Here is a 121,896-nt window from a genome sequence, read left to right as displayed (position 1 = left end):
AGAACGGAAAACAAAAATTACATTATTGTAGAAGGTATGGTGATTTAACTGCGGAAATAACGAATGAAAATACTTCTCAGGTCATTTTGAAAAGCATAGGACATGCGCCGCCCTGTTGTTATGACCGCTCACCACTTAATTTCAATAAGCAGTCGACACAAGTGGTTAAACAAATATTTGCTAGATAGTTTCATGCAGAAGAAGCCTATTTTATAGCCTTTAGACAGATTTAAAAGACAGCTGAGAGTGTAATGAGTTAGCATGTTTTGAAATACATGCCAAAACATTTTTGAAGCACCTCCTAAAGTTGATCACATTAGGTAGCAAATATTCGAGACATTAAATAATACCATAAAAATGTGTAATGTTGCGTGGCGGAGGAACAGAATCGCTTAACACCGTTTTCAAATTTACATAACCCCTCCCTTTTCGCCACGGCCCCGTTTTCGTCATTTTTGCAGTTCTTAAGTGTTTCGGCGACAATCGCGATGACAGTACATGCCATTTTGGACCTACTGTCGTTTTCCGCCTGTGAAATCCGGAAACACGTGAGCCGAACCGAACAGTCTTCTTGCGGTGGAGGTTCATGTCGTCATAATTCATCGAATAGTTAGAACATTCGTTTTTTATTGGCTAGAATATGTCACGTGGAGCCTTTTATCCAATGAGTGTCGAATGAGTTGAGTATACGCTGAAATGCCAAACGCAATTCGTCCCGTTTGTGCCTTCTGGTTAGAAGAGGTGGTCATGTGACAGTAGAAAAAGGGTAATAACACCTCGGATAACGTAAACAACATGGCGTTTCCGAGAGACTACGAAATTTAATGGAATATCTTTGCAACAAACATCTACTAACTACAGGATAAGTATTGTACACTTCAGTGTACAGGATCAGTATAACAACGGCAGTCGTCCTAAAACTGAATGTCGATCACAACAGCTAGCTGGCTAGTTAGCTAAAAACAGAGTGGCTACAGTGACAAGTTGAGACAACATCTGGAGAAAACGGCAAGACCACTTAGCTACTCCAAATAAACACGGTAATTCTAATTGTATTTAGTTTGCAGCTTTATCGTGCCTTAGCTGGCTAACTAATTACTGGCCTAGGTAGCTGCTCCTATGTCGATGACTGTATTGGATATTCACGCTATATAGCTAACTTAGCTGCCTATGTATGTAGCATTTCTTTATTAGCCAAACAGCTAGTTAGAAAGTAAATAAGGGTTTAAAACTAGGTAGCTATCAAGATATTGCTGACTCGTCACATCACTTTTGTCAGCAAGCATTTCCCACTTTTAGGTTTGTCTGACCAGCTAGCTGTATATATAGCCACATTGGTCGGAAGGGGAACTATTTTTATGTGTAAGGTTAAACCAGCCTGGCACGACAGTGCAAATTAGCAACATGCTAGTCTAACAGGACTGTAAGATATGCTTTAACGTCACTCTGCAGGCAGCGTTGTACAGTTGTGGTTCTGTCCTAGTAGTTCCTGTCGTTGTCATGCTAACAAGTCATGAGTTTTAGGCACTCATTGCGTTCATTCAGGTCGAGGGCAGGTTGATGTGCAACCTCTGCGCGGTACTGTTATTGCTTGGGACTATATGTCTTTTCTATCAATACGCCTTTGCTCTGTCGTTTCATCGTTCCCTTCAGGTGCTCAGCAAGCCGTGTTGCACTAAACCAAGTTAGGTTAGCTAACTAGCAAGCAACTCTAGATAGCAATACTAAGTTGCACAAACGAAGAAGATGAAACTGAAAAGATGATGATGTTACTAGCAGGCCACGTACAGATCCCATGTTTATGACCGGGTTCCGGATTGTTGGCACTGCTCCTTGTTTCAGGATCAAGTTACTAGCAAATACAGCCCAGAACTGTTCCTGGTTCTCGATGCCATCAGCCAAGAAATGCACAGAGCACACACACGTGTGAGGTCTGGCATGCTTTGCGACGTTATTGCTAAAATGAACTGATGCCACATAGTGCGGGTTGTTGTATCTTTCGGAAGGCTGTGCAAAGATATGCTTGCTGCCTGACAACCAGCTACAGCACATTTGACATGTCTTGCTTTACCTCTCATTATTGAGTAAGGTTACTTGTTGGTGAAGCAAGAAGATCTCTCTGTTTTACCTGGGGGGGGGGGGGGGGGGGGGGGGGGGCGTAGCAGGGTGCAGGCAACATGAAGGGGCAGGGATATGCAAACTGTAGATTAAACATGCTTGGCCTATTAAAATAAAGTCCATTTGATACGTAGATCTTGAGACCAATCCTGCAGATTTTGTAGAAAAGGGAGACTTTTTTTTTGTAATAGCAACCGTGACAAAAAAAGTACTGACCACAGGTGTCATATTTGTGTACAATACAAAACATAGGAGATCCCAATTTTGTGTATAAAATTAAATGAAGAACTTTTTGAGAACATACTGCTCAATGACAGATTGCTGTAGAAGATCTCATTCTGAGTGGCATTGCATTTAAAGACATCTGACACCCCAGTTTTTTTTTTCTTTGCATCAAAAATAGCAGTGTAAGCTGAAGTACATATTTTACATTTAAGTTAAAACAGACTTAAAACTATAGGGCATTGAGACTTGTGTTGTAACATGTTACTGCATTCACTTCTGCACACATCGAATGTTGAACGGTAATGCTGAAATTCTTTAAAGGAAAAAAATTTCTTATCGCTTAAAGTTTTGAAGCGCATTTGAGAAGCAAATGCAAAGCAAGAACCACGCAGTGACCTTGTTTATTTGTGTGTGCCAGGCTCTCGGTCTATGGGCTCTCGGTCCAGTTCTGGGATGTCTGGTCGGGGCTCTAGCGGCAACCCAGACGAGTCAGAAGTTCAGAACAGCCAGGACAGCAGCCAGCGTGGCCGCAGGTTGATACCGAGGCAAGCGGACAGACAGCAGGCATCAGAAGAGGACGTAGACTTAGCTCAAGTGCTGGCTTACTTACTGAGGAGGTAAGGCATAGACTGACAGAAAGACAGATATTGACAGATATCATCCTGGCACACTGCACTGATATGCGTTGTTGCATGAAACTGTATGTTTTGCAGCCCTGACTTTGCATTGCATTTCCATGCATATACCGGATACACTGAATGGTTTTAATTCTTCAACACTGCAACACTGCTGATCAGTTTGCCCAAATGTGCTTGTGTGAATGTGTGAATTAAATTTATATGCCATTAGAATGTAAGTAGGTTTCCCACCCTGAAGACCTTGGAACATGTAATAATGTAAAATCCATGAAATTATACAGAGTGTGCTGTTCACTTGAGAGAGATGTTTATTATACCTTTTGCCATTAAAATAGAGTGAATACATGAGTATGTGGTGATGTATGTAAATTTTTGTCAGTGTCACATGTCCTTTAAAAATGTGTAAAGCAGCACTCACTCAAAAGCACTAAGCTGTTCACAGCAGCAAAGGGGCAGTCAGCAAAGTATATTATTTTTCCAAATTATATTATTTTTCCATCTCTCTCCAGTGCTCTGTCTCTTTTTGCTATTATTGTAGTGATAAAAAAAAGATGTTATTCATTCTTATTTTGCATACAGAAGTCTTCCTATTAGCTACACAAACCTATGGTAGAAAGGCACAGAATGTCCTCCAACAGTATGTATTTGACACATGTTCATGACTCTCTATCTCCCATTTTGTGACTGGAGGGGCCAGGTCCGGCTGGTCCATGGAGGCGGGGCGACAGGGCTACAGCTCGTCCAATCATATCCTGACTCTGACGATGACAGTGATGGGGCCTGGGAGGGGCGCCTAGGAGGCCGCTACAATCCCCCGGGTAACCAGAGTTTCTATACTGTGCGAGTCCTGTAGTGCACTGTGTACATGACTTTGGTGTATCAAATGAGCCCATCGCAAAGCTCCGCCCCCCCCCCCCCCCCCCCCCCCCCCCCCCCCTCCACTTGGCTACTTTAATTATCTTTCCCTTTTCCCAACCTCCACTGAAGGGAAGCTTGACAAAGCTCTTGGTGGTTAGTTACAGCTCCTGAGCACTGATTGGAGGATCACTGTATGTGAGCGAGGCTTTGCAAAGGGTCATTTGCATGGTCATGGGTGGAGTGTGCTATTTGAGGAGGACAGTAAGAAACAAACATGCCTGCCAGGTTTGCTATTGTATTCATGAGACAGTATACAGGGTATATTAATGTGTTGATACATATGTGTTTGTCACTATGTCACTGAGCTCATGGCTAACGTTGGTTGATATATATTGTAACTGGCGATCCTGTCCAATTGGTTGTCAGTGGACGCCCACCCTGACACTCAGGATGTGGACCGGAGTGAAATTCGGACTCAGATCCTTCTCGCCACTGGCTCGTCAGGGTCGAAAGGCAGACAGAGCTTCACCCATATGCTAAAGGAGGTGAGAAGGTGGGGCACTTGGGGTTTACAGCTGCTGACAGCCACGAATTGGGTTACTGCTACACAAATCTCTGACATGTATATCTTTTTCTGTAAATTTAGATTGATCCTTGCCTTTACTGAAGTTGGTGTCAATATTTAAAAGTTCTTCATTTATCCTAATAATTGCTAATACAGTCTGGTTTGAAGTTGGCAGTAATTCTATCACACAGAGTATCCAAGCCTTATACAAAGTCCACCTTTCCTTCACTGAGTAGTAACAGATTTCATTTGATACATATTCTTTAAGTATTATTGAGCACTTAAATGCCACCAAAGTAGCTAGCCAAGCTGTAGATATAAAGTCACTGAAAAATCTCAAGGCAGGAACTTGAATTATCTTACATCTGTGCTTATGACCAGCTAATCCACATTGTCATGGCTACCATTGCCCTATTGCCACAGCTTCTCGTCGTGCATGGGTATTATGGTGATGTGTAATGTGTCAGTTGTTTTCTGTATGGAGTGCGGGCTGAGGTCCCTGTGCTCTGGTGCTGTTGGTGTAAACCGCGTTTGTTTCAGAGGGAAAGGGGCCGCTGTCTCGGGTCCAGCTTCTCTCACGGGGAGTGCAGTGGAATTCGCTCACAGTGAGTAGCCCTGAGGCGCAGTCTCTGCACACACACTCCCTGCCCTCTGTTCCATTGCTGACACGTGGGCGGCAGTGTAGCATAGTGGTTAAGGAGCAAGATTCATAACTGAAAGGTTGCTGGTTCGACTCCCCATTGGGGCACTGCTGCTGCACCCTTGGGTAAGGTACTTAACCCGCAGTTGCCTCAGTAAATATCCAGCCGTACAAATGGATAACATTGTAAAAACCTGTAATTGATGTAAGGCACTCTGGATAAGAGCGTCTGCTAAATGCCAATAATGTAATGTAATGTAATGCACTTCAGGGGGTTGTGCTGCCACAGCTGATTCACAGATCCTGTCCAGATTCACAGACTCGCATCTCATCTGTTGGCTTGCACCATGTATTGTTCCCAGTCTGCCAGCCAATCCACAATGTATATGTATCAGTGACTTTTTACATCATCAGTGCAGCAAGCTATCCGAGACGCCACCACACCGTCAAAGGAAACCAGAACAGTGCCCGTACTCCTTAAGTGAATCATCCCCTTCCGATTATTTGTGCTTCATATGCAGTTAATTAGATTATATGATTAAAGAGCTGAGCAGATGAGGGGTCGGTTGTAATTGTAATGACATTGACGGCAGCCTTCTACATTGGGACGATAATTAGAGCAGCATGTTGAGTGATTGAGATTATGGTAAAGTGCTCTCCATTAAGATTTCACTTTGAAGCGTGACTTACACGAGCATGAAAAGTGGGGCAAGCATGTGAATTGCTTTAACACGGCGATACATATAGACTCATAAGGAGTCGCACTGTATTATTTTGCATATAATGTTGTGTTGAAATATCTAATCTTATTATCGACAGTAATAGTGGTCATTCGGATCTATATCAGCCCCATTTCATATTTGCTTGGCAGTCCTTAGTTAGAGCCACATGGCTTTCCTAACGTTTTAGATATTGCCCACCAGTAGAGCTGGATATGACCCAGTGATCTATGTGATGGAGTGATTAAGGTATAGGATCATGTACTGGAGAAAAACAGCAGAGTCAAACCTGCTACTTTCTGCTGTTTGTTGCCATCCCCAGTTTCCTGCCCAACCATGTGGCCTTCAAAGAGACGTACCACCAGAAGGTTTTCTGCGGGGTGTACAGTGAGGATGGAAACAGGTTCCTGACAGCCTGCCAGGGTGCGTACCGCTGACCCACACAGAGTCATATTCACAGAGGTTTGAGCATTTTGCTTTCTGAACCAATAAATCAGTTTTATCCACTATATTTTACATGTAATATTCATGTATCAGAATTTTACATCTGCGCGGATGTGTAAGTACTGATACCAATACAGATTAGACAAATGTTTAGCGAGTATTTATGAAATGGTTTTGTTTGCTTTCACATTACAGAAACAAAGTAGTTTATTTGGTGTAACTTTTATGTTTCATTGAACATTTATTTTATGTACACTGCTGTTGACAGTTGAGTACACTTAGGGTTTGTTTGATGTTGATTAATATAACAAACATTGCCCAATACATGCTTTTTTACTTAATTAGCTGTCTAATTGCCATGTATTGCATTTTATTGTGTGGAATCATTCTCAATTAATGTCCTCCCCTTGTAGTATCAGGGCCCAGGAGTTGGATAAATGCACTGACTTGCTTTTAATGCAAAGCTTACCCCTAATATTTGTGCTAATGCCAGTTTTTTTTTATCATGAACGTTATTTTTTTAATGTGATGGCTAGTCGTTTAGGAGCATCTGACCGTTTCATACTAGGACTCTCTTGACTGCCTCTTTCTCAGATCAGAACATTCGTCTGTATGACACCAGCAGGGGGCGCTTTGTCCTGAAGAGCACAGTGAAGGCGCGCGATGTTGGCTGGAGCGTGCTGGATGTGTGCTTCACCCCAGACTCCCACAGCGTGCTCTACTCCAGCTGGTCCGACTACAGTAAGACAGGGAGAGACTCGCCTGTCCTTTGTCATCTTTTTGGCGTTGACCATTTTAACCAATTGTGCTGTTCTTCCATGGGGAGCAGTCTTTTGATTGGTTTAGACAAGTCAACGATTCACAGCGCATGGTAGCTCCACCCATCATGGATTTCATAGATTTCTGTCTATGTGTTTATCTATCCATCTGTCTGTCCGTCTATGTCTGTCAGTGTATCTTAGATAAATAGCTAGGTAGATAAATATTGAGTTTTGAACAGTATTACATATAAGTTATACCTAAACAATAACGAAGCATTAAAAATAAAAGATGTTACATATGGTTGTGAAACAGGAAAGTGCCAACTCCCCTCCCAGTCTGAATTGCCCAGTGTTACCCTGGCTTATACGGGATGCATGATATTTTTACTAAATTGCCGTTTGTGTTTAGTATCAGGTGGCGTTTCCTCCAATCATCACCGTGGCCCTTGTGCCTTCTTGAGTGCACTTAGTGTAATTTGTTGACGTGGACTCAATGCTCAGAGTAATTGCTTGGCCTATAAGCGTTCCAAGCGGTGCTCTGGGAGCGGTGCTTCGTCCCTGCACCTGTCCCTGTGTTACCTTTACAGCGTCTCCCCGCTCTGACCGCACACGTGCCCGGCGGTTTAGATTGACACGCTTGGTAACGCAGAGACCACGGAGTGTCGACGGCACGGCAGAGTGTTGATCTCTGAGGTCTAGGTTTTAGTAAGAGCGTGTGAGGAAACCACGGGCAAAAGTGTTAAAAAGAGACGAGAGAGCTGCCCCTGCCCCTGGAAGTTACGACATCAAAGCACGTTTGCGTTCCAGCACCACAGGGACCCGTCTGTCAGTGAGATTAGCGGTGTTAAAAAAGCCACTCGGCCAGGACAGCGTGTCAGGAAGCTCACGCCAAACAGCACCGAGGGAGCCCAGCTGGAGCAAGCTGCAGAATGCATTTATGTGGTTTGCGAAGTAAGATTGTGGCAGAGGTGGCTGGGTGCAGTATGATTTGTTGAAGTCTTTCTGTCTGATTGATCTCTTCGTTTCTTCCTCCCTCCCTCCCTCTCTCCCTCTCTTGCTGTCTGGGTTTTCTCTGGTTTTCCCTCTCCCCCCTCCCTGTGTAGTTCATGTATGCAGTATGGATGGGGAGAGTGAGACACACACCGCTTTGGATCTCAAGTAAGTTTAACTAAGTATAACAGGGTGTAATTACTGTAACCCACACACTGACTCATGTTTCTGTATATATATTTATATATCGGCTGTTCTCTGGAGACCCACAGTCCTGTGTTCACCCACGGTTTTGGATAAAATTATTATCTTGCCATTCATAATTTCAGCAATTGAAGGCATCAAAAGGCTGGGAGTCACCTGTAGCCACATGTTTCAGTTTGCTACTGGTTAGAAGGCATCTCCAAAGCCCTTTTTAGGGCCAGGAGTGGGATAGCGCTGACTTTGATGCAGCAGTTGATTAGCGAATAATGCAAGTGATTGAAAGCAAGAAGTATGCTTTTCAAAGGCAACGCCATTATTGTGTGAGAGTAATGTTTCTACATGTTATTAAAGCACTGTTGTTTCTGGTGCCCTCACGTGCGACAGTTTGAAATAAGCAGTGCAGAACAGCAGTGAGTGGTGCTATGGCTAGCTGATGCGAAGTGACTGGTGGCCTCTCTCTCTCCCTCCCTCTCTCTCTTTACTCCGTCAGTCCGGATGAGAGGAGATTCTGTGTCTTCTCTCTGGCGGCGTCCTCAGATGGGAAAGAGATCCTGGGAGGGTGAGTGAGCGCATTCTGAGGTCATTCTGTCTTTCCACACGCATGTAGAAATGCGCCAGCCATATTCAGCTGGCATGTGTATTGGCTTTATTGTCAGTGTTTCGACAAAGCATTTCAGGACATGATCTTAGCAAGACTAAGACTGTGTCCCAATCTCCATGTTAAATCTCGAGTACGTCCCCCAAAAATGGCTCTGAGTCATGTGTTCAAAAGTGCGCCAGTCAAAAATGAGGAACTTTAGCCTGCTCTTGATTGCATCCTCTAACCATGTCTGATATCCCACAATTCCTTTTGGCTGATAACTCAGGATGATATCGACTCAAACGATAAAGAAACCGGTTACATTGCTAGTTTATCATTAACTGGAAGTGACAAACTAGAACTGGATTTTAAGCCTAAGATACCACAGTCACCCCAATATTTATCTGTTTGGCAGGTAAAGTTTGTTAACAGCTAGAAAAAACTCTTTGTACAGATCAAGTCTTTTTTACAAAAAGGCCAGATGTACAAGTGACCGCTTTTCCTACTGACTTCAGTTATAAGGAATGCTACATTTAAGTGGTTACAGTGCTAAAACTGGAAGATTAATGGGAGGGGAAGTCTTGTGTGAAAGTAATATTTTACTCCACTATTACTGAGACTAGCTGAGCGCTAGTTCCTGCAGATTAATTTAACACACCTCTGTGCAATCACATCATTTCCCAAAGATCGGTGTGGGAGAGAGCACAATGTTTAAAAAATGTGTGACATGAAAATTTAGCTTGGTCCAGAACATTTTTGACTCATGATTTTAAATTTGCAGGTGAAAATTCTTTCATATCCACTGTAGTTACAGTGTGTAAAGATATGTACAGCATAAACATTGAATAATGTGTAAATAAATCCAGTTGCAACATGTATAGCATCGGTGTGGATGTCATTCGGCATTGTTTCTGGATGTCACCACCTCTGTGGTTTCCATGGTTTCAAGTCATTCATCTTGTTCTTTTTTGCGTGGCTTTTTGCATTGCTTTGCTGTGACAATGACAAAATGTGAGCGTGTCCCCGGTGCACTCGGGGGTAACACCCGTCCTCTCAGTCAGCACATACGCAGGTCCAAGGCACGGTGTGAGGTGCAGACTCCCTCACCTTCACTCGCTGGCTGGGTTTGGATTGCAGGCTAAGCCCCTCCCTTGTAGAATAGATCTCCCTTCTTCTCACTCACTCTCTCACTCTCGCATCTCTCATTCCTCCACAGGGCGAACGATGGCTGCCTCTATGTTTTCGACCGTGAGCAGAACAAGAGAACGCTTAAGGTCAGCGTCACGCGCACATGCTTGTGTGTGCATGTGTGTCTGTGCGTTTGTGTTTACCTGTGTGAATTTGTAGGCGCATGCAGGTGAGTCAGTTTCTCTACTTCTTCTGGCATTGAGATCTGCTATAAGCATGTAGTGATTGGAAGTGGGTCATTTCAGACGGAATGTGTTCTAAACCTTCTTCTGCATGCTATGGGGTATCAGACTGAGGCACATCGATTACTAATATGTGTATATGTCTTGACTGCAGTTTAACATGGGATTTACAAACTGAATCCAAATATACGTCTGGCCCCTCTTTCTATGGTTTGCTAGTGACTTAATCCCAGAATCCCCCCCCTCCTCTCTCTCACTGTCCCTCTATTCCTCTCTCTGCAGATCGACGCCCACGAAGACGACGTGAACGCCGTGGCCTTCGCCGACAGCTCGTCCCAGCTGCTGTTCTCGGGGAGCGACGACGCCCTGTGCAAGGTGTGGGACAGGCGGACTCTCCGGGAGGACAGGCCCGAGCCCGTGGGACAGCTGGCGGGGCACAGAGACGGCATCACTTTCATACACAGCAAGGTATACCCACGCAGACGGGGAGGCAGAGGGGCTCACAGCCCAAACGTCGTAGGGCGTAGGTTCGAACCCTAGGTTCGCAGTGCTGTTGCACCTTGAGGCACTGTTTCACCCACATTGCGCCAAATATCCAGTTGCATACACAGTAATATAATGTAAAATTTACTGTAAAAATAAAACCTGTGTCACCTCGGATAAGAGCAAAATAAACTCATTCCACACTGGAGAATCATACACATATCAGGGTAATGGACACGCCTGTATAGAAGGCCAGTCAGTGAAGCTCTCTCTTTGTGTAGCACTGTTTCGGTCGTTGTAATTGCAAAGACAGTGTAATCTGTGAATGGTCTGATTTCTTTCAATTCATCCCCTGCGGTTTCTTGGAAGTTGTAGCTGTAAAAACATATAATATTAAGAACATAATGATGGACTATATGCAGAGGCAAATTGCAGTTCCAGTGTCATATACAAAGCAAAACTAATATACTGTAGGTTATTTATAATTAATTGTAATTTTGTATGCAACAATTACTGGAATGCATTGATAAATCCTTAGTGGTGAAACTCAGAACATTTTGCTTGTTTTAGGTCCCTCCACTGAGGTTCAGAAATCCCAACTCATTGACATTGCATTTTAAACTCTTGCCTATAGGTGGCAGCGGTATTCCAGAATTAAGTTTGTGATCTATGCAAATTGCTTGTTGCAAAATTACACTGTATATTTCTTTTTTCTGTAGATGCTATTCGGCCTGTAGCTATGCAGGTTTTCCTATAACAAAACAATGTTCTCATAATGTGAATTACCACCTTTGCGGCAAATTCATTGCTCATTATTTGTACTTGTATCTGTCCAGTCACAAAACATTTTTATGTGTTCCGCTGTGTACAGAGAATGATTTGCTGGTATCTATAGTGCAGTTTACCTGGCATAACCTACCTTGCTGGAGGCTTCTGAGACAGTAGGTTTTCATTTGGCAATTTTTAATATAAATATGATCTAATAACTGCACAGCTAAGATAGGGTGAGGCTAATTGCTTTCTTTGTCACAAGCAAATTTAAAGTTGGAAAACATAGTAACAAATTAGTTGCCATTCTGTGAATTTCATTACAAAAATGGCAAAATGATGCCCTGCCTTTAAAGACGTTTACTGGCTGCTATTTAGACTGCTGCATAAATGGACTCTTGGATCTTTTACCTCATTGTATGATATTAGAGCCATGCTATACCACCCAAGCTGAAATGAAACAACATCTCAAATTCTGTTTCTTTCTCTCCCTCTCTCCCTCTCTTCCTTTCTTCCTCTCTCCATCTCTCCTTCTCTCCGTCCTTCCCTCTTTTCCTCTCTTCCTCTCTCTCTCTCTCCCTTCCTCTCTCCCTCTCTTCACTCTTCGTCAGGGTGATGCACGCTACCTCATCAGTAACTCCAAGGACCAGTCCATCAAGCTGTGGGACGTGAGGAAGTTCTCCCCTCGGGAGGGGTTGGCTGCGTCCCGGCTGGCCGTCACGCAGCAGAACTGGGATTACCGCTGGCAGCAGGTCCCGCAGAGAGGTGCGGAGTGGGGGGGGCGGGGCGGGTCCCAGCTGTCATGGTAACAGACAGACAGTGGTCACTAAACAGCTGAGCCAGATGGTCACAGGGTGGAATCGTTGGACAGACAGGGCTGTTGTGCCATAAATAAGGTGCTGGACAGCTTCAGGTGTATCACTGGATTGTGTATAAAAAATGGCAGCAATGTACACATATGTATGTCATGGTAACAAAATAGATATTTAGCACATCTTGGCATGGAGTGTAATGTAATACTACGATTACCAATATTACTATTGCTGCTACAAATAATTGTAATAGCAGTACTACTAATACTAATACTACTAATAATAATACTAATGATGCTGACAGCACCAGCAGTGCCACTCTGTCTGCCTTGGGAATGTTCACTCTGCACACACTTCAGTTCTGAGTTTCCACTCCTACATGCCTCCCCGTTCTGTTTCGCAGATGTAGTTTCTTTATCAGGGATTCAGGTGTCGCGAATCACGGCTCATTCCTCGTCAGGCGCATCGCCTCGTCTGCTTTATTCCGCCTTTCAACGCCGCCGTTGAAAGGGACTGAACAGCATCAAGCCGCACCTGAATGCCCTTTCGGTGCGGAGCCGACAGTAACTTCAGGGTGTTAAGTTTTGCCACAAAGAAAGTGGCTCGGCTCATTCCGCTCAGTTCAGCGCCGCGTGCCACAGGTGAAAGCAGCGAAGGGGAGAATATGACGCGGCACAAAGGAGGCATAGAAACGCTGAAGGTTGCAAATGTTCTTTATTTTCTCTTGTAAAGCGGGGGGTAAAGGCGGGCGTGAAAGGCACTGTTATCAGTGGAAACCGCTTCGCTTTGAGGAAGGGAGAGAGACTATTTGGCTGGTTATGTGCGCAGTGCTCCCACTTCACTCTTGCATACCTGATGTAAGCGGGAATTTTCCCTGGGTTCTTTAAAGCCCTCCTGTCTCCCACACTGTCTCCAATGGGCTAAACCCTCATCCTCCCAGTCTCCCAGTATGGTGTCATTTCCTCCCAACTAGAAGTCCATTCAGTACTCCTGGACCAACCTGTAGACCTGCCTTCAAGTCACTTGTCAAGTCCTGGTACGGACACATGTAGACACAAGATTCAGCAATGGCAGTCCTCTTAAATGACGTGCCACGAGCGAAATTTAATTTGGGAGCCATGTTACTCTGGCTTGCCCTGACGCTGAGGTCAAGAGGTGCTTTGTAAGGGATTCGTCCCGCATACCCATTGGGTGGAATTTTGCCTGACATAAGGCAGTTGCTGTGAATGGACATAGCCTGTTAAAGCCAGCCATACTCTAGACGAGCCTGTCAGGTAATGACTGAAATAAGCTCTTTTGCAGTTATATTCATGTCAGTTCTGATCAACAGCAGTTTATAAATTACAAAATAAAGTTGGACAATGGCAGGGCATGATGAACATCTCCTAGAATAGTTTATGTATTTTATCACAATATTGCGAGATCGCCCTGGGTTTACAGACCGACTTGAGCACATGGGTTCGGTGCCGGAATATTCTTATGGGGGGAAAGGAGGTGGTTGCTGGCATTATGCCGGCTTCCTGCAGTGTGACACTGCAGTGCTGTAGGTCGGTGTGCGGTGCGGAGCCTCACGCTCTCGTCCCTCCCTCAGCCCTGAAGAGGCACAAGCTGCCGGGGGACACGTCGGTGATGACGTACCGCGGCCACGGCGTGCTGCACACGCTCATCCGCTGCCGCTTCTCGCCCGAGTTCAGCACCGGCCAGAGGTTCATCTACAGCGGCTGCTCCACGGGCAGGGTCATCAGTGAGTAGCAGCAGGAGCATGTGCACCTCTGTGTGTGCGTCTGAGTGTGTCTGTGTGTACGGGTCTGCGTCTGCGTCTGTCTGTGTGTGTGTTTGTGTGTTTGTCTGCATCTGTGTGTGTCTGTGTGAATGTTTGTGCATGCATTTGTGTCAGTGTTCAGGTGTGTCTGTAGTGTGTGTTTGAGGTGTGCGTGTCTGTGTCTGTGGTGTCTGTGGTGTGTGTGTGTGTGTGTGTGTGTGTGTCTGTGGTGTGTGTGTGTGTCTGTAGTGTGTGTGTTTGAGGTGTGTGTGTCTGTGGTGTGTGTGTGCACACATGTGTATGTGTCTGTGTTTGAGGTGTGCGTGTATGTGTCTGTGGTGTGTGTGTGTGTCTGTAGTGTGTGTGTTTGAGGTGTGCTTGTCTGTGGTGTGTGTGTGCGCACATGTGTATGTGTCTGTGTTTGAGGTGTGCGTGTATGTGTCTGTGGTGTGTGTGTGTGTGTGTGTGCGTGTGTGTGTATTAGTGGTCCCTGTCTCTCACTCTCTCTGTTACTACCTGTGTGTGTGTGCAGTCTACGACGTGCTGACGGGCAGCGTGGTATCCAGGCTGTCTGATCACCATGCTTGCGTGAGAGACGTCAGCTGGCATCCCTACCAGAACAACATCGTCAGCAGCTCCGTGAGTCTGTTCCTATGGGTGACCTTATCTCTGTGTTTTTCCATTCACCTCAACATCAGTCAGCCTGTATAGAAGATCACTCAGACTCTTTATCTCTCCCTCAGATTCAAAAATGTTTCATTTATATGACAACCTTTGTTGCCATAGCCTTGGACACAGAAGCAGTATACAAGGACTAATACAATAATACAACATGAAAAGCCACAAGCTAAAAGATATGCAATTTACAGTTGACAAATCAAGCTATTATCTCCCCAGTTTCATCGTCCTCTGTAGTTTTTTACCCTGTGTATGTTAGGTAGAAGTAAAAGGCAGCCAGTGAATGTTGAGAATTTTGGGTAAAGGTGTCCCTAATGAGATAATTAAGGCAGGGAACAGAGAATGTTGCTCCATCCCAGCCTCTCCCAGGGTGCAGTAGGTACACAGACTTTGGCTTGCCAAGGTCTTTTATGCCATTTTCAGTGGCAAAACTGTGATCACTCTCTCTCGCTCTTTCTCTCCCCCTCTCCCCCTGTCTCTCTCTCTGGCTCCTACTGTCTCTGTCTCCCTCTTTCTCTCCCCCTCTCTCCCTCTCTCTGGCTCTTGCCATCTCTCTCTCCCCCTCTCTCCCTCTATCTGGCTCTTGCTGTCTCTCTCTCGCTCTTTCTCTCCCCCTCTCCCCCTCTCTCCTCTCTCTCTCCCCCTCTCCCTCTCTCTCCCTCTCTCTGGCTCTTGCCATCTCTCTCTCCCTCTTTCTCTCCCCTCTCACCCTCTCTCCCCTCTCTCCCTCTCTCCCCCTCTCTCTGGCTCTTGCCATCTCTCTCTCCCTCTTTCTCTCCCCTCTCTCCCTCTCTCTGGCTCTTGCCGTCTCTCTCTCTCTCTCTCTCTCTCTCTCTCTCTCTCTCACACACAGTGGGATGGAGGAGTCTGGCTGTGGGAACACAGGCACGCCCGTGAGATGGATGAGGAGACAAGGGACGAGCAAACAGAGGAATCGAGTCCCGAATACGCGGGACTCAGAAACAGAGGGAAGTAATTACGGGATATCCCGCTCCTTACTGCCACCACAGCTGCAGAAGTTGTAAAATCAGTTCACTTGGGGAATTTGCAGAATGATTGTAAAGCCTTACGCTGCAGTCTTTGCATATTCTTTCCATTTTGTGAAAGCTGTTATATTATATGGCCTATAATAGCAGATCTACTGATAACACGCAAGCACTGCTGTAGCAGGAGAAACAAGCAAGCTTGAATCTATGGACTCGTACCACTGGATTGAATAGCCGTGGAACATCTCATGAAAATGCCCCATGGCAGTATACCCCACAGAATAGATTGTGAAAATTATCAGCTCTCAAAATTAGAGTAATAATTTCTGTCCACAGTGAGTTTGTTGCTTTGTACAAAAACCTCAAACAAATATTTAAAATAAATATTGAATTGTAAACGATGATGGAAATATGAACAAATGCAAGTGCAAATTTTGAAAGTTCTTTGTTAATAATCTTTTGCTGAACTGTTTTGTAAAAAAGAAATGTAAAAAAAAAAATCAGTTCTAAAAATTTGAATATCTGTGTGTGTGTTGTAAATGAGGTTGAGGGCTACGGGTTTGTTAATAGTGACTGAGTGCGTATCATTGTCTTACTTAATGCATATTTTATGATAACAATAAAAAATCACTTGAAGTGCTATTTTGTTTGTTTCTTCTGTCCTGTGTGAAGCATTTGGGCAGCTGCAATTTAACCTGAAATATTTATGATTGCTGTATAGAAACTACTGGAAGATCTTAAAGTAGATTGTTATCTTTTCTTTATGCTGCACCATAGGAGCTTACCTTTAACAGGCTGTGACATGTGTTACCACAGTCATGGAAAGCAGTTCCCATCACAAACTGTCTCAGTTAGGGCAAAAGGCTATTAACCTGTAGGCTGTGTTTTTAGGCTGTGCTGAATGAAGTCATAAACGCCACACTCACTAGATCCAATCAGGATCCAGAAAACAGTGGCCAAAACTGTATGACACACCCCTCATCCCATTGCATTCAAAAAAATGGACAGACCTTACTGGTTGAGGTGAACCAGTCCGCCTCTCTTTCTGACGTATGCATCACTGCAGTTCATTGCCGGGACGATCCTCTGGAGCCTGTGCTCCAAAAGACCGCCATAAAGGTCGTCACCGTCCTCATAGCAGCGTATCACAACTCGGCAGTCTGGCAACCCAAGAGGGGAGCTTGGCCAGCTGTGTATTAAAGTGCAGAGATCATGGCAGCTGCCTTTGGGGTGGTGGGTGCGGGGGCGGAGAAACGGAGAAGCTGACCAGGCAGAACATAAACAATGCATAAACGGGGGGGGGTGAGGGCGCCGGAGAGGGGCGAATATAGGTTGCGAGCCAAAATTAGACCCGCATGCACTCAGCATTGCCGCTGAGTGGGAGAGAGGAACCAGAGGGGCGATGGAGGGTAGAGACGGCATAGACCAGGGGTGCAACTCCTCCTGATTTGTACAAAACGAGGGGCCGGGAAGATGGCAAAGGAAGGCCGGGCACGCTAATGAGCAGATAAGGGAGCAGGCAAACTTAAGGGCAAAGAGGAAACGTTTGAGCAAGTGCTGTAAGAGGAAGGCGGGAGTGGGGGGGGGAGGGCCCACCGCTGCTGATTGACAGAAACAGGCCCTGGAACCAGCAGCTGACTCTTCAGAGCGGAGAGCACAGTGGAGACAGAGAGGTTACGACTAAAAATAGGGGAACAGAGACCTGTTTATTTAGGATTCCTCTGACATTACTATGGCAGGGTCTGCTGCGCCAAGTCAATTTCTGTCTCAGCTGTGAGGAGCAGCAAAACCCACTCCAGCGTACCGTTAGTGACGTGTTATTTTACAGTTCTGTTTGCTGTACATTGTTTCACAAATAAAAGCATTTAGGAATGTGTGCAATCTTGTATTGCTGTTTTAAAATGTTCTGCTTTATTTACTGACTCACGGATACAGAGCTAATTATTACATAGTAATAAACACTAAAAAATGTTTTATAATTGTGTGTTACATCTGATTTCATGAGATGAAATGCTGCCTTCATGTCTTTTCTTGTTGTTAATGACCTCACGCTTTTTAAGAACAACTTTATGGTTTGTTTTTGTAAATTGCTTGCATGGGATGTGCAGCTTTGGCACTTGCTGGAATAGCGTGAGCATCATTGCTTTTGGAATAAAGACTTTTCTGAAGCTGTGTGTTCCTCCACGAACCAGGAATGGCTATTGTAATAGTACATCAAGCACAACAAATCTAAAACCCAGGCAGAGCGTTTTACGAGGCACCAGATGAAGATTTAGAATGAATTCAATGAACTCTGATCAATCTGAAACTAATTTGAAGCAACTCTTTGTCTATTTCATAATCTGGTATTATATTGATATGCTTAATGTGGGGCATGGCGGTAAAGGACAGTATCGGTTCATTATGCTGCATGTGAACAGCGGAGTGGGAAGGCATATGCGAATGTCATGTCAGTACACTACACACACACACACACACACACACACACACAGCTGCACCTTCATATTACTAATAGACGACCCCCCACATATTCAGCTGCTCACCTTTAAACTTTCTAAAGGGGTGGCTATGTGAAATACGGTAGGAATATGGCGAGAATGCATCTGTTTCTGTAACTCCCTGTGAAAGGCCAGGAGAGGTGGAGCCAGAGGGGAGGGGGGGAGGGGGCCTTTTATAACTTCAGTGTAACTGAGTGGAGTTATTCGAAAGAGAGACAGGGAGAAACGCAGAGGACAGAACAGAAGAGGAAAATAAGGGCGATAAAGAAGAGGAAACGGGAGCACAATAATGATCATTTGAAACTGCTTACAAAGAAATCGGTGGAAATGGCAGGGATACCACGGGACTAAGCTGTAAGATTGTGACAGACAGCCGCGAGTCAGGACTACTACAGCATTGCAGGATCGTTGTTTCGCGATGAATGAGTTGCTGGTGCCCTGGTCACGGAGCTGCAGGACCACCACAGAGTTGGATCAATACGTCCTGGGAATGTGAATCAATAAAGGGAACTCAGCTTGTGAATCCTACCTAACCTGCTGGCTACAGTGTTTATGTCATGTGTGTCGATCAACTTACTCTTCCATGACCACACTCTACAATCAATGAATTAGTAGGCCAATTGTGAGCTCTGGGTCCATGTGATTATAACTGACTGGAATATGAACAGTTGATTACTGAAAAGGAAGGAAAAGGAAATTTGGATCACGAAGAGATTGGAATATAAATCACTTCAACACCGACAAATTCTATTACTTCATTACTGTCCTATCAAATTACCATACTTTGAGATTGGATCTCTAGATCACGCTTGCGGAATCAGCGGATTGAAGAGACACACAGTTCGTTATAATTTTTCTGTAGGTGACGGATAAGATCAGATCCAGACAGAAATGTTTCTGAACTCCATTCTGGTGGCGGTAACTGACCTTACCGCCAGACTCCTGGGCAGCGGCTCCTTCCGTCGCCACTTTCACCTGCTACTGTCGGCCCTGGTTCTGTTCGGACCCGCCCTGAGCCTGTGGGCCTCCCAGTACAGCATTTTTGCCAAAAAGAGCCACTTCCTGTACAGGTGAGGAGAACGGTCCCTCTTCCGTATCCCCATCATTGCTGCTTTGACATATTTAGTAGAGAAATGGAATGAATGATCGAAAGTACAGCAGCAACTGCACGGCCCCCATGCAACATTGCACCCAGGCCGCCATTACCGCATTCGCAAGAACATATGCACACTGCATTAATACACTGTATTAAACAGTGTCCCCTCTTCCTAACCACATGCACACTGCATTAACACACTGCACAATACCATAGTCATTTTCCTTTCCTGTTCATTTGCATACCACAATAACACACTGCATTAATCTATGTTATTTCCGCTTCCCTGTCCACATACATACATTTACATTACTATTACATTTAGTCATTTATAAGACACTCTTACACCCTGAGCAACTTACAAAAGTTTATACAAGAAGGTCAGACTAAGAGCAGAGATGATACTAAACTGTCTGAAACTCTGATAGTAGCAGTCATTACAAAATGTCATATTCTGTGCAAAGTGTCATAGTATGTGGAAGAGGATGTTTGAGGATGTAGCAAATGTGCATGAATGGTCAGACTTTGGTATTACGTGAACCAAAATGCGGTTTGAACAGATGAAGAGACCATGTCCTCCCTTCTTCACGTCCATATGCACACTGCGTTAGCACACTGCGTCAAGCGATGTCATTTCCTCTTCCTGTCAGGATGTTCCTGCGCTCGGGCTGGGGCTGGACCTGCGTCTTCTCCGGCTCCTTCGTCTTCCTCCTCTCCTTCTCCATGCGCCGCTCCCTCACCCTCTCCCTGCGCCACCTGTCCCGGCTGGCGGTGGCCGGGGGGCTGTGGGCGGGGTTCAAGCGGCTACTGACGCTGCTCGGGGACGCCACGGGGAGCTGCTACGAGCGCCTCAGCGCCCCCCTGGAGGGCCAGCTGTCCCAGGCGGCGGCCGAGCCGGGCCAGCCCCTGCTGCTGCTGCGGGAGGGTGAGACCAAGGCCTCCTGCCTCAACATGGGCATGCTGTGGCGTGGGTATGAGGTGTCCGAGGACACTTTCCTTCTCTGCCTCTGCTGCCTCCTCCTGGCGGAGGAGACGGCCGTCTTCGGACCCTACCTGGCCCTGGGCGGGCCCTCGGGGGCCCCGCTGCGCCTGCTCTTCCTCTTCTGTGTCTTCCTCCTTGGCCTCTGGGTCTTCCTCCTGCTCTGCCTGCTGGCCTACTTCCCGCAGTTCCCCACCCAGCTGCTAGGGGGCGCTCTGGGCTGTTTGAGCTGGAGGGGCCTCTACCAGGGCTGGTATCGTATGGGGCCCAGCTGGTACTGCCCTGGGCGACCGGGGGTGGGGCTGCTGACCAAGCAGTGCCGGAAAAATGGAGGGAAAGTGGATGGCCACATTGGTGCTAATGAGGTGGAGCCCAATTAGGATAGAGAGACCAGGGAGGGAAGGGGGAGAGCATAAGAGCAGGGAGGAAAGGAATGGGAATAGCCATTTCCTAATGTTCTTTTTCAGTTGTAAAAAGTGGTGTGACAAAGTGGTTAACTGGAACTGAATTGATAACAATCTGTGTTGGGCACTGCTGTTGTACAGTACTTGAGAAAGGTACTTAACTTGCCCAGCTGTATAAATGGATGCAATGGTAGGTTTGCTAAACAAATAACATTAATTCAAACAGAAGCACTAAGTCATAAATGTACAGTGTGACAGCAGAATTAGACTGACTGGTACGTAATAATAACACAAGGTCTATACTGAGACAAAGCATATGAAATATTTAATGTGGAAATCACAATGCATTGGATTAAAGCCAGGTCTTTGGACCTGTGGGCACAGCATGAAATTAGGTGTGTCCCTACAATGTGATGAACTTTTTTACAGTGTTTACAGTGCATGCCTACGATACTGTATCTACTTGGAACAGTGCTCTGACAACCTGTGCTTTAATAGTTGTTTTGTCATGAACTGACCCTTCAGCTGTTTACTTTTTATAGTCCTTTGGTATTCTCAACTAGTGACTGTTTTACTTTAATGAGACAGTGGTCCAAAAAAATCATTTTTGGTCAAGTCCAAAAACATAACCTAGATTATGAGAAGTAACCACTGACATGAAACAAGTTCTGGTGAGGATGGATCACTTTAACAAAAGCATCTAGAAAGATCCACGAAATTTCAAGCACCCAGTGCCCGACTTCCTCAAACTGCTGTACGTGTAGTCTGTGCTCCAGCTTTGAACAGAGAAATTGGATCTCAGCGCTCATGCTGTATGTCAGTGTGTCAGGAGATGACACTCAGCATGTCTGCACGTAGGACTGTAGCTCAAATCCCGCGGTCAACTGCCATCGGCGTAGTTCAGCTGTTTTCAATGTGCGGTTTGTGAGAGGGGTTGATGTAGATTGAAAGATACACATGATTAAAAAATGATGCCCCTTTCATAAACAGTCCCTCTGTCAAACTAAAGATTGCATTGGCTAGTGTACATGAGGTCATTTAAGTGTGTTAAAAACTAAATTTATTCCATGTTTGAACATTTTAGTAAACCTTTAGCATTGGGGTCACAGAAAATGTATTCCTTTCCCAAAGTTTGGGAAAGCTGGTGTAACAATTATAAAAGCCCTGGGAAAGGCTATGGTAAAAAGATGTACAGGTGAACAGGTCTCAGTTTCGGTTATTTGCTTGCACCCATATAAAACACACTGCCTCTGCACCTTACTCCATTCACCAACATCTTGGGTCAAAGGTCAAGAGACGTTAAAAACTATTTCCTGACCACTGGACGGGACTAAGTGACGCAGAGTGAAGTGAGCATTGAGGAAGCAGTTTGTAAATTCTCCCACCCAGGTGCAGTATCACATAAGTGAGATACTTCTCTCAGCTTAATTTCCTTGCTGATATCGAAGTGGCATTAATCTCCATTGTTAATAAAATGTGCCAACTGTGCTGCTTCTGTAACACACTGTGTGACAGCTATTCATTATGGAGAAAGGGCAGTGAGCGAAGACCCCAGAGTGTTTTTATTACTCAGGGCATTAGTGACTTTGTATTTAATTAATATTAATTACCATGAGGGTGTCCCTTTGCTGGCCTCTCCAAGACCCAATTTGCCACAGAATAATGGATTTTACAGCTAATGTTTAACTGCAAAATCCATTTCATACAGACATCAGTTGTATCTCGGGAGTGTAACACGTGGTTGAAAGATTGAAAGACCTTATTGTGGTCTGACAAGGAAATCCATTGATGAAAATGTAACAATGAGTCCATACATTATGGATTGAAATCAATAAAAATGACAAATGCTAAATGACTCCTTGTTTCTCTTCAAAATGTAAAATACTAACACTCATTTGAAATTTGTGAAAAAATATATATCAGGTTGTCCCCCCACACAGTACACATACTCAATAGGATTATTACCACTACTGTATTATGTAACAGTAGAAAAACAGCTCTATGCAGAAGCTATTTTACAGTAAATGTTGAGTTTTTCATTTGTTTGTTTGAGCTGGGAGTGTGTACTCCAGCATGTCTGTGACAATGTCTGACAGTGTTCTGAGTGGGTGTGTTCAGATACTCAGAAGTCGCGTCTTACCATGTTACTGTATATGGCCAGCTGCTCTCACAGAATGTGCACGTGTGAGTGTGTGTGTGAGAGAGAGACAGAGAGAGAGAAGAGAGAGACAGAGAGGGCGAGCTCGGAGTCAGCTGTCAGAGTGCAAACAGCCTCTCTCAGCAGATCAGTAGATCAGGGCCTTGCAGTCTCCTCTGGGTGAACTTGTCATAATTCTTGCTGATGATGTCATACAAGACTGCCAAGGGGGGCGGAGACAGAAATACACTACTTCACCCTTACATTACACTGCCTCCCACAGTGAAGTAAGCATCAAGAACTATAAATCAACAGTAAATGAGACTACAAATGGAGAGAGGAAAAGGATTGTGGGAACTAAAGGGAAATGGGGGAAGAGAGCAAGGCTAAAATGAGCAGGTGAGACAGAGAACAAGATGAAATAGGATCCCTTTACGTTTTCCTTGATCGGGGTACAGAGTATCAGAGCATAAATGTGGAGTGAATAAGAAAAGACAGATTTCTGGGGAAATGGTGTCGCAGTAAAGATAAAAAATGCAGGGTCTATCCAACCTTACAATACCTCTAGTTCCACTCTGCCTGTGAACCTGGGAGGGTGTTTAGTAGAGGGGGAGGATCCTGGCTATATCTGAAGGTCATCATTTTTGACTGAGTACATGTTTACAGCTGAAGGCTTCAGATAAGACAATCGGAACACAGTGCTGATTCATGCCTCCCCGCCAAAAAACAGCAGGGGGAGGATTGAGATGGAGAAAAAGGACAGTGGGATCAGTGGGAATCATCCAGCTCATGTACCAGCTACTGGTTATCACCCTGGAACACCCCTGTCAAACAGAAGCACTCCCACACACTCTTCACACATGCGTACACACACACACACACACACACACACACACACACACACACACACACACACACACACACACAAATTTCACCTCAGCACACAGAATACTGAAACCTTCATCCAGAGAAGTAGCCTAAAATATAAGGTTTCACATAGTTAATACACAAAGTATTTTAGGGGATGGGATGTCCCTATTTGCATTTGCCCCGATAGAGGTGGTGACAGGCACTTAGACACACTCACTACATGGGTCTGCTTGGACATCTTGGTGCCAGCATCACCTCTTTCACTGTAGTACCTGATACGGTGTCATAACCTAACATAAGCCATAACTAACACATGGATTTATTCGTAAAATAAAAGAAAAAAAAAAGATTTCTTCTGTGCTTTGTTGTGAATACACTTCAACTGAACTAATAAAATAAAAGGTCTTTCATTTATTAGCTTTTAATTAGACTGAAGTTTTGTCATATGCCCTTGTTAGTTGAGGATCCACACAGCACAGGTACCTGGTAACTTACTCACTTACAAAACAACAGTGATGAACACATCACAACACAAAAGAATGCCTTTCACGTGACACTATACCCCATAAAATGACTAGGATGTCAAAGATGGACCGATCAAGGCAACAAGCTAAATATCTGTAATTCAGGAGGTAATTCACATTATACACTGAGAATTATCTATTGTGAATTTTCACAGGATTATATATGAAAATAACCGTTACTGAGTGACAAAAACCACTGTGCGTGGTTTATTGAAATTAGAGAGTATCTTTCTTCATATCTTCCTTTGTAATCTGTGTCTGGAGTCCCTCTGTGTTGGTGTATGTAGTGGTCAGCAGCTGAAACCCCTTTTACTGTAACACAATGCTGCAGAGCTCACACACATATCCCACCCCATCTTCTGTAACATAATATGTTCAATTTAGAGGCGAGAAATGTTAATTTAGGCCCCCTCTACATATAGCCATGCCAGCATGTGTAATGTGAGATCTTGGCACTGCGCTCAACACTTCCCATGGGACAGTTACATACTGATATGTTTGTATTTAATTATGGCCCTGCCCAAGTCTTGCCCTATAACCCACGCGTGCTCAAGTTACAGTGCAATGTTTTTGGTTGCGGATATTATGAAGTTATTCGTACAGATCAAAAACAGCATTCAGCACAAAGACAGCAGCCTAAATTATTCTGTGCTGTTTTTTTCTAATTCACACTGAGAGTTATAAATTAAATACGAGATAGCAAAACATTTCAAAAAGAAACACAGGACCAAGGTACACAAAACATTTCAGAAATATTGGGCAAGCTTGCTTTGGAATAGTGCTTTTCCAGTTTGTGAGGCCCAGACTGTTTAACTTGGCCTCATTTTGATATGAGTCATTTTAATGGCAGACCAACTTCTGCATGTGTTTTGACTCACCTACAAGAGAATAAGTACTTAGTACGTGTGAGTACCTTGGTGTTTTTTATGCTTAGAGAGTTTTTGTGCTAATACTGTACAGATGTCTCCCAAGGTTAGTAAACTAATATGTGCCACAGTGGTAACACAAAGGAATATGTTATAGAAGATTCTCGGGTTGCAGCACTGTGGTATTAGCCTTTAGCTTACAGATTTGTAAATCTAGCTATCTGAAATGATAGCTGATGAGCAATGAAACTGATAAGCAAAATATAAGCTTCATCAATTGCCTAGGATAGAGGGTCTACTGAGAAAACATGTAATTAACTAACTGAACCTGAGCTGAACAGCCATTCCTGTTATTCCCAACTTCAATCTTGGGAAGCTGAAGCTACACCCACATTGACACCTGAAACTGGAGCCAAACTGGAGTGGATCATAAACACTGTGGAAATAACAGACACATAGATAACACATGAGACATGTATGAAAACATAGAAGTTAAAGGTAACATAGCTAGTTGAGTCAGACTGTTACGTTCTTCCCTGGGCGCCTGGATGTGTGACTTAATATCCCAGAGCAAGCATTCTACCTTCTCATTGGTGGCAATTGAGTCACAGGTCAGACCCTGTTGAAAATGGTTGACAACCACCAAGAACTACCACAATGAGAATAAATACTCTGGAAACACTTGGCACTGAACTTTGAAAGTTTAACGATGGGAAAAGGCAACGAGAAAAGGCTTATCAGCCCATCTAGGCTTATCATTCCGCCTACAGTTTAGAATGTGCATAGCACTGTGTCAAGCCCTGTCTTGAACGCTCCAAGAGCCGGTACAGACAGTACAAATCTTGAACATCAGAACGCAGTAACCAAGTGAGTGTGCTGCTTGTTAACCTGAGGCAGATTATGACCAGCCTACTGCAGAATCACAATCACATTATACAGTGCCACCCACTATGTTCTGTGATTGTTAGTCATGACTAATTTTTAACGTGATGTTTTTGTTGATTTTGGCATGACTTTACGCTGCATTTCAGCGTTGCTTTAATTCTCTTTCATCTTATAAATAGTCTGCCTAAAATTAAAAACTGTAGAATTGGAGGAGGTGGTTTTGACTTGGCGATATTCAGAAAATGTTGCTGTGACTTCACCCTTCCCATCAGAACTGCAAGTTCTATCTGGTTCAATACTGAAAACAGGTCTGGCCATGAACGCGGTCTTTGTAGTAAAGGGTGACAACAAGTGGCTAGAGCCACCTAGTGGACACATTGTGATATACACCCCACACAGCTGCACAGCTTGGATTTGACTAGAAGAGCAGTTCTGCGGAAACAAATGCCCCCTTGATTCACCCTCAAGATTCAGTGGGAAGGGCCTGTTTTATGCAGGTAGGCAGACAGGCATACAAAACCAAATTCATACTCTGGGATCAACAGAGTTAGTATGACGGTTGTATGACAGCCTGGATAATTCATACATTTAATAATTATGATAATAATTAATGTAATACAATGTTATTGTTATAAAATAAATAAAATAGTTATTAATTGTACACTTGGGTTGCCCATGCCCACTTTTTGCTACTATACTGTTCTTAGCCCTGTTTATTGTAAGAGCTACCAATCATGTGTGCAAGTGGAGCTTTTCCCAAATATCATTAATTTGTGTTTGTTCTACTTGTCCCTTAGATATCTTTTTTTTCTTCAGACGGAGGCAAAAAGGAAAGGAGGACAACCAAGAAAAAGATGAAAAAGGACGAGGATGAAGGTAACATGAAACAGCTCAGAGTAACCTGGTTTTATTTTTTCATATATTCTCTAACTTTTCAAGCATTTCTTTGCAAAAAGAATTTTTGTGATCGGTAGTTCTGTCTGCCTCAGTGTCTGCTGAGATGCTGAGTATGTTTCCAGTGAATAAACAAATTACATTCAGAAAACAGTATTGAACTGTGTGATATATTCATAAATTAATAACTCTCTGGTACATCTGACGGCAAGTTACCCCAATATCTGCCATTTGTGCCAAAATCTTCCAGTTTATTGAACGGGATAAAAAAATCATCTAATACAATCTATAGCACAACTGGTGAGGAATAGTACCAGAGAGGACATTTCCAAAAAGTAGCTTCTTTTGCTGTAAAGGTATGGTGCATACCTCTACTGACACTTCAATCTGAAAAAGGGTCTGCTGCATCATACCGTGCTATGTGATGAACAACCAAGCTAAAGAGGCATTCTTTGGACTGGTACTTGGACTGTGTTCAAATACAGGCTGAACAAACATAATGGACTGCAGGCCAAAATCAGGGAAGTTGTGTCAGAGAGTAAAGTCACACATTATCACGCACATAAACCTAGTCTGGCTCTACTACTGCGTGCACCTCACTTAGATGAATAAATTATTATTTTTCAAAATATTTTTGTCAAAACTGCTGAAGGCCTGTTAACCCTTTTCCAATAAAATCGCAAAATACAGGTTTCATGGTAACTGGTTCTTGTGAGCCAGTGCTTAGCTTGAACTGCATCCACAAGATGAAATCTTTATTCATGGCTAATCCGAACAATAAACCTACCAGGAAGGATCAAGTGCCTGACAGACAACCCAGGAGTCTGGGGCCCTGACTCTCTGACAATGGCTGCGGGTTTTCACAAGAGGCTAATCAAAGCCTCCAGTGTCTGCCTATTGATGCTTTTCTTAGAAGAATTCAATGAGACAGACGCTGTATCTTTCTGCGCTGAGAGATGATAGCCTCTCTGCAAGTCAAGTGCCATTCTTTTAATGACTTTTATGAGAGATAGGAGCAGAAATGTATAAAGCAAAGTGCATCACATGCATAATCCTTGTCATTGGAAGCCAAAACGGAAAAAATACAACAATGCATCTTTAACAACAGTGCAATTTACAACAATGCATCTTAAATACATGTTTGTTACTAAGACTTTCATGACCTGTAAATCATTGGCCTCATTGATAGAAAGAAATTTTCTCATTTTTGGAAAAACTCTGATGAAACAGCGATTCAAACAGTACAAAAAACACTTTGATTTTGTAAAACCGTAATTACATCTCCTAGGGATGTTCTCTATGCCAGTTTCATTGGAAACTTGCTATGCATTGTTAATAGTTATTTTCACCTTTCCACCACACCTGTCTAAAGAAGCCAACAATGTAATTAGGCACAATGCAATGTGGATAGGTCTACCTAGCATCCTCTGTGCTTTTAGCCACTGCAGGTACGAGTATGTAAAGGATGGCTTTCTTCTCCGAACAACGTTTTTTTTTTTTTTAATAAAACACATTTATTAGCATTCGTTGTAATGTTGTGACAATAAGCCTGAACAAAACCGTAACGTTTTCTTGTGAATATTATGCTGTTTTTGTAGCAACTGCATATCAGCTTTAACTTCTCGTTAAAATTTAAGTTAGCATTAAAATACTTTTGCAGCACAAGGTCACTCAGTTTGCTTTGCTGCTACAGTTTGATACTTGAGGAACGACGGGGGATCCAACGGATAAAGTCGGTGCATCAGCCTCGTTCTCGGGCAGCTGGTGGATCAGATACAGGCCAAAGGTGACCTGTGGGGAAGGCAAAGACAGCAATATGACCGTGAATAGTTTTATAGTTGTATTGCAGCGATTATGATGACAAATTATTATTAGCATCATATTAGCATTTTTATAATATTTGTTTAATATTAGGATGATTGCGAGCACTATTAACCCAATTCATCTACACTATTAGCATATTAGGCACATGTTATTATGAACATTATGGACATATTAGCATGACCATTATCATAATAATGGTCAAGCTAATATACTGTACACATTATTATTTGAATTATTCCATATAAGTATAATTTCTTATACATTAGCATAAATATCATTTTTAGCATTAGTGTATTAATGATTGTTAGCATTAGTATTACATTTTACTTAATGTTATTATTAATTGGTCATCTTGATTGTCAGCTATGATTTACTTGCAATAAGTGCTTGGACATCAGTTCCTCAACATGCTTCAGGTCTGAATGTGCTACCTCTCAGTTTAGCTCAGCATGTATGTCCACACTACAGCATGTCTGCATTACAGTCTCTACTCCCTTAAACAGATGCTTCACTACGCCAACGTGTTTAAATTCTTCATATCGCACCAAGCTGAGCCTGAATATTGATCGGTTGAAGACGGAAAAGTGGTAGACCCTGACATTTCTGTAGTGAGGCTAAGAGACAGATACAGGAGGCAGACTTTGGAAAAGTCTACCGCTTTCTGGTTAGCCTAGCAATGATAAATGTGTTGAATTCAACGATTCCACTAATATTATCAGATGAGGAAAAATTAAGCATGTGTAAATCATAATCATCATTGGCATAAATAATAATAAATAAATAAAACGTAGCAGTTTTGGCACGTTACCCATGCAACATATAATTGTTACAATTGTTAAGAAACCATTTCTTGCGGCTGACCTTCCCATTTCGACAGGCAGAGAGAGACTGCAGGGGCTGCTGACTCCTGGCTCCTGTCGACTGATCGACTCCAATCATCTGACACCTCCCACACGGCCCTGCCACCTGAAACGCCAGGGAACACCAGGGAGGGTCAGCAAACACACCGGGTTTCCCATCCTCTGAGGGCCTTCTTTACAGCAGCCACTTCAGAAACCCGACGGATTATCTCACCTTGAAGGGGGTGTCGCCAATTATTATGTTCGTCCAATCATCCTCCTCGAAGGGCTCCTTCCCCCAGATGACCAGGTTGGCTCGAAAACGGTCGATGAGTTGCTGTTCATCGGAATGCTGGTGGCTGTCAGAACCCTGTCTGTCTCCAACAAACATCATACCAACCCCAAATTAGACAGGAACGGTAAAGTCTGTCCATTTGTATAGATCCCAATACATAAACACAAATAATTGGAAGATAATGCAGGAAATTAAAACCTTTTATAAGTGTATATAAGTGATATTGTGCCATGCACACTGTAAAAGCACAAGACAGATTCTTGTATGCCAAAGCTGCAATTGGGTTGTTTGGTGGAGTGTGAAAACCAATAAAAAACATTTGAACAGGACGTAAAGAACACAGATGCATATTTCCACACAGAAATGGATCTTTTAACACCAAAGTCAGTGGAGCATCACTTTAAAGGTTTAGACATTGATTATGTTTTGTACCTTTGGTTTATGTGTTCCAGCAGGAGCTTGATGCTGGCCTTGTTGATCATCAAGTACTGGGCTTCATTCACCAGAGACAGGGAAACTGATGACTCTCCTGGAACTGACAAGAAATCAGGTTGCCCCTCAGGACACTAGATGGAGACCACACCACATTAATTCAACCAAAGTAATCCACTGACAACATATGGAAAAGAAAAGTTATTTTTACACATAACTATTGCTAATGCAGCAGGGAAAATACAGAGACACATTTACTGTACTTTCTTTTGTGAAAACAAAAGAATACACAGATATATTTGCTCTGTATCACTCATTTTTATTGTCATAGCTCCAAAGACACTGTCAGTACTCCGGCCCCCTAGCTGTTGTTTTGGTGTTCTCCCCATCTGTCATTGTGGTCCATGTGCTTTTGTTTATTGTTTTTCCTTGTGTTCCAGCCCTGCCCCGCTCTCCGCCCTGTCCCCGCCCACCTGATTACCTGATCACCTCATCAGCCCAGCCCTATGCGTGAGGGACGCCATGGTGCGTGAAGCGCATGGGCGTGCTTCCCGAAGGGGAGGGCAGTGTGACGGAGTGCCGTCACTATGGTTGAGTATGCGCTCTGACTGCCATACCAACGAGCCTGGCTCTTTGGCGTCGCGGTCAAAGTCGCATGTTTGGTACCCTGTAGACCCGGGTTCAAGGCCGGGCGGGGTGACTGCTCGCGCCCTTCGCTACAGTCCTGTTGCCAATTTGTTGCAGTGTTTCGTGTCTGTTTCGGTCCCACTGTGGTTTTTGCCTTGTAGTTTTCCTGTATGGACCCTGCCTGTGCCTTGACTTCATTCCTGCCTGCCGTCTTACCCCGATTGCCTGATTTGCCTGCCTATCTGGTTTCGACCCTGCCTGTTCCAGTTTTTGATCCTGGTTTGCTTTCGGACTGCCTGCCTGGTTTTGACCCTGCCTGTTCTGTCAGCCGTGATATTGTCCAGCGATTCTTAATAAAGCCGCCTGGAACCTGAAGCTCTCGTGGTCTGCGTCTGAGTCCGTGCCTGAGCCCCGACAGACATGTTGGGAATTCCACTTTTTTTCAATAAAGTTTATTAAAGTTTGATAATAGATCACAAATTATTTTAAATTGACAGGATTGTTGGACATTCTCTCTCAAATCAACAAACATGGGGGGGAAAACTCTAAGTTGGTGAATTAAGTTGGCCAGACTGACAGAGGCTAACACTAGTATATATTATTACTAATTTATGACACAGTGCAATGAATGCAGATATTGTTGGGTCAGCAAAGTTGTTTTCACATCAATATAATCACTTGTTTTTAATGTTCTTTCCTTCCAGCCAAGCCAAGGGGTGATTCATTAGCCTGTTATACAGACACTTGGAAATCCCACTCATCTTGCTTTCCAGCTTTAACATTTTTTTCTAATGTGATGTTCTTGTTCCTCATTTTACATTCCTATTTCTCATTTAACACTGCCTTGCCATGAATAATCACTTGCCACTCCCTCTTGTGCCAGATGCTGAGGGCCCCTGGTGGTGAATGTTGTAAATACACCTCATTATCCCCGCCCAGCCACTTCTCTCACAAATGTGGCGTAGTGCTTGTGCTACAATCGCACAGACGAATCCTGGTCAGAATAATTAATTAGCAAAAATGATATATTTGCATGATTCATCACTTGAATAGATAATGGACTCCGATTGATTAAACACCGGTTGAACAATAAAAAAGCATTTCCGGGAAAGTGTAACGACGGACTGCACTGTATCTTTGAGAGAGGCGGTATACGTGCAGACCTTTTCCCCGGCTTTTCTTCATGTCTCTGGTGAAATTGGGACTCTGCCTTATCAGGCGGCAAGGTTTCCCCAGGAACTCGGAGAGCCAAGTGGCCACTCTCTCACCGCAGTCCAATGTCTGCACTCTTCAGAGAGGGAGAAAGTGAAACTGCCATTAATAAATATAAATAAATATCATACTTTAATTAGTCAATCAACCTAACAAAACCAAGTGAAAATGAAATGAACAAGAGCCAGAACAACAACAAACCACACTACAATTTAATGCAGTAATATCTGCAAAGTAAAATAAATTAGATAATGCTAAACTTTTTTACATTTAAGAATAAAAATGATCATATATGATATGCACAATAGTGTATAATGTGTAAATGTCTACAACCATACAACCTTCGTTCAATAAAAGCCACCCCCGCGCCCCTTAAATAACTGAACACCAATTATATAATGAACACAATTATAAGAAATGCAAATTTCGTGATCCACAGCCCCACCCTACCTAACCTTTGAAACCATTCTGAAATGCAGGGAAGACCCTCATAAAAATGTCCAAAACAAATCTGTTTGTAGTTTGGGTAGGTACTTTTTCTTGTTACCTACCATCTTATGTCACCATACATTTGAGCATGTACAATGTAACCTTTGTTACAAACAGTGTGTAGTTATTGGTTTACATTTATAACCTTTGTTACACAGAAGCATTTCCAAGGTTACAGTGAACTCACCTGTCCCCACACACCTTGCTCTGACACACCTGCACAGTCAGGTCCTTCTCACTGCTGCCTTCCAGAGGCACAAATACAGGATCCATTCCTAAAAAAGAAGGAAGTTGTTCTTGTGGGGTAAACTGCGTAGTCATTTGGTTTCAAAATGGTTTGGATTCAAAATGGTACTAAATTGTCAAGTAAACACCCTACAGATCAAGCCTGCCACATGTGTTTAACAAATCGAATCAATTCTAAAATAAGGTGAGATTATCTGTTCTAACCGTTATACATGTTGGAGATTGTATAGAACTAACACATTGATGACCAGTCTTTCTAAATTCCTAACAGATCATAAAATGAGTTTCAAAACTTATCCTGGTAGAACCTGTTTCATCTGAGCTCTTAACATGTAAGAGCATTGTCTTGTCTTGTTGTTTTACATATTGGTCTCACCTTTAATGAGTTACTATGAAACATCATGTCCACCATCAGGAAATCAAACTTGAATGAAACAATGGAACTGAGGGGCTCCTTAGTAGGTGAATTAGCATGGTTGTTGTCATGTGTACGGAACAAGCCTGATATCTGGGCCCAAAACCATTTGTGTCATTCACCGACAATGACTAGGAGACCACAGCAGCAGAGGAAATTGACTTTGTCCAACTGGGGATAGGGGCAGGTAGGTCGAGCATAAAGGGGGTTAGCAAAAAAAGCATCACAGGCTAGAAAACAGCAAATCCGAAATCTGGGAGTTTTCATTCGTGAAACCCGCTGAACTCATTATCCGACCTGTTACCATGGTAGCGAGGGTCTGACCTGGAGCCTGCAAGCTCAGCTCTTTTGTGGCCAAATGGATTTGCGGACGGATCAGGCACAAGCGCGGCTCCTGCTTCTGGCTCAGGCAAACGCCATTCATGTTCACCACCATCCAGAGCCTGTCATACAGCAGCCCCAGAGGCCCCAGGGGCCAGCTGCTCACCTGCAAAAGGAAAACGGCACAATGACCGAACCCATGCTCCCACATCACATAAACCCACAGCACCAGACAAAAGTTTGGACACAGCTGATTAAGATAATGGGAAAGATGCATTCAAAGACATTTTGATCTAAAGACTTATGCTTAAATGCTTGAATTTTTTTTAAAAATATATTTTTTGGCTACTTTGAAGAGTCTAAAACATGAGATAGTTTTGATTTGTTTAACACTTCTTTGGTCACTGCATAATTCCACTTGTGTTATTTCATAGTTTTCATGTCTTTACTTTTGTTTTAAAATGTGGAAAATAGTAAAAAAATAAAGAATGAAAGTTGTGTCCAAACGTTTGACTGGTACTGTACCTGTACCATCCCTGTTTTGTCACAGTAAAAGTGCACATGGAAATCTCCACAACAAAACAAAAATTGTTAGCAACTCTACTTTCCTTGGGTGGATGACTTGACACTGATCCTCTTTCAAAGCTCAACACAGGCCTTATTGTACTTCCACAGAGAATTTATTCATCTCTTCTAAATCAATACTTCAGTAAAGCAGCATGTGGGGAGCTGTGTCACACTGTAGAATAAGTGAAGAGCTGCAGTGTTCCTGTCTGAAAGTCCCTCATTCCCAGCCCTTGTTTGCTCTTGCTTTCACTTAAAACTTTGCAATTCAGGTACAATCATTAACTGGATGGGAGATAGGCTTTCTTGCTACTGTCTAATCAGTCATGTATTAATAAGAACCTCAAAAAGAGGTTAAGAGTTAGTGTTGGTTCTTTTGGCATAGACTTTACTATACAATGACAGCATTAATAACGGCAGACACAAACCTCCAAGGCTGCACATGACTTTATGGGATATAGGAAGATGTTAGCCAGAGTTCCAGGTCTTCCCACGATCCTCTTCCCAGGTGTGACAGCAGGTACTCCATGTGAGGTGACCTTAGTAGCTGGGGACAAATCCCCTTCCTCCTCTCTCCTTTCACAGTTAGGTTGACCATTGGGTAAATGGGGGAGGGGCTGCTGGGTGTTGAAAGGGATGGTGGATCTCAGCCGCTCTATGTTTTCCTTGCCTACTTTGACTGGCCCCTGAACAAAGCAGTCCACAACGAACTTCAGAAAGTTCTGACAGTCGCTGAACGTGGACATGTAGCCGAAAGATACGCGAACGGATCCCGTGGGACGCCCCTCAATCAGATCCACATTGTCTCCGCATACATGACCGGCCTGTGGAAAGGGGAGAAAAATGACACACCATTTTGCATCAACTCGGAAATTAAAATAAAAATCAAATATTTTCCAGTCAAAAGAAACAACGACCCCCTTCTCTCCACCTCCAAGCCCCAGAACGCGCCAATAATTTCAAATTCAGTTCATGAAATAGAGAACACATATTTCAGCAAGGTTTCTTTCTGAGATGATTGATTATCATTGATTGAACTGATCATTGAGACTGATACTGGAAAATAAATAAAATGATGACTATACCCAGTCCTACTGTTCACTCTACCATTTTCTAAAACTGTCTCACCTCAAGGTTACTCTTCACCTCTTGGTTGCTGATACCCAGGTACAACTGGCAGGCACCTGTATTGCAGAAGCAACCAGTACGCACCTGGATATTAAATAGACTGGCAAGTTTGTCCACCTAGATGGAAGAACAAAAAATATATACAGTACCATCATAATTTATGGACACCATTGATTAAATAGGAACAAAAAAATATGATATCAATCCTCAATCTTAATAGCATTGCAGGGAGCACATTCTTCTTGTTCACAAATAATACATTTAAATTCCAGAAACTTGAAATATTTATTCACACCTTTAAGAAATCTATCAGCTAAAAGTCAGCAAACACCACCATTTCGTTTTTTGTAAGTTCAGTGGAAGCGTCTGAAACTACACAGAGCATCCAAAGACTTCCTGGCTCTAGGGAGCGTAACACACTGAAAAGATTCATCCATAACATGCATTATCAAGATTAATGTCACAGAGCTCCCCCAAAACAGCAGGCAAATAACACTGACCTCCACAATTGGGGAGAAATTTAAGGCTAAGTGGAAAATGTTAATCAAAAGGTAACAACTGTAAACCCCCATAATAAACCAGCCTCTTCAGGATACAAGGCACCAAAAAGTACCATTCGAAGTTATTAGCATAATGTTGGATCATGGACAGATTGCAAGGCTGAGGAAAAGCAAGACAACCTCCAAAAAGAGGCTGGGAAAACAACATCGGAATGGAAAATTAAAGCATGAATAAGTACACTCACAGTAACCCCGTTCTGCTTTTTAAAGAACTGTCAAGAAAACAGTGGCGTCTCTGCAATTTTTGCATAGCCCCCTGTCAGCATACCTGAGAATAGCCCACAAAGCTTCCTTGGCTGTCCAGCAGGTTGAAGTTGAGGATGGCACCCTGTGTATCGGGGTCGTCATACTCTGTGCTGGCATAGATCTGAGCCACTGGTCGCCCGTTGCTGTGACGAAGGCTGGATAGCAGCATGTAGGTGTAACGCGCCAGGCCAAAGGTGTGTAGCTGGATCCGATCCATGCCCCCTAAGGAAGACATGAGCACACAGCAAAGCCATCGCCCCTTACAAGCTGTCACTTTAACAAACTTAATTGTAAGGCTGTTAGTTTGTTTCAAAGGTTGGCCTGTATGTCATTGAGCAAACCTGAGCCACTTCAGTAAATATAATGCTGTATAAATGCAAATTGGTTACATGAAATGCGAGCTGTGAATCCCTCTGTGACAGGTATTTTGTAAAGAACACTATTTTAACTGATGGATAAAGGGACACAATGTAAGCTCTAGCTTTCATCCCTTGATAAGGTCATCTGGAAAGCAAGTAATAATAAAATAATAACAGCTGCTTTACTCTGGATCTATATTAGCAACCTAGCTACTGTTGAATCACCAACTATTTAAAGCCATATTTTATGCAGTGTCAAATCTTACTGTTCAACAACTTTCTCTTGCTGTATTGAGATGAACTTACTGTACAACTGGTGATTCCAAACAGGGTTGTATAAGGGGAACTAAAGCATTATAAAAGAACTATAACTAATTATTATATTTCACAAATGTTGAAATGGGTTTGTATCATTATATAGTTATGCTTTACTTACTTACTTATGATTTTGAGAAATAAACCAAATGTATAATTGAATGACATTGCCTTCTTCCAGCATTTTGACAATGGATTGCTTATTAGAGGGTTCTTCTGGGCACTGTGAAACCTTAAGGACGGATTCACTAAGAGCTGAAGGCCACATGATCCCCACACTGATTCCAGCAGAAATGAAATGGCAGCTATAACTTTACCGTTATCAATGCAACCTTGGTAAAAAGAGCATATTTTATTGCAACAATTCTTTTTTTTTTAAAGGCTGAATTCTGCTTCGAAAATGAAAGTTCCTCTTTCAAATGTCAAATCTGCAATCTCTAATCAGTGTTTTAGTGATCAGAAAAAAACGGCCCATCTTCTGATACACACATCAAATTGGGGAAGCCATTTACACCAGCATTTAAGTGGATTTTGTCCTGCCGTTTCCCCCTCTTGCATCAGAATCAGAATCAGAACTTTATTCGCCAAGTACAAATGCATAAGGAATTTCTCTTGGTGCAAGTGTCAGCACTGAAAACAAAATACAGACAGAACTATACAATACAAAACAATACAATAGAATACAATACCGCATGCACTTACCAGTGAGCTTCTGTAAGGTCTCAAAGCAATGGTGTAGGGCAATGATGTCCAGAAAAGAGATAGTGCCATCCTCAAACCTACAGGGCATGACAAATAAAGAATGTGCCTGGAGCTGTCTGTGTTCCACATTCAGTCCATATCCAACTGAAGATAGCAGGTTCAGAAGGAAACTTTTTCATTGAGTCAAACCTCAGCGTTATTTACATTATTTTTGTAGGAAATGCCTAAAAAAGCCCAACTCCTAGAGTTGTATAAGCCAGCTATGGGGTGTGCCCTGTCAACCTGTACCTAGGTGAACGGTGGCATGGTAATCAGTGATATTACTATTAATCAACCAGTGGTAAGATAATGATAAGTTTGATTAAGATAGATAGATGATTAAGGTAATGACGATGGTGATGAGAGTATTTCATTACCTGCCTGAGGCGGCTGGCCTCGGCACATAATAGTCGTCTCCAGCAAGGTACGCTGCCGCTGTTCCTCCACCAAAGTACGCTTTCCTAAGAATCTCTGCAGCACTATTGCGGACAAGTAGAGCCCCTAATCCAGTAGGGAAGCCAAACATCTTGTAGAACGATATGGGTACAAAATCAGCTGGGTGTTCCTGGAGGTCCAAATGCGAGCAGCTTACAAAAGAGGCCGCATCCAGCAAGACAAACCATGATCCCTCTCTTTTACATGAGGGGTACAGCTGCCTGGACTGAATGCCCTTGATGTAATGCAAGGGATATTTTCTTCCTGAGAAATTGCTCTGGGCTGGGTAGCTGAAGAGGTGTGGCACCTCGCACCCTTCATCTACTGTCTGTGAACTTTTTTTTGCTCTTGCTTCCACCTCCTCTGGCACAACGGGCAGGACCACAGCTCCTGATGCGGACGCTACCGCTCGGATGCCCACTACGGAGGTGTGGTTGTCAGTCAGGTAGCAAAACTGACTTCCCAGCTCTTTGGCAGCGGGTGCCTTCCAGGGGAAGCTCTCGGCCACGAGTTTCAGCGCAGCAGTGGAGCCGGAGGTAAAGATCACTGTGTACTCCTCTGGGCTGGTGTTGAAGTGCTGCAATACCCTGCAGAGACACAAACAAAGTTAAAGGCATGAGTGAATAACCAAAGAATGTGTGGGGCTGAACAAGACATACTACTCCTCGGAGCTAAAATGCAACAATCAGCTAAACTGATGCCTTCATTAAACTTTATTCTCTCTGCCAAACTACATCAGTCCAACTTGTGAATCCAGGCATAAAGATTTTAAACAAAAATGGCACGACTGGGTTATTTTATTTTCATTGCTGTTTCTGTCCACAGTTTTTATAGGATGTGTTCCAAGCCTGAGACTATTCTGGTATAGCTCATAATGATTAATCCAACAGTGGATGAGATTTGCCAGAATTTACATTCAGGCACAACGAATTGTTTTCCAAAATTTTCATATCTTCAAATATTCATACTGGACTAAACAAACCCATTTGGTTCAGTAAAAAGGGCTGAACCCCGCCTGACATTACAGACACCAAGCTTTGGTCTTTGTTGTCAGACTTCAATGCATCTGACCATCCTGTACACACAGATGAAACAGTAGGCTCTGCATGCGATCAAGCTGGTTGCCTATTGGCTGAGTGTACAAAACTACAGGAAACTTTATGTACAAATGCATCCATTTTCAAACATCTAAATAAGGTCAAATCAAAGCCAGGCAACTGAGGGGCAGCCAGGTTAAAGAGGTCTGAAATTAGGGCATTACAGACTGCTCATATGTCTGGGACACTCCAAACAACAGCAACAAATTAATCTTCATCTCTAATTAAGATTAAGTTTGTAGGAGGCTAAGACTGGGAAAGAGAGAGATAAGCACAGTTCAGGTAATACATTGCTGTATTTGGGTCAGTAAATTCAGATGAACACAAGATAGATAGATATATATTAATACAGATTTACTGTCAGGTAATCTTAATTTGGTCATTTTTTTGAAAATGGGAACTTTAAAAATTGGAAAATTACAAGTATCACTGATCCACTATTCCTTTCAGCCTATAAAAAGGCCAGCCTTTCCCATTTACGAAGTCCCTGTATCCATCACTCAGAAGCAATGTAGGGCTATGGGTGGCATCCATGTTCTCTATGATCTGAGGAATGCATTCCAATGCATTGCATTGCAATGGATCCATTCAAATCTCTCCGCAATTGGGCATGGTTCTTCCACAGTATTTACTTTATTTAACTGGCTGATCACTGAGTCAACCATGACTCCACAGACCTTGCATTCAAATTCCTTCAGTACATTGATGGGACCAAACTGGTGTGCGACACAATTTGTACAGGACAGCAGAAACATGCTTGACAAGTAGCAGGGGCGTAAGCACTGTAATATCGCAAAGTTTTTTAGCCGTCTCAGTCATTTCACATTCAAATTGTTGAATGAGGTTTGTGACATACTGAGGTTCTCTTTCTGCCCTGTATTTGTAAATTCCACCCTTACAACCCTCTCCTACCAATCCTGGCTGTGCACCTCCATCCACTGCCTATATGTGCTCTGGTGTGACACTTACAGTATCCCACCCAGAGTCATGGGACAACCCATCTGACTGCAGGAAAATGGGTGTGACCATGAGTGTGACTCCTTGTCGTTTGAGGAGAACCACATCGGAACATTGCAATGGCCAGAACAGAGCAGGCATTAAGTCGGGCGAACACACTATTAACTTCTTGGAGTACATTCACAACTATCTATGTTCTATGACTTTTGGAGGGATAATTTATCTACCCATGGCTGGGAGGCTAGTAAACCGTGAAGAATATACCGAAGAGTCTGGAGATCTGCTGTGGTATACAATTCCAGCTTTGAAGTTCTGAGTGGGTAGAAAAACACACAATGGTTTATATGTTACCTGTAACGAGCGCGTTCCACTGTGTCATGGGTCAGCCGGCTGCTGGGATTGTTGCTGTGTGGGTTGCCTGTAAGATCATAACATTTTGGGGTAGACCCATAAAGGGTAAATACTGACTGGTGATTGCCTCTTAATTAGTAACTGAAAAGTACAGATTCAATATACTTAATATTCAATATACTTAACATATACCCTATCAATCTATACTAATGTATTTATGTAAGTATTTTATATACAAAACTCACCATAGATATTACTGCACATATCCTGGAGGAATCCCTTAATCAGTGACTCTGGATACAGTGTTGTTCCAGCATGATCCAGATAAGTAATTCCTGTGAGAAAGGAAATGAAAGTATTTCACTTTATGATAGTGAAGGCAGATAACAGAAAATATACTGAAGTTTTAAAAATGTTACAAATTCTGGTTCCAATTTTGAATTTCAAAAGAACCAAAACACAGATTGATTTATTATTCATTTACTTTACTCATCCACAAATACATTCTCCATAACTTATTGCATGCATAATTACACATTATTCTGTCATCAAAAGTATTAGCAAAGAATATGCCAATATATGCATACGTATTCTTAAGGCCATTAAATGTATAACAAAGCCTTATATAAATGTATGTATGTATGTATGTATGTATGTATGTATGTATGTATGTACAGTATGTCTGCATGCATGCATATACATATTTGAAGAATAACAGGGGTATAAAAACTGGAACAAGAATCCTGGCAATAGTCTTCTAAACAGAATGAACATAGTACCCTCTGTTTTGCACCTGTAAAAGCTTTGAATTCTGCACAAATACACTTTTATAGTAACCACTTTTAGTAATATTAACAAACGGTCAATTCAAGTGTCACATGGACTAAGGTGCATGTGACACCCCTCAAAAGAAAAAAAAAAAGAGTCAAACTCCGCCTAGGCAAAGTGGGCTGTCCTGTCCGTTTCCGTCTGACCTACGTAGTATTTAAACATTGTTCTGTTATTGGATATAAGCGTGGAATATGCATATATATCACAAATTCAACCTGAGAATCCACAAACCGAGAAAGGAGTTCAGAGTTAATGGCCCGACTCCGCCAACTATTCACTGGTCACCATAGCCTTTGCACGACATTCCTGCTTAGTTTGAGGGAGTTCACTTTTCCTCGCATTCCTCAATCTCCCTTTGGGCATTGGACAGTCACCGTTATGTCTATAGCACCCGATGCCTCCTCGAGCCTTCGAGCAACAAAAAGCCCAAAACCTTGTCGTTAACTTACTTTACTGGCATGAAAAAATCGCGTTGTTTTCTGCATATTGTGCAATCATATCACTATAGCTTGGCAAAATACCAAGGCTATAACTGAGGCACGATACTCATTCCATGTCTGTGAATGTCACTGCAACTATTATAACAGGTATCTATTTAACTATAGACTACCTTTAATCCTGGCGAAGTCCCCTTTTATCACATCCTCAATGTTACCGTCGTAACCGTAAAAATTCCATGCTGATCTGAAACTCTCAAAACTGCAAAGATGATTAAAATCCAGAGCGTGATCCCCCATATCACTTTGGGAAGTCTAGCGATTTCTTAAAAAAAAACCCACAAAGACATGTAACTACGTTCCTTCCGTGGTCCACATACAATGACGGCAAAGTGCAGAGTCCGTTGTTCAGTTCAGCGAAATAAGCTATTGACCAGGATTCTGCGCATTATACTACCGGAACTACGGCCGGTAATGTAACTAGTTTGAGGGAGTTCACTTATCTTCGCATTCTGTGCTGCCTACCAAGAACATTTTAATGATATTCTGCAGTGTGTTCGCTATTCTCATTGCTGCGCACTCAGCTTTTCCTCCGGTTGGGAGCTTTTTCAACCGCTAATCACAACAAACCATGGCATGTTCATAGAGGTACACGTCTGACATTGCATTAGTCGATAGCAGATGTAATCAGACAACGTAACTACGTAAGTACTGTCAATTTTTTTAAAAGTATAGGGTTGTTGTACACACATGCTCTGATAGAAGTCTCAAGCAGGCCTGGCAGGGACTTTCAAAGCCTTTTCCTTGTTTTAAAGAGTAATTTTGTTATGGGGGGAACTCTTCACTTCTAAGTGTGAAAACCAAGTTTGTGTGCTTTGTTTAGGGCAACTCGGGAGGGTAGGCGATAGGTGCCTCCACAAAGTCCATACAGGATAAAGACACAAAAGATCTGGGTCCTGGTTTAGCCTATGATTTATATCTCCTCCTCCTGCTGCTCCCATATCAGAATGAGAAAGGGTGAAATTAAATGAATGCAGGAGGCTGATAGGGGACATCATGTTCAGGGGTCAGATGCTGGCATGTGCCCTACCCCTTTGATCCCTTGCCAAGCTTACCCCATATTATCCTGCAACACAGTATGGTCTTAGTACGCCCAAACGAGTTCAAAGAATAGCAACTGCATGAATGGAAAAACAGGAGAGAAGCTGTATTTGATATTCCCCTTTCGCTTACATTCAGTTGTTTTTTAAGCAAGGTATCCCTTCAAGCATTTACATGATAGAAATGAATATCAACAGAGTGATGATCTTGAGCAAAATAAAAGCAAATGTGCACATTTTCTCCTGATCAAGACATTTATTAAATTACTATACAGTTACATTCTTTATAATTCCCAGATCTGGAACTATTACAGTGAACCAGTTTTCAAGGACAATTAAGTGATTCAAGTTCACACCATAGGAAAATCAAGTAAATGTCCTTCAATGTTTCATGTAGAACATTCAGTTGGTCTTAAAACTGCTGATATTTCATTTTTAAAGTGTGGTTAACTTTTTTTTCTGGAAAGTTGACTATGGCAGGGGCACATTTCCATCTTCTCATGGGGTATGTTACAATTAGCATAATATGTTTCACCTGAATGGCTGAGTGACAAGGAGAGTGCTGAAAAGAAAAACTGATGTTCCCACTAAAGATGCATTTGGACTGAAAAAAATGTTCCCAGGGTTGGTTAAATCAACACAAACATCTATCTGGAGCTTACTATTCATTAAAACATTTCTGGAAGAAGTCAATATATACTGTATTTAAAAATGAATGGGAAGTTTTTTGTTACACATTACTATGCTTCACTGAGCACAAGACCCTTACAAATGAATAGAGGCTTGGTGTGACCATTTCCCTTTGTTTTATTCTCTCATAGTACAAGCCTAGGTGGCTTTTATGACACATGGGTATGAAGAGCACAGAAAAGGAGTTTCTGATTGGTGGAAATGACTGAAATTAGCCCTGACATTTTAGTTCTTTTCCCATAAAAAGATATTCACATGTTATTGGTTTAGTTCTTTCTAACAGTGCAAAATGTATTGTCAGATGTAATGAATGGTTTATGTATAATATGCTTGAAAAAAATCACACTGAACCTTATGGTACATTAAATAAGTTTGCCTTGTACAGCAAAACTATATTTCAAGTTAGTACCTTCATTATAGCAAGTCATTATAGCAAGTTTCTATTCATTTTCAGACAATCACTTCAAAGCTACAGTGCATAAAACTCCTTCCTTATGGGCTGTTTGGTTTTAGTGTTTGTAAAATATCTCAGTAGTATAAAACAATTCCCAACAAACGTCTCCAGTTTCAGCTACTGACCCCTGAAATTAACTACAGGTAGAAGTGTATTAATACTGTGAATTATAACAAGCACAGTTTGTTCAGGGCAGTGTCTCTGTTGTGGTATTGTAACATTAATCCAAAAAAGGCACGTGAACAGAAGGAACTGATTCAGTCAACATTTTGATCTGCCAGCCAATCACAATACACACATCTCAGCTCTGGTGGTGTACTGACCAGGCCCTGACCAGTGCTCCAGCTATAATTCCAGCTTTATTTGTGGGTAAGGTTATCAATCGGGGAGTTCCAGGCAAGAGCTCCACTAGTCAGTTGAGCCCCTCTTCGGTTCAGAGTTTGGCTTTGGCCTGGAAAAAGCGCACAACGGCGTTCAGGCATTCCTCTGACTGCAAGCGCTCTTCCACCTGCACACATTCACGGTCGTTCACGGCATAGAGCGTTTCCCGCTCCCCGTCCCTAATCAGCTGCTTGGACACCATCAGTGACTGAGGGACAGACATTTGGACAGATCAGGCATGACAGACAGGTGGACAGACAAATGGAGATTAATATTAAGATGTTACATTACATTATTGTCATTTGACAGACACTCTTATCCTGACTTACACAGGTTACAATCTTTTACATGTCATCCATTTATATAGCTGGATATTTACGGAGGCAATTTCAGGTTAAGTACTTTGCCAAAGGGTACAACAGTTGTACCCCAGCAGGGAGTCAAACCAGCAACCTTTTGGTTTCTAGCCCTGCTCCTTACCACTAACACCACACTGCCCAAAACCAGGGTGCCCTTGCCACACCACTCTCAGCACCCTACCACTCATCCAGCATCTGCAAGCTCCTCAAATGATAGCAGTGGAGTACCACCTATCCTCTAATTAGTGCCCACTTCACTGTAGTGCACTGTGGGATTTGTGAAAAACTGTCACCTTGGCGTGTGTATCAGAGGACTGTTCTCCAGTTGTTATGAGGAGATGAACCTTTAATAGTACAACTGATGATCACAAAAACATTTGCTGACAAAAATGCTATGCATTTGTCCTGATAGAATTAAGCCTTGCAATATTAATATTGTTAGAATAACACTTTGAAATTATGACCACTTACCGTTTGCCATTAGCCTTGCCTCCCACATTCCTTCCAGCCTCATCCTCTGTATTTCATTTCACATTAAACAACTCTCCACCCAGAATCCCCTGCACTGTCACAATAGGCAGTGAGAGAGAGGGACACCTACGTTCTTGGGCAGCTTGGTGTAGGCCTTCAGCCTTGTCCACACCTCCGTCTGAAAGCTGTTCTCAGGGAAGACCTCCGTCACCAGGCCCAGTTGACACGCCTCAGTGGCCGTCAGCTTCTTACAGAAGAGCAGCATCTCTTTAGCCTACGAGACAAAGAGAGAGACAGACACAGAGAGGCAATTACAGATGCTTTCATCAACATCAACAGAGAAATGACAAGACAGTGAGAGAGGAGTGAAAGAGAAAGATATTCACAATAATATAGCAACAGTTGGGCTTTAAAGAAACACAAACATGAAAAAAAGATATCTTTTATCAAGAGAGATACCAAAGGTTTGTCGTCAGAAGTGTTGTAGACCCCATCCACACAAGATAACCTCCCTAATTTAGTCAATGTGTAGGATGGTGCCTGGAACTCACCTTGGTCACACCCATAATTTTGGGAAAGGTGTAGGAGGAGCAGGCCTCGGGGCACAGTCCCAGCTGGGTGAAGGGAGTGTGAAAAGTTGCCTATGAAGATGGAAGGGGGACCAAACCAGGAGGTGGAATACAGTGAGACAACAGCACAGGTAATGATGCACCCTTAGACCTTCGGCATCGTGTAGTGGAATTAACAAATTCATGCCCCATGGATTTTCACGATGAACTGTGCTACAATTCATACCTGGCAGAGCATATGATAGCAGGCACCTCAGAGGTCCTTGAGTGGCATAGCCACTGATACAAACGAACAGAAACTGTACTGCTTAAAGGCACTTGGAGCAGGTCCATGAGACAATAAAGCCCAGGAAGCGTTTGCTTGGCTATACCAAAGCTTGTATATCCATTTAAGAGCCACCAAACGTCTTGTGAAACCTACTAAATAGCCTCCCTGGAGCTGAGTTTCAAACACTTGGACTTATATCCCTAGAAGCAAAAATTAATCTCAAAGTCATATTAGGCACTTATATTATAATTAGAATTAGAATTATAATCCTTTCACAGGACAGCCTTAGGGTGTTCTTGCAGTCACAAGTATGTAAGGCAGAGTGCTCACAGTCCTTTAAGTTGTGGTGTGGACAGAAAAGCCCAGTACAACGTAAACCCACACTGGAGAACCATACCCTCTCACTGGCGTAGACCAAATCGAAAAGACCGAGCAGGGTGACAGACACTCCAACAGCCGGCCCATTGACAACAGCAACCAGAGGCTTGGGGAAGTCGATGAAGGCCCTCACGAAGCCCCTGCACAGAGAATTACGGGTACACTGATCAACAGCTCAACAGGTTCCTCCTATTCCATGATATCAATAACTGACAAACGCCAGCAGCTGCCTTCTTACACCTGTCAACCATTACCTGAACACATCATTTGTAGCTCTAGCTTTCTCCTTGATCCCACCCTTTGATGGTTCGGTAAGGTTGGCCAAGTCATTGCCGCTGCTGTAGTAATCGCCACTTCCTTGGTGTGCAGACCAACAAAAAATAATAGAAAACACAGGGGAAGACCAGCACTTGTGTGTGTGTGTGTGTGTGTGTGTGTGTGTGTGGTCCTCTTAGTGGGACACTGGGTCTGGGGGCTGTACCATTGAAAGTGTCTATAGACCACTGCTTGACCCTATTAAAATAAATAACCCATAAATGCAAAATTAAAGATGGGAAGGGACTGCTGTGTGTCCTGAGAAGTTTCCATGACAATATGTAAATGTAAAATATGAAGCCAAAGATGAAACCTACACTTTAAAGCGTTTCTCAAATTGAAAAACCTTTCAGACAGATGCATACAATAAATGTTACTCTTTTCACCAAGGCACATTTAGCACTTTTTATATTAGCACACTTGCGAGCATATATTACGTTCTTCTTATTACTATTATGTGTGCTTCCTGTGAGAGCTGAGTGTCTTCTGCCAGGTCATTTTGTACTCTTTGTTTCTACCTGCATGTATAAAAGTTAAACACAAATATAAGCACTCTGTGTACTCTGCTGAAATGCTAAAGATGTGTCTTTCCTGATCGGAGCTCTGTGGCCTTGACTGGTTTCTGGCCTGTGTGGGTCTAAGGAAGCACACAGGCCATGTCTGGTCAGCAATAGATATAGTTTCACCTGGCTCAAGTTTAAAAGAATGTTTTTAGGGAGTTTTCTGTTTTTGATTAACTGCTACATGAATGTTTCGAAACACAATTATAACTCTTCTTCCTGAATACTGCCTAGAAATGACTTATGAGTCAATTGAGAGTTGCACGCCTTATCATCGCATAAAAAGTGTGATGTACTCTAATGAAAGCTGGAATAGCTCTGACTTCTCTGTGCGAGTCGTTGGATGACCTGTCCCCTGAGAGCTTTCAGAATAAACACGGAATTGTCTCATTGCACTCTGACTCCATCTCATCACTGAAGTTTCTTTCTAGAAGGTGAGATTCCAAGACACTCCCTACTCAAAATAACCCCTAATTACTTTTATTCTTTGACTGTGTGGCACTTTGAGATGGAACAATTCAGACAGACAGAAGGCAACAGCACCCTCTTTACCTGTAATCACGGTGATGACAGAGTCGTCTTGGCTTGCAAGCTCCAATGCCTTGACAACCTCATGGTACATCTGGAATAGAGAGGCAGAAACAGCAGTTTTTTGGTGTGTGCAGGTGTAGGGATCAAATGTAAAAGCAGATATTTTGGCTGTACAAATCCAATGCCATATGTACTGCTAATGAGCCACAATGATCTGGCAAACCTCCCAAATGGGTGCTGTGAATTCCAGGAATGGATTACTGCAGTATGACAGGTTACGTGGTTCATTTTAAACCACCTCATCTTAAAGCGAAATATCACTGACAGAATAATGCTATTTTTTTTAATAACTTATTTGTCTCATGTGTTATACTATACCCTGCATATATGTCTACAATATGGTTTAATGCAGGGGCTGCAATAGTAATAACAATAACTGTAATCACCATAAACATACCGATAATAAATGGTCTTTCATTCAAGTTTCTGCTAGTACCAACAGTGAGGGTGACTCCCCAACCAACGAACTACCAGTCAGCACCACAGCACTCACAAAGCTGTGGTGGATGGTTCAGCAGCTAGTCAGAAAACTTGTGGCTAGGGAGGGCTTCTCACCTCTCCTGTGAAGGCATTTTTCCTGTGCGGGCGGTTGAGGCAGATGGTGGTGATGTTGTCCTGTGTGGTGAACAGCAGTGTCTGGAAGGGAAACTGAGCACTCCCAGAAGGCTTTGCAGCAGCATGGGCGGGTCCTGCAGCAGCTACTGGGGCCATGATGAGGTCCTGCTGTGTTGCTTCCTCCTAAGAAAAACAATCCACATTGCAGAGCTTCGAACTTTAATTACCATTATAATGACATTGAATTAGAAGGAAAAAAATGAGAACAAGAACATATTCATTCAATCAAGCCACCTACAGCATTCTTACTCATCTCCAACATTCCAAAAGGCTTACAGTTTTAGCATATGGACAAGACTGCTTTTGGGGCCAAAACAACATTGTTGTGGCGGTCAGAAGGCAGTACATATCAGTCAGCTAACAGTACATATCAGTACTTTAAATACATTCTTGTGGACATTAGTTAAGTCTTGAAAGTAGAGAGTACCACCTTCTGTTACGCTCACGACATACAAAGAACCAACCCAGTGGTGCAGTACTGCCTCTAATCCTGTAACATCCTCCCCTGGGACTTTGAATCTGACATGCTGACAAAATGTGACACTATGTGCAGAACGCAGGGTATCACAAAGGTCCCTATGCAGCCCAATTTTTCAAGGAGAGGAGGGTGCAGAGTAGGGTAAGGAGAAAAGGACAGGGGAGATGGAAGGAGAGACAAGGAGGTAAAAGAGATAAAATACAGGGGATATTAGCAATTTAAGGATGCTGAGGACATAATGTAACCACCTGTTCCACCATGCTAGGCTTGCATTGCTAATCTCAGTATACACAGATATATTTTTAAAAAGTTGAGTTTGTAATGCTTTGTTTTCCACTCTATATTGTCATCTATATTGTCAGACCACATGTCCAGTCGGCTACAGTCTTTTGCAGCATTTCCCAGCATACCAATTTTCCAGCCAAATCTTGAAACATTAACAGTGCCATTCATAAATAAATCACTGTGGCCATCACGGGTCTGGACCTCTTAGTGATTACGTTATGTCTACTGCACTGTGGCACATGGAGGTAGCAGTTGAGTCTCCAGCAGTTCTGCTCGCCAACAGCCTCCACTCCACTGCATGCCAAAGTGGTGACTGCCGTAGGATATGTCTACATTGTAGCATTTCTAGCCCGTGATTGAGCTACTCTCCTCCACCTTCCTCACCAACCCACACCACAACACCAACTTTTCTTTACAACGTTATCAAAACACTACCATCTGAATTTATAAAATCAACGATCCCTAAAATATAGATATGTTCTCAATCGCCCCAAATTCCTGGCCAACTACTTATAATTAATGCCTAGTTAAAGGTTTTGAGAGGGCAATTTCGAGGTTTTCTACACTAAACTCTAAAAGGGGTCTTCTTTATGTAATACGACAGCAGGCAAAAAAAAAAATCGTTGAAAAAAAAAAAAAAAAAAAAAAACAGTGCTCTCACATTTGTTTAAACATACGCCTGCTTAGAACTCCCTACTTATGAGAAGTTTACAGCTCAACAATTCAGTTTACCCCCGCTGAACTACAAAATGTAGCTGGCATTGGTTATAATAAACATATCAGCAAACTAGTTACACCATGCTCGCAGCCCGACATCACCGTGTTTGACAGATTAGCTACGCGTTCAGTTTGCTGTGTGACACTACAGTCTAAAGTCCCTCTAATTTGCCAGTTTATTTGCTTCTTACCGTCTGCACCTGGAAGGACCGTCACTTGCTGGTAACATTAACAGTGCTCCGTAAATCACAAAGTCGCATGCAACTGACTCATGCAATCTCACCTGTTACAGCGGACAACTCGGACAACAAAAAGGACGTTCTAGCTAGCCAGCTAGCTAGCTGAAGTTCGTTCACAATTCTTCTGCAAAGCGAAGCAGGGAAGGGAAAAACAACAACCGTTACGATAGCCAGTTACATTCAGGACTTGCTCTTACACAGTGACCAGTTTGATTCTCCAGCTGACTCTTTACTTGCTGCCAGTCCAAACTCCAGACACCTTCAACCCAGCCCCAACGGGTCGGGACAGAAATGAGTTTGTGTCGTGAATAGGAAAGGTACGTGTCTAGACAGTGATCCTATTGGTCGGTTTTCCTGTCACTTCCCTACCGTTCCTGTCAGCTTTCTCAACGCACCAGTGACACATGCATATTGCCTAGATGACTGACCGGCAATTTCGAAACACAAAGCTGGTTGTATCAGTTTAGTTTATTGGTGTAAAACATGACTCACAATTTACAGAATTTACCTCATGAAGTCGTGGCCAGCTAATGGGGACCAGACCACAACAGGAAGTGGTCAGTGTAATCCATGCCAGAGGATTACCAGAATACAGATTGCAGGGATGTGAACAAACATATTTACATTGCTATTGAGATTAAAATACAACATGCACAACGCTTAACCAGAAAGAATATTCAATGTGTAGGTCTACATTTTTTCTATTACATGTTTTTACTGACGGATGAATAAATATGGAAAGCACTGCATTGTATATTGAGATAGATAGGTCATTATCAAAACAGGTCAATAACATATATTCTGATGCTGCTTTATGTTATACATTTTAGTACTTAGCCCACAACATGAGTGTATAGCATACTTTTTTAGAATCGACTGCTAACTAACTCATAAGTGAGAAAAACAACCAGCATACAGTAGGTCCTCGGGAGAATGGTTAGGAAAAGGCAGGGGTAAATTAAGGTATCGTCACAAATCTAATGCGTTCCTCATCATAACCAGCTGTTTCTTGTCTCTTACCGCTTCCACACGCGTCTAATCAAACGGACACGCCCATCAATATGTAAACTTTATAGTAACTTTATATTAACTACAGGACGTCACTGACGTATGACGTATTTTCTAGGGAAATACAAAAACATTTTACTTATTTCTTACTACTTGAAATTTGTAACGCCAAGGATTGTGAGTTTTATAAATCATTAAATAATTTCAAAAATTCTTTAATCTCACAAATTACCACCAGAGACATTCTATATAGAAAAACTCGATTACCATCATCACCGGCCAATCGCGCCGTAATTGGTTAATATTATAATGGACACCATAGCCTATTACAAGCATTATTCCGCCCACCGCTTCAACAAACGTTTGCCGTTTGACTGCTTGCTGGATCAGGCTTGAAGTACCAGCTAGGCAGGGCTAAGTAGGGAAGGTGGTGGCAGCAAATTTCAAACTTCTGCCAGAGTGGTAGAAGGTTCGCTTTTGCCCTAACGGCCTGTGCACTTTACTCGAACCGGATATACCTTTGCTATCGAGCCTGTCATGGAGTACGCAAAAACGCTCGTCCCGGTATCCGTGATGAGGTGAGTATCTGCACCTGCGCCTATCCGCAACTGTTTGCACAGGAGAGGACTGTTCCTTTGATGTGACTTCAAAGTGGTACTGATGAAGGCAGTAAAAATCCGCACATTGTCTAGAGTTTCTGCTGACATTCGATAAATGCACAGGTTTTGACTGCAACTGGCACATATATTCTAGGAATGTTTTGCTAATTAGATATGCTATTCGGATGACGTGGTAAGATGAGACACGGCAAACTCTGGACTTCAACACCACCATTGGCCGCCCCCTTGCAACAGTTTTGCCATCTACAATTCAACAGCGAATGATTACTTAATGCAAACGAGTTAACGCGGGTGACCACTGCCGAGAATTGCTTACGACCTCAACAGTAATGTAATGTAATGTAATGTAGCAGTCACGTTTCATGTGCAGGAAAGTGTCATTGGTGGGCACCTCCATCGGCCAGCGAGTCCCTCCCACTGCATCACCCCGCTCCTTTAAGGTTTCCACACACAACGGTTTTCAAAAGAAGGGTGTGATGGCTGCTTCACTAGACGACCTCCGAGACAAGGTAGTGGCTTATGTGTTACATGTAGGAAAAAAAATAAAACCGTGTTGAGGTTTGAGGTTGAGGTTACAATGATGTATTGCAGTAATATAATTCAGACTAAACTTGGGTGTTATCATATAGATGTGATAAGAGGTCCTTGTCTATGCTATATACAAAATAAATGTATTTTATGAACCGGGCACCTAGGCTACAGCGTCTGGCTGCATGTATGGGAACGGCAGTGAGCTAGGGGATGCGGTTCATGATCTACAGCATTCATTTTGTCCCCGACAGACTGCGAGGGCCTTCCTGCTGACCTGCCAGTTCCTGACCATTGTGCTGGAGGAGGATGGCACCACGGTGGACACAGAGGCTTTCTTCCAGTCCCTGCCTGACAACACACGGCTCATAGTGCTGGAGAGGGGGCAGAGATGGACACGGTCTCAGGTGCTGTTTTTCGGAGGGACAGGGTGGGCGAGGGGTGTATAACAGTGAGAAACGGTTGGGGATCTGAATTTGTACGCAGATAGTCTTAGGTTTGAATCCAAGGTTAAAAAAAAAAAAAAATGCAAAATGGCTACACTCCCCAACAGTTCACGTCAGAATGATTCTAAAAGTGATTCACTATAAACTGGTGTTCCAGATTTATTTATTTTATTTATATTTATTTATTTATTTTGTGAACCTACCCAATAATGCAATCAATTTGTTGATTGGACTCCATGAAAACCGATGGATGTACATCCTTGCTTTTTCAAATGCAAGTTGTAAATGAACTATGAAAGAACTGCTTCTCTTACAAAAACTGCATTATGATATAATGAATGAAATTGCTTTGCTCACTTAATGAGTTCAGCAATGGCCTTAAAAAGAATTGGTAGGAACTGTAAGAATTGGCCTAAACTTCCAATTATTTATGAATGTTTTGGATGCCCTGATTTAATGATCACATTTGAGGTTTGTGGTGTGGGGAATTTACCATTGTTTACCATTGTTTACCATTGTTTAGTGTGTCATGGGCATGGGTGCCAAGAAGCCTCGCAGAAATGGAATGGCTAAGCTGACCTTTCACCTTTACAAGCTGCATCCAAAAGACTTCCTTGGCTGTCTGACTATCAAAGCCAAACTGTATGAGATGTACACAGTATCATATGACATCAGGTGCTTGGGGCCCAAGTGTATGCTGATGTGAGTATTGCCCAACTGCTAAGGGTTTTAATGCCATTAAAGGGAGATGGACATCACTGTTATGAATCCTGGGCTCCAGACACTTGCAGAGCACTTGGCTTCATTAGATTGGTTCAGTCAGACCTTGATTCCCAAAAAGTCACTTGGGTTGGGTTGTAAGCAAGGTCATGCATGGGAAAGCAATGTATAATGGCAATTAGAAAACTGGAGTCATTACCTGAAAATTCCTGGTACGGGCACTGGCTTACCAGCGTTGAGTAAGGTGCTTAACCCTAATGGTAATTTCACTTACCACTTTTCAGATGGTGGCAGCACTGTAAAATTTGTGTGTTGCTACAACATTATAAAAACATTTAGCTCAATGAAACACAAGGCTGCCCAGTTTTTGGACAGATTAATCCTGTTGAATGATGTGTAGACTATGATACAATTTAGCTAGTTGGCTAGCTATCGCAAGCATACGATGTCCTAACATTGTATTTGTCCCCACTCTGCCAATCCCATGTGTTTCAGGGCGTTCCTGCGGTGCCTGGTGTATGTGGCCAGTGTGGCAGGTCATCTGCTGCTGTGTGGCTCCTCCTACATACTTCAGCTCATAGGGGAGGATGGGGCTACCCACAGTGACCTTTAAACTTGGAGCTTGACTGCAGAGCACTCAACTATGAGGGATAAGACACTAGCTGGTTAAGGTGGCTGCTGGCAGTGAAAGGAGTGAATGGCACCACCTCTACTCATCTGGTAGCCCAACTTTCATCCTTTTGCTCCTTAGGTCAGGATAAAATTGTTGCCCTTGGACCACCCAGCAGAAAGGACAGGAGACATGCAAGAGACGGCTGTTAACATCCAGCTTGAATCTGTTTTGTTTTGATCTGTTTGCCAAGATGGAAGTGGTTGGGTTAAAATTAAGATTTTTGAGATTGTCTGTGATTTATATATGGAAACCTTAAACTACTTTTAAAGTGTTCAACTGATGGTTGTAAGGTCTGCTCACACGGCAGTGATCACCCTACCATTGCTGGTGATCAGGTGTCTGTGGATGGGTTCCCTCAGCAATGTTAATGTGTGTTTGTGCTTCCCTCCCAAGTGGGGTAGGGGTGTTGATGACTGTCCAGAATAATAAAGCTAGTATTTTAACTGTGACATTCTATGTAGTTATTGTGCAGTCTTTAAACATTTTCTCCCTCCTCATTGGACTGTCTAGCTTGTTTTCCTACATAACCCTAGCTTTGTGTTACCCTCTCCTTTTTATAAATCATTCTGTTCTGATGCTTTTCGCAAGACTTTAAATCTGGAATTTTCCGTCAAGGTGGGGTGCAGGGAATACTCCCATCTTAGTACAAGCCTTCAGTCTACCTTGAGCTCGGTTTCAGCTCTGGCTTTGAATGATGCCAATTTTCCTGACTTGATTTTTTTTTTGTCCGGTAGTTAAACCTCTATAAAAAATCTCTAAAAAAGCCATGTGGTTACAGAGCGTAGGCAAAAGTCAATAATGAAGAATGTACAAAATTATTTTTTTAATGTGCAAAAAGTTAATCATATTTGGAATACTTTTATAACTAAATTCAGCAAGTAATATACATGCGTACAATGCACAACAGCATTTATGACATTGGACACAAGCTTCTGCTTTGCATTTACAAAGTTATTTGAAGTCAATGCAATTTCAAAATTGAGTGGTTTATTGTACTGCATACAGGTTTACCCAAACTAAAATACACCAAGTGTAAAATTGTGTATTTCTGAAACTACTACTAGAGACCCTTACACAATAATTATAAAATTGCTTTTCATGTAAACTTTGATAAATCTTAAAAGTAAAACTCAGGTAGTGCTTCAATGCAGGGATGAATTTAAAATGTATCAGTTTAACGTAATTCCATTCTTTGTGGAGTGGACCCCCAGATCACACACAGTATTGCCTGTGGTTCAACATTGCCTTATTGTTGAGATCTTTAAGAAGTGTTAAGCAGTTTGCAGTTGTCTTTCTGAATATGAAAAGGTGTTATCACTGTAGGTTGTGGAGTTTAGCAGGTATATTAAATGTACAGTTTGGGCACCCCAAACATAAGTCATCAGACTTAAAGGTTGCTTGGAATGTGCACACATCTAAGTGAAGACTTTTTTCTGCTTTGCGGCGATGTCCATCGGTGACATCAGGACCTCTGAGTTTGAATCCTGGTAGAGAGGCCGTTTCCTATGCCTCCATATGACCAGTAAGACTCGCACTACGAAGAGCACGCTGGCCAATGCTAGCAGCACCACTGTAAGAAAAAAACAGAGTTCCTTAAAATCAACATGGACAACACCAACGCATTACCAGGCCATCACCAGCAACAGAGCAGAAACATAACTAATTCATTAGACATGAATTTCCACATAAAATGACACTTTTTAGTCACTGACAGCACAGGAATGTCTAGGTTATGTAGTTACATAGGTACTGTCTGAAAATACTACCAAATCTTCATTTGGGAATAATAAAATTACTTAAATCTTAATTACATGAAACCTTTCTGGAATTAAAGAACTCAAAACACGGTAACACTGTTTTGAATGAAGCTTGTTTGGTCATCAGATACCAAACAAGTGTATTGGAAGTTATGTTCACCAATACAATCTACTATATGCCTCCCCTGGAATTTCAGCGCTGCCAGAGCCAGAGCGCACGGACAATCTCATACTGTAAACACTCAATATGCCCTGTTTCATGTGATACCCATTCCAGATGGTGCCCTAATTGAAATTAAGACTGCACATTTCCTTCTGAGTTATCTCCTTGTCACTTGGTAAATGCATCCATTCTCGAGACATATGGGTGGTGTTCATGTTTTTTCTCCTCACCGGTGAAGATGCTATTCCGGCTGGGCGCTGCCGGGTCGTAATGCTTGGTTATGTTTCCCGTCAGAGCCACGATCACCACGGGGTATACGGTAAGGATGTAGCGCACATGCTTCTCCAGCACAAAGTTTTCCACGACAAACCTGTTACAAAGAGCATACAGTCAGAGGAGCACCAACACTCTGCGTGTAAACATACTGCCCAGGAATGACTGCACACAAAGGCTGCCCTTTTACTGAGGTCTTTCTTGGGAGCAGTGCCTCTTCACAGACAAAGCAGGTTACTGAGCAAACCAACTGAAATTAATACAAGAAAAAAATCAAATGCCTTATAGAGTAAAAGGTATATACTCAATAACCACATGTAGCAACCCTTACCAGGCGATGGTCTCTATTAGGAGCAGGCTGAGTGACACAGTGGCTGCATCCATCTTGGCCAACCCTGCACTGTATTCTAACACCACTGTGAAGTTGAGCAGTGTGGCTATAGTCGTCCATGTTGCGTACACACCCATGCCGTTCTGGACCTACAGAATGGAGACCATGAGAAACAAAATGAAGCCGAGGGCACATCTAGGCCTCTTCTGTCCTTGACCTTGGCCAACAGATAAAGGAAATTTCACTGTCTACGTACTCGCACAACATTGGTAGAGTGCCACTGACTGAAACTGATAAAAAATATTGAGGAAAATTTTGAAAAATTGCATCAAATCAATTTACTGGAGTGGTACAAAGCCAGTTGAGAAGAGTGGGGCCTCACAGAAGAAATGACAGTTTGGGGGTATTGCACAGTGTTTAATAATTGTCATCTACTAAAGTAAATAAAAAAACTGTATATACTGAATTTTGAATCTGTGTAAGATGTGTGATTCAGATTCTGTAGGCCCAGGCCTTAATGGTGGAATGGATAAGACCTATTAGTCATCCATCAGGTAAAAACGACTCAGTTTACAGGATTATTTGTTTTCATTGTGTGGTCAGTGTATGTCTATGAGAGGCATTTCATGAGAATGAGCATTTGGACCAAACTTACCAGCACTCGTATCAGCCACAGATCCATTTTGTGGTATTTATTGAGCCAGGCACCATAAATATAGAGCCCGTGACAGGAGAAAAAAATCACCAGATAGTTGGTGAAAGCTACCAAAGCCAGCACAACCAGTCCCGCTACCATCTGCCTAAGAAAAGGGAAACAGCAAAGGTAAGAATTCATTTATTTATGACAAAAAATGTAGCACAAGCTCTCAGTGTTGGTTGCTACCCTAAATACAGATTTGCGTTTTTTTTTAAATCATGCAAATGCATAATGAATTTCATGATAAAGTTAATTTATATTTGACCTAAATTTTTGCCATGTGATCTTTATTCGCCTGAGTGAATCAGGTCCTCGGTTAAAACTCATGTCACAACTTACTCTCTGTCCCACAGGAACAGCCAGGTGATGTTCAGACTCAGGTTCACAATCCAGGACAGGTAGAATCCATAGGGCAAGACTGCGGGGTGGCAATACATTGGCCCATACATAGTCCTGGGAAGTACAAGAATGCATGAAAGACTCAACTCACGTGACATTACATTAGTGCAGGTTTTAATGCTTTTTAAGTAGTTAATCTATGGGTGGCCACTAAAGAAATATTTTGTATCCTGTTATGACATTAGGAGTATAGGTATTATCATGACCTGGCTTATCAGGCACCATGTCAAATTGTGCACTTAGCCAATAACATCTCTCTATATTTTCTGAGGAAATTCATTTTACCATAAGCATGTTGCTCATGGTTACAAAATGACCTCTCATGTTGACAAGGGACACTATATTTTTCAGATAATTGTTCATCCAAACAAATAATCTGATTTGAACCTGGTTGAAGACAGGATTTCCTAATCAATCTGCTCTGTCCGTTTTGAACAGGGACATCCAGTGTTGCATTAATATTGTGGAATAGCAGCTGTGTTGGGAGCCAGGGGGTTACAACCCAGAAGCTGCAGGGGAAATGATCTACCCAGTAAACTAATTTACTTCATTAAATATAATTATGTATGTAGGGATGAATGCTGTGTTGGACCAAGAAGCCCTTGTACCTTCTGCAGAGACCAATGAGGATGTAGCCAAGCATTGCAGAAAGCCAGGCATAAATTACCCCCCAGATGGAGAAGGTCCATCCAGCAGGAGTTATTTCTGTGTCGAATCTATTGGACACGTTCCCAGTACTCTGTCGGAACGGACCTACAGGAAGAGATCGCACAAATATGTCAGCTTGTGCAAAGGCACATTTTTAAAGTTTTGTTCGATTTCTAACGGAACTGGATGAATATTGAATTTTAAAAAATGTAATTTGCATTAGTTGCACGGATAATACACGCAGAAGCAGTTTATCTGAATTTTGGAGTGAATGGTCACCTAATCCAGCTAGTTTCAGTGTCAACAGTGCTGCCGATGTTAACTCACCGTTCTTACTTCCAGACCCAGCCAGCGCGTTCAGAGCCATCGTAATGATAAACGCAAGCACTGACAACACCATGACTACCGCACGAACAGGACTGTGGTTTCCCATTGTGGCACCTACAACACGAACACAGTTTGTCAAGTGTCTTTCCAATTTTGTGGCGAAGTACGGCATTGCCACCGGTCCCCACACGTAGAATAAAATACTTGTGGATCAATTCTGCCATTACAAGTCAACATATTCCATCACATACATTTTAACGTAACTAATTTATAGCCTATTAACATTCCTGTGCATTCAAAAGGATCAGCATCATCGGCTACTTCGTTACGAAGTACGGTGTCAAGCAATCGCCTGTGCGAAAAATTGGTGGAAAGTTTTCGGTGGAATGACATTCTGCACATGTTGCCACCTAGCACATGGCTAAATAGGTAAATACAACGGCGTGCTAGCGGTAGCGTTTCTATAGCACTATGGCAGACACAAAGATCGCCGAGTCTTAAAGTTTCTCAAATCTTTCATACAACGATTGCCTGCAGCCGTTTCACTGCCTGAGCCGTCGCACCAACGCACTGCAACATGTTTATTATTAATAATCAGATCTGAGTCAACTCAGATCACTATATTACAGGATCCACTTCGCCAAAGTCTATCGTTTGTAGGAAATACACATTAAGACCAGAAGCCAGAGCACATGCACATGCTTTGTGTATCTCCCTTAGCTACAGCTCATATTTGCCACATGCAGAGTTCTGTTTGTCCGTTATTTCTTAATCAACTGGCGTAGGACTATCTTACCGTTTACTGCGATTGCTGATAATCCTTCGCTTGTAGCTAGTGTATGTTAGATACGTCAGGGAGAATCCATATTTATTTCTCCGAAAGTTGTATAACTGCTGTATTTCCTTTCGTAACCGTAGGGAGGGGAGGCGCTATCTGGGATACAGGTCGTATCACGATCGTAGTACTTGGAATCACGTGTATCCTACCATGATATAACCACATCAAATCAAATTTTGATACCTTAAGACTTTAATTGAGAAAATAATAGACTTGCAGTCAACACGCTACGCATTTCCCAAAACACATGAATTACCCAGTTGATCTTGTTTATAAGAAAGCGCAATTGCTCTTATAAAAACAGATAAAATTCAGTTATCTCGCTGCTAAATGTTATGTTAGGTTATTTGTCATGTCGGCAAAGCTGATATTCAGCCATGAATTGTTTGATTAAACCTTTGCTGTTTCCCTTCTAAGTAACCATGTGGCACATAAATCGCATCAGGTAGCCTACAAAAAACTAGAACGACACCCCTTTGTGCCAAAACGCATTGGCCTGCAATAGGGTGAATTAACCTTACGCAACTGTAAAAAAAAAATACATATATGACTCTTATAATGCAGTAATATAATCCACAATCTCTCATATTCTTAAATAATTAACTATCAACACATGGCATAGATTATACATGAGCAATCTCGTTATTACAGAGAGTTATAGAATATAGTAAATTTACACTCTCACTATTGCACAAGCCAGGTGATGTCACGTGTCTGTTATCGCTACAGAGAGGCTGTGTGTGTGTGTGTGACAAGTCCTGTCGTCAAGACCGTGGTCTATTTCAAGGATTTACGTCTGTGCTGCTGATACTGATGTTGCTAACAACAAATTGTGATGTGTTGTCATGACTTTATTCACTATGATTTCCAATAGTGTGAACACTCGTATTCATATACTGTTGAACACCCTGATACAACATTGTCACACCCATTGTCCGAACCATCCAGTCTGTTTTCTATAGGTTTCTTTTCTAGTTACGTGTTTTGCGATTCATGCATATACTTTCTCTTCCTGCATGTTACAATATTTAAATATATGTTTGCTTAAACAAACCTATATAAACCTGTTTTTATTTGTTTTCGCACTACACATGTACGTACGTGGGCATGTGCTTATGAATAGCTAGGCCTGCAGTGTTTTCCTCTGGGTCTGGGACTCAGGGCTGTTGGTGGAAATGACCTCGATTTATGACTGCATATACGTCTGTGTTATTTCTTTACAAAATGGTTGTGTGTTGCACAAAAAGTGTATAGTCTGTTTATCAGTCTGGAGTTTTATTATCACTACTGGTTATGATCGTATTCAGTCCACATAAGAAAACGAAAGCCATTTTGAAATAAATCTTTAAATAGGAAACAACAACAAAAATATTGTCCAAAGAGACAAGGACTCCACCGAGAACGAATTCAAACTGTGTCCGCAAAACAAAAGAATACAAAGTTTGTGTTGCCCGCTGACAGTCTGTCAAGACTGAGTTCACGCACAGTTGCTTGCTGACACTTTATACATCACTACATAAACGTAATATTTTCTACGAAAGTTCAACGGACAATGTTCAACAAATTAAACACTGAGCAATCACACAAACAGCAGCGATGAAAACTTGAACAGCCACCACAGAGTACTGCAGTATTCCTTCCTTAATGTTTAAAGAACTGATTAACATTTTGTTACGCCTTCTGAGTTTCTGTTATTTCCTCTCTCAACCGTTAAAATCAGCGGCAAACGTAGCCATGGAGTCTCTCGCGTCGGCCGTCTCCACCACCGCCTCGTTACTCCGTCCGATTAGGGTGGACTGCTCGTTCTTATGCTCACATTGTGCGCTGCAGCAGAAAAGATTCAAAAGTTCCTGCCATCGGCAGTAGATGTCGCCAATATGTCGAAGTTCCACTCCGCATTCCACAAACGTGTCTTTTTCTGAAATAACAGACAATTAAATGATTTCACAGACGTAAAACCTATAACACTAAATCACAACACACATCCAAATAAAAATAAATCGAAAACTCAGTCGTAATATCTTTATATATTTGCACGTACGATCTCTACTGTACCTTGAGATCCCATTTTTTAGTCTAATTTAATGTATAGTTTGATTCTTAACAACTGTAGCTTTTTCTTCACCTTTTATATCTTCAAGAAAATAATTTCAGGCATATCAGCTTATGTGTCCATATGGTTGCTTAAATGCATTTCCTTCAGTCTGTCTTTCACTTCACATACGCACTGTGAGAGACAGGTGCTGCAGAAGACTTCCATCAACATGTCCTGACATGTGGATTCACCAGGTAGAAACCCTGAAATATTTTGCCTCAAACATGTAACTTTGTTTTGACTAGAAGTAAACAAAAGAATGTCAATTTACAGTAACTTCCTCAGCTTATGTTTCACTGAGGCTTTTCAAGGAAGACTGGAAGTTTATATTATGGACAGGGCAGCAGTGTTTCTAGTGAGGCCTGTGCAGCCTATGCTGAGTCTAGAGCAGGTTCTGCATAGGATGCAGGATGCATCACTCTAATTATCATTACCCCATCTATCTGGTATAAAGGTTAGTGCAGTACCTGAATTTCACTATCAGTGCTTTTTTTTCACACCCCTGAGCTGCAAGCAGAGACAGAGGGAAGTTGTGGGAGACCCTTATTTCCTGTACATACACATTTATTTCAGGCTGCCATGTTGAAATGCTCTTCCGCATTCTAACTTTACTGACTTGCTGGTTGTGTTTTTATTGACCTAAATAAAGTCTTTAAGTGTCTGCTTTGGCTTAAGATATTTGTCGTGTTTAAATGTGTCATGCTTGTGGATAATATTATATGTCTGTCTCAGCAAATAGGACCATCTAGGTCATTTAAAATATCAGTAACTCGGTGCAAAATTGTCCCCTAAAGCAAAAGGGGAAGATTGTGGGTGTTGATGGGTGTCACGTGGCTTTTGGGTCACAACAGTGTGCCGATCTACTGACCATCTCAATAAAGAAACAAGTGCCTGAATCTGCAGCCCCAGCACGCCTAAGAGACGTTACCATCATCTCACCACTACAGCAAGGACACCCAGACTCTCAGTTGCACCAGGGCTGGCAGGTATTTCAAACAAATTAGTTAAATTGTCACTGATTTCAAACTGGTTTTGTGGTTCAAAAAGCCATCTAGCATTTTACCCCTTTGGGCTGTTCTAGTCAAACAAATAGAATGTAGCTGTTGTTCTTCTCAAGAAATGTGTCTGCACGCAAAAGCATTTAACCTGACGCATTAACACCAGCAACTTTATATGGGCAACTATCGCAGCAAATGCAGTTCATTTCCTGCCATTGTCCTCTGACAGATAACGCAGTGTGTAAATGAAAATTCTTTCTTCTTTTGTGTGTTTGGATGTAGGTGAGTGCATCTTCAGCATTACTGTGTGAGCACAGAGAATATTGGACAGTGAAGAAAATGTGCATAATGGCTGAGTCTAAGGTCTGAGGGGAAGAGGGAGGTAATTGGCTAAATTCGATGAATGTGAGGACTGACAAAGCATGAGGTGAACTGGGGCATTTCACACGTCACACAACCTCACAATAAATGAGGTTGTGTGAAACTGCATCCAAGTTATATATGTGGCATGGTATGAGGCTAGATACAGAAGTAAATGATTTTAATGGGTCTGACCTCAGGGTTATTATGATTATTGCTGCAGGAAATAACTTTCAGTGCTCTATAGGCAGCCATTACATGTGATCTTATTCTTCCTTGACAGACAAACTGCTTGTATTTTGCCAAACAAAAATTTATAAAGCCACCTTTTGGACTACAGTGTATTTTGACAAACATAAACTTTTGCTGCAAAAAAAATTTGTATAGGAAACTAAATGCAGAGCATACCAAATTCTGGAGTACTGTAATTCACATTACACAACATTACATTTAAATAATTCATATTACAAACAGTTAAAAAATTAAGAACAATATGTAAAAAGGTGTTTCACATCTTAGTAAGCTTCACAATTAGTCCCTTTTTTCACAAGGATGTAGCACTGCTACCATCAAACCATACTGTAATTTAATTTTAGCTCTTTGTTCTCTCGACCAACCACAGCCATTTGGTCTTTGGTTAAAGCATGTGTTACATTGCAATATTGCAGACCTTCTCTGGAAGACCTAAGAGATGAACCGTGTGTCACTGTATCTGGTCATCCTGACCTTTGGAATATCCAAAGGTAAGCACATAAACATTTTTTTCCTGAAAAATAAAGCTTTGGCACTTTCAATTTGGTTCAAATACAGTTTACCTACGGAAATGTTAATATTCCGAGCTGATGCGCTCATCGATTGATTGATAATCTATCATGTATTCAAATTGTTTCAATATAACACAAAGTTATTACAAAGCCTTTAAAAATATTGTTGACTGCTGTTTTTTTCTTTGGTAGGATGTCACAAAACGCTATGTGTGGATGAGAGCGGTATGTGTTTATTGCTGTTTAGTCTTTAATGCTGAATTCTCTGGCTTTCCTGCCGTAGTATGAGTATAATGAGTGGCATCATTTTGCGTTTCTGTGTTTTAGAAGAATGTATTAGTAAAATGTATGAAGAGGAAACTGGGTGAGATGTCATACACAAATAAATGAGCACGGCTCCTTACATTTGGTTCTTTTTTTTTTTGTCTTGACCTGTGTATATGTGGCTTTAAACAGACAGAGTAATGTCCGATTCTGTGAAAATAGGATTACTTCTATTTCTTTCAGTTGAATCACTTCACTTAAATAATTTAGAATACATCCTGCAACCTATTTCATTCTTTGCATTTGTTTGGGAAGGCTTTAAAACGATTAAACAGTGCAACGTTTTACACATCCATCATTCAATTCCATTGCTGGCAGTCATATGTTTTATATATAAATTAAGACCTCCAGCCTTGGAATGGGAGAGGGAGCGGTGAGATTACCATATAATTTGTAGCATTAATCTGTATTGTACAAATTCAGTATTTTACTAGCTGCTGGACCAATAAATAATTGTATACTTGCAATAGTTTTCCAAGCCTGTAAAGATTCAATGTTACTTTTACTTTATGCTAGATTAAGATAAGACAAAGTGAACAGAAAGACTTCTCGGAATGTAATGTAGACAGACAATTTTGTCATAATCTAGCCATGATCTAATCATTTATGAATCTTTGGCAAGTGGTTAGAATGTTATTAATCTGATTTCTTTTTGTATTATGAAGTTTGTTCTGCAGTCAGACTATTTTTTTCTGTCTGTTTGAAGTCTATTAAGAATTTATGTAGCAAAATTACAATTACATTACAACTTGCAGTCTCATTCTGCAGACTGTTAGAGAGAATACATACATATGTCTAGTCTTTCTTTTTCTTTTTCTTTTCTGAATTTTTAGGTTACTATTACATAAGGACTCCAGAACCTCACTGTAAGTAACAGGTTAATGGCTAGAAACAAAGGAAATGACTTTCATATACTATTTCACCATGATATCATACATATCTACATGTGTTTGTGTCTGTATGTACACAGTATATATTCATATAATCATGAAAATTACTTCAGATTAATTTCTATTCTTATGGTGAGGTGTTGTAAGAGATTAATCGTTTTGCCTTCACAGGGTATCATTTTGGTGAATGGTATCGCTACTTCCTGTTTACCATTTGGGTCTTTGATATTATCTGCATATTTTGGATTATGCATTTGAAAATGGAACTGAACAGGAGAAGGGAAAGACTTCATTGTGCCAAACAGCCTAACACTGTCCATGTAATGGAGAATGATGCAATTTATGAAAACATCTAAATAAGAACATGATGGCTTTTGTTGTGGGAACTGGACAAATGTCCGATTTTTTGGTTTATTCTTACTGCAGGTTTTATGCTACTGTTATTAACAGAATGAAAAGAATGACTGGATTTCAGTTGAATTCTGCTCCAGCATTGCTAAGAAATTGCTACATATTGTTGTATGAGCTCCTTTATACTTGGGGGAATAAGTATGAGGAATTCATTTTTTAGACTACTTTTGTTAATATTCAGACAACATCAGTGACTGAAGATGTGACCTGCTCCTTGTTCTTGGGCAAAGCAAATCAAGCTATAATGTAATTACTGTGAAGTATGGAGAATATAATGGTTGAATTTACTGTAATTTACTGTTTGTAATGTTTGAGTGGATGGTGCCCTGGAGATAAATGAAGGATGCTCTACAAAGCCTTGGTACTGTTTTATTTCTTTCTTTGTAGTAAATAGTTGAAGTCATCGAGTTTGTGCATCCCCCAATACCCCATGGTATAGTCATGTGGACTGCGTTTGCAAGTCACGCTTGGACACCAGCATGAAACTACACCACAAAACAAAGCCAATTCATCTGATAAAGTGACACGAAAAGTTGCACAAACAGGACATGATTAACCAACAAGTGTTGGTGGTAAACAGTGCTGAGATCGCATGTACATGCCTGTGTCAACTTTTAAGTGCAATGCAATGTACATAAGTTGACTATTCCAAGTGTAATTCCAAGTGCAATACCCTGAGGCAAACCTCCACATATATAACTACATATAACCCTGAAGTGCACCTTCTCATATGTAATTACACATAAGAGGAAAGAAAGCTCAAGTTTGATTTGGGGGACTGAGGTATAGCCTGAAGAGGTGGGTCTTCAGTCTGTGCCAGAAGATGGCCAGCATCTCTGCTGTTCTGACCACAACAGGAGGAGGGAGCTCCACTGGACAAGGGCCAAGAGAGACAGACGGGATGTGACTGGGATGCAAGGTTATGAGAAGGAGGGGACAGCTACCATACTTAAGAAACGGAATGTAGTGGCATTGCCAGTGTGTGGGGTCTGACTAGAAGCCTATGTTCCCTCCCGACAACTGCATTACTGAACGTTGAAGACACAGCTCTTCCGTGCTCACCTGATCACCTGAAACACTACTACCTTGGCTTCAACTTTGTCACCCCCATCTCCCCCTCCCCCCAACCCCCCCAATGGCAACCAAAACAACAGTGTACCCCAATATTAAAGACAAATTTTCATGTTCTCTCATCATAATAAAGTGACCTAAAACTGAAAATTGAACAATTGGCTTTGACTGGCCAATAAACAGCAAATGTTCAGCCTAATGGCAAAACTACATCAGCACTGCTAATTCTATGAGCAATATTACAAAAATAGGCTTTAAAAACCCAATCAATTAAAAAATCCAAGGGCTCATTTTAAAATTGTCCTTGTCTTGACAATCAACTGGGGAGAAGTGAGTTACACCACGTTGCCTTAAATGAACCTGCAGTGTTTCATAACTTGGTGCTTATGCAACTTTTATAATTTAATAGCCTACTTATTAATGTCAGTCCTTACTGTGAATGAATGGTTACGGTCTAATCCTGGTGGCCTTACCACTGATCACACCACTCTTACCTTAAATTAACCTGTAGCATTTCATAACTGTTGGTCCATATATAACTTTTATAATTCAATAGCCTAATTCACACCCTCTAATGTTCTTCAATTATTAACAATCAGCAGAGGGCAGAGGTTATAAATGAGGGATCCCATTATAACCTAAGGTTATAACATATGGTATATATACACAGTCACTACTGCACCAGCCGGGCGATGTCACGTGTCTTTCATGGGTGCAGAAAGCTTGTGTGTGTGACAGGCCCTTTAATCGTATCCTCAAGACTGTGGCCCATTTCAAGGAACTGTACACCTCAGATTTCTATCCATTCCTGTTTTTGCTTTCACGTTGTTTCAAAAACTCTTTTACGGGAACAAATTGGCTGCTTTAATAAACAAACACAGTAATAAATGCAAAAATACCCAAGTGGCCCTTTTCAGGGACGTTTTCAATGTACTAAAGAGAGGTGTCATAATAGGGCCATTTGTACATAACCACAAAATCAAGTGTTTCTGGAGAGACATGTTCCTTCAGGTTCTGCACTATTCTTACAACATATTTTACTCCATTGATGACCAGCAAAGTTTGCGTCCATCAGTAGGCATGGACATTTTCTTTTCAGACTGTATTTCTGTCAGAAATTGAAAGGAGGCTTAATTTGATAAAGGAAGGGTGAACAACTAGAGATTATGAACTGAGAACAACCGGCCACCAAATCAAATAGAGAAGGAGAAAATGGTAGGTAATATCCACCCAACACCACAGCCAATTACTGTGGGTTTGGAAAGGACACTCACAGGAAAGAACGTCTAGATACATCTCCTGGCAAGGTCCAGCATCAATTTAAAATTTAAAAACTGGAACTGAACATCCACACACTGCTGTTATGGCCAGTGGAATCACTGGCCATCTTCTGACGCAGACTGAAGTCTCACCTCTTCAGACTGCATCTCTGCTCCACCTTAATCCCCACCCCCTAACACCTGCTACTTGTAGTACTTGCTGTTTATTTAAGTGTATTATTGCGATGTGTTTTGGATTCTGTGATCTAGTGACTGATATATGGTAGTAAACTTGGCTTCCCTTGTTTAGTCAGGTTGCACAAGTTCACTTGTGGTAGGGCTTCAATAGTGTTATGCTCACACTCATTGGTATGGCAGTGTTGTTAGCCTGGTCTGACACAGTTGCTCATTCAATTTGAATGGATACACTTATGTTCTATTGTGCTGAAAGTCTGGATAAGAGCTCTGGATAAGAGCATCTGCTAAATGAATATAATACAATGTAATGGAATGTTAGGCTGAGTCTGTCCATGAGGAATTTTTTTTTCTGAGCGCCTGCATATGTTTGTGGACGTGTCAAAACTGCAGTGTCAACTTTTGCCAGCTCTTTTGTAGACAGTAAAGACCTCCAGCTAGCCATGAACATGCCATAGATGCAGCTCAACCTCGGCCAACAACAGCAACTATCTACTGAAGGCGTCACTGCAGTAATTCACCACCAGAGGGAGCAATTTTTACAGTCTCGGGCTAAATTACGGTTGTACCTGTAGAGGGAGCAGCTGTATAACAAAATGTGCGGGAGACTCTGAAAGGGCAGGAAGCAGGATCAGACGTAGCAGCAATGTCCAGCCCAGGCTCCACAGCAGTTTTAGCAGGAGTAGGGGTGGCTGTGTAGTGTGCCCTGTGATGATGTGGGGTAGCCTACAGGGGCTGACGTGTTGCTGGGAGCAGCAAGGAGAGGCCTACCAGCTGACCACATATCCCGCAAACTGAACCAATTACTGTGTGAAGCTGAAGTGCATGTAAAATTAGTTACTATAAACAATATGTCCTGGGAGGGAAGACTGAGAATGTGGAAGAATACAGTGCTTGCTGCAACCAACATTCTCTTTGAGCTCACAAATGCTTGTCTGCTTTTGTTGACCTTGGCAAAGCCAAATCCAGCTAGAAGATATGTTGGGATAACTTTGGCATACATAATTATTGAAGATGGCCAAGCTCCAGTTCAAGTCCACTGCACTAGCCTTGTCATCATGACCATGCATATAGCTTCAAAAGGGTTACAAAATAAATTCAGTCTGCTTGCATGTTTCCACCTCTTGCTACCTACCCTACTATTCATTCAATCTTTCTTCCCCTCCTATTACAGTTAGTTTAGATCTCATATAAAATACAAGTCCAAATATACAGAGAATATAAACAAATGACCCAAAGACAGGAGCTCTGAGAATGGAAGTGAGCGGATTGACCTAATTGCATGTTTCAACACTTCTGGTCATTGAGCCACTCACTGCAGCTATTCAGCTGTCTTCTGATATTACAGAAATTCAAACCGGGGGACAACCAGGAGTCCTTTCACTGTATGCTCATGATATTTCACTATATTTGTCTAATCCAGAGCACCTAATGACTGTACTTCTCACGTCATTGGATAAATTCAGTCATGCATTCAGATTTAAAGTGAACCACAGTCAAACAGAAATTGTGCCTCCTAATTTTAAAATTTAATTGAAAGTCCTTTGTGATGGAAGAGGACACATACATTTTTGAAGTACCTTGGTGCAAATTGCAAACTGCAAATTAATCCCAGGAAAGAGTGGTTCAAAGTACATACTAATCCAAACCCTAACCCTAACCCTTCAGCACTCTACCTGATGAATGCTTGGTACATGCAATGAAAAACAATTCATGAGTTATTGATATATTGTCAGGTCCAGATATTGTCAGGTCCCTCATTAAGAATACAGTGATGAAATAAAAATAATATGATAAATGGGAGTGGTCAAAAAGTGAAGCAATGAGTATACAGTTACACTATATGAACAGCAGAGGGCAGTCTTTTCCCAGTGCAAAGTCCAGCAAAACAATTTACTGAAAAGTGATTACCCTGAATTTGGTGCAAAACGTGTTAATTTCTGACATATAGTTCAATATGAGTAATGACATGTATCAAATACATTTTCTCTCCTGTTTTTAAAGAAAGACAGCAACATTCTGTTCATTTGCCAGGAATAGGAAGCAAAGCAATTTCATCTCCAATGCTGATTAAAAGACAGCATTAGACCAACACATCCCTTGAAATATTATTGAATCAAATGTGCATAATCAAACATGTATAGTCAAAGGCATTATATACAGTAGAGTTTAAAATTCTTAATTCTTACTGGGGAGACAAAGGAAAAAAAACGTGTCACAATCCTATTAATCTCATACAATATTCTATAAACCATGAGCATACATTATATATAAACCACAAAATTAACTTAATCACTGATAAATGGGAGAGAGGAGGGTTAGGAAGATGTAGAGGTGATTTTGCACACAGATCTTATGGAGTTTATGCGCACGATGATCTGATCTGAATGGGGTTGTGATGCCATACAGACATGTTTTGGGAAGAACACTCCACTGGATTGATCTGATCTGGGTAAAAGGTACCTGTAGAAGGATGCTTATTTAGGAAGTGGTAGTTAAGAGACTGCTTTTCTTCATGTTCTTCATCCATGTTCTGATGTTGGGGTGAGATGGTACTGGGGGGTTTACACTGGTGTCGAATCTGAGGCCTGATCATAATACCAAACACTTGGTTGCCCTATTGGTGTCTCCCATCTCTATCTCCTCTGTAGATACCCCTCTTTACAACCACAGCTCATGGAAAGGCAGTAATAAGCTCAGATAGCAGGGGGAAAGACAGATTTTTTTTCCATGGTGTTTTCAGAGAATACAGGACCTGGGAATGTGAAAGTGTAGGCAGCAGTGTGGTGTATGTGGTGCTCAGCTGACAACCCCAATTGCTGTAAATTTGTTTTAGGCTAAAGCACCGTTGGTGTACCTTAGAGCAAGCATGAGCAACTGCTTCAGTATATGTTCAGTTGTATCCAGGACTAATGTGCTAGACGTGAGCTCTGTAACTCTTCACTTGGACAGGGGCATCTGCTAAGCAAATAAATTATATCGTGGGTGAGTCACCGTTGTCCTTTGATTTAGTCTGGCCCTGGCAGTCAAAAAGAAGCACTCCATGTACAGGAACACACACCTTCACTCAGGAATGCTTTATGACCTGAGCTGCAGGATCTAAATTCTTCTTCAGAGATTAGTGAGTGTAGGGACGATTAGGAGCGCACGATAACATGATAACCCCGCTTGTTACGGCGTGTCCGCTAAGCAAACATATAGTGTAACATGTCCCCGGGCTAGGTATTCCTGCATTGTGTGGGGACTGCCGCGCAGGTTCGGGCTTTGCATGCCACGCCTCTCTATGATGGATCACATGATGTAATCGGGAGGCAGCAGGGAAAATACCTGTGCAGATAACTCTGCCGTGAAAGGTTACCCCACCCGCATTGACTTGTTTGTGTCAGTGGAACCTTTTGCATGCGGGCACCGGTGGCATCAATGTAAATGTTATGGATATCTCTTTGTTTGGTAACTGATACCAGCGTCTATATTTGGTAAGCCCTGCGCTCACCTTTGAAGAGAGGTAAATCCTAATTGCCCTCCAGTGAATACTGGATCTGTGGCATAATGAGTTTACAGTTCTCCTATACACATGAACACATTGTCACACGCACACACAATCACGCATGCATGCACTTCCACCGCACACACTCAATGTTTAGATATTCTAAACTACTACGGTACCATAAAATCATGCAGCATTCTATATTGTAGAATATTGAAACACTGTTTAGATTTATGTAATGTACTTGTTTAGATTTATGCAATTTACATTAATGACAGAGCACAGTCGAAGTGATCATCTTCTGAATGTGAAACTTCACACATATAGCCAGGTATGTTCTCTCAAAGCTCGCTTCTCTGATCAAGATATGGAGCTCCAAAACATTTCATTGTATAATAGGATAGGATAGGATCTTGTTTTCCTTAGATACCTAGGTTTACTGAACAATTTTCAGATAAGATGGTGAATTTGGCTGACATCCAAGCCAGAATGCTTTCCAGACAGCACAGAGATTGCAAATGCCCAAGGGAAAAATACAGGTGACCCATGCATTATCTCATGAGTAGGTGTGGAAAAGAAACATTCAGTGATCTGTTCAGCAATGACTTTTATAGGTCAGCAGTTGCACTTTCAGAAACTCCTCATTAACGCCCTACATCACGGACATGCACGTTCTATTGGAACATAACATATGGTATGATGTGGTATAACGGAATGTTTTCAAGCCCTTCATAAATCCAAAGGTGGGTTTTCCCAGTACAACTTGGAAAAACAGTTTACATAATTTGTTTGGTCAACCTCAGATGAGGCTGAACATAGCCATGGAGAAAATCTTTGACAGGAATGTTGTAGCACATGCTAGGGCCATGCATGCAACCTTACAAATCTGACATGTGGTGGTCGTTGCATTTCGAGAGGCTATTGCTACTGTGATTCTCTAACCCTGATTACTGAAACACCTCCTTCAAGACACACAGGGCAAGTATGAAAGCATGAAAAGCACACTACTATATCAACCAGGTATATCAACAATGACTTATTTACCTGGAGTGTAAAGGACTGTTGCATCATCGTCCGTAATGTAGTGGGTCCATTGCAAAGCCCAAAGGGCATTCAATGAAATTCAAAGAACACGGGGGGAATTGGAATCTTTGGGACCTACTACTACCTGACAATGACCACTTGTCACGTCCAAAGTGGGACGCCACTTGGCTTTCCTCCATCAGGGACTTCTCAGTCAGGGGCAGAAGGTAGGTGTGTTTGGAGGTTACTGCTTTTAGGCAGTGCTGGCCCACACAGAACCGTCCTGGCCTTATCACCAGAACCATGGGGACAGAACAAAAAAACAAAAACAAAATGAATGTTCCCTTTCCTGGCTCCATATTGTTAGGGAGTCAGCTGCCTCCCTAGCCACACTCTTCCCCTTCTCTCACCTAATTCAGTTTCCCCCTGCTCCTGCCATACTAGTTAGGAATGGGGCACAGGTGTGCCTCATTCCAGCTCGCAACCTCCAGCTCCTGCTGACCTGCCCAGCTTCTGCTAAATTTCCCCAGCTGCTGACATGTACAAACACCAGGTGGATCAAGTCTTCTTGACTGCCTGTAAAAAATAAAGGGCCTCTCATACATACATGCTTAGTGTAACGTAACAGTAAGATTGAGAGAAGGTTTGTAGGCTGTTGCTATGGGTAAACGTCTTGTTTTGGAGGTGACAAAAATCTCGGGACAGCCTTCGTTTTTTGCTGACTAACACCTGAGTAGGCATTGTAAAAACGGGAGACACTTCAACGCGCTGTGATCTCAGCATATATCATTAGCTGCCATCTGTTGCTTATGACGCGCTGGCTGAGCGATTTTACGATGGTTCCGAGCGCTTGAAAGTGAATCTCACAGCAGCGCTCTGAGTCACCATCTCCCTTGTGTGGTCTATGCTCTTTGTAAAAGTAAAAGAAGCTGAGATACGATGCATTTTTGGACAGTTTTGACTATAAGGCAGTGAGACTGAAGTCTCTTGCTGTTCCGTGAGACAAAGAAGGGAGTTGATGCTGAAAGCCCTCAAAAGGACTACCTTCAAGTTCTAGAGATGGGCAACAGGGAATGAGGTCACTTAATGCAAGATATCTTTTTGATTTATGGAAGTCACATTGACAGAAGTAATCTTCTACAATGTGTGGTGTAACATGTTGACATACATGTACACAATGCATTCAGAATCCATTGTCCTGATTAAAAAGAAGCAAAAATAATTATCACAGAATCCAATTACGCATTTGATCTTTTTTATGTTGAAAAACTAAAAAAATCTTAAAATATACTATAATTTAATCTTAGTAGCATTTTCCAGAGCCATATAATTGCACAAGGTATATTGCTGACAATGATCTTCATAACAGAAAACAAGAGGGTAACATTTATTCACACCCCTATGATGTGCATTTTGTAAGTCTTCCACTGGCATGAATCTCACTGACAAGATACTTCCTGTGTTTTATGAGGGTCTGGCCCTTTGGAGGGAGAATTATTCCACCTGCTTCTCTCTGGATTTCTCCTACTTTCCTGAGTTTTAACTACAAACGTTTGACTGGATCAAGGTCTAGCCATTGGCATGGCCTGTCCAGAATATGTATTTTGTGCTCAGTTAACTATTTCCTTGTAGATTTGGATGGATGTTTAAGATTATTGCAATGCTGGGTCATCCATTTTGAGCTTCCTGGTAGAGGGTACCAGATTAAAATGGCCTGGTACATGTTGGAGTTCAGGACACCTGTCTTTACAAGGGGTCAGGGACCTGGAGAGACAAAGCAAACACAAGACATAATAGATGCCCCAGCATTGTTTCACAGTAAGCACAGAGCAAACATATACCATTCCCAAATGGTGTATTTTATTCTAGAAAACATGAAGGTTAACTTGTACTAACACACTTTTACCATTAATGATCTGAAATAAAAGTAAACAAAAACAAATCCACATCAACATACAGGCACTGCTGTTTTCCTCTTTGCTGCCCATTTGGAAATTGGGAGTGTCGTATTAGGCTTGCCTCTAGGTCATAACCTTGGTCATAAGATCCCGAGAAGGAGTAGTTCCAGACATTAAGTGGGAATGTGAATAAATGTGACTCTTACATTTTCTGGAATTAAACTCATGATTTGTGAATGATATGAAAGTATAACATCTTTAACATTTGTTAAGCAGAACAAATGACAAATCCATACATGTTGTTTCTAACATTTTGTGTGTTTCAGTTAAAATGGGTATGAATACATGTGAAGGATACTGTATCCTCACAGTCATAGACACTACGACTGACCAACACACACACACACACACACACACACACACAGAAAAAAACTTAACACTCATTAAACCTTTAAAATTGACTTATTGAGATCATTTCCAAGGCAATTCAATGACCTATCATTATTCTCAGCTGAGAATGATTTATTATGACCAAAGTCAATAAAGGAAGAAGCCAAACATTAATGCATTTAATAACCATTCTTCAAAGTGCAGTTCTTACTGAAAAGGTCATGTGCAGTGTATCTGACGCATTACTGTACTTGATTTTCTGAAATAGCAATATTAACTCAAATTAATACTTTTTAAGACTCTCTGCAGATGTTATTTTCCAAGGTAACATTTGCTACTTTCCAAGCCTGAAGTCCACTTTCCTAGTTGCCATGTTTCCGTGTCAGAAGTTTGGAGATTTAGGAGATTTTGGGGGCTTGCGTTTGCCAGCAGTGGGCAACACAAGGGGGGAGGAAAGCAAGGCTGAGAGAGGGGGAGCACCGCCTGGTACGCCCCCCCCGTCCTGCGGGGCCACGAGCTGGAAACTTTATGGAGGAAACGTTGGATTAACAGGGGAACCCCACACTTAATTCCGCTCTCCCAGCGCTCGTTAGGTTACGAAAATAAGCGTGCCCCCCACCTCCCCCCCTCCCTGTGAAGCACTATCTCTGCACTTGTTTCTTCGTGCCTCCGCTGACAGGCCTCGTTAATGTGTGCATGCTCATGTCCGCCTGGATCCGCCCCTTCCCTGGTCTCTACTCCTTTGCCAAACAGCTCCAGCGGTCCGGTCTGCCGGGGAGGCTGGGAAACAGGAACCCTAAAACGGGACAATAAAACGGTGCCCGCAACTCCCTCGCGAAGAGCCGCAACATTGTTTTAAGTCACGGAGTTTCTGATCTAAAGCTGTGCCAGTCACGGTCAGCTCTCCTGGAGGGCTGTGTGGTTTTTCAGAGGAAGAAGGACAGGCGAGAGGCTGTTCCCAGGGTGCTGGAAAGGAGGAAAGGGGAACAGGGCCGGTGAGCGAGCTGAGGGTTTGGCCAGCGCCTTCCTTTCCCCAGCTGCTCGTGCTAATGATGTGAAACTTCCCCCTCCGCTTGCTTCCGTTTGAGTCCTTTCCCAGCTGGAGGGAGGGGCTGGTAGGACAGCCCACAGAACTGCCAGCACTGCCAGTTCCAGCATAGCACTTTTGGGACCTGGCTTTGGGGTGGAGGGGAAGGGGGTTGGTAGATCTGTCGTCTGACTTCCTCCATAAATCGAGCTGATCAGGGACACAGCTTTGATGGACTGAGCTGGGAAACTTTGTTAAGTTGATAAAATGGATGCAAGATGTGGAGCCACATGATGAAACTGCATAACGAGATACAGTGATTTCTTTCAAACCTGTGATGCTGGATTTAGCTGTCATTTCCAGTGCCTGGTTAAGTGCTGAAGACGTCATTGTGCTTGTCACGTATTGCACATTCACGTTTACCACAGACAAAAGCGGAACACACTACAAGTGCACATCTGCAAGGAGGAACATATAGCCCTGCTGCACTTTTCCAAAAGCAGTCAAATTGAAATAATTTGAGTTTCCTTAAAAGCACAGCTACCGGGTACAAAAAGTGACCAAAGTAGAGTTTCTAACTACAGGCAGTGCTCAATTATTGCTCAAATTCTCTTGGGCTCTCAAAAATTAGACAGCTCTATGAAAGGGGAAAAAATATCATTCTGCTAATTTCCTGCCCGAGTGGTTTGCATTAAAAGAAAGAAATAAAACATTTTTAAGCAGCTGTCTAGACATGTGGTGTTTTTTCCAATCCAGGATTTATGAGGGAGTGGAGTGAACATGCTTGGCAGCCAGGATAAACTTAGGATGAAAAAAAAACTTGAAACTTTACATTAGTCAACAAAGTTTTGAACAACAAATGTAAAATACTCTGATTTGTTCTAACAGTACTCCCCTGCTCTACCCGTTGGCAGCAAGCAAAACAGCTGACTAGTCTCCTTTGAGATTTCGTCTTCATCTCACATGTTCAGTTGCAGGCTGTAGTATGTGTGCCCAGAGCTTTGTGAAAAATTCCCTATGGAGGATTAATGTTGTGCCTGTAAGTTAGCCATCCAATATAGCAATACAATTGACGAACGCCGTTTAGTCCTTGATTTCCCAACCTCCTGTCCTCAGAGGGCCAGCACACAGCATAGCCCACTGAAAAAGAGAAAGAGAGAGAAGATGAGACAGAAGAAATCAATGGCAAATAAAACCTTAATTGTGTAAAGGGTTATTTTCTCCTCTCTGATCGCATTCTTGTTTCTCTGTTTTCAGTTTTGCAGTTAGTTCTACAGTTTCACTCTTATGTTGATTCAGGTCAATACAAGGACACCTGGTCACAAGTGAATGTAGCTTCAAATTCTTACTGGTGCAGCCCCTCCCCTCTCCCATATAGACATCAATATCCAGTACCATTACTGACACCTCATTAGTATCAATAGAACACTGTTCATGATGCACACGTGAGCTGTTAGTTATGGCTGCTCAGATGTGGTTACCTCTTGAAAAGCTCACCACTAGTCCATTTGCCCAGTCATTTTGTACCATCACTACATTCTCCTGTGTTTCCCCAGCATCCAGTAACTGCAGTTGGAATGTGGAATCAGGAGCATTCCTAAATTCTTAATCTTAATTCCTAATCTAATAAAACGGAGTTACTGTAACACATTTCACTGAGAATTCTTCATTTTATTGGAATTTGTACCATGCCAAGGTTCTTGTAAACTGGTTTGCAGACAGTGGAGCCTGGTATCTCAGGGAGGCTGATTTACATGTCTGCAGGAAGTCTTGTGTATAGGCAACCATTTGGTCCATGAGTTAGCATAGCAGTCACCACTGCTCTTGTGTTATCAGCCTCTTTGTTCTTGAGCCATATGCGGACTGTCATTATCGGTTCTGTGAAATATGAATACGCACGCTTTGTAACATTTCTTGGTATTTGCCCTGCCTTGCGGTACTCAATGTACTTGTACGTTTCATCATCATTTACTCTCTACATTAAGCCATACTTGTTTGGAACCTGTCTGAACTCTGAGGTATCTCACAAGAAGCAATTCTTACAGGCCACTCCATACCAGCTCATTGTACCAATTTTCCAGTATGATGCACTAGCCATATTTTTCATAATGGTACAGCATAAATGACTTAAGGGTCTTACGCAAGCAGTCTGCAGGTGTTCTCCAAACTGACAGCAGATTCTGGTTCAAATGCCTTTCCTCTGCTTTCCTCTGTGATATTGCTTATTTTACTCAACTGTAACCCAAATTCATAATTCTACCAAGGTTAAGCACATACAATACTGAGGCATTGGGAACATGCAATGCTGTGTAATGCTGTGTAACATGTTGAGTATCAGGAGGCCTAATGTGTGTATGTGTGAACGCGTGCATTAGTGCACACAGTATTGCTTATGACCTTGTTAGTGTAATCTTGCCTCTCTAGCATCTAACATCGAACACAGCCTGGGCATCGGCTCCCTGTCTGGTTCTGTCCAGTTACAGAGGAGTTTAGGACTTGTTATCCACCAGCAACTGGAGAGTCATATTTAATCATGCCTGTGTTCCTCCCATAAATTAACAGCAAGAAAATGATATAGGGCTCCTAGGGGTCTCTTTACACTGTTATCAAACGAATATCAAATGCGCTCCTAATTATAAAAGAAGGATTTATTACTTTTACACAGCAGTTTGAATTGGGTGTGAACTGCTAATAAATGTTCTCAAAGAAGCTGTATTTCATGTTACACATTTCATGTAACATATTCCTCATAGAACTGTCATAAAGAGCTTTACAGAGCACAATACAGACACACTATAGCACGGGATTGTATGCAATAGAATATGAAAGACAAGATGAGCAGACAAAAAAATACAACAAATAAATAACAAAGAACGATATTTCCTTTGGGCTTTAGCAGACTGTTTGGTCATCCTACCCACGGGCTCAATCAGAGTTCAGACCTTTTCCTTCTTGCTCATGGTGTCCCTTGAGTCACGGCCCCGCCCCCCTGGATCCATTCACCACTGATCTGAATCAGGCCCTCTCTGTGTAAAGTCATACGTCTGGTCTGGGCGGGGTAAAAAAAGCAAAGCACTATGACATCATACCAGAGGTTAAACAGGATGAGGAGGATTTGAATGTGTGTGTTATCAAAGGCTGAGATTGTAATGAGTGTCTGGATCCTATGTGTATGCGTGTCTGTGTGTGTCTGTATGTGTCTGTGTGTGTGTTAAGGTGTCCTTGTATGTACTGTATGTGTGTGCATGTGTGCGCTTAGATCTGGGATTCTGAAATCACATTATCATTTTTGTTGTCTTAGGACAATGCAGCAATCCTACAAAAAAGACACCTTGGGTTCATCATGGTAAATAAATTCAGGAAGAGTGCTTGGCTTGATGTACCAGAGCTTGTAATTCAGTCAATGGTGGTTTCTTGGTGCATGCAACCAAATACTGGGGCTCGGTACATCTGTGTGTGTGTGTGAGGCTGGGGAGGGAGATTTTTTGGTGGACCCTTGCAAATGGTCAAATGTCACCCATGTCTGCAGAGAGATCCACTGTGTCCACATACCAATAATTACAGAGGAATACTCCCCTGAGTGTTTATGAGGGCCAGATTCTTTCTTTCCTGTCGAGTGCTTTGTATACATACATGGTTTTGGATTCCAGATTGTCCACTGGCAGAGATCCCTGCCTAAAACTCATGGTAATTAGCATTGGGAGTGCACTCTTGATGTCGGGATGTTTCCGTGTTCTTTCGGAACTCTTCTTTAGGTTTAGGAATGTGTGTATGCAAAGCTCTTTAGGGTTATGGCCCAATTGGCAAGGATTGGCACCAATAAGAAAGGAATTCACATTCTGTATTGGCTCCATTCTGAGACGTGTTCCCATAAGCCTGACATCCCATAATATCTCATTCCACAGGATACCAGCCTTGCCATTGATACACGTGTCCATCACTTATCCAGTCATGCTCTAAAATGTGTAGAATCCCATATATCCTTACCAGTTGACTTTTTTAATGGAATGCCTTACAATTCTGTTTTTGAGGTTACAATCTTTAACTCACAAACTCATGACTGACAGCCCTTGCAAACCTGTGCCCTTTGCTAAAAATACTTGGGAACCGCATGACCCCCCTTCCGTGTGTGTTTGTGTGCGCTTATCTCAATATGACTATGCTTGTCCCGAAATAGCTCCCTGTTCACCCACGTACAAGGGTGAGAGTGTGGGCTGGAGCTGAGTTTTCATTGGATGGAAGAGGGTGGGGCTGTGGATGACCTGGGCCCCCCACCCTCCTAGTGTTTTTGGCCAAGAGAGGCTCTTCATCATTACCTTTACAGACCTCCATTTGCTGGTGTTTATATTGAGTATAGAGGGAATGGATATGTACACCTTTCAACAGGTGCAGAATTCTAGTCTCTCACGTTGCCCCCAGAGGGATTTTAGAAGGAAGCAACAAAGCGGCGATTGTATAGTCACACTGAACACGCTGTCAAGCTGTCAGGCAATATTTCGACTTAAAAGACACTTAAGGGATGTAGGGAAAGTGCTTGGTTAGACACAAATCATCTTTTTAGAGATCGGTGCCCCACCAAACGCTTTCTCTGGGTTTCAGTATCATATGGTTCCAGGGAACATCAAAAAAAAAAATACTACTGATTTAATGAATGAATGAACAATGGCATTTAAAGCCACTTCCCCGCTGTTTGTGGTCATAAGAAGACTGCCAAACCACAACAAGTTGAGAGTAATTTCTCCTTAAATTGACAAAGCAGCCCATGAACCATGTACACACTGCATCCTCCTTTAAGAATCAGAAACTGACCTACATCATAGTTTCAGTAAATGGCAAGGAGGGCCTTACCATAAATGGAAGCTCAATAACTGAATTTCAGGAAGAGGGGAAATTCCAGCATTAACGCCTGGTTTACCCAAATCCAGTCCAAACCAGCGAATTAAACACAAACTGTCTGCTGACCTCAGTTTCCCGTTGCATCAGTCATCTGTGGACTCCACCTGTGGGTCTCCGCCCCAGGCTCTATCCGAGGGTCTTCTGCCTGACTGGATGACCCTTCTCCCCAGGTGCATTCAGGATCTCGCTGTCTGACCGGCCCCTTCTGCTGCCGGAGCTCCATTCAAGACTCCAAGTCAAGCCAATCATTGTAGCAGACCTAGTTTTCAATCGTTTTAGATGTATACATTTTCTGTAATACATATTCTTCTTCTTATGACTTTGGATTTAATTTGGCTTTGGCAACATTAGTCAGAGCAACTAAATCCTATGCACAGTAGAATGAGAATCAGAGCACTCCATTAATGCTGTATTAGAAAGGCGTCAGACATTAAATAAGCTGTGTTTTCTGTCTTCTGCATATAAAACACAAACAAATTAGTCTTATCCAGTTTTGCTCATTGTTTTTTTCCAGAAGAGTTTCTTTTACTCTTTTACATTTAGAACCAAGTGGACAAGAAGTTGTATTGCATTTCTACTGGTTTGAGCTTTAGGATACACTGAAGCTAACTATGAAGGACACAGTCCTTCACTTAATTTTACATTTACATTTATTCATTTGGCAGACGCTTTTATCCAAAGCGACTTACATAGGTTACAGTTCTTTACAATGTTATCCATTTATACAGCTGGATATTTACTGAGGCAACTGTGGGTTCAGTACCTTGCCCAAGGGTACAGGAGCAGTGTCCCAGCGGGGATTGAACCGGCAACCTTTCGGTTACGAGTCCTGCTCCTGCTCCTTAACCACTATGCTACGCTTAATTGCCTCATATTCTTAAAAATTCTACTAAAAATGCTTTTGAGCGCACTAAATTCATAGAAAATAGCTGTTGCCAAGATTCCCAGTACAATTCATCATCAAAGACACATGGAATCAAGCGGAAACTGTTCAGGTCAGGTTTACATCAGAGATGACCGTGCGCATAAAAAAACACATCTATTTATTACTCAACACAGGGAATATTGAGATCATGTCACAGTACGTGGGAAGGATCGGACCGCTTCCCAAATCTGATACATTGTGATGCTACCGAGATTCATGACACACAACCCCCCTCTGACTAGTTCGGGTTACTGCCGTGTGGACACACACACCGGGAGTACAGCGGGGTTGACCACGGAACCGTCTGGTGGCCGTGAGCGAAGGAACCTCAGTGACACCATCGTGAAGCAGCACTTTCCCTTACCCATGTTGCAACACCAAAATTCTGGTTTCTGTGCCAGCAGTGCGAATCCACATTTCCTGTGGAAACCTTATGAACCGACGTTCCGCCCCCCCCCCCCCCCCCCCCCCCCGCATGGCATACTCACAAGCACGTGCACACGCACATGCTTATGCATGTGTCTAGCATTCATTTTTATCTACTTTTTAATCAGTACATGCATCATACCAGTCTGATCCATTCATTCCCATAAACCAGTTCCAATCCCTGACAAAAAAGCATTAGCTTGAGTGAAAAAAAATTCAAATTCAAAGAAATGCACTGCAAGGTGTATTGCTTGGATAGCATATTGAAAAATGAATATGGTATAAAAAAATTCTAAGATATATACTGAAAATAGCATAAAAGAAAGTAGTAATAACTAGTATATTCTTGAAATGATTTCAAGAAAAATACTGAAGGTGAGGATGACGAAACTTAACACCCGGACGGTGGTGCGAGCAAGCAGGAGACCAGTGGGGCGAGCACAGTGGCGGCATTGATACCTGCGGACCCCCCCCAACCCCGACACCGCCCTGTAACCCCCCCCAAACGCTCTCAGGAACCTCACCCCCACGTGACCCCCGCGGGCCAGAAACCAGAGTCTGCTAGGCCTCCTAGTGCACCGTGTTTATTTGTCCGGCTGGAAGAGTCACCCCTTTTCCCGGATGAGGCGCATAGCTCACATTTTACAGATCCTTCACTTATGCAGATGCCTGTTTACCGAAGCGAAGCAGGTCAAATACTTTCCCTCAGTGATAAACAGTTTTATTTCCCAGCAAGGATTAGTACATCATTCTGCTACTTCACTCCTCTGCCCAGAGTGTCCAGATCAAATGTATTTCATAGGCCAGTTAATAAACATTTTTTATTTAAATTCATCTCTTGCATGAATGAAGATAGTATTACATGAAAAAAATAAAATATTTTATTAATTTTTTTATATTCATGTGCTTTTGTCACCATTGATATTGTGGTTATCATTCTGATGTTCCTTTGATATCAGCAATGAGAATTAAGTGAGGCGTTCTCTCCAAACGCAAGTCACATGACTCTTAGCAGGGTTCTGGTCAGGTGCTTTTATGCACCTACACGCACATATGCCGCTGCACACGTCGTTGCACACATGTGTGCACGTAATACAAGGACACGTGCAGACACACGCACACTCGCACGTGTGATCCTGCCGCTCAGATTTCACTGACAGCTCAGAAGGTGCGCGTGTGAGGACGGGCTTGCTCCGCTACACCCGCTGTGCCTCCGCGTTTCCACGAGCGCAGAGCTCCCCGTCCACCTCCGTCTCCTTTTAACGGGCTCCCTCTGGCTCCCAGCTGTGGCTGAAGGGGAGACACAGCGTGCCGGAGTGTCCGGCTGGGAACTGCTTTCGCATGCGTGGACCGTCCTCCTCCTGGGTGGATGAGGCCTGTGCTGTGGGGTAGCCGTGGACACGTGATGTTTCCTCCGGCATCCAATCAATGGTCATATCAACGCTGATCAATAACCTCCGCAGATTTCCCACAAACCCTTGCCATGCTGAAGGAGCGAGGTTCCTCAGTACCAGTGGTAGGAGGCCTTCACTCCTGTGCCCAATGGAGCCATTATTTTCCATCTCGGCTATCAGTTATAACAGCAAAATGTGCACCAGAGCCGCCAGTTATTCCTCAACAAAGCTTTGCAGACCTGTGGGATCATCAGTAAGATGCTGTCCATCATCAGTGGGACTTCTTTTTCTTTGGGCAATTTTTCCATTGTTTTGCTTGAGCGATCAAGCGCAGGTACTGTAAGCACCTGGGATTAAAATGAGGTTAACATGGGATGTGTGTAGGCAGCATGCTTCTGGAGACGGAACAGTGCATAGCTCATCTGTCCTGCTGCCGTTATCACACGTGTGGAAACTCACACACACACCCGCCAGGAACACGGAGTGCGCGTGGCAACAAACACACACACACACACACACACACACACACACACACACACACTGAGGCAGCTTTCGCCTCGTCGCTTTTGTGACTCAGCCCGCCGTCCACTGCTTCAGCGGGGTGTCACAGCTGCGTCAGCTGGAGGGGAGTAGCTACGCCCTCCGCAACAGATGATCCAAACCACCGCGTCTTCCCCTGGCTCCCCGCCGCCGGTTCCTCACATCCTACAGGAAAACGGAGGATCCTCCCAAGGCCTGATGGTAGTAAATGTGTCTCCTGCAGATAAAGTACTGTCTCCACCTAGCCTGGGTTCCATAAAGCTCCGAGACCCAATCCACAGAGTGGCTGTAACAGTCATAGCGTTTACGTCTCTGGAGAAGACGACAAGGGCGAGATGATGAGAGAAAGCAACAGAAAAACAATTGCAAGTTGCTACAGGGAAAAAGGGAAAAAAGACAAATCTATAGTAATGAAAGGAACACTGGAGTTGTGACTGCTGCCACAGTGAATGAACACGCTTAATATCACCACTAGAGGGTGCAGTTGAGTCACCTGTTCGAACTGTTGCCTGCTGTAGCTTAGCATCAGTCATCGCAACAGGTCCAGTACAGTGGCTGGATCTCATAAAAGTGAACAAAATCGCTGGGTGATTTATGTTTCACTCAACAACACTACTATTAAAGTAGTACACAACAATGAACGCTACACACATGTAAATTATTTTAATGAGTTAATGACTCTTTTGCAGTCTGTATTGCTATTCATTGTGTGACAGTATTGTAAAGTGAGTGAGTGAGAGAAAGAAAGAGAGAGACAGAGAGAGAGAGGGAGAAGATCTAGGACAGAATCTATAAGTGTTTGAAGTCAGTTTAACTTTCACATACCAGACATGGGTGGAGACCGTGTCACTTTACTCTGAAAGAAAACAGATTGGTGTTTGTCTGTTTACATCCTCAAGGGGAGAGGGACGACTGCACTTGAAACGCTTTTGTGTGTTCGTTTACGGTCACGCGGGACCCGAACACCGGCAAAATAATCTGAAACATCTGAAAAGTTGTCCTCAAATAATTTAACACAACCGATTTTTTCCCCCTTTGCTGGGAATTCATAGCCGCCGCTGATTCTAACTCGAAACAACTTTTCTGCTGTCTGGAAAATAAGACACAAAGGAACCATGACAGAGCTATGAATGATGGCCATTTATAGTGTGTTTATAATTTAAGACGATGCACACGTAAATTGATGAATGAACATAACCACATCGTGCTCAGATTCTGTGAGGCATAGGGGTGATGGACATGCTGACCAGGCGTTCTCCCATTAAAAGCTTAGTCACATCCTGTACCAGCCTGGAGCTGCTGATCCACCTTCTCAGACAGGCCCCCAGGGCACCCCCTACAACTGATGATCAGTAAGCTCTTGGAGGGGTCCTCAGTTCACCTTTGTAAAAGTGATTCCTCTAATTACACAAAGATGACTTTACTCGGGGCCGTGCCTCCGACCCAGACTGAACTAGACGGGTGCGATCAGTCATTTCCTCTGACGGGTTGCAATTCAGATGTCTGTGACGCCTGATGACAGCGTGCACGTTTTGGTCTGTGATGTCAAGCTGAACAGAGCCTATGTCAGAGGAAATCCCGGAAGCCTTCCTTCTGCTAAAGGGCCAGGAAACTTCCTGCAGTCCACTTCCTGGTGAATCTGTGTGTGGCGTGGCGAGTGAACATGACAGATCACACACAGACCACCATGTCTTCCTCCCCCCCCATCCAATGACGTGCGATACTCAGAACTAGTCATGTTGCTAAAAAAAATTACAAATAACAGAGTATGGGAAAGGTTTTGAAACTCTCTCTTGGAAATGTTTTGCATTACGAGATATGGGTCTGTCAGTGGTTAAAGAACCGCTGACCACAGCACCCAAAAAGGAACAATGATGCAGAATTACATTTATTTAAACAATAATATATAGGACACTTCTAATGACACGTTTCACAGAAAAGATGAGGAGCAAAAAGTGACAAAGTGGAAGATTCTTTGTATGCACACTTCATGAATTCATGCCAACATGTGGTTAATTGAAAAAAAAAAGCCCCACGCCAACACTTGTGTGGAAAACCTGATATGTAATCTGTCGGGTGACTACCAGGGAAGAGAGCGAAAAAAAGAAAAGGAGAAGTCGGTGAGTCACAAGTAGTGATACAGAGAGTAAGAGAGAGAGGGAGGGAGAGAAGAGGGAGGGAGGGAGGGAGGGAGGGAGGTATAATTACAGTGAAAGAGAGTGAGAGAGAGAAGTCCAGAGAGAGAGAGAGAGAGAGAGGGAGAGAGAGAGCTAACCCAGCCCACTTCCACAAAACCATTCAGCTCCTGGGCAGTGAGCACTACGAGTCTTCTCCAGAGCTCTGCACATCCCTGGGGCACCGCTGAGAAACCGACTGCCCCGCGCCACATTCAAACTTTCCAAGGACCAAGACGCAGACTCCAGCAGAGCAAGACCAGACCGGCGCGGCTTCCCTCCACTCAGCCTTGCAGATCTTTCACAAAACTTCTCCCTCACAACAAGGATTATACTTTTTTTTAACAATTAACTTCTTGACTCACTCAGCTCCAGCCTTCTATCTTACACACACAGGTAGACCTAAACACACACACACACACACACACACATCATATCACACACATTTGAACTGAGGTGCAGGTCTGTAGAGCCAGCTTTCAGTGGCTGAGAGGGAGAGGCTGTGGTTTCTTTATTCCTTTTTTTTTTGTTGTTGTGAGCTATTGCTGTCAGTGCTGCTCCCCAGCGTCTCCAGGGCTCCAGGTTAGGATGTCTTCTCTGGCTCTGCTGAGTGGAATGTTGTTGCTCCTCTGTGGGATTTTGGTGGGGAGCGGCTCCCCGACCCCGACCGGATCGTTGTCGTCGGGCGACGAGCGCGATCCCGCCGCCTCGGCCACGGAGTGCCCATCCTGCGCGCTGGCCCGGCTGCCGAAGGACGCGGCGGGTCCGGGCTCGGCGGCAGGCTCGCCGGACATGGTGGAGGCGGTGAAGAGGCACATCCTCAGCATGCTGCACCTGAGCGCGCGGCCCAACATCACGCACCCGGTGCCGCGCGCCGCCCTGCTCAACGCCATCAAGAAGCTCCACGTGGGCCGCGTGGGCGAGGACGGCAGTGTGGAGATCGACGACGAGGGCCAGAGCCAGGCGGAGATGAGCGAGCTGGCCGAGCAGACCTCCGAGATCATCACCTTCGCCGAGGCTGGTGAGTGGAACCGGCTCGCTAGCACAATCAGAAACGAGTAGCGGGGGGTGGGGTGGGGGGGACTAACTCTGTCAGCAAAGTTTGCTTGCCTAATTCTTTCGAGGAAAAGCTCTCTCTCAGGGGGGTGGATGATCTGGGGAGGGGGTGGGTGATTAGGGGGTGGCGGTGGTAGCAGCACGCATCTTACTTCCACCTGCGGATGTTCAGAGATTAAGTAGACCTGTTGACATAAAAGGAGAACAGCTTAATGTGACAAGTGAGGCTCTTACTGCCTCCTCCCTCCCCTCTTTTCTAAGGCATCTGGTCACCTCCTGCTGTTTGAAAGAATTGGACAGTAATCATCTGTAAAAATCCTCCAGCTTATGGCCCTCTGCCATTCCCAGCAGCGACAAACACTTACAGAGAACGCTTCACTGTGGGGCTGTGAGGCTGTCCGTATTTCAGTCAGTCTCCTGCCGTGGCAGTTTGAGCAGAGACAACGTCAACGCAGTACAGCAGCTCTGAATGAGTGAAATTTATTTCTGCTGCTGAGGAATGTTCTGTCCCTAAACAAATGCCAGGCAACAGTGCACCAGACACACGTCGAAGTGGTGCAGAGTTGTACGCTGAGCAGTGTGTTGAGATATACTGTAAGCGGTGCGTTTGGGTGTCCTCTAGCCAGTGTGTTGAGATGTAGCTGAAGCGGCGTGTTTAGATGTACATTAAGCAGCGTGTAGAAATGCCCTCTAAGCAGCGTGTTTAGATGTACTCTAAGCAGAGTGTAGAAATGTACTCTAAGCAGTGTATCAAGACATAGTGTTTCAGTAGAGAAGACCAAGTGTGTGGTGGCGGAAAGCCATATGGGATGACTAAAGATTGACAAACCGGCACGAACTCTTCCCTCACGAGCGCGGTGATGTGTCTCTATGCTGTGCCAACAAAAGCACAGAAAGTGTGTAACGCAAAGCGATTAAACTAGGACTTGCATGTAATTGAGAGTCCAGAGGAGAGGTCTCTCTAGTCATTAAATCACCTGTGAAAAAACAACACCGTTATGTGGTGTTGTGTGGAAAGAAGACTTAGCCTCACCCCACTCTGAACACACTTTTATGTAAACAGGATCTTAAGTAATACCATATTTCCAACCAGAACAGTCATCATGAGAATTTAAAGATTTTTACACTCGTGTCACCACAAATTAAAGGCTTTGAAGTGAAACATGCTGATGTTCCTTTGATACGTAAGCACTGCAATATAAATTTTGAAGAAAAAAAAATTTCTTACTGCTGTCACTTCTCGCAATAATCACACTGTGCACAGCGTGTACATTTTCATGTGAAATCCATGCACAGGTCACCTGTGCGCATAAACAGCTCTACGGGCTGCCATTATATCTTTATACGCTCATCTCTACAAGCTGGGTTAAAAAAAAACAACAAAAAAACTAAGTTGTATTAACAGCCATATTCAGTACTTGCTCTGAGCAAGAGTAACCTAAGACAGCTCGGATACAACTTTGATACCATAGTGTGTCTGTACAATACCGTATTAAGGAGCAAAGGGGTGTTTTAAATCATATTTGATCTGATAAAATGCAAGTGCTTAAGGTCTAAGAGACAGGGGGGTAAGATCTGAAGTGACATTTAGGGAGGGATATAGAATATGTCATCTTCAGTGATGGTGAACAACACCTATATGTAGTTTCACAAGCCCTCACTGTTGAAGACAGTGTACGGCAATGGTGAAATTATGTGTGGAGACCAGGGTGTGCTAGAATGGTGTGTCCAGAATAGTCGATTTCAGTGAAAAGCTTGTCCAGGTCACACTGTTCCGAACACGGTACACTTTGCAAGGCAACTCCTCCCACTTTCCTCACACCTTTGAGAGACACCGGCGGGCACAGGTGTGTGTTGGTTCTTTGTACAGCTTACAATGCCTCACCGTAAACTCCACACATCTCCATACATCTTTAACAACATTAGTCATAGGTAAATTACACAGTGCATGGTTCATAGGCCAAGTGATGACCTGTAGATTTTAAGACAAGAAGACACAGCCAGATAGTTAACATCTGAGGATGCATTATCAGAATCTCCTCTCATCGGTCTGTACTATTGCCCCAGTGGACCAGCTTCAAGGTCCCGCTGCCAAGTGTTCCGTCTCCGCTGTGCCCCTTTCAGAAAAGTTTGAGCGGCGGCTCCTATTGGACAGGGGAGCGGGGCAGCCGGAGAGACCTCCTTCCCCCCCCCCATCCCAGCGTTTCAGCCTCCCTCGCCCATGATGCGGGTCGCTGGCTGGAGATAATAGCCACTGTCTGGGATCCCCTCGCCAGCTTCAGTAACGATAGCATGGCCGCTGCAGAGGGAACAGCCTGCTCCCTTACTCAACTAGGCAGAAACAAACCCGTGCGCTCCGGTTAATTCCGGGAAAAGCTTCTTTTTAGGGCCGCTGCAAACGACAGTGCGGCTGACGGCGTATGCATCTGAGCCGCGCTGCGCTTCTCTTTTTATTCTTTGGTAGTTATACAAACTGTTCTAAATCTATGCTTGTGTGGGGCAGTTTGGCAGTCCTGGCTGCGTAGGCACTCAGCAGTCTTAAAGTAGATCTCCTTCGTGTTCGTGCCCTACTGTGTGTTTTTAAATTGGACTACAGAAAAATTACTATGAAAATTGCAGAAAAAGGAGAAGATGGATTCTCCCTGAACAGCCAAAAAGAGGAAATTTATTAAGTATCTCTCCTCAAACGTGCATGCGCTCACAGAGGCAGTGTGTTATCTTTTGCTCACGCATACATGAAGCTTTCTTGCTTTTGTCTGCTTTTACATGTCTCTCCCCGTCAGATAATGTCTTCATTGCCAGCAAAACTCGGCTCTGCTTGTAACCTTGTTTGAGTGATATCTGTTTTATTGTGACTCAGAAAAACCAACTGGACTGCACCACACTGCATTAAAGACAGACTGTAAAACAAGCGAGAGAAAGTGGCCTCCACACAGGGACAAATGGATGCAAAAATAATTAATAACCGATGAACCGGCCACTGCTATAATGGGGCCATGAAAGGAACAAAGTTCTGGTTCTGTGGCAACAGGAGTGGTCTCCAATTTCAGTTATTCTCATAGGATCTCACTGCTGAATACACCAAAGTGAAGTCACTTAAGCAATGTACTCTTTCATATGGACCTGTACTTCTTAGAAACAATGTGGAAACAATCATCTTAAAGAGACCTTTGATAAAAGAACTGTCATAAAAATGGACCATGTCAGAAAGTGAAATCAAAATGGAAGGAATGTGATACGCCACACGTCAAAAGATATATCGATAATATATATGAATATGTAAAAGGTCTCTTTCACGTGCACTTTTACATAGATATATGGTGTATATGCCTCGACACATATATTGCAAATTATATATGTATACATAATATAATTATGTGTACAAGTAGCATTTTCATATTTCTGATTGTGGCAAGTCTGATGATTTTGTAATTTAATATTCATATTTTGACATACACACTTAATTTTGATTTCATATCTTGACATGTGTTGACACATCTTACACATATGTAAGTCAGGGTAGCCTCTAATGTAGGCTTGATTTACAAAAGGTATAAATTGATACTGCACTGGGCTGGGTGTGATTTTACAGAGAGACAAAATGAAGGTTTTCATGCTTGAAGTTTCAGTTCTCATGTAACAGACACCACCCCCCCCCCCCCCCCCCCCAAAAAAAAAAAAAAAAACTGCTGAGTTTCTGAGGCGGCTATCGCTGTAATCCTCTGTCGAAGAAAAAGCCCATGACAGCACATTTGGTACATGTCTGCTTACATAAATGCACATAATGGCTTTGCTCTATAAATAGGCCATGAATGAACCCCAGATTAAAAAAAGGCCCTCGCAAAGATTTATGAAATTAGGGGCATTAACGATGTGCTGGGGGGGGACTGCGGAGTTCTAGACCAGTAAGCCCGCAGGACTGTTAACTGCGCATAATTGCTTCATTCAACGAAATATAGGCTCCTATAATTGCTTTAGGCTGTGCAGTTGTGGGGGGGCGGGGCTTCATCAGGGGGCTTCTCTTATTGGATAACAGCTCTGAGCACTGATAGAGAGTGTGGAGGAGAGAAACACTGCCAATTTCATAGCCATTTGCTCTTCTGAATGAAGTTGTAAATTAGACACAACATCGTTAATGAAATTCTGATGCGGCACATCAGTCCTTCAGCTGTTGCTCTCTCGTAGCCCGAGAGCAGTTACTTGGATTCCTTTACAGTCTTGCCTGAAGGACAGTCTCCTTCAATTCAGACAAATGCACTTGGCGGATATAAGCAATCTTGCTCGTTCACTTAAAAAGAAAAGATTACAGCTGTTCCGTCCATCACTGCTGACCAAACAAGGCAGTTACGGCATATTTTACATTCCTAAGAGATGCTGTACAAAGACATTTGAGGTGAGGGTCACGATATGTTGCATGTTGCCCATTTGGGGCTCAAACCCTTAACCCCCAGGTTTAGAATAAGGCACCATAACTGCAACATTAAGCTGCAAAGTGTGGATCCTGCTACCAGGTTGCTTGTGGTCTTAAGGATGTGCATGCTAAAATCCCCTTCAGTAAGGTGTATTTGTACTGTGTTTTTAAAGCTGTTCAGGTCTTAGACTACTCACAGGTGTTCAGGTGGTAGGCCAGCATATTCCACTCTACAGGGCTCTAACTTTGTAATTCAGCTCAATATGGCAGTGAACTTAACTGAAGACCAACTGTGTGTTCTGTGTATATTGATTCATTTTAGAACCCAAGGACTTTTCTCAATGAAAGATATTAAACCAGATAATCAGTCAAACATTAACCATGTGTTTATATTAATGACTACGGGAAGGTTCTGATCGATTAAAGCTTGATACTCTGCCTAAGAAACAGTACACATGGACATGCAAACAAATCTATATGAAAAGATAGCTGTTCTCCCAAACCTTGTGTACAATTAGGTCAGTCAAGCGAAAATTAAGGAAAATGTCATGTGCATGTTGCAGGTTTAGGGACAGTGCAGTTGTAAAGTTTTTGCTTTGTAATTTAAGACACAGTTTCAGGGTGATATTTTTCACTATGTGATAATTGTAATCTGTTATCCATGTTGTTGTTGTAAGTATACCATTACGGGATGCAACCTGAACATTTCCACATGCAGAAATGACTGAGATATATGTAGCCCAAGGTAGCCGATCGAGCACATAGGAAACTATCCCAGCATGACATTCAGAAACAACAGCTGCTTCCGTAACTGCTAGCCAGAGACAAGCGAAAGGAGGAGGATCCTTTGTGAGCGACCCATTGTAGTGTTTTCATATCCACGCGCGCAATCCATCAAACTATGAACAAATTGGCCGGGAGTGGAAATAATAAAGGTCGAAATGGCGATAATGGGGCGGGAGAGCTCCCCATTGTCTGCGGCTGTCATGGAGAGCTGCCCCTGCCCTCCTGCCAAATGCAGGAGTATTGAAATACACTTTGGCGGGTTACGTGGAACCGGCTCTGAAGGGGCGCACTGGCCGAGCGGGCACCGTACTGTATTTCCTCCGATCTGGAACCGAAGGCCCCAGAAACAAAAAAGCCAAAGAACAAACAGTGTCATGCGAAACCCTGGCGGCAGGACCGCTACGGCTCCTTTATCAGGCCGAGGCCAAAGAGAAAGACGGCACTGCCAGTTCCATTTCAAAGGGGCTGGCAGAACGGAGGCGGGGGGGTTGGGGACGATGTCGATGGGGGTAATCCCTCCGACATATTTTCCCATGTCACACCGTGTCCCGATCAAAAAGCAGCTAAATTCCGGGCGGTCTTGGGGAAAAAGGGGGGCGGCTGAAGCCGCAGGCGTTCCCGGGTGGGACGGGGGGAGAGCTCCAGGGGGTTAAAGAGGAGGACCTGGGTGGGAATTTGGGCCGTGTGGGTCTCTCGGGCTAGCATGCGGCTGAATGGAGGGCAACACGATACGACTGTGCTCCTGCTGTCTGTGAGCCGCCGCAAGCCCTCACCCGTTCGGCTCTCGTCGCTTCCTGAGGAGATCGCTGGCCTTGATTGTACTCACGTATCCACTCACAATGAAACCCACAGTGATTGTTATGAGTATGATTAAACCCATTGTTAGCGCTGACATTGTTTGTGTCTCAGTCCGGACACGCTTTTATCGGTGCTAACTTGCCTTACTGTTGTTCAAGTGAGGTATTATATTGCTCATACAAAAAATAAAGCTTGCAACTGTATTTGTGCCCTGTTTTGGTAAAGGAATCTTATCAGTGGAACAGCAGCGGTACAATACTACACCTCACAACTTTATGCCCAGGGGGGCCTACTGATATTTGTCTATACATGCAGTCGGAGTGCATTATCGGTCACCAATATCACAGACTCTGCTAGTTTTCAGATCATAAGTTATTGCTTGTACCCTGTCTCTCTCCTTATCATTATAACCTCCTAGTAGATGCAGCCCTGAATGAAAATATGATTAGACAGATCGCCATTTATCCCCAAAAGTAATCCTCAAATTGCTTGCATCTGTTTGTCGTGTTTGATTGTTGAGAGGACCCAACTGTCAGGCTATTGAGAGAGTGAGAAAAAGGGCAAGTGAGAAAGTCAGAAAGAGAAAGAACAGAGAAAGACAGAGAGAGAGAGAGAGCGAGAGAGAGAGAGAGAGCGAAAGGTCAGAAGTGAAAGGAGACCATAATTCATGCGCTTCTTGCTTTGATCTTCGTGACTTTCTTCCACGAGGCTGGCCACGTCTCTCTCTCTCTCCTTTGGCTCTGTGTCTCCTCCACTGTGCCAGGCGATAAATTTGTCCTGGCTGTGGTTCATCTCTGGTTTGCAGCAGGGGCAAAACCTCTTCTGACCACATAGAAAGAGAGAGAAAGAGAGAGACGGAGAGAGAGAGAAAGAGAGAGAGAGATCACCGAACGCCAGCGACCTGCGGCGAGGGGTTACGTGACCGGTGGCATGGCTGACCTTTGGCACACATGCAGCGCTTATGTCTCTCTGCGGTAGCACCTCTAAGTGCTCTCCTCCAAGAACGCAGCCACTTAACCCGTTCGAGATGTCAGCAGCTAGTTGTCCGGCCGGCGAGGGAAAAAAAAAGCTACCCTGATCCCGAGAACACTTTCCTGCTCTGATTGAGTGTTCGACACGATCACGGGACGGATCAGTTTACCAGACGTACAGGATATACACCCTCATTAAGAATGAGGCCTATTCAGGATAATCACAAATGAGAGGCACCATGAAAAGAATATGACAGGGTTTTTGACAGTAACAGCACCTGTATGAGTGGGAAATGAAAGGCTTTAGGTGTTCAGTGTCTCATAGGTCTGGTCTGATGCCTGGGTCGGTTCTCAGTTTGCTTCTGATGTGATGCCAAGTATATAATTGCAGCATGCAAGTAGTGTATGGATGTATGTGGGTAGTCTGGGTTTGTATCCAGAGTAACATTAAAGAAATGTCAGATAATATGGTAAGGAAATTACAAGGGCTCAGGATACAAGGTTCCAAAGACAGTGAATTGCTCCTTCAAACAAGAAAGACAAAATTAGGGTATCTGTGCATGTTCCACACAATGTGGTCTCAGCACCACATGTAAAGTACAGATCTTCAATGTAGTGGCCAGATATTCAAGTCTGAGAGTTCTGAAAAAGTTCTGTCGCTGCCATTGCATAAGCAGTATGTGCACTGATCTTCCAGCTTGTTATGCATTTTCTTGAAGAGGCGTGAGCCAAACCTCTAGCTCCGTGTTTCCCAACCCTGCTCCTGGAGGCACACTGTCCTGCATATCTTCTATGTATCCTTCCTGCTTGACTAAATCAGGTGTGCTCAGCTAATCAAAAGTGCCACTGATGAGTTCAGTCAGGTAGGTAGAGCAGGGATAGATAGAAGATATGCAGGACGGTGTGCCTTCAGGAGCAGGGTTGGGAAACGCTGCTCTAGCTGAATTGATGATCACTCCTGCAATAGAAAAAACAAACAATTCCGTCATGATTATATTTTGTCACTGAGCAAATAAGGCAGAAGAGACAGGAAACATCATATTTGATACTTGAGTTGTGCAGTGTTATAAATGAGGAATGTTATGCATCTCAGGCCTCAGCGACTGAATGTTGCATGAACAGGTTGGTAGACTGGTAACGTTAACCGTTTTTCGGCTGTCTCAAGAGTGTCTCCTTTTGCTAAGGATGGAACATGCCCAGTTTGTGTCCATACGCTTAGTAGGTGTTTTCTCACGAACCAATCACCTTGAGTCTATCAGGACTAAGGCTGTACCAGGTGAATGGAGGTGGGAATGCATAGTGGCCAAAGGGGGTGTCGGTCAGCAGAACGAAGTAACTGCACCCTGCAGGGGTGATCAAAGACCACAGGCCTCTGAAAAAAGGGTAAGGAGTGGGATTATGGGCCACAATGCATGCGACATTCCAGGGAGCCCCCCGCTGATGGTTTAGCAAGCCCCCCCGCCCCCTCGCCGGCTCCCTGCCCCGAGTCCTCCAAAGACAGAGAAGGAATGTGACAGTGTCATTTTCCACCTTTGTTCCCGGGACAGCTGTGCAAACGGCATCCTCCCAGCTAACCGGGTGGTTGCTGTTGTTGAAGGATTACTGTATGTCTCCTGAGCCTCTCCTCCTTGAATGCTAAGGAATCACGTTGCGTAGCGGAGCGCTCAACCAAAGGCCTCGCAGTGGGGATTTTGGTCGTAACGGCCATCGCAGAGTGCCGGGGTTTGCTCAGATCAAGCCCAGTAACTCCATCCTACAGCCCGGCTGCGGTTGGGGGCAAAAAAAGACAGCAATTAAATGAATGTAGCGGACCGACTGTCGCGGATTGTTCTAATACCGCAACAGTTGCAGCTGTGTTTGGACAGCTCTGCGATGACAGTTTACTTTACACCCGGTCTAATGTTATGGCGTTGTTCCTATTACGGCGTGCAGTGGGGATTAAAAAGAAAACGTTTCTTATCTCCTACAACAGCTCAACAGCAAGAGCTGCGAACTCCTGTGAGCAAAGCAGAAACTGGAGAGAGTAGGTGTGTCTAAACAACATATACGTACCACCGCGTTTTGTACTCACCCTACCATTCAGTCAAACCTGAACTGAATTTCTTCACTGCTCAAAGAAGGAGCCTGACTCATCAGTTACAAACACATAACAGGTGGTCTGAGCAGGTCTATGAATGTGTTTGAAAAGCAGGCCCCAACTTAAGAGTGGAGACACTCCCTGCCTATATATCAAACATGAGAAAATACACCGCATGTATACATACACAGATGTTATTTCCAGTCCATGTATTTAATTTTATGTTTATGCGGGGTGCAACACAATAGGCAGTACATGCAAAAAAAAATTATATAATTAATATATACTAATTGATATACAGTTTTTTGCAATATATACGGTATAATGTATTCTACAAACAATGAAATATGTATTCCTGATATTTCTCATCTCATTACTTAATGGGTGTAGTTAATTTAATGGGTGTAGATTTATTCATCTTGCCTCTAACATTGTATTTCACCTGCCATGGGCATTCCTCTGGTGAGGACAGCATACTTAGTTTCAAGACCTATTGTGCAGGGTTACCTGAGAAGGTCTAAGGCCGTGGCCCCCTGATAACTTGTTAAACTCTCGATTACAGTCCCTTTGAAAAGCATTTTTAAGGGCATGGGTTGAAGAGAGACAGACTGTCGGCACAGGGCCTAGTTAGAAAGCCATGAAGCCCACAGGTTTTGGCACACCTTGCCAAACACATTCTATAAGATTACAGACAGATTACAGACAGATGGGCTCTGTGTGTATGTGTGTGTGCATGGGGGAATTGTGCGGTACTCCTGCTTTTGAGAAGTTACCAACAGCAGTTTTTACTGAATTGGGGGGCAGTTGTAGGGGCCAGAGTACTAGAATCGGGCTCCATGGGTCACAAGTTCAAACCCAGGGGGAGGGAGACTCACCTGGGGCCAGGTTAAGCACCTCAGCTGTTTTGAGTCTGAGAAAGAATTGCTCCATATAAATGAATTGCTGAACGTTTGAGAGGGAGCACTGCAAGTGTAATGTAATGTTATGTGGTGTAATGCACAATATTGCTAAGGCTTGTCATAATATGACATGCTTTGTATACACAATGGTGTTCCAGCCAGGCTCCAGGAAATGTTTTGAGGGGGAAGAGGTGTTGACGAAGGACTGCAGATGGAGATGATGACTGTAAAAGTTATTAGTGCAGGCAAGGAGATAAGTGATTGCTGGACTTTTGGTGTTTATTCCCCTGTTTTTTCTTCTGGCTTGATTTTGCTCAGCTGTTTTCCACCGTGGTGACACATAGTATAGAAACAATGGACAGTGGACAGTGTGATTTGCAATCAACCAAACAAGTAGCTTCCTTTACATTGTAAGCTTCTATGGCGTGACTTCAGCTGCATTAGTAAGACGTCAGGTATTCTGACATGGTTGAAGAAAGCCATTCCTAAAAGCTTATTGTTTGACTGTAGTAGTTTGTCTAAGGACACAGGCTCATGATTTCAGTTAGGCTACAATTCCAGTAAGACTATAATTCAAATGACAGCATTTACTTGAAATAACACTTTGCTACTGCTGACAGATAAACACTCACAAAACATAAGCATGCAATTGTAAAATGGCCAAAGAAGTAATTAGCGCTTATACTGTTGACTATATAGATTATAATGTGATCCCCTGGGAAAAATGTTAGCAGCTCCTGGTTACAAATTACACACAACAATTGCACTGAGTGCAACTTGATAGTTCTGCTCAGTCTGAAACTGTCAGAACCCTGGAACGCTAATGTAAAAGGACACAGTAGCAGCCCCTGGAAAGTGGGAACCAAATACAAATTTCAGATCCAACTTGCTGACCGTCCTCCATGTTTCTCTCTCTTCCTCTACAGGTGAATCCCGGGATTCTGTGAACTTCCAGATATCCAAGGAGGGCAATGAGTTGTCCCTGGTGGAGCAGGCCAACGTCTGGCTGTTCCTCAGGCTTGCCAAGACCAACCGCAGCAGGGCGAAGGTGTCGATCCAGCTCCTGCACCGGCGCCAGGGCCCGGACGGGCAGGCGCAGGAGGTGGTGGTGTCGGAGAAGGCGGTGGACACGCGGCGCAGCGGCTGGCACACCCTGCCCGTGTCCGGGAGCGTGCAGGCGCTGCTGGACCAGGGCGGGAGCACGCTGGCGCTGCGCGCGACCTGCCCGCAGTGCGCTGAGGCCGGCGCCACGCCCGTGCTGGTGGAGGCGGCGGAGCGCGAGCAGTCCCACCGGCCCTTCCTGATGGTGGTGGTGCGGCAGGCGGGCGACCAGGCCCACCGGCGCAGCAAGAGGGGCCTGGAGTGCGACGGCAAGATCCGCACCTGCTGCAAGAAGCAGTTCCACGTCAACTTCAAGGACATCGGCTGGCACGACTGGATCATCGCCCCGTCCGGGTACCACGCCAACTACTGCGAGGGCGAGTGCCCGGGCCATGTGGCCAGCATCACCGGCTCCTCCCTGTCCTTCCACTCCACCGTCATCAACCACTACCGCATGCGGGGCTACAGCCCCTTCACAAACATCAAGTCCTGCTGTGTGCCCACGCGCCTGCGGGCCATGTCCATGCTCTACTACAACGAGGAGCAGAAGATCGTCAAAAAGGACATCCAGAACATGATCGTGGAGGAGTGCGGCTGCTCGTAGGGTCTCCCGGGACCCGGGACACAGACCACCCCTCCACCCCGTGCATCGGCATATCCATTAAAAAAAAAAAAAAAAGCAAAACTCAAACAAGGAGACGGAGGGAAGATGGACAAGCGACCTTGCCATCAGTACTCTTTGAAGGAGACACGCAAAGTGTTCTGTGTTTTATTATTTTTTTTTAAATATTACTTCGAGACTTGCCGACACAACGCTGATCCGCTATCAGTCGTTATCGAACCTGATGGGTATCTGTAACTTGGAACTTGTCTCTGTGGCACTTTCGGAAACTTAAGTAAAAAAAAAAATGAAAAAAGAGAAATAAATAATATATTTTTGTTACATTTAAAAAAAAGGGCGCAAGAAGGAGAGAGAATATTTATGTGGCCGAGGTGCAGTGTGATTCCCTCCCCCTGCACTGCAATAAAAAGGAGATATTGTGTCCATGAGGTGCCTGAATAATCTCAAAACTATGCAACTCATCAAGTATTACCATGTGATTTTTTTTTTGTTTCGTTTTGGAATTGTTTACCTTTTCAAATTAAAAGAGGAAGACTTTTTGATACTTTTTTTTATTTTCGAAGTACATGTTACATGTTTTTGTTGTTGAAAGATACTTGAAAGAAACTAGTTTGACCAGCTGCTGGAGCCAAACACTTCTCTATATAATAATTATTATTTCTATTATTGTTATTATTATTATTTGTTATTATTGTTAATATTAATATTATTTTTTCTTGCCATTAATGTTTTGTTTTTGAAAACGTTCTGAACGTTGACAATTTGCACTATACCAACATTCTGGTCAGCCTTTTTCGTAATTGCAAGGTTTTTCTGAAAGGGGAACGGCACTTCAGAATGTACAAAATCTTAGAGCACATTTGAGTACGCATAAGAAGACGAGTAGGTGTAGAGAAAGAAGGTAGACAATTATGGATTTGACGTAAGACACATTTCTAAACATTAGACTTTATTGCAGGCAACACCAAAGAGTTTGTGTGAGTGAGACCAATCTCCAGTGAGAGGCCATTTGTCTTCAAAGCCAGTCTTTAAAATGAGGTCCAGTTCTCTGGAGCATCCACCCCTTCCTCCATTTTGAAAATCACCTCACATTCCCCTTCGAGTCTCAGACCATAGAGCATTCTTGTAATGCTATAGTTTACTTTTGGAGAATAACTCATTGATAAGAAATGAAGAGCACTTATGTCCAACATGTGTGGGAAAAAAAGAATGTGCAGAATAAATTATACATAAATATTTTCAAACATGCTGAGAGACCACATATCCATATTTTGTTCTTTTGAAGAAGAAGCTTCGTTCTGTGGTTTCACCAACTATTTGAAGGAGCCATACTTGGCCCATCTCCATCATATCCTGCATCATATTAGTTCATGACTGGTCGTAAAGAGTCCCCCCCCGCTTTCTGCATTAAACACTGTACCAATGTCAATGTCTTATATAAAGCAATTTCAATTTTTACAACATACAAAGTGGTACAAATGTATGAGTAGGGATGTTCCTGACATGAACCTTGTACAAAAAAGTGAAACAAAAACAAAAAAATTTGAAAACCTGAAAAAAAAAACAACTAAAAACTACAAATAGTAAAAAAAGAAAAAAAATTATGGTTGTATGTTTTGTTTTATTTGTAATTTTTTTTTCGAAAGAGACGATACTGAAGAACGTGTTCAGACTGAGATGGAAAAAAAAATCTTCTTTTTATTCTGTATATACAGAAATGCAGATACTGTTGCATTGCATCGATGTACAAATCAAAAATGTGCTTGTGGCTATGTTTTTTAATCTAATTTATTTTACAGTGTTTTTTCTTCATCATTAAAGCTAAAGGGTTGTAACACTAATGCTTGTTATTTGTGAATTTGTTTAACTAATGTATTTGATTTTGAGTGGCATCCCATTCCTTGCATTAAATATTTATGTTTTCATAGTGTGCTAATTTGCTTAAAGGCATTATGAAACACCAAACATGCATGCATATGGTCATAATCCATTTAAATTCTCTTTTATGATAGGAGCTCACTGGATGACCCTACATGGTTATTCATTAGAACTGTAATTGGGCATGAGAATTGCATTTTCATAATTTTAAGCACCAGGGCAGGGCTTTATGGAAACCTCCTTTACTAACTAATCTAAATAAGGCAAATTATGATTATGTAATTTTGTGTATCCTATAAGAAGAATTAAATGCTTAAGACAGGAGTGTAAAAAAAGCCAGGAGAAACTTCTCAGAGCTCCCAAATTTCCTTACTACTACCTCTTCCCTGACTCTTTGTATCTAGATAAAAAATAAGGACAATATCTCAATAGGAACACAATTAAAATAGACAATACAACAGAACTTTTCAGGGGGATGGGAAACATCACAACTGGATCCTTCATCAGCTACGTATGGCTACCATGAGGCTTTCTCTGGTCTGCGATGTGATGGTCTAACATGCGAGATAGCACCCAGCGACCCGCAGGAGGCCCTTAGGGCCAATTAAAGCTTTCATCAAATATTCCTGTGGAGAAAAAAAAAAAAGGTGCGGGGGTGAAAAACAATGCCAGAGAGGTCAGACCCCTGGCTTTGCACGCCTCTGTGAGGTGGAGACTGTGTAACTGTGACTCTCCAGACTGTAACTGTTCAGCAGAGGGTAATCCAATAGGCTGGCATGTGCATTTAGCAGAGGTCAGTGTGTGCATAAGTTCACTACCACCATTGTTCATTATTAGAGCATGATTTATCACCTTTGATGTGAGAGGCCTGATTCATTAGCGCGGCGTCAAAGCCATGCCTCTTGCTGGGAAGCAATGCTGTGGGTTTGATCCCAACAAACACCGCAGCCAGCTACAAGCTGTTGATAGCTACGACACCCGTGGGGGAAAGGAGACAGGTGAACACCTGCACCGATGAACTGGTGAACATGGGCAGATCTGAGAACAGTCATTCACCCACGCTCGTGTTCCGCTCTGCTGTAATGAGACGATCATTGTTTCAATAAATCTTCTGAACACTAGGCCCTGACATCATTCAAAAAAAAAAAAAAGAAAATCTGCGGTGCTGTTGAACAGAACCTGCTGTGAGTGTGTGTGTCTGTGTGTATGTTTGAGTGTGTCGAGAAGCGGAGCATTTCTGACCTGGCTCATACCTTGGCTCTGCTCCAAAGGTTCCTTGATAGCCAGATGCAGTCTCCTGAGTAGGATGTCCACTGGTTTCCATCTGGAAGGCGGCTTCCGTGGCCCAGAGTGGCCTGGCTAGGTCATCGCACAGTGTGCACATGAAAGAAATTATGGAACAAGAACTATAAATTCAACATTTAAGATTTACATAGCTTGCATGATACGTACACCCTCTACAACATATATTTCTGCCTCTTACATTTCCAGGGAGCAGGGCAGGGGGGCTGGAGGGTGAGGACATTGTCAGTCTCAGACTTAGTGTCTGAAAGGATAATGTGATGCATGCGTTTTGACAGAGAGTAGTTGGTTGGCCGAGACACACTAATACAATTGCCATAATGATCGAGAGCTAGGATTATGTTGGGATGATGTTTGCATCCCTTGAGTTCCTAAGAAAACTAAAATCAGGAGTTTCTTTGAGGCAGTCAGAAATTCATTAAAAGGCAACAAAGGATGGGGTGCATTAGACTGATCTGCTTTCTTTCTACTGTGGAGTGTATGTCCTAGTTTGTGTTTTCGACTACACCACCCAATAATCAATGCAATGTTGGGAAGGTCATTCATATCTCTTGTAGACGTGTTTGGCGTGTCTTAGAGTCACAGCTGATGAGGAAGTATTCAGTGTTTGCAACAGAAGAATCATTTCTTAGAGGTAATGATGTAATGTTGTCTAGTGTAACGACAACAGTCTCACACTAGACAAACCAGTGTGACACAAGGAAGTGCTTCAAATAGTTATTATGCAATAGCTTAACAAAACATGATCGCAACGGCGACTTGCCAGTGCTTTTGGAAAAACAGCGTCGTTCAAACTTTCAAGGAAAAAAAGGAACAAAGGCAGTCCTGTGTTAACATCTGTTCGGGTTTGCAATAAATAAGTAGAGGTCTTTATAACAGCACATTCACACTTAGCGAGGAATTTCCCAGCCTCTGTACCCGGCATCAGTGTGTGTGCGGATATTGATACTGACAGCCGATCACAGAGGAAAATCCCTCATCATTTGAATGTCAAGAGGAAAGGTTATGATTGCCAATGAAGATCATCTGTTTTTCATAAAAGGGCGATCTCTTTTTTTATTTCTATCAGTTAGTTTGGAATATGTAAATAGATAAAAACAGATAAAAGTAGATAAAAACAACCTGAAATGGGGCTGTTTGCATGGATCTTTTCAAAGTTTTCTGACATCTTCTATGCAAATAGTAGAGGTAGGTCTCACCACCATAACAATATCCCTGATAAAGGGATCATTATTTTGTGTATACCACCTGATTGGATGTTATCACCTAGACAGTTTGTTGTCAAATTTGGGGAGACCTGGATAGAGTTCTTTCAATTAACTTTTTCATTCACTATGGTTTGATGGATGATATCCATATCGAGTGATATCTTTCAAAAACGATTTATTGAATTGGAATTGGATAGATTGCTATGTTTTCTTAATCTGCTAATTGTGCTATTTTGAGGATTTATATTTTCAAAAGGTCTCAGAGGCTGCTTGCTCGTTAGCTATGGTTAACATTTAGCAGAAGCTAGTGAACTAGATGTCCAGCTGCTTTCTACCCTGCCTGGCAGGCTCAATACCGCACAAGTTAGCTTGCTTGGAAAAACATTGCTTTGTAGCTAAATACTGCAGGTAGATAGATTTGAAGTTTTGTCTAAGTAGCTAGCTGTGTGTGTCAGCTACAGCTAATTTTGCCTAACATTAAATTGCATGTTGATATTGGTATATAAAGCTTGTGACTTTTTGATTACTCAGCTAGGCCTACTGAATTTTATTTGTAAAGAAACTGATGACAACACAGTTCAGCGTCATCATGATCTGCATCATCGTCATCACATTTTCAATTTTCATGGATGTGTCAAGTCACAATGAATTATGGAAATATTAGAATTAGGAAATGTGATAAAATACATTTTTATATGGAAATTGTGTTCCCATAAGTAAAATGTTTTTTGTCTGATGTTAAAAAGTTCTGTATGTCAATAAGTTGGAATGCTTGGTTTTTCGTGTCTCAAGCATCAAGGCTAAATGTCTTTCTCACAGAATTTGTCAGACGGGAGGTACGGAGCGCCTAAGAAAAAAAATGTGTCTTTGTGTTTGGGCTGTTTGGAGGTCTTGAAATATCCACGCTGCGCCATGTACAGCAGAAACAAGAATTGGACCTCCAAAGAAGCCACAGATTAAACGCCATTGACGTTCACATGGTTTGCAACCGATCACCAGTGGCAACAGCCGTTCCAACGGCGAGGGAACACGCTATCTCGCAACACAACGTCAACAACATCTCCGCGGCGGGGGGTGGGGGGGGGGGGGGCACAGAAGCCGACAGGCGGGGGTCTGGTGCGGCTGCAAGGTTGGCCATCTGCAAGTGGCATTGAAACGCGGCGGCGAACCTTGCGGAAACATAAACACGGGCGCGAGCATTCCGCAGCCTCAAGGGCGTGCTATAAAAGGCACTGCCATACCCCGCCGAGGGAAGGCTAGGGGGCTATCAGGGCCCCTTCTGCGAACAGCACTCCTGAAACCCGGAAGACTATCTGAGGCCTGAGAGTGGCTTGAGATACTGTACCACCAGGCTCCATCCGGACCGGGGTTCTGGATTCAGGACGGTTTTGGATCGTGGAGGACCCCGGCGGCAGCGGCCAGATCCTCAGAATCCCAGAGATGATTACAGGAAAACTTGAGCCGGCTCGTTAATCAAGATGTATGGTTCAAACACAAAGTGCATATGCTCCCAGAAATATAAAAATAAGGACTAAATCTACATTACAGTGACCTATTATCTGTGTAGATACATATGGAGACGCTTTAAAACTATTGTGAAAGTATCCTTTGTTATGCAGAACTTTCTGTAAGGAAAGCCGTCAATACTTGACCCTTTCCATTCAAGGGGGAAACATTCTACGGATCAACATGAATTTGGAAATCCAAGAATATGGTACAGTACCCACAATACTTACATGCAAAGGTGGATTTATTCCTAACACAAGAACACATTCAATGCAATGTAATAATACACTAAATCATTACCACAGTAATCAATGATCTCATAGTATTCAAAATGTGTGTTAAAACAGGGTTGAACAAAACATTAGTTTAAGTGGTAATCCTCTGGGTTACCAAATTTTCAACTAATCAGCTTCAAAATTAGTTCCTTTCCTATATTAATATTAAAGAAATTAAAGCTGTAATAGCAAAACCTCAAAGCACAAGACAGAGTAAGGCCTCTGTGGGCCTGAGGTTGGGTCTACAATACACTGGCCTCACCTAAATTGATTTTAAAAGGTTCTAATCAATATCTCTGAACACCTGAGGATTGCAACAGGGAAAAGAGGAGAATATATTGTGAAAAAAACCCTGAATCAAGAAATGCAGTAGTCACCCGAGACACCTGAGCTTTGGAACATCACAGTTTGGTGGTCCAGAACAGAAGAAAAATAGTAGTCCCACACCGCTGGACTACCTCATGTGTAATACCCATGTGTAATATATATTGTGGAATAGGGAGTGTTGACTGGATGTCAAATGTGCAAATGGCGAGGATCTCCTGTAATTGCATGTGCATCCTAACATAATTCTTACAAAGTACTTTTTATGCAATTACAGTTGTACAAAGTCTCTGTAATGTAATGTGATCAAACTGAACATGCATTGTATCAGATTTGATCAGCACTGATTTCTGTACAGTGTAGAAGTCTGGCAATGGCTGAAATTCCCCTGGGGTCAGGGAATAATTTTCCAGCTTTTCCCAGCTGGGTTTTCTGGCTTTTTTGATTCCATCTGGAAAACTCTATTTATTGGTTATAAGTTGAGATAAGTATAATATGATTGGTTGAAATAGGGAATGACTGCTGTCCAGTAAATTAGTCTTCATATTAATACTAACATAACAATTTGCACAGCAGACACCTTTTTCATAGCAACTTATATATCCTGAAATTTTCTCATTATCCATTTATACGGCCGGATATTTGCCAAGGCAGTATGAGTTTGGTACAAAGCCAGTTTTTATTTCACAACACCCATACAGCGATCTAGATTCCTCACCTTTTTCTGTAACGATTTATGCAGATCTGCACGAATGCAACAGCCACGCTTCCCTCTCCGCCCCGGGACATGTGTACATAACTCCGGCCTGGACCCTGCGTGCATCCGTGCTCCGACATTGTGACACAAGTCATTCGCATAGGTTTGTACTGGCTGGCCTTGAACTAGGCTCTTCCATTCATATTTGCTGAGAGGGACTGAATGATCGGAGCCAGAGCCAGCTCTGCGCTGCGATCCCAAACAGAATGCTGAACAATGCGGGCATCTGGCACCAGCCCGTCTGTGTGTTCACAGAGCATATTTCAGCGTAACTAAAGACGGCGATTCTTCCCGCAATCTACATCTTGCCCTCCTTTTAAAAGCCACTCGGTCATGCAGTGACCCCTGCCATGGTTAAGGGTCTCGCACGAATGCGACCTAAAGTAGCTACATGTACATTGAGCAATGACATTGCAATATCTTATTTACTTAGCACATTCCCTTGCCCAGGGCAGCAACTTTCGTTGTTAGTGTCCGGTATGCAACTGATATTTGGAGCAACGCTCATAAAGTAACTTTCTAAAGAGTACGGCCAAAGAGAAATGCCTCATATGGCATTTGAACCAGTGACCCATCCTACAAAGCACTCCTACACAAATGTAAAAAGCAGGTTATCTGCAGCGGGAATCTAGCTTGCACCCAAACATCGTTGTGGGTATGGTCCAGATGAATTATATGGGGAATTTGATGGGTGGAAAACTGTTAACGATGTATGAAAAGAGAGTGGTGAAAAATTCCCCTCGTGACATATTTCACATAGTTCCTCCTAAATCATTTGAAGTGCACAAATATTTTTGTTGCAGTTCAGCTGCTGCAAGCGCAAGAAAGCTGTGGGGAGAGCTAAACAAATGAATTATGGACAAAGTAAATACTTGCATTAAATGAAAGCTAATCCTTTGGCTGCTATTGAAAAAGAGACCACATGAAAGTATATCTGATTTTTTTTTTTTGGGGCGGGGGGGGGGGGGGGGGGGGGGGGGAGTAGAGAGAGACAGAAAGTAATTACATAGTGATTATGTATTTGTTCAGCTTTGTTCACAGTTTATGAATCCTATCCAGATCTCCCTTGAAACCCAAGAGACAATGTGTAGAACATATTGTCACAATAATAATGAAAAATCTTCTCATGACTGAGCAGGCAAATATATTGTGATAAAAGAGTATTGCCCACACCGTTTTAGCTCACAAAAATGCCTTTAATGAACTGTGATGGCACATTTTTTTCACCGATATGGTCTTTGTCAGGTGAATGGTGATCTCAAGCTGTACATATGGTGGCATCATTGCTCAGGTAAGCTTCTCCTTTGACTCAGTCAGTTGGTGCTAGAGCATCTGTCTCATTCTCTGTAAAACCATGCATTACAGTCGTAGATTATAGAAGAAAACCTCTTCCCAGGTTATTGATAAATGAGGTTCATCATCCAAAAGATGCCATTGAAATATGAAATTATACTATGTTGATGTGTTAGATGTTACAGTTGTTGGATAATAAAGTTGGCACATCTTTAGCACCTTAGTGTCTTTAGTGCTAAAATGAAGCTTTAAGAGAATGACTATTCAGCTCCACGAGGGGAGTATTTCATTGGTATTTGAAAGCTTCAGCACAATGTTTTCTCTGATTATATCTGTCTCCCCATCTTGGCTACAGGGACGGACAGCAACAGCCAGCGGAATGATTTTCTCATGGCGATTAAAGTGAATCTCCAAACAGCACGCAGCTTCGCACATGGGGTTCATGTGGCTGGTGTGATCTGAGCGGCACAGCACACATTGGTCCGATAAAAGCGGTGTCAGTCAGAGAGCAAGGTGGTCCCTGTTAACAGCCGGGAAAGGAGAGATACACAAATCAAAAAGACAATGTGGTGTGGTGATACTGGGACAGGTTTCATAGCTGAGGAGTCGACCCAAAGCCAACTGGACCAAAAAGCACATGGATGTTCTGCTGGGAGTCATAAAACAGAGATGAATTAATAAAATGAAAAATCATTGTTAAAGTGATTAATGTTGCTTTTAAAATTGGATTCTTCCCAACAACATTATAAATTAAGCTTATCTTGACATATTTAAAGGGATTACATTAATTTTGCCAAAACATTAAATAGTAAAAAAAAGCAATAAAAAATTACAAGGGTGTAGATTTGGTAATTAAAATGATTTGCTTTATGTGAAAACCCAGTGACAGATAAAAAAAAATGACAATACAGATGTCTCTTAAGATCTATGTGTCAATCTGATGTTAGGTGATCTTGCTTTTCTGAATCATTGTTTAGCACCACGTCAATACAATGATACATTATCCTACTAAAAGTCATGGGACACAGCTAGTAATGAATAAAACATGTTTCAGCTACTTCAATGTGTTGTGGATGACTGTCCATTAATTTCTGGTAGAAAGCTGGTGGTATTGTCCTCCTCTTTTAGTGCATTAGAAAACTCCACGACTGAGGTGGGCCATCTTGGCCTTGCCCTAACTCTGCATTTCAGTTCACACCAAAGATGTTCTTTGGGGTTGAGGTTGTGGATCTGTGCTGGCCACCGCAATATCCAGATGTTATTCTCTATGAACTACATGCGGTCACACCCATTTTCTTGCAATCATATGGGGTGTCCCATGACTTTTAGTAGGATAGTGTACAAGGTAATGTTAGACAATGTTAGACACCACAGGCATTTTAGTTTGATGCATGTGTATTTTGCTTTTATGGATATGGGTATGTGGCTCATATAGATAGAAAGCACTATCAATGCCTCAAAATAGTTTCTGTTCTGTGCTTATAGTTCAGCTGCATTTTTCTGCTTGACACTTCCAGTGCAGTAAACAATGTAACTGGCTATTCTGTGCCTTTGGCCTTGTCCTTCTCATTGCCCTGTGTTCATTTCATGTATCTTGCCATGATGACCTTATAAGTCACTCCAGATAAGAGTGTCTGCCAAATAAATAAGAAGTAATAGATCAGGATGGGGGTGATTTTAAGAAATGGCAAGCACAGGCAGGGACACGCAAACTCCAACAGAAAGCTCAGGCATGTCATGAGTACTTGTCATACGCAATGGAGGCACTTGGATTTATGATGAACATGTTGTCAGCATATGCCTTCTCTCTTTCTTTCTCTCCTCTCTATCCCTCTTGTCTTCCGCCTTTGTCTCTGTAGGATTAAAAGCAGTGGAGAAATATGCATTGCTTGTTTAGTCAAGGGATAAGGACACAAATCTAAACCGAAATATGAATGTAATGAAGCAGCCATGCTGTCCTGAGCCTTAGGGTGAGAACTCAAAAAAGAAAAAAAAAAACCCTTTGGCTTGAGGTGGGAGGGTGAGGCCTGACGAACCCAAAAATGGATGGAGCTATAATGCAGCACCAAGAGCTGACTTAATTACAGGAATCACAGAGTTTTGCTGTGTAAAGTGGTGTGAAGTGTTTTTGATGGGTTCATACCTGTGATCGGCAGCGTAGTTTAGGTCCATTATGGTGTTGATGAAGCCTCATTTTCCCATCATGACCATTGCTGCCTCACACCTGCGTTTCAAACCATCCACATGTTTATTCCAGATTACCTGTTAACGAGACAAATAATTCCATATTCTCTAAACACGATCTCTTAAAACATTTAATTCCCCAAAAAAACTGAATCAAAGCTTATCTTGAGGAAAAGAAAAAACAACTCATGCCCAATCTTAAATACAATTGTGGTTCTGTTGGGGTTCTGTGATGTTTTGGGGTTGATTTACTTCTGTGGGTCCTGGAGCCCTTGTTAAAATAATGAGAGACTTGATCTCCAACAAGTATCAGGAAATTTTAACCAAAAACCTGGTTCTCCCTGCCATAAAGCTCAATCTTAGCTGAAAATGGGCATCCAGCATGACAATGTTTCAAAGTATTCGTCCAGATCTACCAAGAAATACTTAAATGAACAAAATATATTTTCTCAACTGACCATCTCATTTTCCAGACCCGAATCCAGTCAAAAATGTGTGGTTGAAACTCAAAATAGCAGTTCACAAATGAAAACCAAAAGACCACCTGTAAGATCTAAAACAATTCTGGAGGAATGGACAAAACCTGCCTCTCAGAAATGCCAGAACCTCATAAAAGACTACAAAAAGCATTTGGTCAGTGTGTTCCATGTTAGCAAATAAATGTGATCTTAGTTTTGTAGTGAATTGAAATGCATCATTTGTGAAGAATATGACTGCAATGCTATTACAATTATAAAATATGTTTTAATATTTTAAGCATGAAAAATATGCAATACAAAAAAAGTTCTGTTATAACATATTTTTTATTACTATTTAATGAGGGGTATGAATAGAAATGGGAGGGGGGCACTATATATATACACCATGTACATAAACACACCCAGTGTTTTAATCACACATAATGTATAGACTATATGAATCTAATATCAGCATAATATCAGGTCATTCCGCAATAAGCCCTTGGCACGTTTCCTCTTCACTGGTTGATAAAGCAAATATCAGCCGAGAACAAGCTGAAAATTGTGATCAGTATGGTAATGTGTAGCGGAGCTCAGAAGAGCACACAAGTTAACTGCTACCATGGAAGCTGAAGAACAGTATTACTGGTTTCCCGTGCCCGCAATCTGGGTATATAGCTCCGCGAGCCGGCTGTGTCTTTTGCTTTGATCTGTGCTGTGCAGAATGTTAGGCCAGAGGTCAGGTTCAGTGTGTGGGCCACGCAGGTCACAAGTGGCTCGGCGGGTCCCGCGATTCCCCCTGTCTCCTTGTAAGGGGGCGACGCAGATTAGAGGGATGTGTGAAAGAGGCCGCAACCCCAATCACACGGCCGTCTGGCTAGCTGTCCTCGGCCGAACTGGGCCGTCCTATCAGGTAAATCCGGCTCTGCTGGCAGCGGGGCAGTCTCCTCTGAGACTCAACAATGGCGCTTCATCACGGTGACCCTGGGCTAACAGTAACTTTATGTGGAAGGTCCCCTGGGAATGCGAGACTAGAAAGAGCTATTTCAAGGCTGCCAGAAGCGTAATCTTGCTCCGAAGCTCCAAGCGTAGCGCAAACCTTGTTCCTGTTCGGGCTGCGTTAAATTTAAAAAAAAGAAAAAAAAGCTGGTAAAACTGCTATTAATTTAGCTCCTTGGGAAAAAAGAGCTTGCTGTAGCAACATAAGATCCCACACAAGGTGGTCTGTTGTATTCGAGGCTGAGAGGAGCATATCATCTCTGCTGGCTCGGCAGGCTTTGGTCCGGTGACAATAGGAGTGAGAGTGACAGGGAAATCTAACACTTGCCTCTTTGTTTGTGGGGGAAAATTAGAGCGACACCTTGCAGACTGCACGGCTCCTGTGTTATCTGCACAACCTCTCCTTTCTCTCTCTTTTTTTACCACCCCCCCGTCTCCCTCCCACCCAGGTGAGATGGGGACTCCATTATGGTTTATGGTGCATTGCACACGGGGCTGCTGTAAGGGAATACTTGTGGAGGATACTGAAACTACATTCAGGGAATGGGCAAGAGGGCAGCCCGAGCAAACGCAAGCTGGCGTCGAATGGGCTGGGCTTCGTTTCGGTGCACGCTGCCTGACCCAAAATCTCTTCCTGTGAGTCTAAAATGAGACCGAAGGAGAAAGGACAGGTTTTTTGGGGATCGTTCCGATGACCCTCACAAGAGCTCACACACAGTTTCCCCACATCAAGGCGATGATAAAGAATGCGTTTCAAAGATGGTCATAGCCGATAGCGCATACTGTTACGAACATTTTACCGCAACAGAAACCAGAGTAAGCATCTGTATCCGTCCTGCATTGCACACCCAACACCGCCAATATTACCAAATTTCACAGGGCTCACAGCAGCGCTCTGTGGTCTGTGCACATGCCTCAAAGCAGTGACATGAAACTGAACAGTCAGTTCCTGGAATGCAGGGTGCAGGGGGTCTTCGGGTGCTCTGTGCTTAATTTCTCTAAAGGTTACATTCGTTACAGCTGCAGGGAATCACCTTGGGGTGATTTAAGCACCTTTTACACAGCTGGCTGCAGAAGCTATTTAAAATAAATAAAAAACGTCAGATTGTTTCAGCGCATATGACCTCATTATATCTGCCTGTGAACCAGGGCCTTTAATTCACAGAACAGTAATCCTCCTGTTGGTGAAAGCCTTAAAGAGTAAAACGCATAGGCCCCAGGATTTTGTGCATCCAGGCAACCAGTGCCAAAAGTGTTCTAACATCAAATAATCTTACGAATCTATGTTCTATAACATTGTTTAAATACAAACACTTTCAAAGAGAGGCAAATATACAGAAAACGTTAATGTTTTGGTTATCGTAACATGGCAGATAGCCCGCTGGAAAAAAGACATGGTGGATTATTCTGTACGGCATTTAGATGAACACCAGATGGACTTCTGAAAGTGCTGTTGTTAACAAAGAATTTTAAAGAGTTTTTCCTATTGTGTCTGTTTGCGGCTACATGCACAAAAACAGGTGTACGGGCCCGACCCGAGCAGCAGACTTTTTAATTTCCTGGTTAGCTATCATTTTACACATATTTCCAAGAAGAACATCAAAATGGGATTATAGACATATTAAAACATTGTTTTTGAACTGAAAGATGTTATTACCCCGAAGAATACAGCTCACACTTCCTCATTACATTCGTGTCATCAGGCTGCAGGACTGAAACAAAAGAAATACAGACTACCCGGCTGTCACTTTCACGTTAGCTGCTTCCTGTATTGTGTAATCACAGAGGAAAAAAAGGTCCAGATCTGAATACTTCACAAAGGTTAAAGACATTAAATATTTCTGAAGTTGGGAGCTGTTTTGACTGTGCTACAGCAAATTATGTCATTTCAAATTTCCCCTCACAGTGATTACATTCCCCACGATGTGTCGTACTTGTCTGAAACAATTCACAAATAACTTAAACCATTTGCACTGCCAGATTTTTTTTTTAGGGTCAATCCATGTTCACATTAGCTGTACAAGATAGCTATACAACTTCACAGCACTTCACCTTAGCCCCTTTCAAAAACCAGCAGTGGAGCTGACCACAGCCATTATTCACACGTCCACAACTTCACTAATAAATAAACACGGTGCTTAGGTCTGGTGACCAGGAGGCACAAACACTTCTGGGAGGATTCTGAAGGAAGTGTGAAGATTAGAGGCTGTAATCACCTCCTGCTCAAGGCCTCGGCAGTATGATGTAGTGGTTAAGAGGCTGGCCTTGCAACACAAAGGTCACAGGTTTTATTCCTAGACAGGGTAACTATACTTGCAGGGTGCTTGAATGAAGTAAGTACATACATAGATCCATATAAACATATAGGGCCAAGGATGCAAAAACACAGTGTGGTTACCTATCACAAGATGCTAATGCAGAACTGCTATTCTGGGCTCATGCAAAACATGAAAAACGACAGTTGTACTGAAGCTGCTACTTTGCATCTTGCTCTTCTTAGCGCTTGTGCTGAGAGGACACTGACAACTGACAAAAGGGACAAATTACAACAATCCATGGAATTGTTTTGCAAAAATGGTGAATAAATAAATATGGGACAAGGATGAAAACCAAATAAGCATTATAACCCCCGTGCACTACTCAGTATTGAATGTTTCTGGGCATGAACAAGTCCATCTTCACCAGATATTGGTTCCAAGATGGAAATACAACCTATTCATAGGTCACATTTTAGTTCCCAAAGATTCTTGGTTTTCAGTTTCTAGAATGGTCTTTGGGAATTTCATGGATTCTGTTTTGCAGGCATTAAAGTTGTGCTGTCAGCATTAAAAGAGCTTTGATTTTTTTCAAAGTCTATCCTTTGTACACTGCAATACACACACTGAAACAATCTTTTGTGATACAGGTATACAGGTGAACTGACCGGTTTTGGTCATCCTGGTCATACTGGGATATGCTGAATTAATAAAAAAAGAACATGAAATTGATTGAAATTATGAGCTAGATCCACTGCTTATCTGAAAATCATTATGATAAACTAATTGTAATAATATACTCATATTAACTGTCATTTTCATTTTAATGTCCTCGAGTTTCTGCCTGTAGTGGGTCCGTGCTGCACGTTCTTACCCATGTTTAATTAAATTTGGTCAAATTTTATCAGTCAAAATTTGTCAAATAATTAACCAAAATGGAGATAACGTATCAGTTCAGAGGGGGTTGGGGAGGGGGGTACACTGCATTTTGTTACCAGTGTGCTCCTTTTTTTAAACTTACTTTCTGGATTTTTAGCTCATTACTGATGATGAATAGAATTATTAAGAGAGAAAGGTGTGCCCAAACTTTTGACTGGTACTGTACATGTTACTCTCCACTTCTCAATAGTAGAATAGCATTAACCTCCGTTAACAACATGATTATACACTTGCTGTTTAGTGCTTAAATCAGGAATCAAGAGATAACCAACACTAAATTGACTATACACAAATGTCTGAATTTCTTGGATATACAATACCAGTCAGAAGTTTGGACACACCTTTCTTTCTTTATTTTTTATTATTTTCCACATTTTAGAATAATAGTAAAGATATCAGAATTATGAAATAACACAAATGGAATTATGCCAAACAGTGACCAAACAAGTGGTAAACAAATGAAAACTATCTTATATTTTAGATTCTTCTAAATAGCCAAAGACACTTTTCAAATTAAAGTGTGTTTTTGGAAAGAAATTCATAAATTGGCATCATTTTCACTGTGTGTATTTGTCTAAAAAACAAATTTCAGACATTCAAACATATGTCTTTAGATCAAAATGTCCTCTGATGAACGTTTCCCATTATCTTAATCAGGCGTGTCCAAACTTTTGACTGGTACTGTATGCGTCACAGAGCCGGGGCAGATTATCTGTTAAAGACAGCTTTATGCGTGTCCTGATTGGCCAGTTGGACAGACACACCTGTCACAGCTTTTCCTCATTACGGATGTGGTCCTGGCACACACGTGCTTTGTGCAGCTTATATTTGTACCATTTAGCTACCGCGTTAGACTCAGACACACCCTTTTAATAATGATGATATGGATTTGCATCTCCACTCACACTGCCTAAGCAGGTCCCATAAAAATGAAAAGGTGCCAGTTTCCCTGTGTGAGGGAATCTGCTAATTATATAAATAATGGAGAAGTAATCTCATGGCAAAAAAAGAGCAGCTGTTCCTCTACATTGTGCTATCAAAGGCACTACAACAGACCCAGTCTGTCTGAAATATAGAACGAGATTGGTAATGAATGAACGAAAAACAACTAACAGTATTACACAATCGGAAACAACCAGCAAGGCCCTAAATGAATGCACTAGAGTAAACTTCCATATCTGTTGAGCTCCTCACTTAGGACTAAAGTTCGTTACCTCCAGCCTGTTGTCCCATTCAAAAATAGGCTGACCGTGTGCAAAAAAAAAAAAAAAAAAAAAAGCCCAAAAGGGAACCGGGAGGACAGAGCCCCTTGCCCAGCGAGGGTCCAGAGGGGAAACCAGGTAAATAAGGAAGAGGCAGTGTAAACAGATAAAGTGCAGTGAACTCGTTCGCAGGTTGGGTGGCACAGATTTCGGAAACACTTGGGTGGATTGGTGGCAGAATTGCACCGGCCCCCCTCCAGTGAGGCAATGTTTGTGGATCAGAAAGTCATGATATTCAGCTTTTAAACTCTGCCTCCTCCCCCATCAGAACTCTGCTATTCTAAACCTGCATCTTTGCAGGATTCTCACAACGTAGCTTTAAGCTCTCTCGTCTCGTACTCTTGGCAACTGTGATGAAATACTGATATCAAATCAGAAAAAGCAACAGGTATAAATCTTACTGGAAAATGGCCACTTTTGCCCATTAAAAGCTGCTTTTTTGCAGAACAGAAATGCCTCCTTTTGCTGTCTGCACAGGCAAATTATTGCAGCCTGATTATTCTAGTGTGATAAGCCCAAAGAGCACACAGAGCGAGGTTGACGACTGCGATGTCATGCCCATAGATACGCAGTCTCAGTGAGGGTAGGCAGACAGCAGTTGTGCTGTTGTGTTTTGTAAACTTTCAAAGGGTTTTCAGTAAAAGTGTGGGGTTTGTCTGCCCCCTTGGGCTAGTGCTAACTGCTCCATAGAAGCCTTTCAGAGTACTCACCATTTATCTGGTCATTTGCTTATAAAGGGATTCACTTGACTCCTACACAATTATGATGCTTTGAATTTCCTTATAAGCAGAAGTGAGCTTGTCAGGTGCATAATATCAGCATCTGCAGTTGTCATTATTTGATAAACTTGTGAGTACAGTGTAGTTTTTCTGATGTAATCTGTTATTTAGTTCTTCTATCTTATTAAACTGATGACCTGATGCCACAAACTGTACTCATTGTAATATTTACATCTCATTTAGTATTAACAAACATCACGCTAATGCAATGTATGGATTAAATTAGATAACTGAGTGCATTCCGCAGTGTTGTGCTGTTGAATAGATATATATAGAGAGGGGCTACTACTGAATCAGAGCATTATAAAAATTCAAAGTCCACATTACAGGGCCTGAATCAAAACATTCCAAAACTGAGACACAGTCTGCGTTACAGAGCCTGACTAAGTGCGTAGTTTGACGACTGAATGAAAGCATTCTAAAAATTCAGACAGAGTCTGCATTACAGGGTCTGACTCAAAGCATCGCTCTGAAACTGAATCAAAGCATTCTAAAACCGAGACAGTCTGCAGCACAGAGCCTGACTCCTCGCATCGTTCTAAGACTGAATCAGAGCATTCTAAAACCGACACAGAGAATGCATTACATGACCTGACTTAATTCATCTTCCTTACAAATGAGTCCAGTTCTGAAGGATTCACTACACATACCAGATTCACTGCATCATTTTTTTAGTGAGAGATCAGCTAATGAACTGAAAGTCTGTAATACGGGACCTGAACCACAGTAGTGTGTATGAATACCTCTCCCATCTGCAAAGAATCACACACAGTATTTAGGATCACACCTAATAATGATCATGAACGACAAATAGGAGCTGGACTCTGATCTGCTGTGTCCAGCTCATCCAGACCATCCACTTACAGCCCTGAGGACACAGACAGGATCCCGACACTGTAACTCAACACTCACTCACTCAGTTTATCATGATTACATTTTGCAAGAGGTCAGGGAATGATTGTTCAATTCACTCAGTCACATTTCAGGATTTTGTTTTTTTTTTTCCCCCTCTGGAAAGGGAGCTATACCAAATAAAAGCTAAATGACTGATTTATTAGTTACTCCCAGAGTAACGGGGTGACAGAGAATGGCACCAACACCCAGACTCTTCACATATTACATGTCTTTACATTATTCCGAGGGATAAATTGAACCACATTTTTCAACACAGTTCAGACAGAGATGACTTGTGCAGGACTTGTGTTTTCATGCATAGGCATATCCTAAAATCAAGCCACACAGTTGTGTAGCTGCTTAGTTCTTAGGGGATAGATGCCATTGCTCTTTTTGTTCACCTCAGTATGGTCAGCTCCATTTCATTTTGCAGTTCTTCCCTGCTCCTGCTTTCTGTTTTTAATTTCTTTAATGTTATGCTGTAAAAACTGTCTGAGTGACTAAAAATATTTCTGGGTGATCCCTGCTATTACACAAATACGCATATAAATGACTCATTTATTGCATTACTACATTACATTAAATGGGCTTTTGTGGTGGTAACAAATCCCCTTTTGCACACAACACTGTTGTAATTACAATACAGTATTCTCAGATTTCCCCATTTGTAGGGATCTCAAGAACGTATCCCCTGTGAATAGCCAGACTTTCCTGTATTCCATTCATATGATGAAGTCTTTGTACTGATTAAAAAGGAATAGATAATACAATACTATACTACTATTGCTCGCTGTTAAAGCCCTGAGGTGATACACTAATATTGTTTATAGCAATAGACACAGAACTGCAGCTGTATTACTGACAATAGATAAGAGAATGGCACTGTACTTTCACCAATGGCAACAGGCCAATGCTAGTTTTAAATATAATCTTTGCTGTTTTGGGAATCTCAAGACAACTTGCACCAGGATAATTAGTAAAACAATTTTTGAGGTGAATTACAAAGAGATGGTAAGGCCACAGTATCCTTTTTTCATATCATTTTAACTCAGATGGAAAAATAATAAAATAAACAGAAATGCTATGCAGAATATATGCAACAATATGCTGTATACAATAAAGTATAATACATTATGCATAGTACAATTACACTTTATCAAATACAAATGCACATTTACAAAAATAGGTCTGCCACTCAAAGTTATGGTATTTTGAAAGACTAGAGGAAACCTTGGGTAGCATTCATTTGGCATAGTTCTTTAGTGTATGTGAGATCATTTAGGTAATGTATTTGGTGGCTGGTATTATGCGTGGCAGAGCTATTTTTGTATTTTGCACATGTACTGACATAAGGCAGAACACATGATTTGTACCTGTGAGTAACTTCACACATTTGCATGCCGAAAGGTATTTCCATTAGAGATTAGGAGTACATTATTACTAGTTCCATGTGTGGAGGTTTTAAAAATATCAGGTAAAAAACTAAGAAGACACTGAAACCTTTTAGCTCCCATAATGCGTAGCGATACCATACCATACCATACAACTTGTATCATAAGATCATAAAACTCATCATAGTAGATATGATTTTTTCAAATCAATGCATCACTGACAACATGATAACATACCCATCTCAGGATTCACAAAGCTCCACTGTCCCCGCACAAATTTTATGCCTTGTAACCCTCTAAAATCACATTAGGACATTTATTTTTGGTGTATAGGTACCATCTTAGATGTCATCTTTAAAGATATTACAGCTTGATTTTATATATTAATAAATAATTAATAAGCGCAAGTGGTATATACAAAATGTTTATAAATCACCAATATGCAAAAGATGTTTGGTCATTACTCATTTATTATCAAGAACCAATGACACCATACACTATTGCAAACAATATAACATGTTTACTAGAAAGCCCTGTTCAGGGGTTGGACTGGCAAAGAAAATTACATTATGTTAAGAACAATGTCAATGATTTTGTCATGTTTACGATTAAAAGACTAAGATAAGAATGTGAGGGATGTCAGTTAAAAAGTAGTATTGCATTTTTGAATTAAGATAAAAGAATTTTGCGAACAACAGTTCTAATCTTAATCATAATATGAACATACGCTTTTAATCCCCCGAGTCAAGTTCATCTTGAAATCAAAGCTGCCCCTGTAGTTCATGGCACTTTGCGTCAACAGACAGAGCCAAAGGCCTGGTAGAATATATAAAGGATTCACGGCATAATGAATCTGTCAGGACATGACATTTTTGCAAGGAAAATATTTACACAGTCACCGAGGGACCCTAAGGTCATGGAGGCGTGAGACAATGGCCTGCTATTCCGACGACGTCACCTCCACACAGGCTTACACAAACACTTGCAGAAAAGGGATGAGTCCTGATTCAAAGCTCATCCACTGTCCCCAAATGACCAGCCCCAGTGTAATCTCTGCCTAAATGAACGCTTTGATACGGCACCATACGCGCGTCCTCTTCCCCATCCGTGGTCCACGTCTTTGTGACCTTTGACCTCGTCTTTCTGGGGCTGCTTCTTCCTAAACCTGAGCCCTCATGCCTGGCAATTCTTCTCATGCTTCGACTGGTTTCATCTTCACCCGTCTTTCTTCTTGTGTTTTCTCTGTGTTTTGCCAAGATGACGTACAGATGCACACAATTCCACTATGCATGTGTAGGCTATGTGTTTGCGTGCTTGTGCATGTGTGTGTGTGTTTGCGTGTGTGGGCGCACATGTGTGTATGTGTCAGAAAATAGCTGTGATTTACAGCATGAAGGTAAACTGTAATACAGAAATCTATGAACTAATCATTGGGCTGACTTTGACCTCTTCCTGACCGGTCACAATGCACTTCATTTTGTCCATAGGTTCATGTGTTCATAGGGTTCTGTTTTTGAAGTTTAGTTTGGACTACGTTTGAGAGAATTTTTAATCTAGATTTTGGAATTGAGTAACTCTTGGACAAGTTTTGAGAGGGCATTCCATGGCAGGCTTGTGTATGTGTATGCCCTACCACCTCCTTCTTGTGTAAACACGAGCTCGGTGGTCCTTGTCATTAACTGAAACCATTGCAGGAAACATAGCAATACATCTGCCAATCAATTTCAATTGCCTTGCAGTCAGACTGAGTGAATTAAGTTCTTGGTATCCCCCATCTTGTCCCTTGAAGACCCAGCAGGTTTGACTCACATCTATATTAGGATATGCTGCACCTTAATACCTTTGTGGGTGAGAGGCCAACCCTTGCTCCAGGTGGAACACACAGGAGAAAAAAAAAACCTTATGCGTCAATGGGTCATCACTTTGAGTTGGGTGATACAGGGGTCAGCAGACACACACTAATGGATACTCACAGCTCACACACATTTCACCTCTGTAATACATGACTCAGGTATTGGGCTCGGCTAGGCTGCATTACTGCGGGGAGGTGTGCATGTAGTTAGTGAGGTGGCTGTCCTTTATTAAAAGTACACCCACTTAATGGTATGTTTAATTACTCTTAATATCCTGTTAGCTAAGCTTAGGTCCCTTTGATGTACATGGCTGCTGGCCAGATCCCTGCTGCTCGAGGCTGTGTCTGTCCATGAGGAGCAAATATGATATGGAGATAATGAAATATGACATCAGATATATGGGAGGACCACTGACCGAAAGCTCCGTTTCCTTTTCTTTACTGCGCTGATAAGCATATTTGTCTCAACTGTCTAGAGTTATGGAGAGTATTTTGTAGTGTTGATGTGTTACATTACAGGATATCTGGCAGACTATCATTATTTGTATGGGACTAATAGTAACTGGTAGGGGGTAGTTTAAACATTCTGTGTTTGACTGGCCATAGTAGATGATTATGTGCATCTATGGTCTATCAGGGAGCATACTCACTTGGGTCCCTTGTAATAATAAGGTTAGGATTGATGTAGGACATCTCTATATAGCTTTGGAAAAAATCTTTGTCATAAAATGTGACCCATAGAAGCATCTCTGCTGCTTCAGTGGTGTAACTTTCACTGTGCCATGCATGCGATGGTCAAGCAGTGTGTCACGACCTAACCTCAGGGAACAGGAATCCGTGTTATTGTTGACATCAACATGATGATATTTTTGGGTTGTTAAACCCAAGATGGGGCGGGGGCATGAATTCCAGCATGCACCGGGACATTGTGGCCAAAACCATGGTTGTTCCTTCTGAAATAAACTCAAGTGTGGTTGAAAATGGACATTCCACCATAACCCTGATCCAAAGCATTTATCCAAATTTTTGAAAAAAAAAAAAAACAGTTAACAGAGCATTAAAGAAATGTTTTCAGGCATGGCAATCTTAATCTCAGGACCTCAATACAACTGAAAATTCATGGTTGCTCATTTAACTTGATTCTTATGAACTTATGTTCTGTTGTGCTGGAAGTGGCTCTGGATAAATGCTAAATCTATGTAATGTTATGTAATGTAAAATAAATAATGTAAGTAGGGCAAGTAGGGGTAAGTAGGGGTCCTTATATCACAAAAGTCATCATTTTTCATCTGCAGAAAGGGTCTTACTCCTGCCATGTTGACAAATTATTTTACGTTCTGGGTGCATTGGAAATAAGTGTGAGATTAAAAAAAAATGTACCGTATTCAAGTTCAAATTTGATAAGAACTGTTTTCATTAACTATGCACCATTGCACTCCATTGAGGACTGCATTAAATGTTAGTGAGCCAAAATATATTATTCTCATCAAAATAAGTGATTAACTAATTAATTAATTGACAGTAAATTTTTAAAGTGTGAGTATTGAAAGGACTTTGCCTCTGTGATTTGATCCCAATATGTGATTGATTCTTATATTGGTGTTTGTTATAAGCAGAGTGCACTGTGTCATTTCTTGTTCCTCCTTTTGATCAGGGCCATGAGTAAATACTGAGGACGCAATTCAACATGCCCTGGAAC

General features: G+C 42.5%; 7 protein-coding genes across 7 annotated transcripts; 4 read left to right on the top strand and 3 right to left on the bottom strand.

Annotated features, from left to right (window-relative positions):
* Positions 1 to 765: 765 nt before the first annotated feature.
* On the top strand, positions 766 to 15,745 carry LOC118771319 (DDB1- and CUL4-associated factor 11-like). The gene is made up of 15 exons (XM_036519280.1): positions 766 to 1,040; positions 2,762 to 2,960; positions 3,672 to 3,799; positions 4,266 to 4,384; positions 4,945 to 5,009; positions 6,086 to 6,186; positions 6,802 to 6,948; positions 8,072 to 8,126; positions 8,653 to 8,721; positions 9,959 to 10,016; positions 10,395 to 10,580; positions 11,975 to 12,128; positions 13,767 to 13,919; positions 14,470 to 14,576; positions 15,469 to 15,745. Exons 2-15 carry the CDS (start codon positions 2,773 to 2,775, stop codon positions 15,589 to 15,591), a joined length of 1,653 nt encoding a protein of 550 aa, XP_036375173.1. The 5' UTR covers positions 766 to 1,040; positions 2,762 to 2,772; the 3' UTR covers positions 15,592 to 15,745.
* Positions 15,746 to 18,883: 3,138 nt separating this feature from the next.
* LOC118771578 (fat storage-inducing transmembrane protein 1-like) lies at positions 18,884 to 20,554 on the top strand. The gene is made up of 2 exons (XM_036519585.1): positions 18,884 to 19,169; positions 19,846 to 20,554. The coding sequence occupies exons 1-2, from the start codon at positions 18,991 to 18,993 to the stop codon at positions 20,552 to 20,554; spliced, it is 888 nt and encodes a 295-aa protein (XP_036375478.1). The 5' UTR covers positions 18,884 to 18,990.
* Positions 20,555 to 28,425: 7,871 nt separating this feature from the next.
* On the bottom strand, positions 28,426 to 41,844 carry mocos (molybdenum cofactor sulfurase). Its single transcript, XM_036519584.1, has 15 exons — positions 41,649 to 41,844; positions 40,453 to 40,542; positions 40,208 to 40,274; positions 37,745 to 38,389; positions 37,329 to 37,405; positions 35,975 to 36,174; positions 35,147 to 35,263; positions 34,447 to 34,842; positions 33,458 to 33,620; positions 32,660 to 32,747; positions 31,935 to 32,059; positions 30,145 to 30,247; positions 29,653 to 29,791; positions 29,440 to 29,544; positions 28,426 to 28,545 (listed from the first exon to the last, which is right to left on the bottom strand). Exons 1-15 carry the CDS (start codon positions 41,773 to 41,775, stop codon positions 28,426 to 28,428), a joined length of 2,562 nt encoding a protein of 853 aa, XP_036375477.1. The 5' UTR covers positions 41,776 to 41,844.
* Positions 41,845 to 43,056: 1,212 nt separating this feature from the next.
* LOC118771170 (enoyl-CoA delta isomerase 2-like) lies at positions 43,057 to 50,136 on the bottom strand. The gene is made up of 8 exons (XM_036519074.1): positions 49,990 to 50,136; positions 48,167 to 48,349; positions 47,573 to 47,642; positions 46,400 to 46,502; positions 46,165 to 46,285; positions 45,482 to 45,571; positions 45,061 to 45,204; positions 43,057 to 44,308 (listed from the first exon to the last, which is right to left on the bottom strand). Exons 2-8 carry the CDS (start codon positions 48,320 to 48,322, stop codon positions 44,153 to 44,155), a joined length of 840 nt encoding a protein of 279 aa, XP_036374967.1. The 5' UTR covers positions 48,323 to 48,349; positions 49,990 to 50,136; the 3' UTR covers positions 43,057 to 44,152.
* Positions 50,137 to 51,490: 1,354 nt separating this feature from the next.
* LOC118771576 (cell death activator CIDE-A-like) lies at positions 51,491 to 53,880 on the top strand. The gene is made up of 5 exons (XM_036519583.1): positions 51,491 to 51,531; positions 51,944 to 52,082; positions 52,356 to 52,508; positions 53,071 to 53,249; positions 53,763 to 53,880. The coding sequence occupies exons 1-5, from the start codon at positions 51,491 to 51,493 to the stop codon at positions 53,878 to 53,880; spliced, it is 630 nt and encodes a 209-aa protein (XP_036375476.1).
* A 1,213-nt stretch (positions 53,881 to 55,093) lies between these two features.
* Positions 55,094 to 58,621, bottom strand: LOC118771520. The gene is made up of 7 exons (XM_036519527.1): positions 58,536 to 58,621; positions 58,169 to 58,313; positions 57,501 to 57,614; positions 57,120 to 57,264; positions 56,465 to 56,613; positions 56,091 to 56,230; positions 55,094 to 55,510 (listed from the first exon to the last, which is right to left on the bottom strand). The coding sequence occupies exons 1-7, from the start codon at positions 58,606 to 58,608 to the stop codon at positions 55,356 to 55,358; spliced, it is 921 nt and encodes a 306-aa protein (XP_036375420.1). The 5' UTR covers positions 58,609 to 58,621; the 3' UTR covers positions 55,094 to 55,355.
* A 27,887-nt stretch (positions 58,622 to 86,508) lies between these two features.
* Positions 86,509 to 98,657, top strand: inhbab (inhibin subunit beta Ab). The gene is made up of 2 exons (XM_036519231.1): positions 86,509 to 86,941; positions 97,845 to 98,657. Exons 1-2 carry the CDS (start codon positions 86,509 to 86,511, stop codon positions 98,621 to 98,623), a joined length of 1,212 nt encoding a protein of 403 aa, XP_036375124.1. The 3' UTR covers positions 98,624 to 98,657.
* The last annotated feature ends 23,239 nt before the right edge of the window (positions 98,658 to 121,896 follow it).

Source organism: Megalops cyprinoides, chromosome 24 (genome assembly GCF_013368585.1).
Source record: "Megalops cyprinoides isolate fMegCyp1 chromosome 24, fMegCyp1.pri, whole genome shotgun sequence".
NCBI lineage: Eukaryota > Metazoa > Chordata > Actinopteri > Elopiformes > Megalopidae > Megalops > Megalops cyprinoides.
This window is presented reverse-complemented; position numbering and strand designations above follow the sequence as displayed.

Bases quoted from the DNA above. Each gene is read 5' to 3' on its own strand.
- LOC118771319 (XM_036519280.1), top strand. From the start codon at position 2,773: ATGGGCTCTCGGTCCAGTTCTGGGATGTCTGGTCGGGGCTCTAGCGGC. The intron at 3,800-4,265 runs GTAACCAGAGTT...ATTGGTTGTCAG, and splicing joins AGGCCGCTACAATCCCCCGG to TGGACGCCCACCCTGACACT. The intron at 10,581-11,974 runs GTATACCCACGC...ACTCTTCGTCAG, and splicing joins TCACTTTCATACACAGCAAG to GGTGATGCACGCTACCTCAT.
- LOC118771578 (XM_036519585.1), top strand. From the start codon at position 18,991: ATGTTTCTGAACTCCATTCTGGTGGCGGTAACTGACCTTACCGCCAGA. The intron at 19,170-19,845 runs GTGAGGAGAACG...TCTTCCTGTCAG, and splicing joins AAGAGCCACTTCCTGTACAG to GATGTTCCTGCGCTCGGGCT.
- mocos (XM_036519584.1), bottom strand. From the start codon at position 41,775: ATGGGGGATCACGCTCTGGATTTTAATCATCTTTGCAGTTTTGAGAGT. The intron at 38,390-40,207 runs GTAACATATAAA...GTGTCTCTGCAG, and splicing joins GTGGAACGCGCTCGTTACAG to GGTATTGCAGCACTTCAACA. The intron at 32,748-33,457 runs GTCAGACCCTCG...CTTCTTTTTTAG, and splicing joins GCTGAGCTTGCAGGCTCCAG to GAATGGATCCTGTATTTGTG.
- LOC118771170 (XM_036519074.1), bottom strand. From the start codon at position 48,322: ATGGCCCCAGTAGCTGCTGCAGGACCCGCCCATGCTGCTGCAAAGCCT. The intron at 46,286-46,399 runs GTAATGGTTGAC...TTCTCTGTGCAG, and splicing joins GCTACAAATGATGTGTTCAG to GGGCTTCGTGAGGGCCTTCA. The intron at 44,309-45,060 runs GTAGGTGTCCCT...TCTGTCCCTCAG, and splicing joins ACACCAAGCTGCCCAAGAAC to TCACTGATGGTGTCCAAGCA.
- LOC118771576 (XM_036519583.1), top strand. From the start codon at position 51,491: ATGGAGTACGCAAAAACGCTCGTCCCGGTATCCGTGATGAG. The intron at 51,532-51,943 runs GTGAGTATCTGC...TTTCATGTGCAG, and splicing joins GTCCCGGTATCCGTGATGAG to GAAAGTGTCATTGGTGGGCA. The intron at 52,083-52,355 runs GTAGTGGCTTAT...TGTCCCCGACAG, and splicing joins TAGACGACCTCCGAGACAAG to ACTGCGAGGGCCTTCCTGCT.
- LOC118771520 (XM_036519527.1), bottom strand. From the start codon at position 58,608: ATGGTGTTGTCAGTGCTTGCGTTTATCATTACGATGGCTCTGAACGCG. The intron at 58,314-58,535 runs GTGAGTTAACAT...CTCTTCCTGTAG, and splicing joins TGGGTCTGGAAGTAAGAACG to GTCCGTTCCGACAGAGTACT. The intron at 56,231-56,464 runs GTAAGGGTTGCT...TCTTTGTAACAG, and splicing joins CTAATAGAGACCATCGCCTG to GTTTGTCGTGGAAAACTTTG.
- inhbab (XM_036519231.1), top strand. From the start codon at position 86,509: ATGTCTTCTCTGGCTCTGCTGAGTGGAATGTTGTTGCTCCTCTGTGGG. The intron at 86,942-97,844 runs GTGAGTGGAACC...CTTCCTCTACAG, and splicing joins CATCACCTTCGCCGAGGCTG to GTGAATCCCGGGATTCTGTG.